The 144,179-nt window shown below is 37.6% G+C and overlaps 1 protein-coding gene and 1 pseudogene across 2 annotated transcripts in view; one reads left to right on the plus strand and one right to left on the minus strand.

The window, feature by feature from the left end:
- Positions 1-86, plus strand: part of LOC149147687 (uncharacterized) — a 1,132-nt gene extending 1,046 nt beyond the window's left edge. For both annotated transcript variants that reach the window (XM_089440537.1, XM_089440536.1), the window contains exon 2: positions 1-86. This exon is cut by the window's left edge. The gene's annotated coding sequence lies outside the window, so the exon portion shown is untranslated.
- Positions 87-18,018: 17,932 nt separating this feature from the next.
- LOC149147688 (kinesin-like protein KIN-14R) lies at positions 18,019-109,470 on the minus strand (annotated as a pseudogene).
- Positions 109,471-144,179: the final 34,709 nt, after the last annotated feature.

Below are 144,179 nucleotides of genomic sequence, written 5' to 3' on the forward strand. Positions count from 1 at the left end.
TTGCTATTTCTGTAATAAAATCGTTTGGGTGTGAGAGTATTATAAAATCTTGTGACGGTGTAAGGAAATATATATGGTTCATTTCAGCGGCCAAAGAGTTTCGTATTTTATTGATTTAGGTAAAAGGGTTTGCCGTATGGAAATCTAAGGAAAGAAATAACTAAAATAAAACAAAGTGATGTATACTTGATTCAAAGCAAAGGTTCGCATAGATTCTCCCACGGGCCCTGTTTTCTATTCTCAATCGCATGCTAATATTTACTTATAATAGTCATTGTTAACTGAAAATATAAATCACGAAAATAATTACACTTTATTTTAAGTCAAATCAACATCACGTAATAAGGCGACTGACGAGATGGAGGATCCATGTTTTAGTGACGACACCATGCATCACATTAATATTAATAGTGTAATGAACAAAAAAAACATGCAAGTAAAGAATAGCAGTCAAACAATTATGCAATTATCCAATATGGCAGTGTAAACTTAAAAAGAATTTAATATGAGTGAACGCAGACTGAAAGTATATTTGAAAATGTAAAGCGTGTTGTCCCACAACAGGCAATGCCTTGCGATGTTGTTGAAAAGCCAAATGCATCCTTCATGTATTCCAAATGCATGCGCTTTGACACATACGCAGTTTTATCAACATGACCATAACAAAAAGGACTCGTAGAAAATGAGCTTCAAAATATCTTTGCATTAAATATTTTGTTTTTTTTAATTCAATATAAAATTTAATTTACTTGAAAAGAAGTGGTTTTATTAGAAGTTGACGACAATTTTCCATAATGAAATTTAGTCATTAATGTTGTGATGGAAACAATATATAATTTTATCGTTTTATTAAATAGGAGTATTATTAATAGCATCATATTTTGATTCACGGAATGACATTAGTACATTTATCTAAAAACATGGTTTTTTAGGTTAATTTAATGTTTTGAGACAACATTTTTAATTAAGTTGGTAACTATGTTATAGTCATATTTTCCTATAGAAATTAGGATATGTTTTAACAGGTTCTATATTTTAGAATTATGATGTGGAAGATTTCAGTTGCATTACATGAAATCTAGATTTAGAAAGTGGAGGCACATCACATGTGTGGCACATGTCATGCCACTTATTATATGGTGTAATTTTTGGAAGACACTACACATGTACATGAGCAATAAAACCTTTAGAAGGTGACAAAATGAGTAACACTTGAGAAATGATTGAAAATCCTTGTACTTAAATGCTCAGAAATGTAACTATACTATCTCCTTGGTGAATGTCAATCAAGCTAAGTATTTGATTAGATCAAGTAAGAAGTATGATCTCTTCTTGACATAAAATTAATAATAAAAGGCATCTCTAGATGATGCACTAACTAGGAAAAATAATACATTTTAGGCATGCAAAGAGGTATTTTAAGAGGCTAAGTTTACAATGTAAGAGGGTCACGGAGCATGGGATACAACTGTTTCATACTCTCCATTCCAAACATAAGGTTGTACAAGTAATCAATATTTCAAGAAGCTTAACTGAAGATATACTTGTAGCCATTGACAGGGTAGGGAGTAATTTGATTAAAAATATCACCCTATAACTCATGTATTGTGGTTTGTCTTTAGCTTCCCTGTAGCAGTAAAGGGGTTTAATACATGTCTCACAAGCTAAATTGGTTTCAATGAATATTAATAGGCTATTGTTGATGACTTACCAGATTGTTTATATTTAAATCCTTCATCAAACTATATTTGAAATAATGATACCAAAAAAGTACAAGTCAACAAATAAGACACTTTGAAAACTAATTTAAATACGAGACATTGGTTATATGAGTGGTTGAAAATGCCACTTGCTGTATGTAGTGCAATAACTAGATTTATGTGCCTAATAAATACTTTATTTACTTTCCTGTATAGATAAATTTGCTATACTTTAGTTGGATTATATATATCTTTAGCTCTGTGTAGAAAGATCATATCTCACATTTGATGAAGGTGCTACAAACAATGAGAATGCAATTGAGCTATTAGAAAAGCAAATTAAGTACTAGCAATCCCTTATGTTTGTGGTTGATGAAATGGAGGTTAAGATAAACTATAAAATGATGTGAGTCATAATTAAATAACAAAATTGTACTAATGAAGTTAACGCAGATAAGAGATTTGTAAAAATGACACATTACTTTTAAATACCGATGACATATTTTTTTCCCTCTGATCTGTGAAAATGACACATTACTTTTAAATACCCCTAACATCTTCTTTTCCCTATGATCACACCACCAGACATTTAATCAAAAATAAATTTTACATTTTTAAAAAAACTAAGATTCTAATAGAGTAATATTCAAGACCATTGTACATTTTCTGCCATCCATTTTGTATGTTTTTAATCTTTACTTTTAAGTTTGATACATACACATAAAATGGAGAAACAAAAGAGAATTCGAGGACAGAAACAGCAAAAAATATGAGATAGTCATTGAGCAAGGTAAGGAAACTCATTTGCAACTTTAATTTGACAGTCATTAAAACACATATGTGAAAAAACTCTCATTAAATTTTTTACATGTAGTTACATGGAAGGTGTTCCATTTTGAAAGACTTTGCCACCGACATTCGTCTACGTTTTTGTTCTGCACCGTTTGTTCTGTCGTTGTTTTCCACGGTTGATTTGACCAAACAGTAAGATGCACGCTACGTGTAGGCCATAATTCGATGAATTTCAGAAGTAGGATCTCTCTCAGCGCTGCCATTTCTGCAAGGCTTGACGCTGTTACTGGACCAAGGAGAATCATTAGAAGCGTCCCTATCAGCAATGGCCGCAGGAGAAACAAAAAAACGAGGCCGCCTAACCCTGACCCGGTGAAATCGTTCAACGACACTCTTGAAAATAATATAAAGATCCCGTGCAGTGCTTTTTGGTGGGGTCTGCGTTCCTAGTGTGATATTCAAAAACTCTGTATTTGTTTTAGAATTCAAAATTTGTTTTTAGTGCTGATTATTTCCATTAAGATCAGTCAAGAATCTCACTGGTCCTAACCCATGCATTGCCCACGAACGCTGCAGGATGCATTGCAAGGTTTCTTTTAAGAAATCTCCTAGAAATATTTGGGCGACTTGCGTTGGCATGTGATTAAATATCAAAGATGATTATCAAGTGTTTTGTACTTACTATCCTAAAAGCAGGTTGGTGAAACCAAGTAGGTATTATTAGAATTGAGTAATTTGTATTCTTCACATGCAAACTCTGTAACATAACTTCACTAGATGAGAATGTGGTTTAAGGAAATATGTCATCAGTGGTTTATTTTTTTATATCAACTTTTAATATTAACTACATTATCTAATTAAATTGAGATGTGTTAAATCAGAAAGAAATTATAGTGTAATTAAATTGAGATGTGTTAAATCAGAAAGAAATTATAGTGTAATTACATAAATATGTGTATTTAGTTATAAGATGGTAGTCAAGAGCAGGGCTGTTATATAGCGTCATGTTTTGTATTTTGTTAAGGCTCTGATCTAATTGGTTTAGCGGGAGTTTATAGCTCAAGAAATTTGGGTTCTTAAATTTACATGTTAATTATAATTATGAATTTATATATTAATTATAATTATAAAGTTCATAAGAAATGGCCTGAGATAGATTTTGAGAGTTCATAAAAAATGGCTTGAGATAGATTTCTCTCCACTAATGTTTAATTATATAAAAAATATGTATTATATTTTTATGGAATTGTTAATAAATTTGATAATTATATATATGTAAAGTTTGAAATTAATTAATTAATTTATATAAATGTAATTTTTAAAAATTATTTTTATATTAATATAAAAGAAATTAATTTAATTTTTTTTCACATATATATATAATATATGAACCAAACAACAACTTTGATGCAATAATTCTATTTTTATATATTATTTATATTAGATAGGGCACAAATTAATTTATAAATATGACTTCATGAAATTTTCAAATAAATAAAAATGTTAAATGCTATTTCTTTGTATGCTGGTTGTAATTTTGAAATGAGAGTTTTTTGGTCTTAATGGGGAATTGCATGGAACTTAATAGGCTAGATCATACACCTATTTTACATCTCAGTGAAATGAGTTATGCTTTGGTTTTGGTGGGAGTTCACCATAATCCTCTTAATTTCATTTAATTGGTGCAAGATCCAAAGGCACAAAGCAATATGCTCCCGAAGGAATGCCTCCGAATTATAAAAATGGGTGGTTTTTGGAAAAACGACTTCGAGAAAACCCCTCCACCAAACCCTTTTTCTCTGTATTTCTTCTCTGTATTTCTTATTAGTGTTTCCAATGTGATGTCTGAAATTGATTTTCAGTACTATGGATAATTAAATGTTTGATTGGATTTAATTGTACATGAGAGACATCATTTCTCTTTCAACATAATTAATTGAAATTTGTTGTGTTGTTGAAAACAATTGACTCCAATGTGTCTATGTTGATGAGTTGTAGAACCAAATTAGAGATAAGGTTCAACCTTTATTTGTTTCTCAGATTAAGCTAGCATGAAGAATTTATGGTTTAAGCTTATGATAGAAATGAAAGTTTGCAAGGGATTGCAAATGGTTGTTTTGGAGAAATGTTGGTATGTAAAATTGTGAAAAACTTTATTATTATTTTAAAATTCTATATTTAGAATTAAACAGAAATTTTTTTTTCCTATTGCAAATTTTGTGTGTTAAAAATGAATATTGTCATCATTATCATTAAGTTGAATGTAACTAAATTTATTGAGTTATTTGTATTTTATAAATAAAAATTTATGAGTATTTGTGTTATTAAGAGGCTTTTTGAAATTATGTAGCTGATTTCTAATTCTAAAATTTTGTTATGAACATGTAGATTTTATTCTTGGCAAAATAATCTTCCCAAATCTTCTATTCCTTCAATAAATTTTTGCACCTTTAAAAATAATGGCTAGTATACTTACTTTCAATAAATAATAAATTAATCTTTAAAATTAATGGTTATCTTATTTCCGTACGCGATGATTTTGCATTAAATAAAAAATTTATTCCCCATCAACCATATGAGTGTATTTAAAGCCATTAGAATTGTAAAATCCCTCGAATTTAATGGAGTCGAACTTCCGATTTGAAACTCCTACCTTAGATTTCCAACCACAGATTACGTAAAAGCCGGCGACAGAGCACTCTCTTTCCATTTTTCAATGAAATGCCAACAAAATAGGTCAAACGACTCCCGATAACGATGAGGCCGCATGGAGTCAAACACGTTTGTTCAGATTCGTCAACATGTATTGGCTTTGATGTGCATTGGGCGGCTACCACACCGACTGGCCGACTGATATTCTGTAATAAAGTTAAATGAAAGTTATATGGGTTTTTAAGCTTTTTCACGAATTATGTGATATGCCTTTTTATCTTTGAATATGTAAGACACTTTGATTTTATACATTAAATAGCTCAAACATGTGATTTCATATTGGAAGTGATAATCTAATGAAATGAATTAATTGACTTTTTTTAAGTTTATAAATTAGTTGAATTTTTTTAGTTTTTCTAATATTTGTAAAAAATTTAGAAAGAAAAGATATATTTTTAGAGTTTAGATTTTCGTGATCTATATAAATTTAAAAGAAAAATTCAGGAATAATCACATAGAAGTAATTTTGTAGACCGTTTCAAACTCACTAGTAAGGTTCGTCTTCAGGACTAAATGATGAATCACATCGAGACGCTATGAAATAAATAGAGGTAGGAAGCGACTAACTAGCCATGGAAAAAAAAACAGCTAGTTTAACGAAAACTATTTTTTAAATTATATTATTTTATTTATATAAATATAGATAATATATAATTATATTAATAGTTTTTATAAAATAGTAATTTAATTATTATTATTAAAAAATTATAGATATATATATCTATATAATCTCTTATTATTAAGAGCTAGTTTCACTGAAAACATTTATTAAAATTATATTATTTTATTTATATAAATATAGATAATATATAATTATATTAATAGTTTTTATATGATAGTAATTTTATTATATATTTATAGGAAACCTTCAGGAGATCAAGGTAGGGATCCAACACCTATTGATGCTCCAACCATTATCTTTGTTAAGATTAACAGGTTTTTTTTTCAATTTCTAGGGTCTCTCTGAATTTACGATGATGAAAATGGTCAACCCTAGCTAAGACTTTAGCCTCTTCTATACATATGTGATGATTAGTCTTTTCAGCATATTTCGCCAAAAAAAGCCAGTTAATCTTAACAGAGACGATGGTTGGAGCATCAACAGGAGTTGGATCCCTACCCTGATCTCCTGAAAATTTCATATATATATATATAATTAAACAACAACTAGTTTGACTTTATTGGATTATATTATTTTATTTATATAAGTATAGATATATTAATAATAATAATAATATAATCTAATAAATTCAAACTAATTGTTGTTTAGTATATATATATATATATATATATATATATATATATATATATATATATATATATATATATATATATATATATATAATAAAAGTATATTATTATATAAAAACTATTAATATAATTATATATTATCTATATTTATATAAATAAAATAATACAATTTAATAAATGTTTTCACTCAAACCCATTGTTTAATTAATATTTTTATTTTTTTATTTTTTTAATAATAATAATAAAATTATTATTTTATAAAAACTATTAATATAATTATATATATATATATATATATATATATATATATACAAATAAAATAATATAATTTAAAAAATGGTTTGAGTCAAATTGGCTATTTTTTCCAATGGTTAGTTAGTAGCTTCCTACCTCTATTTATTTCATAGCCTGGATCTGATTCATCATCTCGTCCTCAAGATGAACCTCGCTGGTTGCTTCTATATGATTATTCCCAAAAAAAGCTTTTAAGAAAAAATATACAGAATCAAAATCAAAATCATGTGATTTCATAAATATCATTGGAAGTACTTTTCTAGATAGTCTTTCTAATATTTGTCAACAATCCCAAAAAACTATACACAATCAAAATCAAAATGTCCGGTAACACCGACTACTTCTAAACAATTTAAAACAATAAGCATGCAACTAAATTTAAACCACCCAACCAAAAATGTCAACTCACTATCGGAGTCCCTTGGAAATACAAAAAAATAAAAATAAAATAATAATAATAATAATTTCCACTTTATATCGTATAATCGAACGCAGTGCAGGCCATTTTAAAAGGTTAAGCCAAACTTTCTAGTGTCTGCATTATCCTTTTTTTCAAAGGGGAGGCAGTCCTTGCAGAAGCTTTTATTAGGCCCGATTTTGTACAATATATACATCAAACTTCATATCGACTGTCACATCAGATCACAATTTAACTCCGGCATATGGCTGACCGCGCAGCAACACATAGACGGGATTTGATCGCGGGTGGGGTGCGAGAAAGTCGTCAACCCCCATCACGCGAACCATGCACTCAGGTGCAGTGTCCGCATTATCCTTAATCAGATAACGTTATCATGGTGTCTCATGTGCTGATATATACGACCACGCATATCAGGGAATGGAGTTATAATATTTTTAAATTATTTATTTTTTATTATTGTTATTTTTTAATTATTAATTATTAATTATATTATTAATTTAATATTATATATTTATCAATGGTTGGTGTCGTAAATATAAATAAAATTATAAACATATATCAATTATTATTAAATGTGGTTGTGTTAATTTATAATATATCAATTTTTTAAATAAAAAATTAGTATATATAATAATAATTATTATTAATCAATTATTAATTATAAATAATCAATATTAATTCTCAATAATAAAAATTAATGGTTAATAATAAATATTAATTAATTAATAATAATAATAATAATAATAATAATAATAATAATAATTAATTATTAATAATTAAATTAAATAATTTAAAAATATTAAATAAATAAATTATTAATAAATAATTAAATAATATTGAATAATTAATTAATATTAATAATATTTAAGTATTGAGGGCCTTTCACAGTGCATTATATTAGATATCATTTTTTGGGATTCAATTACGTTAAGAAAGTCATTTATCTATGACCATTTCCATGAGAGGTAGTCGTAATTGACTAATTTATCATGATTTTTGAATAGTCCACTTAGCACTCATTACATTGGGTGATGCTCATAGGGGTGAAGAAGTGGGATTGAAACTAGTGAAATGAATCGCATAACGTCAATCATCACTTTCGGGGCTTGCACCCAGTAACCAGGACTTCCTAGGAGGTCACCCATCCCAGATCACCTCTAGCTCAAGCATGCTTAACTATGAAGTTTTCCCCACAATCAAGCTCACTTAGCTTGCTACCCCATTTGTATAACCTTAGCAAGTATTGTGCCTCATGAATCATTCAAGTATAACTCCCTTCACTCTTATGTATTTAAGTATTCAGGACCTTTCGCAGTGCATTATATTAGATATCATTTTTTGGGATTCAACTACGTTAAAAGTCATTCATCTATGATCATTTCCATGAGAGGTATTCATAACTGACTAATTTCTCATGATTTTTTAATAGTGCACTCAACACTCATTGCATCGGGTGTTGAGCAAAGGGGTGAAGAAGTGGGATTGAAACTAGTGAAATGAATAGCATAGTATCAATCATCACTTTCGGGGCTTGCACTCGGTAACCAAAACTTCCCGGGAATCCACCCATCCCGAATCACCTCACGCTTGAGCCAAAGGCGATCCGAGATTGGTCACCTCCCGAGAAGTCTTGGTTACCGGGTGAAAGCCCTGGAAGTGATGATTGATGCTATGAAATTCATTTCAAAAGTTTCAATCCCACTTCTTCAACCCTCTACGCCTCACCCGGTGCAATGAGTACTAAGTGGACTATTCAAAAATCATGAGAAATTAGTCAGTTACGACTACCTCTCATGGAAATGGTCATAGATGAATGACTTTCTTAACACAGTTGAATCCCAAAAAATGATATCTAATATAATGCATTGTGAAAGGCCCTCAATACTTAAATACTTAAGAGTGAAGGGAGCTCTACTTGAATGGTTCATGAGGCACAATACTTGCAAGGTTTTGCAAATGGGGTAGCAAGCTAAGTGGGCTTGATTGTGGGGAAAACTCCATAGTTAAGCGCACTTGAGCCAGAGGTGATTTGGGATGGATGACCTCCCGGGAAGTCCTGGTTACTGGGTGCAAGTCCCAAAAGTGATGGTTGACGCTATGCGATTCATTTCACTAGTTTCAATCCCACTTCTTCAACCCTATGAGCATCACCCGATGTAATAAGTGCTAAGTAGACTATCCAAAAATCGTGAGAAATTAGTGAGTTACGACTACCTCTCATGGAAATGGTCATAGACGAATGACTTTCTTAACATAGTTTAATCCCAAAAAATGATGGCTAATATAATGCATTGTGAAAGGCCCTCAATACTTAAATACATAAGAATGAAGGGAGCTCTACTGGAATGGTTCATGAGGCATAATACTTGCTAATTTTTTGCAAATGGGTAGCAAGCTAAGTGGGCTTGATTGTGGGGAAAACTCCAAACTTAAGCACGCTTGAGCCAAAGGTGAGCCAGGATGGGTGACCTCTCGGGAAGTCACCCAATAACCAGGACTTTCAGTCCCACTTCTTCACCACTGTGAGCATCACCTAATGCAATGAATGCTAAGTGGACTATTCAAAAATCATGAGAAATATTCAATTATGACTACCTCTCATGGAAATGGTCATAGATGAATGACTTTCTTAATGCAATTGAATCCCAAAATATGACATCTAATTAAAAATATTATTAACAATAATATTGTTACTAAAAATATTAATAATAAATAACGAATATTATAAACTTTATAATAAACATGGTTAACCATTATTTACTATGGTTGATTTTCATATTGAGATAATATTTCTTACAATATGACATTGGGTCAAGGTTGACCATGGATGACCATAGTTCTCACAATGTGACGTTGGACCAAGGGATTGATAAAACCAAGGGATATGAATGCTTCGATTGATAAACATGAGGGATTGATAATATAAACCCAAGGGATTCTAAAACCCTAAGGTATTATAAACCCGAGGGAATAATATTAAACCCATGGGATTAATATTATAAAACCAGGGTATATAAATTGTAAGATAAATATTATAAACCCAAGTAAATAATAAACCCAAGAGATTAATATTCTTATTATTATTATTATTATCCAATTTTAAGGTCACAACCAAGCCAAACATCAAATTGGTGTATGATACCCCCTTGTTTGTGGGACAAGAGACTCACCTCCATGCAAGGATTTGACTGCTAAGTATACAAAGGCATACATACTCTACCCGACCATGGTTTTGAACCTGTGACCTCTTAGGAGGAAACACATGCTCTTAACCATCAGGCCCAGAAAACTCGATTGATTATAAACCCAAGGGAATAATCTTAAACCCATGAGATCAATATTATAAATCCAAGGTATATAAACCCTAAGATAAATATTATAAACCATAAAATAAACATGGCTGATCGTGGTTGACCATAATCGATTTTCATATTGACACAATCTTTGTCACAATGTGACATTAGACAGTGGTTGGTCATGGCTGACCATGATTGATTTTCATATTGAAACAATCTTTGTGACAAACAGATGTTGGACCATGGTTGACCATGGTTGATATTCATATTGAGACAATCTTTGTCACAATGCGACGTTGGACCATGGTTGACATTATTGCCCATGGTTATCACAATGTGATGTTGGACCATGAGATAATCTTTGTCACAATGTGACCATAGTTATTGACCATTGTTGACCATGTTTGGTTTTCATATTGAGACAATATTTCTCACAATGTGATGTTGGACCATGGTTGAAAATCCTCGACCATGGTTGAGCATAATTGATTTTCATATCGAGACAATCTTTGCCACAATGTGACATTGGACCACGGTTAATTTTCATATTTATAAAATATTTGTAACAATCTGATGTTGGAGCATGGTTGACCATGCTTGGCCATGATTATAAACCCAAGAGATTTATACTGAACTCAAGGATTAATATTATAAACCCTATGAATAATATTACACCCTACAAATATGAACCCTTAGAGTAATAAACCTAAGGGAACAATAATAAACCCAAGCGATTAAATACCCAAGGGAATAATATTGAACCCACGAGATTAATATTATAAACCCTAGATATATAAATCCTAAGATAAACACTATAAACCCTAAAATAAATATGGTTGACCATGGCTTACCATGATTGATTTTCATATTAAGACAATATTTGTCACAATGTGAAGTTGGCCCATTATTGACCATGGTTGATTTTAATATTGAGACAATTTTTGTCACAACATGACACTAGACCATGGTTGACCATGGTTTATTTTCGTATTTAGATAATCTTTGTCACAATGTGATGTTGGAGCATCCTTGACCATGGTTGATTTTCATATTGAGTCAATGTTTGTCACAATGCAACATTGGGCCATGGTCGACAATGATTTATTTTCATATTGAGACAATCTTTATCATAATGTGGCATTGGACCATGCATGATCATGATTATCAACCTAAGGGATTTATAATAAACCTTAGGATTAGTACTATAAACCCTATAAGCAATATTATACCCTAGGAATATGAACCCTTAAATTAATAAACTTATGGAGTTGATATTATAAACCAAAGGGAATAATAAAACCAATGGATTAATATTATAAACCAAAGGTATCTAAATCCTAAGAGAAATACTACAAACCCAAAAATAAACATGGTTGACCATGGTTAATTTTCATGTTGAGACAATCTTTATCACTATGCGACACTCAACCATGGTTGACCATGATTGATTTTTATATGGAGTGAATAATTGTCACAATGATAATCTGGACCATGGTTGACCATGATTGATTTTCATATTCAGACAATCTTTGTGACAATGTGACGTTAGACCATGATTGACCATCATTATAAACCTGAGGGATTTATAATAAACACCATTATTAATATTATTAAACCCTATGATTAATATTATTAAACCCCATAGAATAATATTAAACCCAAGAGATTAATATTATAAACCCTAAGATAAATACTATAAACCATAAACTAAACATGTTTGACCATGGCTTAGCATGGTTGATTTCCATATTGAGACAGTCTTTGTCACAATATCACATTGGACCATATTTAACCATGGTTTACTTTCATATTGAGATAATATTTGTCGTAATGTGACACTGGACCATGGCTGACCATGATTGACGATGGTTGATAATGGTTGCAAATGGTTGATTTTCATATTTAGAAAATCTTTGTCACAATGTGATGTTGGAGCATGGCTGACCATGCACTACTACACATGAGGGGTGTTTAAGACAATAGTTGAGACAATATTTGAGTAAATTGTCTCAACTTGAGATAAAAACAAACTTGTGAATTGTCTTAAATATTGTCTTTATGCGGGTGTCTCAAATTAATTGTCTTAAAAAATTATTGTCTTAAAAAGTTGTGTCTGAAATTAACTGTCTTACAAAATTATTGTCTTAGAAAATTGTCTCTTTAAAGACAATATATGACACAAACATTATTGTCTCTTAGGATACAATTTCATTTTCATCTCTCCAAAGACAATAGTTGGGATTAAAGACATTGTCTTTATAGAGACAATAAGTCCTTAATCCTAGATATTGTCTCTCTAAAGACAATAAAAAAATAATATTTGAAAGAAATACAATATCACTTTTGTCTCTTTAGAGACAATATAAAACAATGAATCTAGAAAAATATCTCGCCATTGAAATAAATCAATATACAGAACATCTAATTTAAAAATAAAACATGATTTCATTGATTAACTCATGTTAGGGCACAGTGGAATCAAACCACCAACCTCCTACTTATAAGGTAGGTGCTTTTCCGTTAAGCTAACACCCTTTAAAAAATTATGTGAGTTATAGCAGTCCTTGAAATTGCATATATAGGCATGTTTTTTTTTTAAATTCTCAACACAACACAATATTTATTAAATCTATAATCATGCAACACCTATTTTTAACTTAATAAAAAATAACTCAATTGAGTTACCTAAATTTCACACCCTTATAGCATCACCCACACAACAAGTTAATGATACACAATAATCTACAAACAATTTAATCTAGTCCTACAAAGAAAAGTAACTAGAATTAGTAGAAGTTGTTAATATCTTTCCACAACAATTAACTTTCATATTGTTTTCTACATCTGATTTTGTCAATAAAGAAATCCAAAAGGGGTCCCAAAAAGGCTTCAAATCACTTCTTTGACACCATTACCACTTGGTTTGATTGATTGCAGCAAAATGAATATATCTTTTAACCCATTTGAACACTCATGTCTATATGAAAACTCAATTTAGCAAATTGAATAGCTCCTTTAGCCCAACCTATGCTCCTCCTTGCCATGTCTATATATGAAAACCTCGATTTTTCATATCTGTCAACTGATTTTAATATAAAAATGAAAACAATGAAAAGTCTCATACATGATCTTAGATACAAATTAATTTAATTAAATTCTTCAGACGAAATATTAATTTCATCTTAATTAATTTTCTTAAACAACCCCTTGTGTAGTTGTTATGAAACCAGCTCAAGAAAAGATAGAAAAGAAAGATCAACGCCTTAGAATTCAGCCTCTTCGAGGGGGCAACCTCCTTTACATTACATAAATGAACAATTCTTGGATGATACAAATGAAAATACCTCCTTTCTATATATAGGAGTCTAAGGGGTTATAACATAATCAGAGCCTACATAACAATAATAATGTAAGGGCACAATAATAACAATAGTGGGCTTCTATGGGGCACAATAGTAACAATATGGGCACTACATGGGTACATAAATATAATAAGTGGGTTATACTAATAACAATAAGGGGTTACACTAGTAGTATAGGGGCCTAACATGCCCCTCTCCTTCAAAAAGCGTTGTCCTCAACGCTTGAGTAGTTCTTGATGCTTCTATATAAAATTCTTGTCCTCGCATGTGGAATATTCAGCGGGTAAGTTCTTCCACTTGATGAGATACTCTGAAATTGATCGATTTCGTAGCTGTCGGGTTCTTGTTTCTGTGATTGCTCCAGGTTCCAATATGATTTTTCCTTCCTCTTCAATTTCTGACAATATTGCTTGAATTTGGATCTTTTGCAACTTTTGAATAAGTGGCCATACTTCTTCGTCCTTCTTCCATTCATCCCTTGCTTCGTTTATCCAATCTGGTTGGATAATATAAATAGCACAAAACAATTCTTCCACATCCTCATCCTTTAAGAGTCTTCCCATTCGGTAAGGTCGCCATTTTTTAAGTGCATGTAGTATTGCCAACATTTCCCTCTCATAAATAGCTTGCTTGAGATGTAGCAATAAAAATACCCAATCACCTACATCAAAACATTTTTCACTACGATGTTGATCTACCTGTTGTTTCATTTGATTTTGCACTGAAGTGGCGTTATCCTTTAAAAGTTGGGGAACTTGTTGTTGATGCTCGATGTGATCTTTCTCTGCTTGAACCTTTTTCTTCTTGATATGTCCTTCTATCTTTTGAGTAGTGGTAATTTCTTCCAGTCCTTTACAAGATATGGTCGGATTCATTTCTTGATGCTCGATGTGATCTTTCACTTCTTGAACATTTTTCTTCTTGATGTGTCCTTCTATCTTGATAGTTTCAGGAGTGGTAATTCTTGCCAATGCTTTACAAGATATAGTCTGATTCATTTCTTCTTTCTCTGGGGTGGTGTCCTGGCATATATCCTCTTCTTTTGATGTTTCTTGATCCTTTTCTTCCTCCTCTTCATATTTTATGTAAAATAATTTCTTCTCAACACACCTATGACCTTTAGTGCATTTGCTATCACAATTGTAACAAAGACCTTTTTCTCTTTTTTCTTCCAATTGTTGTGGTGTAACCCTTGTAGGTTGTGGAAGGCTGGGAGAAACAACACTTCCATCTTTATAGTTGTGAGGGGTATGCTTCCTGGTTTCCATAATTTTGCTTTCCATTATGTCACAAATCCCTTTTACTCTTTCCAATTGTTGTGGTGTTGCTCTAAAGAAGGTGTTGCTCTTTGTATCCTCATAATGTGCTATTATTTACTCCGTGAAAATTGACCACGTAACAAGTTTTTTACGAGAACAAAGCCCTTCATACCATAAACATTGATCTGGTTCTAAATATGAAGATGAAATACCTACCTTTTGTAACAATTGTACACCATGTAGATCAAAATATTGCTCCATCTGAAGTATCCAATTTACCGGATCCTTGCCATCAAACTTCCTCATCTTGCTTTTTCTTGATTTTAGGAGCTCGACCTTGAAACGACTGTAACTCTGTACTTTTCGATCTTTAAGTTCTGAAACTGCAACCTATAGTAGCCTTCTGTGTTCTCTTTCCAATGCCACTAGTCTGATCCAAATTGGATTCTCCAAGAAAGAGTTATGCACAATCTCCCGCAGTGACCTGATTTTAGACTAGTTCAGTAGAGCAAACTTGTACGACGTGCCACGAGTCCCTGTTTCAACCTTTGGATCTGAAACTCACATACAAGAAACTACAGTCCGTCCTCTTTCTGTACCTGCTTACGAAATTTCAATCCGATGCTCAGAAAGAAAATTATGACGAGGTTCCCTAGGTCACCTATTTTGAGTGTAATTCAGGAGTCTGCAAAGAGACCAACTTCCTCAGATCATATCTCCGAAAATATCACGCGAAAAGCTCTGAAATTCGGACCCAAGGTTCAGCGCGATTTCATCTCAAATGGGTTTTTTTGCGACTTCTGAAACATCACAGAAAAAACGTTATAGCGAAAATGCCACGATGACCTATTTGGAGCAGTGAAACCCTAGAATCCAAAGCTCTGATAGCAAATGTTATGAAACTAGCTGAAGAAAAGATAGAAAAGAAAGATCAACGCCTTAGAATTCAGCCTCTTCGAGGGGGCAACCTCCTTTACATTACATAAATGAACAATTCTTGGATGATACAAATGAAAATACCTCCTTTCTATATATAGGAGTCTAAGGGGTTATAACATAATCAGAGCCTACATAACAATAATAATGTAAGGGCATAATAATAACAATAGTGGGCTTCTATGGGGCACAATAGTAACAATATGGGCACTACATGGGTACATAAATATAATAAGTGGGTTATACTAATAACAATAAGGGGTTACACTAGTAGTATAGGGGCCTAACAGTAGTAGTGCATAAATCTTGCATTGCTATCATTGGAATTATTCAGAAGTATGGGGATGGGTGCAAAAACAATTTGTGAGTTCTATGTATATCTATTAGCCAAAGCTCAAATCTAGTCCACATCTTGAAAACTTCAGGATTGAAATGATCTAAAAATCTAGTTTTGTAGCTCCTGGTGATGTGAGGATAAAAAATCCCCTGATGATGCGAGTATATGGATATACATCTCCCATGATAATTAAATAAACAATCATAATTCATGCAATGTTTACAATAAGTCAAATCTCTGATAATACCGTGGTAGAGTACCCACAAACTAATTCAACGGTTTCACCATAATTAGAAGACTTCAAGTCAACATAAAACTCAACCAGTAACTCAATGCTTATTTTCAAGTGAATACCCATCAGGATTATGACTACAAAGCATAATGGCAAACCCAAAACTTTCATTGTTGCAAGCAGTGCCATAATTCCTGCACCAATTACAGTTTTTTCCAGATTGAAAACTTCACTAAGGATACCAGATCCAAACTCCATTTCTGTTATCCCCGATTTTTCTGTTGACAATAGGGGGAAATCATCACTGTCTTCTAAAGGCAATTCCTTTGAGGTAACCGCATTGAAAGACTTCTTGATCTCTTCCTCATGGTCTAGCGATATGTCTTGCTTTTGTAGCTTGATGAAATAGTACTTTATTGAGCCCTGCATTGTGTACCTAATTGAAATTTACCGAGAGATATTGAGAACTGTTTTGATTACCTGATTTGCAGGAAAAATAGAAAAATTGTCTTTTGGCCTCCTCTATTTGATGAGATTTTCTATTGATTAGGAAAATGATTGATAATATCCGCTTCTGGTTAAAGTCTTAAGTCTTCTCCTTCTGTTACAAGGAGAAATAAAAGAATGAAGAGGGATGAAGCATTTGAATTGTCATCCAATTTGTCTAAGCTAGGTAGTCATCCAACATTTAACCTTCTCTAAATTCATATGTCACAAGTTATGAAGCCCCCTATCTAATCGGCTGGTGGTGCTTCTCAAACACTCTATCTAGTAGTGATTGTTGCTCTTTCACTTTGGCCTCTAGCTATGCTTCAAGATCCTTTACTTGAATGACATGTAATATTAGCCAAAGCCTTAACATTGTACAACATAACAAATAAATATCCTTAGCAGATGAGACTGTAGTGCATTGAACTCAAAGGTAAAGTTAATCCGAAAAGAGAATATAAAGTTTCAACATTACCTTCTCTTGAATATTTCTACACATATGTTATTTTCCTTTAAGCTTTTCAGATATTGCAATATCTCCTTCTCTACTTTTTGTCTCTCCTCTTTGAGCCTGATTTCAAGTTATTCTTCTAGTTATTTTTGTGTCTGTAGTCATTCCCTTTCACTTTGGCCTCAAGTTGTGCTTCAAGATCCTTTACCTGCATGACTAGTAATATTAGGAAAAATCTTACTTTAATACACTGAACCAAACAAATGAAAGCTTTAGCACTTAAAAAGAAAGTTAAATAAAAAATGAAAATAAGCATTACCGTCTCTTGAAGATTATATCTAGGGCTACTTACATTCTAAGAATATGCAAGTTAAAAGCAATAAAAGGGACAAGCCTATGTCAGACCTTTTCTAAGAACATTTCAACCTTCATAACCTTTACTTCAAGTATTTCAGCCTCTTTGATCAGTTCTCGAGCATTATAATTTCAACCCTTAAGTTTCACATCCAAGTTTTGCATGTTCTCATCCATCTTCTGCATCATGTCATCCTTTACCTTTCCTTCTTGTTTGGCCTTCTCAAACTACACAAAGGCATTCACACTTTCAGGAATAGCCTAACCAACCTAACGTATAAGGAATGTTATGAATTCAATAACAATACTCATTGAAAATATGCATGCAAAATCATTCTAATTGTATGCTAACTAGCAATGTAAAATCAATTTATTTGAAAGTACCATTTGTTTATACTTCAAAATCTCACAGGAATCAAATTTTTTCCATGTTGGACCTAGTTCTATGCCCCTCACTCTAGTGGAAAAGTTCAATGAACTTAAAGGAAAAAGCACATGAAGAGAAAATGTATTGGAATGGAACCTAATGAATCTTGGAGCAAATTTGTAAGCTTAGAATTCCTAAAATCACCAAAAACAACAGTCATGTCATTATTAAATCTGATTTCAAAAAGAGACAGCATATGCAAAAGGAAGTGACAAATGAATAATAGTGAAACTCTTTTGAACCCTTCAGATAGTTGCAATGCAACAAACCTATAGGGTATGTGGTTGTTTTTGGTTGCTAACATAGATATAACATCACCAAGAATAGAAAGAGATTTGCTGATAGATTGAGCTTCCATAAGGCACTCCCATTGAACATCTGTTTTTGCTATTCTCTCACTTTTTGCCAGATCAACAAGCCACAACTTGCTCCTGGTACATTCCCCACTGATTAAGTTTTCTCCCTTTACCATCACACAAAGTACATTGTGCATGGTAACATTGAAATCACAAACTTTCAATAACTCGTTACCATAGCAAACAACACAAACAAATCAGAACTGCCTCACTAGTTGATATTGTCATATAAATCAAGTAATTCTCACATGCAAAAATAAAATACTATAATTTTCTTTGAGTGGGTCTTAAACTATTCAAATAAGTACTTTCTCTCACATAAACTATAAGATAAATTTTGATAATTGCTTCAAGCAGGTTATCAACTATTTTACAAATTGGTATTGTTCGGCTCAATTTAGTCAATATTTTTTATTCAACAAAATTGCCCAATAAGTTGTAGCATAGGGGCAAGTTTATTATATGTTCTTCGCTGAATTTATCCTGATTTATCCATTTTATGTAGCAGTATGAAGTGAGCCATGATGAAAGAATGCGCACCAGTGAGAACGACTACTATGGCAGAACCATGGCCCTTGCACTGCTTCCAGTTTGGAAAACATCCCAAACCTCATTCATAGTGTGTACTTGTACTTCAACAAGGCTTAGAACATGATGGACACCTTCTGCTACCTTGCTTTACTTCAAGCCTAACGACAGACCACAAAGTCATTCTCAATTCAATATACTAAAACTGTTTCATAGAATAGAACAGTATATGTATCAAATCTATCTCATCTTTGTTCAGGAAACTAGAAATGAACTTAAACACCAAGAAAAACAAAAGTTACTTTTTAACAGTATGCCTTAGTTCATTTGGGGATGCAAGTAGATCATGAATCTGGCCATTGTAAAATTCCAATACGCTTACTGAGATATCGTATTTAAATAATCCATTTCTCTCATTAGCTACATGAAAGAGCTCCTCCAATGTTCAATAGTTTACTCCCCTATCATCATGTGTTCCCTCCATGGTAAATGCCTTCCGAGTTCCAGTTTTCCCATACGCAAAGATACACACATTATACCCATCCAAAATTGACATGACAACTGGTGCAGTATCAATAAAGCAACCATTGCCCATTGAAATAGCTCTAATCAATGAATTTGTGTACTTATTAATAATAAATTTCAGATCCAAAAGATATTATTCTGTACATCTTACCTTGATTTTCTTGATTAGTAAATACTAAAAACACGATCAAATTTGAACACTTTCTTTGAAGAACCATTAACATGATGCTCAGTTCATTGTCTCTATTTGTATCAAATTCTGCCATTGCAGAAGCTCCCGTTGATATTTCTCCATCACTCAATGGACAACATCTACAGAATGCTCTAATGTTTCCTGAAAAAGACCAGAAAATCATGTTATCTAACCTACTAATCCTTGTGTAATGCATAAAAAGAATGCAATCAACAAGTGCCTGCAAGATTCAACACTTTATTTTAAATCTTTTTCCTTTACATTGTCTCTTTGTTCAAATTATTCTTGAGGTCTTCAAATTGCAGAACTTAACAACTTCATAAAAATTAATAAAACATTAGCAATGATTTTCTTAGAAACATAATATTTATCACTTACCCAGAGATTGCATAGCAGATGTCATCCCAACAATGTCAGGGATAGCACTGGCACATTTATGTGCCTCTTCCGAAAGGTTATCATAATCTCACTTTAGTATTTTCTACCAAGTATTTGACAAGATTATTCATAGAATATCTGACGAGGTGCAGTACAGGAAGAAGACTCAACTTAAATTTGTACGCTAGTATTATTCAATACCAAAGTTATCTGAATTTTAGCCTTCAAGTCTTGAACTGATGAAGCCAAAAAAAAATTATGCCTTTGGTATGTGTCTTGAAGCTCCCTTGATTGAGAAGTTTTGCCTTCTATACCTTGATCTATAACAAGGAAATTATTGCATCAGATAATTCCAATTCGTTGGCTTATCAGTAATAAGAAAAAAAAGATCAATTTGTTCCACCTAGACATTCAACATGAAATGACATGTTATCAAGTTCAGTCCTCAAGTTTTCATTTTGACAATTAGGGTCATTAAGGACATACAAGCCTCATGGCATTAATTTTTCTTCAATTCATACTCCCTAGCAAGCTCTTCAATCTTCCTTTCATACTCCACTATACATTTGGGAGTTTTCCTTCTAATCTACAAACTAATCAACATAACTAATGTTATTCCATCTCAAGAGTATTTAAAAGAAGTGCAAGGATGACTCTGCCAACATCTCTCAATACCTTGTGTTCCCAGTTTTCGTCATCCCTAGCTAGAATTGAGCATTCAAAAATCTTCCATTTGCATTGCCTATAGCCACATGAAAGAGTACTTTTGATATAGTTAGAACTTCCTATCATCTATGATTTGATTTCTGGATCATATCAACAAATTATAATAACTAAGCATATCCGATCAATTTAAGCAAATGATACAACCTATAATTGTAGTAAGTTTAAGTTGGATCTACCCAAGAAAAGGAAATCATTGCACTATTGTTTGAACTTTTCAAGAACTGAGAAATCAAGTTCTTTTAAAAAATTATAGAGAATTGGAGATATCTTATAAACAGATTCTGATTTCAATAGTGAAAATCCATAATATAATGTGAACAGTTGCAATAAGGATTTTTTTGTTCCTATACCCCATATTCTTCAGTTCCTAAAATAGACAAGATGTCAATGAACTGGATACACAAATTGCCTGTAATCTTTTTCTCTCTAAAAATATGTATCTACATGACCAAAATGTGAATCCTCCCAAGCAAGTGAATACAAAGCTAGAGGAAGAGTATCATTCTAACCAGAGGAATATTCTCATTCCAACCAAGAGGGAGATGCTAATTCCACTTTTTCCTCAACTGCAAGCACAAAATCAATCAAAGATTCTAAGGGAAAGTCTGGTATGCTCCTTTTGCAACTATTTCAACTTTAGATGTAATGCGAGAGTGAAACCTGAAGTGTTTTTCACAAAATTAGAGGAAAAATTTAATGTAAAGGAAGCAGAGAAAAACCAATTGCAAGCTAAACCAAAGGAGCTGCAAGAAGCCGAGATAAAGATGATTAAGAAAAGTTTGACATTTAAAGCAACTCCCATGCCATCATTTTATCATGAAGTAACTCCACCAAAGGTTGAGTTGAAGAAGATACCTCTTACCCACCCAAAATACCCCAAGTTAGGGTGGAGAAAGAGTTATGCTGGTGTAGAATCTGAAAGTGATCCAAATCAAGTTTTGTAGAACATCTCTCTTTAATTTGGACTAGAAAAAAGAGAAATGGGTACATGCAGACATGAATACAACTATAGATAAGGACATGGATGGAAAGAGAACTGCCAAGAGATCATTGAAAAATGCATCTTCTGAAAAATATTTACCGTAAAAGTCCAGTGAAAGACCTTTTAGCCTCAAACAAGAAATTTCAAACAATCCAAAAGACTGACCTATTGATGAATCTACCAAGGATGGTAATTAAATCACAAGCACTAATTCAAAAAATTCTTTTAGCAGAAGTGACATAAATGGATTAACTATGCAGAAATTTGAAGTTGTTGAAGATCAAAAGGAAACCAAACCTTTAGATGGAAAGATTGGAATTGGAAACACCACCAATGATAGAGACAGTGAAACTTTGTTGAATTCTAAAGTTGTTGAAGAAGAACCAAATGGGACTGAACCTATAAGTAGGAAGAATGAGATTTCAAAGACTACTAAAGTGAGCCTAACTGTGTAGAAGTATGAAGCTGTTGAAGAACTGATTGAAGCTAAAATATTACAAGGGAAGGATGAGATGCCAAAAACTAAGGTTCAGGGTGACATATTGGAGGATTCAAGTTCTCTTATTGAACTTCTGAAGGTGTGACATATTGGAGGATTCAGGCTTTGTTACAGGGGTGTTAGCTAAAAATTTGTAGGTTACAGATGGCTTGCATATGGAAAGTTAATCACACTCCCATGTTAATCCACGTAAGGGGTGGATCCAAGCAACAAAACTGATATGAAACAAATGGACCCCAACTCTATTCAATCATCTCAACATGGTTCAGCTGAAGAAACAAATGGGAAAAAAAGAACAACTTAAAGCTATTGTGCCCTACCTAAAGAATTCAAAGAGAGAGAATTGCATAACTACCCCTTCAAAGAAAATAAACAAAGGAAACGATAATATGATTTGAACTATGTACAATCGTGATTTGAGTTCTCGGTTGCTCTTATAAAATATCTACTTGTATTTTTGAGTGAGTGGAGGTTGTTCCCTAAATTTCATTCTTGCAGTCCTTGTCAAGGACGTCTTCCAATGGTTTCAGTGTTGATAATAAAAGACCTTTTACTACATTTCTACTACAATATTTATTTTTGTATTGATAAGGTTTGTAGTTGTGTAGGTTGAAAGAAAACAACAATAATGTGTAATGTGAGAGTGTGTTTACCTCTCCTTTCAAATTCCTTATGGGCAACATCATAGTTGAAAAAAAAAAAACTTTGAAGCACTGAGTTTGTTGAGGGGCTATCTCTATATATATATCATACTTATAATTACACAACTTTGTTTCATAGGTTCAATTGCTAGGTAAATTTGATCTACTATACTTGTTAAACTATATAAAACATTGATTCTACTTCCATTATTAGCTAAAAATAGATGTTTTGGTTCCTGGCATGGTACACACTGGCTAGCAAAGTCCTATTAGTGAGATTTTCTTAGTTCTAGCGACATGGAACATTCTCCAAACTTTCTCCCAGCAGAAATGACTTGGAAAGTGGTTTTTGTTGGAAGGATTCCCATCATGAGATAAGCATGCTAACCAAGTGCAAATACTGGGGTCAATTTTCAACATGGTATAAGAGAAAGGTCTAGAAATTGATTGGCAGTGACTAGCACATCTAAGCCAAAGTGAGGCTTGAAGAGAGGTGTTGAATCATCACAACATTAGCCCCTAAATGATAGTCAAAGGCCCCTAAATGTCTCAAAATCCCCATGGTTTTGAAAGAAAATTCACAGACCACCTTCTTCCAGTTTTCAACTTCATTAAACCTTAAAAACCATAAACAAATGAACAAATAACCAACAATAAAAATAATTAAAGGCTTTCATTTCAATTACCAATTGAGAATTCTTCCTCCATTTTTTGGAAATCTCGACCTCTCCTTCGTCGATCTCGGCCAGGACATCCTTAGGATCAATTCCATCCACCATGCAACTGACAGAGAGGCCTTGTGCTTCAACAAGGCCTGCAACATGATGGACACCTTCTGCTACCTTGCTTTACTTCAAGCCTAATGACAAACCACTGAGTCATTCTCAATTAAATATACTAAAACTGTTTCGTAGAATAGAATAGTATATGTATCAAATCTATCTCATCTATGCTCAAGAAACTAGAAATGAACTTAAACACCAAGAAAGGCAGAAGTTACTTTTTAACAGTATGCCCTGGCTGAGTTGGGGATGAAAGTAGATCATGAATCTACTCATTGTTAACTTCCAATACGCTTATTGAGATATCGTATTTAAATAATCCATTTCTCTCATTAGCTACATGAAAGAGCTCCTCCAATGTTCGATAGTTTACTCACCTATTGTCATGTGTTCCCTCCATGGTAAATGTCTTCCCAGTTCTAGTTTTCCCATATGCAAAGATACACACATTATACCCATCCAAAACTGACATGACAACTGGTGCAGTATCGGAAAAAATAACCACTGCCCATGGAAATAGCTCTAATCAATGAATTTGTGAACTTATTAATAATAAATTTCAGATCCAAAAGATATTATTCTGTACATCTTACCTTGATTTTCTTGATTAGTAAATACTAAATAGTAAAAAAATATCAAATTTGAACACTTTCTTTGAAGAACCATTAATAGGATGCTCAGTTCATTGTCTCTATTTGTATCAAATTCTGCCACTATAGAAGCTCCCGCTAATATTTCTCCATCACTCAATGGACAACATCTACACAATGCTCTGATGTTTCCTGACAAAGACCAGAAAATCATGTTATCTAACCTGCTAATCCTTGTGTAATGCATAAAAAGAATGCAATCAACAAGTTTCCTGTAAGATTCAACACTTTATTTTAAAGTTTTTCCTTTACATTGTCTCTTTGTTGAACTTATTCTTGAGATCTTCAAACTACAGAACTTAACAACTTCATAAAAATTAATAAAACGTTATCTCAAAAATAGAATATTTATCACACTTACCCAGAGATTGCACAACAGATGTCATCCCAACAATGTCAGGGATAGCACTCGCACATTTATGTTCCTCTTCCAAAACGTTATCATAATCTCTCTTTAGTATTTTATACCAAGTATTAAACAAGATTATTCATAGAATATCCGACAAGGTGTAGTACAGGAAGAAGACTCAACTTAAATTTTTATGCTAGTATTATTCAATACCAAAGTTATCTGAATTTTAGCCTTCACATCTTCAACTGATGAAGCCCAAAAAAAATTATGCCTTTGATATGTGTCTTGAAGCTCCCTTAATTGAGAAGTTTAGCCTTCTATAGCTTGATCTGTAACAAGGAATTTTTTGCATCAGATAATTCCAATTCATTGGCTTATTTGTAATAAGAAAAAAAAGATCAATTTTTTCCACCTAGACATTCAACATGAAATGACATGTTATCGAGTTCAGCCCTCAGGTTTTCATTTTGACAATTAGGGTCATTAAGGGACATCAAGGCCTCGTGGCATTCATTTTTCTTCAATTCATACTCCCTAGTAAGCTCTTCAATCTTCCTTTCATACTTCGCTATACATTTGGTAGTTTTCCTTCTAATCTACAAACCGATCAACATAACTAATGTTAATCCATCTCAAGAGTATTTAAAATAAGTACAAGGATGGTTCTGCCAACATCTCTCAATATGTTGTGTTCCCAGTTTTCGTCAGTCCTAGCTATCTAGAATTGAGCATTCAAAAATCCTCCATTTGCATTGCTTGTAGCCATATGAAAACTACTTTTGAGATAGTCAAGACTTCCTACCATCTGCGATTTGATTTCTGGACCACATCATCAAATTACAATAACTGAGCATATCAGATCAATTTACCCAAATGATAAAATCTATAATGGTAGTAAGGTTCAGTTGGATCTCCCCAAGCGAAGGAAATCATTGCAATGTTGTTTTAGTTTTTCAAGAATTGAGAAATCAAGTTCTTTTAAAAAATTCTAGCCAATTGATGATATCTTATAAACAGATTTTGATTTCAATAGTGCAAATTGAGAATATAATGTGAACAATTGCAATAAGGATGTTTTGGTTCCTATACCCCATCTTCTTCAATTTCTAAAACAGATAAGATGTCAATGAATTAGATACACAAGCTTCCTGCAATCCTTTGCTCTCTGAAAATACGCATCTACATGACCAGAACGTGAATCCTCCCAAGAAAGTGAATACAAAGCTAGAGGAAGATGCTCATTCCAACTAGGAGGAAGATGCTCATTCCACTTTTTCCTCAACTGCAAGTGCAAAATCAATCAAAGATTCTAAGGGAAAGTCTGGCAGTGCTCCTTCTGGAGCTGTTTTTATCTTTAGATGTAATGAGAGAGCTGAGAAGCATAAAGTGTTTTTCACAAAATTAGAGGAAAAATTGAATGCAAAGGAAGTGAAGAAAAACCAATTGCAAGTTAAACCAAAGGAGCTACAAGAAGTTGAGATAAACATGCTTAGGAAAAGTTTGACATTTAAAGCATCTCCCATGCCATCATTCTATCATGAAGCAACTCCACCAAAGGTTGAGCTGAAGAAGATACCTCTTACCCACCCAAAATACCCCAAGTTAGGGCAGAGAAAGAGCTATGTTGGTGTAGAATCTGAAAGTGATCCAAATCAAGTTTGTAGAACATCTCGCTTTAATTTGGACCAGAAAAAGAGCAATGGGTACATGCAGACATGAAGGAAACTGTAGATAAGGACATGGCTGGAAAGAGAACTTCCTGGATATCATTGGAAAAGGCATCTTCTGAAATATACTTACCGTAAAAGTTTAGTGAAAGACCTTTTAGCCTCAAACAAGAAATTTCAAACAATCCAAAAGAATGACCTGTTGATGAATCTACCAAGGATGGTAATTAAATCACAAGCACTGATTCAAAAAATTCTTCTGGAAGAAGTGATATGAATGGATTAACTTTGCAGAAATTTGAAGTTGTTGAAGATCAAAAGGAAACCAAACCTTTAGATGGAAATATTGGAATTGGAAACACCACCAATGATAGAGACAATGAAACTTTGTTGAATTCTGAAGTTGTTGAAGAACCAAATGGGGCTAAACCTATAAGTAGGAAGAATTAGATTGCAAGGAATACTTAAGTGACTGTGCAGAATTAGGAAGCTATTGAAGAACTGATTGAAGCTAAAATATTACAAGGGAAGGATGAGATGCCAGAAACAAAGGTTCAAGGTGACATATTGGAGGATTCAGGTTCTCTGATTGAAACTTCTGAAGGTGGCAACAACACATCAGGATTTGTTACATGGGTGTTAGCTGAAAATTTGTAGGTTACAGATGGCTTGCATCTAGAAAGTGAATCACACTCCCATGTTAATCCACATAAGAGGCAGATCCAAGGTAACAAAATTGATATGAAACAAATGGACCCCAACTCTGTTCAATCATCTCAACATGGTTCAAATGAAGAAATGAATGGGAAGGGAATTAAGAATCCTAAAAAAAGAACAACTTAAAGCTATGATGCCCTACTTCAAGAATTCAAAGAGAGAGAATGGCAGAACTACCCCTTCAAAGAAAATAAACAAAGGAAACGATAATATGATTTGAACTATGTACAGTCATGATTTGAGTTCTCTATTGCTCTTAAAAAATATCTACCTGTATTTTGGAGTGAGTGGAGGTTGTTCCATAAATGTTGTTCTTGCACTCCCTGTCAATGATGTCTATGCTAAAATTGGAAAATAGGGCAAAATCCCACTTTGGATAGATCCTTTGAGGAAGATAATTGTGGCATTGAATTCCTATTTTCGAGAGGACCAAAATAGACCTAAATATCATCAAATTTGGTGAAGGAGAAGCATGATTTTGAATTTATGTAAAATTAACAAGGTCGACCTCCTATATGTCAGCTTGATAAAAACCAAGAATCATGTCTCTTCAACAACATCAAATTGTATATATAAAGGAGCCTTCTCCCTCATTTTGGACACAACAAATCACTAGAAAATATGTTTGAGGTAGCTGAAGGTATGAGGAAGGATTATTTGTGGGTTATCTTCTGCTCTAGGGTCGAGTTTCTCCAAGTAGGACAGTCGTAGGTCTGAGGAAGGTTTGTTTCTAAGTTATTCTCTGCATAAGGTCCATCTTCCCTCAGATAATCAGCCACAGGGTTTTTAGGACTATTTTTATGGGTATCTTTGTGTCTCCATCAAGGTCACTTCAGAGGAGCTTTGTTTAATGTTTTGGGCCCATTATGTTTGGGTATCTCTATCCTTCAATAGGCTGCAACCCTAGCTGTGTGCTCCAGGAGAGCCACAGGCCTTCTCAATCTTAGATAGGGGTTTGGAAGGCTTATAGGAGGCCGCAAGACTTATCCTGGATGTGGGATAGTATCATTTCCCAATCTAACAGCTAGTCAAAGCAAAGGTGTTAGTAGGAAGGTTGTTGTGTGAAGGAGGAACCCTCATCAATTATCATTCCTACACCAACCATTGAAGTTTATACATGTGCAGATCTGCCTGAGAAAGGAAGGCATGGCTGAAGAAAGGATCCATGAGAAATGGAGGAAGGATGTGACCATTTTCCATCAAACCCTCTCCAGGACTCCAGAACATAGAAATTTCATCATCAATATTTGTCTTTCCAGAATTGCACCTTTCGGCACAGCTATGCATCTAAGTGCAGTATCATGAGATCTTCTCATTGGAAAGTCATTTTGACCTTAAAAGTATTGTACTCTCCCTCTACTAAACATTTCATATTAATAATGGAAGAATTGATTAAGGGTTTTCCCCATCTTGGGGTTTTTCCTTGGCTTGAGCCATATCTGTGTGTACTCTTGTCTTGGCTTGTCCTCTGCATCTATATTTTATATTTTTTCTTCAGTTACTATCAATGTGATATTATGATATTATGATAAGAAATGAATTGATAATTGGGCTAATGTGGAAAATTGAAGTAACTATCCCATGCAAAGAACATGTTAACCAAACTTAACATGGTATCAAAGCACAGGTAAGGACAAGCCCAAGAAAGGATAAATCACTAAAATAAGGTTTTTGACAAGTCTCCATGCATTCGTTCCCTGCAAATATGAAGGTAAGGATTCAAGAAGATCTCTCAAATTAATTAGAAATAGAGTGAAGGATGAAATTTATGTACCTGGGGGAGAAATTGACGAAAATCCAATTAAATTTCTGTTAAGGCAACGCTCGGGTTCCTTTAACTTTATTTTGTGTGAGGGATTTTTGCTGGGCATTAATTCTTTCTAACTGGTGTCTACATGCCTCTATAAAAAATAATTTTTCACTAAACTTGGGTATTTTTGGGAGGACGTTTCCAAGTTCCCAAGGAGGAAGCTCAGTTCTTTGTTAAGGAAAAATTTTGCAACTTGACAAGTTCCCTGTGATCATGAAGTAATTTCCTGTGGCAGTGTGTGCTATTCTGCTCTAGGTATTTCGGGCCTCCAAAGGACAAACCTCAAACCTACTCTCAGTTTCTTAAGTTTGGATTTGTCAGGAGTAGGTTTAAGAACAAAGATGATGGTCGAAGATATCTATTCATCCCTCTAAGAAACCTTGTGCAAGACCAGGTTATATCCAGGGCTGCTTACATTCTAAGAATATGCAAGTTAAAAGAAATAAAAGGGACAAGCCTGTGTCAGACCTTTTCTAAGAACATTTCAACCTTCATAACATTTAATTGAAGTATTTTAGCCTCTTTGATCAGTTCTCGAGCATTATAATTTCAGCCCTTAAAGAAGAAAAAACAGAGGCTCATTGATCATTTGTGGCATCTCTTAAGATCCATTGTCACATCAAGGTACTCTTGTATTTTATTTACAACATAGTCATTATCTGAAGAATTTCATTGAGGAAGCACCCAGATCAATTCGACCCTCCTAATCCTCTGAGTTATTTAGTAGCAACGTTAGACTGTTGATATCTTGTGAAGATAGAAATTTGTTCAGTGGCCGAAATTAATCCTGTGACATTTTTTTTTAATTCAGACTCAAAGGATCCCCTTCATACTTAGAATCATTATTAAATGAAGATCTAATCAGAGACTTCAACCTGAGAACTTAATGTCCAAGCATGCTCTTAGATCATCAACCTTTGAAGAATTGAATGAATACAGTTCAATATTGATTCTAAGAGACCAGTATGCACATAACTATGTGAAAGGCATTTGGCAAAGACAATATTTGCTTAATATTAATGAATACCTGGAATAGATAGGACCCATTTGTTAACAGACCTCATCATGGCCTTTTTTTGTGTTTTGTATGTGACTGTCTTTTAAAATAATAATGTGATAGAAAACTTCAGGTTGCTAACTCCGTTGTCTATCTAGTGAAAGATCAACTGCTTATATAGATAGTCCAGAAAGGCCCATCAATATACATATACTATTGTGAGAGAGCTTAAAGACTAGAAATTAGAAGCTGGACAGAAGGATGTCAATTGGAGCCCTATGAAGTTGGTGGCCAGCCCATCAATATACATATACCATTGCAAGAGAGCTTAAAGACTAGAAATTAGAAGCTGGACAGAAGGACGTCAATTGGAGCCCTATGAAGTTGGTGGCCAGCCTTCATCAGAAAATTTCTTCCACATTACAAATCAGTGCCATGAAAGGTGGAATAAAATAAAAATAACCCGAGACATATGAGGATCATTATTTGAAGGAACTATTATCTACTAACACTGTGAGATCATTAGTTAAGGATCTAGTGATCAGTAACAAATCTATGTTCTAACCAATTGTACAACTCTCTTTCACTTTCTTGTTCTTGTCCATAAGTTTGTGCACAGTGACACAAAGGCACTTCTTCATATTATTCACCAGCTACAGGTCTGGGAGGAAGATTTATCAAAATTTGAAAAAAAAGGGGGCAGTGAAATTACTCACTATCCTTTGCAAAAAGGAATTCTTCAATTTAGCAACTACTCAGCTCCAATATAGTAAAGGCCATCAATTATACTCATGAAGGGATTATATTTTAGGGATTCTTATGGATAGTAAGATAGTACGCCTGCATACCCTTATGTGTGGTCTATTGTCAAACAAATATCTTACTAACAATGGATCCTGTGATCAAGTGAAATAGTGCCAATTTCAATCATGAAGCGAGTGAACGAGTAAAGTATGAACTGTGATTGATCTTGGGTTATATGGTTGTGATCTTACTGACATCAACTTAGTACACCTGAAGCATGGTTGTCATAACATCTTGGTAAAAATTGCAATAGAAAGAGAGCATAATAATTCAAGGTCAAAATTTAACCTGAATCTCCTAAGGAGGAATAATCTTCCAGAAAGTATGAAGACCTAGAGCTGTTAGTCCAAGATAGAATTGTGTAAAGATTCTTGGTTACCTTCACTATGTGTGGCTCTATCCTGTATATGATATCAACATCATTTATGCTCTCCTTTCAGTCCAGCATTTTGAACAATTTCATTACAATCCTGTAGCTATGGTTTTGTTCACAATCGAAGTTGTGAACAAGACCACTTATCTTTTGGAAAGTTTCCTATTAAGAAGAAGCTTTAGTGATCTTCTAGAAACAGATATTGCAGCACCTTAAATAAGAGGTACAGCTCCCCTAAAATCGTAACCTCATGATAAGTCTCATCTCTCATTTGAGAATATCATTAGAAGATCACCTTAAGAGGGAGTCGTAAAGTCCCCGAATTAATATCAGTTGGTGACATTCTCAATATTCAAAGGATCTATACAACTATTGATGTTGCCTCTCATTTATAAATTATATGCCTTGATTCAAAGACATTTCATGGAAAACTGCTCATTAAAATAAGATGATTCGTAATTCATCACAGGAAGTTGTTGGGTTGATAATATGGGCACATCTAAGTGGTGTATCTCTTGAGGTCCTCCTTTATATCTACAAAGTAGATGGATCTCATGATGAGCAGGTTGTCAAATGGACAATTTTCACTTTGGAAAGAAAAGCTTAGGCTTGTGATCCCCCTAAGTAAGGAGGAGTAATCAATATGTTTATTAAAAGATATATGTTGTTGGGTAAAGCTATGAGGCTTCCATTGATGATCCGTCATCAATATCATCACCTAGATCTAGTCTTAATTTTCAGAAAGTAGCCTGGCTCTATCCCCTATATGAAGTGATCTTTGGATAAGATGGAACATTGAGCTCTCAAGGCTCCTGAAGACTTGGGGCACTTATGGAACTATGTGCAACTATAAGGTGAGTGGTTCACTTTCGCCTATATGTGCACAGTGAACAGGGTGAGTGGTTCACCTTTCCTATGACAAATGGCATGTGTAAGATGACACATGTATAGGGTGAGTGGTTCGCCTTCCCCTACTATTGATGACATATGCATGGGATAACTGGTTCACCTTCTCCTATGGCATATGGGCAAGATGAGTAGTTCACCTTCTACTACGCCATATGAGCAGGATGAGTGGTTCGCCTTCTCCCGCGGATACCCTAGTGAGAGATGCATATATGCATATGTAGACATGTTGGTGGGACGTGGTTTATCTTTTCCCCACATGTATGATGTTCATTCCCTATGATTGTTGGTTGACATGTCAGTGGGATGTGGTTGATCCTTTCCCCACATGTAGGATCCTTCCTACCATTCTTGGTTTGCATGCATGTAGGATGTGGTTCATTGTTTCCATACTCTTGGTTTTTGGCATGTGTGTAGGATGTGGTTCGTCCTTTCCCTATGTATGATTGTGGTGTGTGATTGTAGGATGTTGTTCATCCTTTCCCTATGTGTGGTTGTGAGCAGGATGTGATATATTCTTTCCCTACTATTGATTCAATATCATCCTACTAATGTAGTCTGGGACATATGGGAAGTACCTCTCATCTGGCCAATAAGTTGGGAAAAGTGGTTAGGGACCATAGCACTACCGATGGACGCATCAAGTATTGTGGTACTCCCTATGACTAAGATGCTTGGTGTTATTCAGCTTGATTTTGGATCAAATCTGATTGAAGTTTTACCTCTAGATTGACTTTTTATTAGTGGAAAGTGGTAAGGTCTTTTGATTCACTCTCGATCGATTCTTGTTTATTATTCATATCAGTGTTCAATAAATTAGAGCAGAGCAGAGTTGAGATACTGAGATGATTCATGATGGCATGATGATCAATGACATAGTTGTTGGTTTGAAAGGTGTGATTCTCCGTTGTTGAGAGGGAGTGCTAAAATTGGAAACTAGGGCCAAATCCCACTTTGGAAAACTCCTTTGAGGAAGATAATTGTGGTTTTGAATTTATCTTCTCGGGAGGACCAAAAGCAATCTAAACATCATCAAATTTCATTACGGAGAAGTGTGATTTTGAATTTATGTAAAATTAACAAGGTCAACCTCCTATATGTCGGCTCAATAAACCCAAGAGTCAAGTCTCTTCAACCACATTTACTTGTATATATAAACGAGCCTTCCCCTTAATTTGGGACACAAAAACTCGTTGGAAAATATGTCTAAGGTAGCCGTAGATCTCAGGAAGGATTATTTGTGGGTTATCTTCTGCTCTAGGGTCGAGTCTCTCCAAGTAGGACAACTGTAGGTCTGAGGAAGGTTTGTTTCTGAGTTATTCTCTGCAGAAGGGTTGAATTCCCTCATATAATCAGATGTATAGTTTTTAGTACTATTTTTATGGGTATCTTTGTGTCTCCATCAAGGTCAAATCACAGTAGGGAGGAAGTCGCACTTCAGAGGAGCTTTGTTTAACATTTTGGGCTCATTATGTTTGGGTATCTCTATCCTTCAACAGGTTGCAACCCTAGTTGTGTGCTCTAGGAGAGCCGCAGGCATTTTCAATCTTAGACAGGGGTTTGGAAGGTTGATAGAAGGCTGCAGGACTTAATTTCTTGGATAGGGGACAATATCATTGCCCATTCCAATAGCTATTCAGAGGAAAGGTGTTAGAAGGAAGGTTGTTGTGTGAAGGAGGAACCCTCATCAGTTATCATTCTTACACCAGCCATTTAAGTTTATACATGTGCAGATATGACTGAGAAAGGAAGGTCATAGCTAAAGAAATGATCATAAGAAATGGAATAAGGATGTGACCATTTTCCATCAAATCCTCTTCAGGACTCCAGAATGCAAAAATTTCATCATCAATATTTGTCTTTCCAAAATTGCACCTTTTAGCACAACTATTCATCTAAGTGAAGTATCATGAGATCTTCTCATTCAAAGGTCATTTTGACCTTAAAATTATTGTACTCTCCCTCTATTGAACATTTGATATTAATAATGGAAGAATTGATTAAGGGTTTTCCCCATCTTGGGTTTTTCCCTGGCTTGAGCCATATCTGTGTACCCTTGTCTTGGCTTGTCTTTTGCATCTATCTCTTATGTTATTTCTTCAGTTACTGTTAATGTGAAATTATGATATTATGATAAGAAATGAATTGATAATCAGGCTAATGTGGAAAATTGAAGTAACTATCCCATGCAAAGAACATGTTAACCAAACTTAACAGTCTACCAATGGTTTCAGTGTTGATAAAATACTTTCTACTGCATTTCTACTACAATATTTATTTTTGTATCGATAGGTTTAGGTTGAAAGAAAACAACAATAATCTATAATTTGAGAGTGTGCTTACCTTCTGTTTCAAATTCCTTATGGGGAGTAGCATAGTCAGAAAATTACAAAAAAAATAAAAAATAAAATGAAGCACTGAGTTTGTTATGGGTCTCTCTCTCTCTCTCTCTCTCTCTCTCTCTCTCTCTCTCTCTCTCTCTCTCTCTCTCTCTCTCTACTTGTTATTACACAACTTTGTTTCATAGGTTCGATTACTTGGTAATTTTGATCTACTATACTTGTTATATTGTATAAAACATTGATTCTACTTCCAATACTAGCTAAAAAAGATGTTTTGGTTCCTGACGTGGTACACGTTGGCTAGCAAAGTCCTATCAGTGAGATTTTGTTAGTTCTAGCGAGATGGAACATTCTGCTCCCAATATAAATGACTTGGAAAGTGGTTTTTGTTGGAAGGATTCCCATCATGAGATAAGCATGCTAACCAAGTGCAAATAATCGGGTCAATTTTCAACATGGTGTAAGAGCAAGGCCTAGAAATTGATTGGCAGTGACTAGGAGATCTAAGCCAAAGTGAGGCTTGAAGAGAGGTGTTGGATCATTGCAACATTAGCCCCTAAATGAAATTCACAAGCCCCTAAATGTCTCAAAATCCCCATGGTTCTGAAAGAAAATTCACAGACCACCTTCTTCCAGTTTTCAACTTCATTAAACCTTAAAAACCCTAAACAAATGAACAAATATGCAACAATAAAAATAACGAAAGACTTTCATTTCAATTACCAATTGAGAATTCTTCCTTCATTCTTCGGAAATCTCAACCTCTCCTTCATTGATCTCGACCTGGACATCCTTAGGATCAATTCCATCCACCATGCAGCTAACGGAGAGGCATGTGCCCAGAATCTCCTTCATCATCCCAGACTATTCCTTCACCATGGGCCTCAGCCTCATAACCCTAGCGATTTCAATGAGCTTCGCCATTGAAAGCTTGTCTTTCCACCTTGATCCTCTCTTGATGAGGGGTGTAACATAGATCATAGGAATGTTTGTTCCTTGTCTATGCTTCTAATGACTTTAGCCGACGAACCCTACTCTCTAATATGCGCCCTTATGTGCTAGATTTATTTGTTCCACCCCATGATTTATTACTAATGAAATCCATGTTGTAGGCACCACCTAACCTATCCTATGAATATGGGACAGGGAAACACAACAATAGGAAAAGAACAACAAGCAACACCAAGACATCAAAAGGAAAAGAGAATATCATCAGTCAGGTAGCCACGTTAGTAAGACCAGAACGACCATATACCAAAGAGACTTGTTATCATTATGCTTCCACTACCACCTGGCCCATGAATTCACTAGTTAAACTAGAGGAAAACCACCTTGTGATTCTTCCACTACCACTTGGCCCATGAATTCACTAGTTAAACCAGAGGAAAACCACCTTGCAATTTATAGGGAGGGGGTCATATTCCCTGTAGAACCATAGTTTAAAGCTTGAACTTACACTTTAACTCTGGCACCTATCAACTTGAGTTTCAACTCGCTTTTTTGAAGAAATACATAAAATAATTAAATTTTAATGAAAAAATTATTTTTGAGATTCCAAACCATTAGAGACAAAATATGAAAAGGTTGATCATATATATACTATGTGAGGCTGAATATATAAAAATGACATGAAGTAGATATCAAAGCACATTTAGCTAGTTCAAGGCAAATTAACTCAACTATTGCAAAGCATTTTCTTCACTATTTGAAGGGAACATTTCATTATCGGTTAAGGTATGTTGAGGATGGAAAATTGATGTTGCATAGCTTTGTGAATTCAAAATAGCAAGGTGATGCTAGTGCTAGGAAGAGCACTTCAAGGTTTTGTTTCAACTTTGCGTCCCAAGTATGATATCGTAGATCAATTGGAAGCAAGCAATAATGGAATTCATGTGATGGCACCGATGTTTTTAAGTATTATGAAAATCAAAGTTGGTAAACTCTCTACAAATAAAATACTTCATAATCACTCTAAGCATATTGACATTTGGTACCATTTCATGGAAGATAAGTTCAAGAAGGGAGAAGTGGTTCTTGAGTATGTTCCCTTGAATTTTCAAGTTGTACACATTTTGACTAAGCCCCTACCAAAGGGAAAGATCAATATGTTGAGGGAGAGACTAGGCTTAGTGGAGAAAAACTTCTCACAAAGAGGTAGCGTTACACATTTCTAACGTGTTTTCTCAGAAGTTAATTCTCCTTCCTCATAGCCTAGGAATCATAATATGTCCATACCAGGGAGTAGCAAATCCTTACCGTTAGATGTAAGAGGAGAATTGATGGCCGATGGATTTAGGCACACCACTAGTTTACTTTGGGACATGTTTTGTTGTCTAAGTTGCATGGTATAGTGAAACAAAAATGCATGCATCCAAAACAAGAACATCCGGGAAACACAACCCTAAAAAGATTAGGAAACATGTGATATATATATATATATATATATATATATATATATAACTTTGAAAGTATTTAGAATACAGATAGAGATTCATAAATAATTGAGCAAGTGTTAAGACCCAAGGCCCAACAAAAACATTCTACAACAAATACCTACATATCATCGAAATCATTAATATCACACTCTAAGCATATTTCAATTACCTACATAATAGTTTATTTCAATTACTAATATTGTTTAATTATATTCACATACTACAGTTAGTAGTCTACCTTTGAGAGAAACTCATCTCCAACCAACTTAGACTTCTCTGACTGCGAGACATATGAGAGCTTGCCACCAGGTAAAATTAGCAAAAAAAGATCTTCTAAAAGTATCTGATGAAATTCATTCAATAACGAAACTTGAGTTCTCATTACCAGGACTCAAAACAACCAACCTCTCCACAACACCATTATCTCCAACAAATGAAAGACATAGATGAGAAGAAGGTAGAAAAGTCAGGCTCAAATAACCTCTGGAGAAGAGTAAAACAGGAAGGAAAACCTTAGTACTTGATATTGAAGATATTAGTTATTGTACATCACAATTCAAATGCTAAAAACCAAAATTTCTATGCATTGAGCCTCTTACAAACTATGAACTAGACTAACAACCTAATAAATATCATCCTCTCTTTAACCATCATGATTTTCATACAAGGCTAGATTTCTTGAACATACGAGTGCTTATTCTAGGTTGTTTCTTCTTAACATACCTTCCAATTGAATGACAGACAATACATATACTAGTAAGCATAATGAATAGGATGTGAATAGCTCAATGCAGTAGAATCAACATGGAAAACGTGGACTTGGCATCTCTAAACCAAAGATTCAGTTGGCATGAAATGTTCTCAACCTATATGGTGATCTTAGATGCCACACAAGAAAACAAATAAAAATGTACAAGCAAGCTAACGTATGAAAGGACATTGAAATTTTAGTTGTGATAAACTTAACTCGATAATAATAACAAATACTAAAATCCTACCAGACATGAGGCTAAACTGTAACCAAGGGTAGTAACTAGTCTCATGTATGGGGCTAAGGCTAGATGCTACTTGAAAGCTCATGATCCCATTGTTGTAGCCTCAATAATGATAGTAGAATATAATAGCTTTCTTGCAAATATTAACTTGGTTGAAACCGCCTTTTGGTCTTGGAGTATGAACTAAAACTTTCTCTGATTGGCTAGGAGCTTATTTTTTTCAAATGTAAGGAAACAAATTAAAAACCCAAAACTCAAAGGCATTTGGAAAATGTGGGAATCTGTCCCCTTATGGACCACTAGTGGATTATTTCATGTGACTAGGCAAGATGATATTACTGCATGAAAAGGTCTTTAGATTGTATCATACATAAAAAAAAAATTATTTTAGATAATTTTGTAACTATGATATCAAATTAAAACTAGCAAATCAATCTATGTGTTAATCACATCATAACATTTTACATATACCAGCAACCTCATTACCTCAGTACATTGGGTAATGTGTCCCTTGGAGAGTGGGGAGAGAGCCAAGGGAATCTTTCCAATCATTCCAAGACATTCCATTCATGCACTAATGAGCATACAATGTTTTTATTTTATATAATTTTATAACTATGATATCAAATTAAAACTAACAAATCAATTCATGAGTTAATCACATCATCACATTTTTCATATACTAGTAACCTCATTACCTCAGTCCATTAGGTAATGTGTCCCTTGGCTAGTGGGAAGAGAGCCAAGGCATGTTTCCAATCATTCGAAGACATTCCATCCATGCACTAATGAGCAAGGCATTGTGGCAATGGCAACCATTCTAGTAATGTCAATATTCAATAGAAAGAACTTGTAAGGATACATATGAACTATTACATAGGTAGATATATATGAATCACCATATGTAACAATTCATAGAACCAAAGTTTAAAGTAATTAATAAATGACAATTGCATTGAAAAACAAATTAACTATCCAAACCTTACCGAATTGGTGTGGATACTAATTAAACACATCAATTTTCAAAATTGATCCTTGAAATATAGAAAACACGGTGACTTAAGCTACAAAGGGACCCCATGTACCAGGAGTAAAGATCAACCTACATCATCTCCAACATGTCCACACTACTCTCAACAATCTTAGGGTTTGGGAGGCTAACCTCATCTCTAGGCTAGAAAAGTTATAAAAGAAAAGGGGTGGGAAACCACTGGCTCCCTAACAAGCAACCATTTGGCTCCAACATTGATGGCTAGGAGTCAATCATTATTAACCCAAAGCTTGATGTTACTAGCTAGGGACAACTTATAGAAACCATGATGATCCACCATATAATGTTGTCCTCTACTCATCACTACCAAATTTTTCCCGCCATATGTTTATTCTTAGGCCACTGCATTTATGGTGCACTATTTTTTGTATTAAATACATGCACACAAGGGGTTAGATCAACCAATTGCTGCCAATGTTATTGAGTATTTGGCTATGCAAGAAAGTCCCTATTTCGACTCCCCCTAGGTAAGTTGTACTAGTCTATTAATGCGTTTACTATGGATGTCATGCGTAAATGCTGCAAAGCATCGTGTGGGTTTCCTCGTGGATTTTTCCTTAAAACGAGGAAAAAATAATATATATCTATATATATAGATATATAGATATATATATACATGGAATCAACACTCCAAAATCTCACTTTATAGCCACTCCATGATGATATACAACACTAAATGACAGCCTTGCCACACACCTCTTTGTCGTAAATATACAGGGATAGGAACAAGGTAGTGAATGGCCTTTTAAAGAGGCATTGGCACTAGACCGGGGTGTTTGGACCATTTCAGTTTCTCAGCATGGGCATACAAATGATTTCATTAATGAACCTTAGCTATAAAATTCTCTACAGACAGATACTCTGACTTCTAGAATGATGTATTTTTGTTTTTTAAAGCCATGAAAAGTCTATTTTATGTTGTTGATATAGCTCACAAGTTCTGTGATAGTCAATAGCTTTCAGAGCCTACTTTTGGAAGGTCTAATATATGTCCTTTTAATTCAAGGAGAAACTTTTTCTTGTTTTAATTATCTCACTAATATGTAAGCCATGTATGAAAATTTGTCATGAGCCAAATGTGAGACCTCTCACCCAAAGTTAGGGAGGTTACAAATTCAACTATGTTGATCCCCTAGTAGTTAAGTACCCTAATTAGGGCCATTTCTTTACTAAATTTACCATCCATGGATCGTGGAAAAGTACTTGAATGGTTTTCCATGAGGTGTTCTCCTAAGAAAAAAATACTCATGAGGTTTCTTTGGAAACAATGGTTGAACCCAGGTGGTTGTATAAAATGAAGCATGTGGCTAAAAAGAGCAGATAGAAGTACAATGGCATATTCATTGGCTGAATGTTAAGTTTTGGTATGTTCTATGCTAGAGCAATTTATTTAAATTTTCACAGTTAGCAATCACATCAGCATTACAATAAACTACAGATAGAACATAAATATAAAACGCAGAAGACAAGCCAAGACAAGAGGACACAAGATATGGTGCAAGCGAGGGACAAACCCCACAATCTGTGGGGAAACCCTTGATCAATTCTTCTTTTATCTTCAAAGTTCAATAAAGAAAGAGAGAGAGAGTACATTTACAACAGAAGTCAACACTTTGACTTGTCTAGATCTGAGCATAGATCATCTCCTATAACGATGAGATTAGTTGAAGAAATTCTGCTTCAACTGATCCTCCAAGGTGACTCCTTCACCTATCATCATCCTACATCAGGTTCTCAAGCTGCACCACTGCATATGCATCATGTTGCATCATGCATCATCATGCTGCTTTTGATCTCATGCATCACTAAGGTTGTAGAAGTAGAACGTCCTATCATAGTGGTCATGTGATGGCACCAAACTGAGGTCACTCTAATAGTACCGAATCTTGTGGTCACTGAGTTTATCTCTACAATGACATTGAACCTCTCCTTCTGCAATAACACCGAAACTGAAATCACAACACTGAATTGAAGTCACTGTCCTTTGTGGTAGCACTGAGACTTTTACTTGAGATAGTAACAAGACCTTGTCCCTGAGATAGTACTGAGACCTTGACCATGAGATGGCACTGAAATCCTTTACTGAGATTTCACCGACACTGTGGCGCTGTGGTGAGACTTCATCAGTGTGTCTGCACTAAAAACTCTTGTTGTAGTAGCACCGAAATATTCTCATTGAAAGAGCACTGAACCATACATGTGATAGCACTGAAATGTAGCATCAAAATTGTGGTTACTTTGGTTACTGTGGTAACAACGAGCTTGTGATAACATTGAAGTTTGCTTACTGTAATAGCACCGAAGTTGAGATCACCTATCCGACTTCCTTTACCGAAAATACTTTCCTCTGCAATTTTCATCTGAACTTGTCTCTCTAATAGTCATCTGAACTTGTTTCTGTAATGGTCATCCGAATTTTAGAGGTGATCCGAACTGCTTGACTATGACTTTTCCTGACTGCAGCTCTCTACGGCTTCATGTCCTTACAGTGATTCCTCTTTCTCACTGCGGTAATGACAACGTATAGACTCCACGCTGTGTATATAGATTCTTTATTACAACGTATGATTGACTCCCATTATCTGCGTATATGGTGTCTTCATTTATGGTGGATAAGGTGTCTCCACTTACAGTGGATAGGGACCTTCATGACCTACGTATAAACTGCTTCCTGGACAGTGTAATATCATCATTGTTTGCTACTGTATATGTGTCTCTATTAACAGCATATAGGGTTGCATGAACAGCGTTCCAAAAAAATTACTGCAGATTTAGGGCACCTCTACTTAGCGTGTAAGGGCCTCTTAGGACAACGTATAAGGGACCTTTAGAACTGCAGATTTAGGCCTTCACATATTGTTGTTTCAGGCCTTTCCAACTGTGGCTTAAATAACCTTTATGACTGAGGCTAGATCTCGTTTAGGTTTCCTTTGACAGCGTTCAAGCCTCCCTTTACTACATTATGGAATCCTCGTTGATTGCGTAGATTAGGGCTGCTGATTGACCTGTGGCTAGGGCACTTGAGCTCCATTCACACTGCGATTATGCCTTCTTTGACTGCAGCTAGGGTAAGGCTAGATCAGCCTTTAGAACAACGTATTCTCCTCTAGATCTCTCTGTCCACAAAACCCAAACACGTGGAGAGAGATCACAAGAGATGTGTGTAAAATGTCTTCAAGTTCTCTTCTATTTATACTAAAAACTTAGAGGTTGAATAGACATGATGTTTGCGCTTCTAGAGCCTACATAAGTGCTGGTCGGCTTGATAATAGTTACATAAAGTAAATAAATTCATATCTCCATAAATACTTATCGGAATCGGATGATCTTTGGATCAATCCTACACCTCTCGACGAGAGGGATTCAATAAAAATATCAGCTGCCATAAATAAGCTGACCCACATGGAGTTTGGCCCGTGTTGCGAATATAACACTCCCTCTCAACTAGGGGGAATTCCATCTGTTGATCCATATGTCCGACTGTAGTATCTCTGCCATCAGTGCCCTGCACTGGTCTGCCCATATTTCCTCAGCTCTGCTGGCTCTGCTCTACTCTGCTCAGCTCTGCTGGCTTTTCTTTGCTCTACTCAACTATGTTGGTTCTGCTATCTCTGCTCTGCTCAGCTCTGTTCGCTCTACTAGCTCTGCTTTGCTTTGCTCAGCTTTGTTGGCTCTGCTCTGCTCTGCTCAGATTTGCTCAGCACTGCTGGTTCTGCTAGCTCTACTCTGCTCAGCTCTATTGGCTCTGCTAGCTCTGCTTTGCTTTGCTCAGCTTTGTTGGCTATACTCTGCTCTGCTCAGCTCTGCTCAGCACTGCTGGTTCTGCTAGCTCTACTTTGCTCAGCTCTGCTGAACTATGAAGAAGAAGAATTGATCAAGAATGTCTCATACCATTCTCCACTGACCCGAAGTCAGACTTAGAGTGCGTAACACTGGTCCCAGACCAGTCTCAACCGACCCGAAGTCAGCGTCATAGTATGTATGACTCTCACTGGTCCCAGACCAGTCCTGCACTGACACGAAGTCAGTCTCAGAGTATGTACCACTGGTCCGAGACCAGTCTCAGCCGACCCGAAGTCAGCGTCATAGTATGTACAACTCCTACCACTGGTCCCAGACCAGTATCATTGATCCCAGATCAATGGAGTACATCCTAGCATAGGGAGTACGGTAGATACAACAATGTGTCCATCGGTACTACTATGGTCCCTAACTTCATTTCCCTGCTCATTGATCAGATGAGAGGTACTTCCCATGAGTCCCAGACTGCATGGGTAGGATGCCTCGACAGGAGAACTTAACCAATCCTGTCCTCACAGGAGAACACATCAATCCTGCTACAATCACCATGGAGAACACATCAATCTAGGCTGCCATGGAGAACACATCAATCCAGACCTCACAGGAGAACACATCAATCCTGCTACACAGGAGAGCAAATCATCCTGTTCCACAAGAGAGCGAATCATCTTGTCCCACAAGAGAGCGAATCATCTTGTTCCAGTGCGCACCACCATGGGAGGGTGAGTCACCCTGTGGTTGTATGTTGCTCCAATAGAACTGCAAGCCCCCCAAAGCTCCCAGAGCTCAATCTATGCAACATGCAGGAGCCTTTTACAAAGGTCTCTTGATGACTCCAAGTCATTCGAGAAAATCACAAATTTGATCTTTCCCTCGGGGCTTTTACAACCTGTATATCATCTCAGTGCGATGGAGCCTCCTTGCTCATTGACTTTCCATATCCCAGATAAGGCAGTATCTGATGTTTGTTTGCTAGAGCAATTGTCGAATACAGGATTCCTCAATAATCGAATCACACCTCTGGTTGTCACAGAGAAAAACAACTAACATAAGAAATTCCGCAACCATGTAGCTTCATACGAGATCATACTCGTAGCCATGTATTCGATCTCGGCGGTGCTTATAGTGACCGACTTCTGCTTCCTGCATCGAAGCAGAATTCAAAGAGAACCAACACTGAAAAGTGCTCTAGTGATCCTCCACATTGCCTGCCCACTCATCATTCGAATAATCATGTGGTTTCATATTTTCTGCAGTGTATCACGATTCAGAAGATTCTTGGCACCAATCCAATGAGGCTCAACCAAATATGAGCTCACCATGCTAACTTCAACACATGTCCGAACAGAGGTTCTCCAAGAACATCAATGCAAATGAGTTTATGAATTTGAAAGGCATTCCCAAATCAGGTCCGACATCACTACCATATAACTTCTTGAAAGTTAAGATCCTCGAGGTAGTCACAGGCTAGCAGTGTATCTTTCCACATTCGGAATCCAACTCCTCTGTCTTCTACAAATGAGAGGGTCTGTACCTATCAGACATAGGTGTTGGTATGAAAGGCCTGTCATCCACAACCTTCGGATGGTTTGGATAGATTTCACTCCTAGTGAATCTCAGCTTCATTAGACAGTTGTAGATCCTCTCATACTATGCTCAGGGTGTCTTGCTTCAAGCCATAGAGGGCTTTCTTCCACCAGCATACGTGAGATTCCTGATCATTAATCTCAAACTCTATAGGTTGTTCCAAACCTATGGACCTGCTACATGAGGGGGAATGGTCCCCTTGTAAGATTTTCTTTCAATACATCTTAGACATGTACCTACATGCTCTTTTGAATTTAGGCATCTTTGTCACCATCTGACTCACAGACCTCTGGTGCTGTGTCTATGGTCCCCAATGGACTTCCTACAACTTGATACAACCCTGAACTCAAAAACATCTTTGAAAGATCTATTTTCAAACACGTACCTTTCCACCGATAAGTGCCACCTTGTAACCTTTGACTTCCATTCCCTCTTCAGGATAGGTGGCATCGGCTCCAAGTGTAATCCCACGATTGTTTCCATCTCTATCAAATTAGAGAGTGCACCCTTCTATCCGATGAAGTTCCTTGAAGCACTACAATCAATATGCCAGATTTCCAAAGAATCTGAAGGAGAGGGCCAATACAGGATAACACTTCTTTATCGAAAACAATATTTGATTCTTCTTACCTAGGTTCCTTGCTTCCTTGACGAGTCAGCCATGTCTTTGATGACCTGCATATTTGTCATTCGAACACTCCTCCGCATAAGGGCCGAACTCATAACCAAGACATCTACCTTTCCATCCACCCTTAGATCAGAACTTCCCAATGAAGTGATCTTTAGGTATGCCATCATAAGTTCTGCTACGCCGTTCTGATAATATGCTCTGCTTCGACTTCACCCTAAGTGAAGTGTGAAGAACCCGTTGATCCTTTTGTCTTGTCCCAATTGTCTTTGGTGATTGCTCTTTCGCTCCTGCTTGGGCATTGTCTTCACCTCAGCTCCGATACCATGTTAAGTTTTGGTATGTTCTATGCTAGAGCAATTTATTTAAATTTTCACAGTTAGCAATCACATCAGCATTACAATAAACTGTAGATAGAACATAAATATAAAATGCAGAAGACAAGCCAAGACAAGAGGACACAAGATATGGCGCAAGCCAGGGACAAACCACAAAATGTGTGGGGAAACCCTTGATCAATTCTTCTTTTATCTTCAAAGTTCAGCAGAGAAAGAGAGAGAGAGTACATTTACAACAGAAGTCAACACTTTGACTTGTCTAGATCTGAGCATAGATCATCTCCTATAACGATGAGATCAGTTGAAGACATTCTGCTTCAACTGATCCTCCAAGGTGACTCCTTCACCTATCATCATCCTACATCAGGTTCTCAAGCTGCACCACTGCATATGCATCATGCTGCATCATGCATCATCATGCTGCTCTTGATCTCATGCATCACTAAGGTTGTAGAAGTAGAACGTCCTATCATAGTGGTCATGTGATGGCACCAAACTGAGGTCACTCTAATAGTACCGAATCTTGTGGTCACTGAGTTTATCTCTACAATGACACTGAACCTCTCCTTCTGCAATAACACCGAAACTGAAATCACAACACCGAATTGAAGTCACTGTCCTTTGTGGTAGCACCGAGACTTTTTCTTGAGATAGTAACAAGACCTTGTCCCTGAGATAGCACCGAGACCTTGACCTTGAGATGGCACCGAAATCCTTTACTGAGATTTCACCGAGACTGTGGCGCTGTGGTGAGACTTCATCACTGTGTCTGCACTAAAAACCCTTGTTGTAGTAGCACCGAAATATTCTCATTGAAAGAGCACTGAACCATACATGTGATAGCACTGAAATGTAGCATCAAAATTGTGGTTACTTTGGTTACTGTGGTAACAACGAGCTTGTGATAACATTGAAGTTTGCTTACTGTGATAGCACCGAAGTTGAGATCACCTATCCGACTTCCTTTACCGAAAATACTTTCCTCTGCAATTGTCATCCGAACTTGTCTCTGTAATAGTCATCCGAACTTGTTTCTGTAATGGTCATCCGAATTTCAGAGGTGATCCGAACTGCTTGACTATGACTTTGCCTGACTGCGGCTCTCTGCGGCTTCATGCCTTTACAGTGATTCCTCTTTCTCACTGCGGTAATGACAACGTATAGACTGTCCACGCTGTGTGTATAGATTCTTTATTACAGCGTATGATTGACTCCCATTATCTGCGTATATGGTGTCTTCATTTACGGTGGATAAGGTGTCTCCACTTACAACGGATAGGGACCTTCATGACCTGCATATAAACTGCTTCCTGGACAGCGTAATATCATCATTGTTTGCTATTGTATATGTGTCTCTATTAACAGCGTATAGGGTTGCATGAACAGCGTTCCAAAAAAATTACTGCAGATTTAGGGCACCTCTGCTTAGCGTGTAAGGGCCTCTTGGGACAACGTATAAGGGACCTTTAGAACTGCGGATTTAGGCCTTCACATACTATTGGTTCAGGCCTTTCCAACTGCGGATTAAATAACCTTTATGACTGCGGCTAGATCTCATTTAGGGTTTCCTTTGACAGCGTTCAAGCCTCCCTTTACTACATTATGGAATCCTCCTTGACTATGTAGATTAAGGCTGCTGATTGACCTGCGGCTAGGGCACTTGAGCTCTAATCACACTGCGATTATGCCTTCTTTGACTGCAGCTAGGGTAACGCTAGAGATCACAAGAGATGTGTGTAAAATGTCTTCAAGTTCTCTTCTATTTATACTAAAAACTTAGAGGTTGAATAGACATGACGTTTGGCTTCTAGAGCCTACATAAGTGCTGGTCGGCTTGATAATAGTTACATAAACAAAATAAATTCATATCTCCATAAATAATTATCGGAATCAGATGATCTTTGGATCAATCCTACACCTCTCGACGAGAGGGATTCAATAAAAATATCAGCTGCCATAAATAAGCTGACCCACATGGAGTTTGGCCCTAGTTTCCAATTTAACACTGAAGATTCTCAAAAAGAGAGATTACCTGCAGTATTTTGTGAGTAACAAACCTCATATTTTCTTTTTTCTTTGTATAAATACATTGAGCTAGTTCAAGCCAAATTCACTCAACTACCGCAAAGCATTTGCTTCACTATTTGAAGGACACGTTTCATTATCAGTTAAGTAATGTTTAGGATGGAAAATTGATGTTGCATAGATTTGTGGATTCAAAATAGCAAGGTGATGCTAGGGCTAGGAAGAGCACTTCAAGGTTTTGTTTCAACTTGAGGTCCCAAGTATGATATCCTAGATCAGTTGGAAGCAAGAAACAGTGGCATTCATGTGTTGGAGCTAATGGTTTTAAGTATTGTGACAATCAAATTTGCTCAACTCTCTATAGATCCAGTACTCCACGACCACTTTGAGAATATCGACATTTGGTACCATTTCTTGGAAGATAATTTCAAGAAGGGAGTAGTGGTTCTTAAGTATGTTCTCTTGAATTTGTAGATTTTACACATTTTGACTAATCCCCTATCAAAGGGGAATGTTGAGATGTTGAGGGAGAGACTAGGCTTAGTGGAGAACACCTTCTCACAAAGAGGTAGTGTTACACATTTTTACCTTGTTTTCTTAGTAGTTAATTCTCCTTCCTCATACCATAAGAATGATAGTATGTACATACCTCAGAGAAACAAATCCTTACCATTAGATGTGAGCAGAGCATTGATGGCCAATGGAGTTAGGCACAACACTAATTTACTTTGGGACAAGTTTTGTTGTCTAAGTTACATGGTATAGTGAAATAGGAATGCATACATCTGAAACAAGAACTTGTTGGAAACATGACCCCTAAAAAATAAGCAAAAAAAGGGAATAAAGATATCTCTCTCTCTCTCTCTCTCTCTCTCTCTCTCTCTCTCTCTCTCTCTATATATATATATCTATATATATATATAGATAAATTTGAAGGTATTTAGAATAAAAATATGGATTCATAAAAAATTGAGGAAGTGCTAAGTCCCAAGGCCCAACAAAAACATGCTACAACAAATATCTACATATCATTGAAATCATCAATATCACACTCTAAGCATATTTCAATTACCTATATGGAAGTTTATTTCAATTACTAATATTGTTTAATTATATTCATATACTACAGTTAGTATTCTACCTTTGAGCGAAACTCATCTCCAACCAACTTAGACTTCTCTGTCTGCTAGAAATATCAGAGTTTGCCACAAGGCAACCTTAAAAAAAATATCTTCCAGAAGCATCTAATGAAATCCCTTCAATAAAAACACTTGAGTTCTCATTACCAGGACTCAAAACATAGAACCTCTCCAAAAAACCATCATCTCCAACAAATGAAATGCGTAGATCAAAAGAATGTAGAAAAGTCAGGCTCAAATAACCTCCACAACAGAGTAAAATAGGTAGGAAATCCTCAGTACATGCTATCGAAGATTCAAACTTGGAACCCGTAGATTTTGGGATGTGAACATACGAGCAGGTGTAGCGTTTAAAACATCCCACTAAAGTCAAACCTTGAAATATACCCTTCTGTAAATGTAGTACATCACATCAGCGGATTTCAGAGTGAACATACTCCATCCAACGCCTTCCATAACTCCCACGAACTTATCCATGTTATATATGAATTCCTTGTTCAGCTTCAGACTCAAAGACCCTAACACAAATAAGAATTCTAAGAAGAATTACATGGGGGAAGAGGGAGGTTAAGGTTTTCATCTCTAAGGAACAATCTGTTGTATTTTGTGAATCCATGTCATTCCTGAAGTCGTGCATCCGTGAGATGATGAACACGTAGTTGTAGAGTCTAGATCGTGAGCCCTAATTTCAAGAGAAGTCTAGAGGCATGACAGAGAGCCTAAAACATCCATGACCTACAAACGGTGGCGACGTTGGGCCTGTCCCTGTAATTCAAGAGCGAAAATAATACAACAATACTTTGGCCAGAGCTTGACTAATCTACCTCTCGCTCCTCTTTCTTCTGAACTGTCTCTAACATTTACCTTAGCTTGCAGGGTTTTCTCTTGACCCTCAATTCATTGTGTTTGTTTCCCTTGCTATGCGTAGTTTTCAAGAAGTTGACACCCCATCGGGATCCATTTAATAAATTATAAATAAAACATATTTCTCTTAAAAAAATTCATGCAATTTGTAAATGTGAGCATTAGTTTCATTTTTTTAGTAAAGGAGAAAAGAAATATAAAATATTTCGATAAAATTTTAGTAGTCACTTTCTTTATATATATGATATGAAAATAAAATTAATACAAATATGTTCCTAAAAGCAAGATTGTTACTCAAAGTATTTCTCACTCTCAATTCATTATAAAATTTTAATAACTATCTTCTTTATAAATATTATTAAAGTAAACAATTTACATTAAACAAAGAAAAAACAAAACTATTTTTTAATGATGTCAAACCAATTGGTATAGATTAGTCTTAAGCTTTAATCATAGCACAAGTGTATCACATTGTAGGGATGATTTTTTTCCCAACCAATGTAAACAATAAGAAACCAATAATGCTATTTGTGAAGGGCTCCAACTCAATGAGAATATTGAGTGACTCACACACCTAAGCCTCAACTCAACAAGAAACACCTTTTTCACAAGTAATTATAACAATTGTTAATATGGCATTGATACCAATAATTGTGTAGTGAGGGGCCTCTAGTTGCAACTCCATATTTCAGGCCTCTAATTGCAACACCTCTCCAACTTGATACAAAAACCCACAAGAATTCTTCTTCTTATAGAATCTTCAATTGACAAATTCCAAGACGTAGATCCTTGACCAATATCCCCTCCAAGACAAAGTCAAATCCTTCTCCTTGATGTGCTTCCCTTTCACAAAGTCAACTTTAGTCAAACTCACTTTATAATGGAAGTAGTTGCTCCTTCAACCTCTTTCTTGGCCCTGCAACTTCTTAACTACACCTCAGTCTTATTGAAGAAACCCTAGGCCACACATGTGAGTGAGAATATGGAGAAATGCTCCTCCTTTATTCTTCTTTTTGTGGGATACTTATTATCAACCATTCAACCTACAATATGAACTCTTTGTCACCCAAATTCAGTCCTCTTAGAGTTTTTGATTTTTTGGTCTTCTTGTTGTAGAGAGATGCCCTAATATTCACACATGTGAAGGATTTTTTCCCTAAAATTGATAAAAAATATCTTTGCTCTTCCCTATTCCTCCTTTGTTGGGTATTAGGCTCCTCCTTGTGTCTAGATCAAACTTCTGTGATGCTTGAGTGAGTCATTTTTAGAGAGGTTGAGTCCTCCTTTATATAGGTGTTGTTTGGCTCCAAAATAGGTCGAATTCACTGGAAGTATGACTTGATAATATAGGTAAACTTGACTTGTCACTTGTATATTTGGTCTTGGAAGGGTTTCCTTGACAATCTTTAGACTCAAATAATTTTCTTACAATATGTAGCATGCCCAAATGGGTCATTTATACATGAAAATGACTCATAAACCCTAGAATATCTCAATGGGAGGTTGACCTATAAAATAAATTCCTCTTCAGCATGAAACCCATGCCTCAAGAAAACAATAACAAATTTATTTTTCTTTTTACATCGAATACATAAAAACATTATTACATATGTCATTATGAAGACCAAACCTAGTTACATATTTCAACACTACCTCTTAACTAGGGAGGTATTCATAATCCATACGAGGTACTTGGACATTCTTAATCTAAATAATTCTCATAAGAAGAGTCTGATTGGTAACCCATCTATTTAGAATCATATCCTCCAACATTGTCACATAGCAAGGCCTTGACTAACAATTCTATCTTTCCACAAGATCATAGCACAATATTGGCGAGACCAATGATTAATAGACACCATCATCATTGTCTCTCTCAGAACATACCCCACTTGGGTTCTCTCAGAGTATGTTCCTCTAGGACTATTCTTGTCTTGGATTCCTAGTCCTAAAAGAATATCGGTCATTTATGACTACTCTTATCTTTGATTCCCTACCACATCCTCAAAGAGTATTAGATGCCATATGCTTACCTAATCCTCCTTTATTTCTTCCCAAGTGAGGAGAAGAATGATGTGTCTATCTCTCTCTTTCAACCATTCAGGATATACCCATTCCAATGAAGGAATGTACCCATTCCTATACAGCAATGTACCCAAGCTCCCTCTTAACTAGGGACTTGCCCAGGCTCCCTCTTAACCAGGGACTTGCTTAAAGCAACTATTTAGGTGGAGGTCATGGAACAATAATCTACTTATATGTATCCCTCTTTCGATGTCATTAATTTAATCTTTCTTGATATGGAGCCTTCATTGTTGGTACTTCTTCGTAGGGCATAAACCATCCATCACTTTCATTCATGAACCATGTTAGTCATGCCATCCTTTCTTTCATCAGAAAGTGATCCACTAGTTCATATATGGCCTTCCTTCATACCTTGCTACCTTCTTCACATCATGTTTCCTTCAGGATATTTCATCCATCACATGAGTACTAGTTGTAGGTAACATCCACACCTCTTCCTTTGGTAGCCCTGTATTAACCTATCCAGATATTTTTCAAAAATGAAAATCAAATTAACATTACCTTTGTGATGGTATTTTCATCATGACATCTACTTGTTTGCATCAACATCCTACATACATATTGACACGTCTCCAAAAATATATTAAATTTTCACGATCTCCTTATTTTCCAGACTTCATAAGACTCTTCATATATTTTCCATGGAGATGTCATGGTTAATTCTTCTAGTCATCAAATGTTGATTTCCTTTTCCATGTGGCCATAGTTGCATTTTTCACGATCTCTTCTTCCTTTCTTCACATATTAACCCCCAAGAACTTTCATCCTTAGTTCCTCCTTTATTATCAACCACCTCATATTCCATATGAGGACATATTATGTTGATTTCATCTAATCAATATGTGAACCATACCTTCATGCATCCTTCCAAATGAGGATATCCCTTTCTCTTGATCATGCTTATGAGGTAGATAATTTATCCCTGCAATCATATGACATGACTCAATTTTATCAAACACATGCATACATACCTCATTTCTTCCTTTTGATCATCTACACTTCCTTCTGTAGCTTTCTAGATTGAAAGTTATTCAATCATCTTGACCTTATTTACTCTCTTGTCATCATACCATCATCCCATGAATCCCTCACAAGGTGGAATTCATGGTGATACATTTGCCTTTTCTAATGGGTGAATCTTCGAATGAAGATTTCATTAGAGGATATTGATTATCCTTATCTTGAAAATGCTTATTTTGAATGATGTATAATGAGTTATGTACTATATGAATTTATTCTATCCATAAGTACTATGTATGCTTTCAATTAGGTTGCAAAGAGCTCATTTCCAGTATAGGTGACTACCATAGACTTCTACTTCAGCTCTTTTGCAAGCTTCTTATGATGTCCTGAGCTCTTTATTTATATTGTATGCTTCTTATGATGCCATCTCCTAACATGATGCATCCTATCATGCCTCTAAGGTTTCCTACCATGATAGCTATACAAGAAATAAAGAATAAAGACTTGATAAGAACTAGGTGAAGACGATCATCTAAATCATAGTAGAGATCCTTTACTTCTTCCTTCTTGGACATCTTCTTTTCAGCTTCTTCCACTTCTTTAGTGATACAAGATTCTTCCTTCCTCTTTTGTTGTTATCCTTCTTGAGCTTTGGACAATCTCTATTGTAGTTCCCATATTCATGACATCTATAGCATTGAATCGTCGACATGTTCTTCTTCTTTTCATAAGGACCAAGCTTCCCTTTTCTTCTATCCATGGTAGCAAATGCTTGCGCTGGCTCGCATGATCCTACATTGAATTTTTCCTTCAACCTCATTTCTTCTATTTTTCATAATGACTATAGATCATTGAATGGAGTAGCTTCCTTCTTCCCATAGATGCTTGATGTGAAGTTGCTCCATTCCTCTGGTAGTTCATTGAGAATTATGATAGTCATTTCCTTGTGAGACATTATTTCTCCCAACTCATGGAGTTGGTCACTTATTTCTGACACCTCCATAAAGTAGAGGATATTCCTTATTCTTTTGATATCTTCATCTTGTATATTTCTTGCCTTAGCGAGATCACTTCTCTTGCAGTGCTTACAGAGAAAAATTCTACAAGTTTGTCATGTATTTCTTTTGATGTTTCTAGTTTTGATACACAGGGAATGAGGGGATCCTTGATGGACTATATCAGAATTGTTTGACCCCTTACTTCTGCATTCATGTAATTTTTAAGAGTCTGAGATTCTTCCTTTGGATGTTTTTTGATTGATCACTTAACATGTTCCACAAGTTCATTTAATATGAGGATTAAATCTGTCATCTTGTTCCATGCAAAAGTTTTTGATGACCCAACCAACTCATTGCTCTCCTTTCAAAAATACATCTTGATAGATTTAGATGTGGGCATAAAGATACTTACTTGTGAAGATACTCCTTGACGACAATATCTTCAATCTGCTTCCTTCTTGCTTTTGATGATGATATGATAATAGAATATTTCTTCTTGAAGAAGATGTATTCCTTCAAATAGTGATCCTTGTCTTCGAGGGAGATCACATTGTCTTCTTGATGATGTTAACAACTCCTTTCTTGCTTATTTTGGATGAGTATACTTCAAGATGTTTTGATCTTCTATTTGAGTAGAGATAAGGGTCTTTTGAGATCTTCTTCCTTGAGATGATGATTTGAGCGAGGTTCCCAAGAATGCTTCTAGTGTGGTTTTATTCTTTGATCAATGTAGGTTTTTGACACTTCCTTCAAGATGATGATGAAATCCTTGTCTTCAAAATGCCTTGGAGATGAGAGGATCTTCTTGATGCTTTGAAGCCCTTGATATTCTTCTAGAAATTTGGTTCTTGAGTGTCCTTTATTGAACTTCCCTTCCTTAACTTATCACCTTAGCTCTGATACCATGTTGAGAAATCTAGGGGCAGCGAGGGGTGATTTCTCTTCTTGATAACTGCTTGTGATATGTTTTTAATTTCACTTTTTAGCTTATTCTTGTACTTATTATTATTGATGTTTTTCTATTATCAAATAGTTACCAAAACATATAGAACAATGAGACAATAAGACACAGTATGTAGGCTATCATCCAGGGCCAAAACCTCTCCAACTTGAGAGGAAAACCTATAATAATTCGTCTTCTTATAGAACCTTCAATTGATGAATTCCAAGGCCTAGACCCTTGACCAATATCCCCTCCAAGACCAAGTCAAAGCCTTCTCCTTGATGTGCTTCCCTTTCACAAAGTCAACTTTAGTCAAACTCACTTTCTAATGGAAGTAGTTTCTCCTTTGACCTCTTTATCCACCCTACAACTTCTTGACTGCAACTCATCCTTACAAAAAACCTAGGCCACACATGTGAGTGAGAATATGATGAAATTGTCCTCTTTTCTTCTTCACTTGGTAAGATACTTCCTCTTCAACAATTCATCCTACAATATGAACTCTTTGTCACCCAAATTCAGTCCTCTTAGAGTGACTATAATTGTTTTGGTCTTCTTACTGTAGAGAGATGCCCTAATCTTCACACATGTGAAGGAATTTTTCCCTAAAACTAATCTGTAAAATTTCCGCTCTTCCTTCTTCCTCCTTTTCTAGGTATTAGGCTCCTCCTTGTCTCTAGATCAAACTTTTGTGATGATTGAGTGAGTCCGTTTGAGAGAGTTCAAGACGTTCTTTATATAGGTGTTGCTAAGCTCCGAAATAGGCTGACTTCACTAGAAGTCCAACTTGATAATTCATATAGGCTGACTTGACATGTAGCATGTATATGTGCAAACAGTCAAGGGGGCTAGCAAGTAGCTCAACCCACAATCTAGACCATGCACCATGGAACAGAATGTTCTCGACGATGCAGGGAGTTTGGCGATGGTTGCGGAAAATGGGGAACATTCCTGGGTTATATGGTGGCCACCAAACCATATGTTGAGAGCCTGGGGGTTATGCCGATGGGGGTATGTGGTTAGCCCAAGCCCCCAGGTGCATGGCCCCATGTGACCTAAGTTCTCCACATAAGACCTTATTGCGCATTTAAACAAAGCAAAAAAATGCACCCGAATTGGCGAGCATCTCGTCAGCGATGGGTGAAATCGCATTGCGCTCGGTGTGCCATAGAATTGTGGAATTCATAGAACAGATAGCAAAGTAGTCCAGTTTGTAGAGCAGTAAGAAAACACACTTCTTTAGAGCATAATGTCTTCAGTTTTTGGCCAAATTTACCCAACAATAGCCCAACTGGGTTCTTTTTACCGTTCTACATTATGAGCATTATAAATCCATGTAAACACAAATTTGAGCACTTAATGAAAGAGGCCCAACAATGAAAGCTAGACCAGGATATGTAGCCCAAGAGGGGTGAACTCCTTTATCATTTTTTTCTTCTGTCTTTTATATGGTATATTTGTCTTTACTTTTCTGTTGTTAACTAATTTTTAAAACCATTTTTTAATGTAATTTTACAAAATGATCAATTTCCTAAAAGACATAAAATTGTCTTGCAAATTTTCCCATCACATTCAAGTTTGCATAATAGATCAAACAAAGATTGTCTCAATATGAAAATCAACCATGGTCAACCATGTTCATTTTATGGTTTATAGTATTTTTCTTAGGATTTATATACCTTAGGTTTATGATATTAATCCATTAGATTTAATATTTAATTCCCTTGGGATTTATCCCTTGGGTTTTTAGTATTAATCCATTGGGTTTATTATTCCCCCGGGTTTAAAATATCAATGATCACTTGGGTTTATTAAATTAAGGTTCATATTCGTAGCGTATAATATATTTATAAGATTTATAATATTAACCTTTGGGTTTCATATAAATCCCTTGATTTTATAATCATGGTCAACCATGGTCCAACGTTGCATTGTGACAAATATTGTCTCAATATGAAAATCAACCATGGTCAACCATGGTCTAACGTCACATTGTGACAAACATTTTCTCAATATGAAAATCAACCATACTAAACCTTGGTCAACCCTGCTTATTTTAGGGTTTTTAGTATTAATTCCTTGGGTTTATTAATGTAAGGGTTTATATTCCTAGGGTATAATATTATTCATAGGGTTGATAATATTAATACTTAGGTTTAATATAAATCTTAGGTTTATAATCACGATTAACCATGGTCCAACGTCACATTGTGAAAAAGATTTTCTCAATATGAAAACTAACAATGGTCCAACGTCGCATTGTAACAAAAAATGTCTCCATATGAAAACTAATCATGGTCAACCATGATGCAATGTCACATTGTAACAAATATTGTCTCAATATGAAAATCAACCATGGTGAAGTATATGTATTTTAGGGTTTATAATATTTATCATAGGGTTTATATACCTTATGTTTATAATATTAATTCATTGGGTTTATTATTCATAAGGTTTATAATATTTATCCTTGGGTTTAATATAAATCCCTTAAGTTTAATATAAATCAATTGGGTTTATAATCATGGTCAACCGTGTCTAATGTCACATGGTGACAAATATTTTCTCAATAAGAAAATCAAACATGGTCCAACGTTGTGTTGTGACAAAGATTGTTTGGATATGAAAATCAATCATTCCAAACCATCGTCCAACATCGTATTATGTCACGGATTGTCTTAATATGAAAATCAATCATAGTCAACGATGGTCCAACATTGCATTGTGACAAATATTATCTCAATATGAAAATCAACCATGGTCGACCATGGTAAACTATTCCTTGGGTTTATTAATCTAAGGGTTCATATTTGTAAGGTATAATATTACTTATAGCATTTATAATACTAATCCTATGATTTAATATAGATCCCTTGGGTTTTGTTGACCGGAAAATCCAGCATCCTCCTTTTTTTACTTATTGAATCAAATAATGGGGACCCTTTCCATTAATTTTTGGCTAAGCATCTTTTATGATTTTCAGTTTAGTTAATTGTCTTACACTTTTTGTCATTTTTTCGTTTTAATCACATTTCTATTTTGATTGTTTCATTGAATTTGCATTTTAACAAACTTTGCATCAATACATGTTTCACCTAATTTGGTTAACCAATTTGTAAATAACATTCCTTCGAAGTTTGATCATTTTCTTGCCTAGACTAAAACATGTAAATAAAAGTATGATATTTCAATTTTTTCAATTAAAATAGTCATTCATTGCAAATATTAACTTTTAGTGATTTTTTTACTAAACTTCATTTTTTTTCACTAACGGCCCTACAAATGACCCAGCTAAGTTTTACAATAAATGAAAACATATTTCGGGATCTTGGTAATTTACTCTAATTTTTTATTTTAAAATAAATTACCAAACCCAAAACCCTAATTTTTTAGTGGCTATAGTCCAATTTGTAGGATGGTTAATTCCCCTGGCCCCACTTTTCATGAAATCCTCCCTTCCCAAATCCCGAAATTAAAAGACGCAGAAATAAAATTTGCGATGCAATATTTCGATTTTGATACATCACATATTGCATGTCACAAAAGAAAAGCTTACTAAGTCGCGCATTTAAAAAAAATAGATTTCTAATTGGCGGAGCAATTTGGTTTATACTAGGGATTAAGTTTTCTAATATAAGGTGAATCCTCCTTATCCCTTTGTGACCTCACCCTTACGTCACTTCTCCCACCTTCCACACTCCCACTCCATTAACTCTCACCCTCCACTCCTTATAACTCCATGCTCTCACCTCTCCTCACCTCCATTATCACTTATACATTTAACTTAATGTTGGATTCATATAATTTTGGTTTGGTTTATGGTTGATTCCAATGGTTTAGTTTTATATTATAATATACTATTATATTTATATTATATTATAATATAATTATAAGTATAATTTTAATATAATTTAATTCTAATATTAATATAATTAAATAGTAGATTTCGAAAATCCTGAAAGCAGACAATGTATTCTAGATTTCGGCCCTTGGTTTTAGGAAAAATCAGGCCTATTCATGAAGCCATGGAACCCATCATTCGATCCCTCTACAGCAGTGATAACCTCAGCACCAGTTTGGGTGAGATTGCCAAGCCTACCCTTGCATCTTTGGAATCTCTCCTCGCTAAAAGCCATCGGAAATGCAATTGGGAAATTTTACTACAGGTGCCCAGAAACAGAGGAATATGCCAGAACCACCTATGCACGCATCTGTGTGGAAATGGATTTCAGCGCCGGATTCCCAGCTGAAATAAACCTAACAAGTAAAGACTATGTGTGGAACCAGAAGCTTGATTATGAAAGCGTCCTCTTCAGATGTCGATCATGCTTTGAGACGGGGCATCTAGCCAAAAATTGCCCAAAAGCCTCTGAGAAAAATTTTGCTAGAAAAAACCACCACAGATCTACATGGTGGGAAGGAGCACAAAAAGAACACTACACTGTCATCAAAGAAGAAGAATATTCTAGAGAAAATGAGTCACAAGAAATCAAGGAAGAAGGAAACAACTCTCAAAACAAGCAAGGAGAAAGCCCGTCCCAACAAATCAACAGTTATGAGGATTTGAATACCGCGGAAAACAAATCTTCATTTAACAGCAAAGCAGATCTCCTAAACCAAACTTCTTCTCCGACTATTTTCAAAAGAACGAACACAATAGATCGCGAAGCTAAGACACCAATGTCCCAAGAACTAGAAGAGATGAAGGAGATGCAAGACAAAGGAAGTTGGAAGACCGTAGAGAAAAGAAAGAAAGCTACAACACCAATCTCGCCAAGAAAGACGAGGAGCCAGACAAGTAAAAATTAAGAAAATTGTAGGTCCGATAGACCAATTTGGTCTCAGTGGACGTTAACCATCATCATCATCATCATCAATATAATTATATTCTAATTGATTTTTAAATCATAATTTTTAATTAAGTTTGTTAATAATTAATTTATAAAGTTTAATAATGTAGACGTAATTAATTAGCATTAAATTAATTAATAACTGTAGTCTAAATTAGAATTAGATTTTAATTAAAAAAAAAATCTTTTTGCCCAAGCAACATATATTCATGAATTCTGGCAATTCTAATATACCATCTTTGGAAGCTCATAAATGGAATTCTACTTGGCCAAATGAGGCCCCAGATGGCTCATTGGAAAGATAAAATTATGGAGAATATTTATGAAGTGGTTTAATTTCTAGATTTGATCATTTATTGGATCTAAAATCCACCAGAAATCAAACTCCAATTTTTTTAGCAAAACTAATTTCTGAGTTTAATTTTCTACATTTTGATTTTCCCACAACTTTTTCTGAGTGTAGATCCATTCACCTATGTTCTCCTTGACCAATTAAATATTCACATGCATCAATAGAAAGCTTATAGTTCTTTTATTTTAATTATGTAATTAAGTTTTGATTGGATTTGTTTTAATTCCAGATTTGACTTTTTGATTTTATTTTTCATTTTAACTTAGTTTTTATTTGTTTTTACAAGAAAACAGTTCAAGAGATGAGGAAAAGAATATTTCAATCAATGAGAATGCTCCAGCAATAGAAGAATGGAATTTTGGTCCAATGGAAATTAATGGAGCATATTTCTTCTTCAACAAACTTTCTTGTTGAGAATTCTTTTGTAAATATTATAAATAACATATTCTAGAATGTATTAAGGGCTTCTCCCTTCTGCAATTTTGGAATTCTAAAAGAACTATTGTAATATGTATTTAGAGTTGTAGGTGAGAGGAGGGAAATTCTTAGATCTAGGGATTATTGAGGATTTTGTTTTTGCATTCTGAATTATGTATGATAGGCAGAGTTTGCAGTACAACAACTCTTGTTTTAGCAACATAAGTTCAAAGATTGTAGAGGACTATTGGAGACCAGAGGCAGAGAAATGGATTCAATAGATTGGTATTTCTAATACTATTGTTTTAAATACTAGTTTCATTTTATGATGGCAGGAATGTGTCATTTTATTCATATTTGTTCACTTCTGTCGATATGAGTAATTTGTTGCAACCATATGTTATTATTTATCTCTTCTCTTATCGGTTAAATTATTATTTTTGAGTAACTATTTACTCAGAAATCTATCTTTTAATATTGATTTAACAAATAATGATATGTTTTGAACTATTTCCTCATATTATTGTTTAATTATTTGAATTACTGATTTAACAATCAATATCATTTTGTGAACTACTTCATAAATGTTGTTTGTTGATTATTTTAGTTAAAATGTCTCTTAATAGAATGTGTTTTGGTATTCATAATGTCAGTTAATTGAACCACTTCGTTAGCTTGATATTGATTATAAGCCAGATATGTTTAAATCCCAATCATTTAAACATCTTTCTCTCGGTTGGGTTAGATCTATATCTACCTAATTGAGATAAGATTAGGATTTAGTTCATTTTTCTTGCATTTTAGAATAATTTTGCATTCAGATTATGTTGTAACGGCTACAACCACCCTCCAAAATTTTTCCTTAGCTTATTTTTGGAGCCTCCCTACCAACTTTTCATAGAAGCAGACCTTGCTTCATCAAGTTCACAAGATTTAATGTTTTCTTGCACAAAGGCAACCCGTCGATTACAACTTGATGCATTGATCCCCTCACAGGCTGTTCACCAGACTTGGTCCAACTACACACAAAGCAGCTTCCCTAAGAAAATTGGCATTTTTGGAGGGCAACTAGCCTTCCCTCTAGAAATTGTGCAATCCTATGTGGCAGTCCGCTAGGCTCCTAGATTGCGTAATTCCACCAATCAACACTCCTAGGACGAATTGCATAATTTCCCCAGCAAGGCTGCTAAGCCTAGAATTTGCAAAAATATGGGTAGTAGTCAGCCGCACTACCCATAAATTGTACAAATCTCCTGGGTAGCCCAACGCCCAGCCAAAAATGTGCATTTCCTTCAAGCAGTCGAACAACGCCTTGCATGTGCAGCTAAATTGACCGATTTCCTCTGGGACTGAGCAAAGCAGACTTGCATGCATGGGTTGCTTCTACAAAGGCACCATGAAAAGGCATCCATTGTTTCAGATATCTATGTTTAGCAGTTGGAGGTTACATGCAAGGATAATTTCAGAAACCTCCCACCAAGTGTCGCTTTCCCTAGATTTGTGGCATGCACATCATAACCTCAATGTTATCAAAACTCATCAACTCGACACTACAGAGATCATTCCTCACATCAATATTGTAGCTCTAGAATCCCACATCACATATAGGATCAGCCAACATATTCAACTGATATTTTTTGGGGTAAGCCCACTTTCCATGACTTATGTTGCATTTCTACAACTTTTTGTGTTTTCATTTATGTGAGTATTGTTTTCTTGATTTATTTGAATACTTGATTTCATTTACATGTATACTAGCTTGTCCTAGAATTGTTTCAATTTTCGTTGCTATCTCACTGTTGACGCACACATGAAACTGTTTTTCACGAATGGTCACCAATTCAAGTGACTCGCCTCACCCACATGCATGTTGTTCCATCTTCTAAATATGTCATTCATTGTTTTCATGCATGATCATTAACTTATGCTTACACTCAGTATTAACATGCTTTCACACTCACATTCACTTTTACTTTCCCGTCGGCGATTCTGGGCAGCCTTGGCTTGGAATCTACCTCACCAAGATCTTGACCAAGACAACATTGCACAATCCTGAGAGGGAAGGCTCTTTCTTCCTCCCAAGAAATGTGAATTTCTTCCTAGCAACTATCCTCTAGGACTTCTTTGCACATTTCTGAGGGATAGTGACTGCTGACCCAGAAAATTGCAGATTGTAGTCACTGAGCCTGTAGCCATTACCAACTGAGATTGCACATTGTGCAATCCCAATAGTCAGTAGCTATACTAGACTGTGCATTGTGCAATTCCAGTAGTTAGTCAGTCTCCCAGCAACCCAGATTGTTCCTTGTGGAGTCTTGGCAGTCGATCTCCTGACCTCCTGGCTGAAATTGCACAAACTTCATGATCAGTCGCATAGGTAAGTTACAAGTTAGTTCTCAAGTTAATCTTGTTTTTCAGCTATGAGATTGCTTGACATGAGTGTTTCCATGTCTTTAGGTATTGCAGATGTTCATCTGCCTCTCAACAATATAGGTACAATGGTTTCCAAGAGATTAGAGTCGAAGATGTTTTTCAGAGCACACCTGGAGATGCAGTCGATCAAATGTCTATGAGCTTGCCTACTCACAAAGATATCAAGTTGTTTGTAGACAAAAACATAAAGATATGGTAGCAAGCAACATCATGAACAATAGCTGAAGGCAACATACCAAATGCCATAAATACAACAAACACAACAAATGTAGAAAATACAATGAATGAAAGAGGAAGGTTGTTGGCAACACAGAGGCGGAACAAAGTTGCAAGATGAAGTAGATCCACTGATAATGAAAGCAAATTTGGAGACTTAGGCTATGAGGTGACGACATGACATGAAGATCATACAAAGATAGAGAATGGAAAAAGGAAGGAATTGCACATGCTAAAGTAGCAACTCAAGAAGAACATGAAGCTGCATAGATAGAAAAATGAGTTGCAGTAGGAACAAGAATAGTAGTGGTCACAACATGAACTCACGGACACATATCCATCAGACAAATATGTAGACAAATAGACAAATATCCATCCCATCATCTGACACATAGTAGACATTGTGAGTAGTTTTGTTTATCACATGCAAGAGATTCAGCGTCGCACATGTCATTATGTGCATGCACGTAATCCAATCCATTCAACACACTAACCAAGGCGAAGACAAGAAGCAAGTCCAACAAGAGCTGAACATGTACATTGGCAATTTGATGTGCATGACTAGCAGCACACACTTGAAGATCAACACTCACACTATGCATCAATGTGTTGTTGGTTCAACCACACCCAAGAAGACCATGTGCATGTTAGTAGACAATTTGGATGATGGAGCCGACCCAATGCACTAGTTGCAACGGAGGCTGTTAGGCCCCTATACTACTAGTGTAACCCCTTATTGTTATTAGTACAACCCACTTATTATATTGATGTACCCATGTAGTGCCCATATTGTTACTATTGTTGTTACCGGGAAAAGCGTCTATTTAGAACTGCTCTATCCCACTAAGGTGTGACAGCTGCCTTAGAAACAAACAGAGAAAAACTACTTTTGTATTTCCTTTATGGACTATAGATAGAGAGGAATAGAAAGAACCAACCTGTGTCTTGCGCTAATCCTTTGATCCAATCCCTCTCTTCTTTGACAGCTTCCAGCTACCTGCTCCCTTACTTGCCCAGCTTCACCAAGTACCTGTAAGATCACAGAAGAAGAACACTATACACAGACATTGATCTATATTCATAAACAACTTAGGATCAGATTTAAGTTAACCATACAAATGTAACAAGCATCAATGATACAAAAGCATGGAGGAAAAACTCAAATAGTTTTTATTGATAAACAAGAAAAGATCCAGGAGGAGTTACAACCGATGGTTCCTGACCCAGCATCAACCTCCCAGCAAAGAAGCCCCTCTTCACCTCCAACAAAGCATAGATCACCCAATACTCTGATGTTTGCCTCAAAACCAATAGCAATTCCTTACAATGTGCAAAATTCCAGCCTTGAACCTTTGGATCTCTGGGATGAGAGATCTATATATAGATATTTTCAGAGGTGTGAGTCAGCTCTGAGTTTTTGATTAGTGTCTTCTCTCTGATAGTTCCTAATGCCACTTGGAGATCTCATTGATCTCTTACTCATCCTTGGGTGATTTTGAGAGGCAAGTGTCCCAGGAGAAGTTTCTGGAAGATTCCATGATCATCCACCTCGCAAACTGTCTCCGCCACTTGTATTTTCCTGTCCATCGAACCCCACAGAAGGGTTTTTTGAAATGCAACACACTTCCCATGTGTACAAGGTGCAATGCATCATACCCTGGCCATGGAGCAAGTGCGTTGATCCAGTTTTGACCAGTTCTGAGTAGTTTTTCATGGAGAACTTCTGGGAGAAGCTGTAATCAGTTGACCTTGTTCCTTTAGGGGTTAGAATAACACTTTTAGGGACTTAGGAGCCCTTGGTTTATGGAAATTTCATGCTTGGGGTTGTAGGTCCCAAAAATGTCTATAACAGTTGCCCCCTAAAGTATGAGGCCGTTAACCTTTTGGTGTCGGGTGAAATGCTTTATTATGAGGATCCGAAGTTCTTTCAATGCTGGGAGGAGACCTGTAATAAGATACAATACAATACATTAGCTTCATAATATTTTCATGATCTAGCTGAGGCGGGCATTCCCATGCTCAGCTTTATAAATTCATTTTCATGCACATAGGACAGACAACCGTCTGAGTGTAGACTGATGATTCTGACAGAGCCATCATCCTTTTGGTAGGATGATTATATGTGCTGTAATGTTGTACATTTAATGTCTTTATTTCCTTGAATATATATCGCAGCCCGAATGGATGAAACTAGATCCGGGGTCTTCAATCTCATCCGATCTTCACTCGAAGTACAAGTCGATCCATGTGAGAAATGTTCTGAAGTCGAACATGGAAAGACATCGCTTGATTACCAGTCAATGATGTAAACTGTTAACAAGCGCGAGAGGAATCACTGATAATGATAATGACCCTTAAGGTATTGCAGTACAATTCACGTGGTGTGAATAAAGGAATTGGCGTCGAACACCACGCAAAATCTTTTGGTCGAAGGCCATTGATGTAAACCTGTTGCCGGAAGTGAGAAACTTGCCATTGAGGCATGCAAGCTTCAAAGTACTAAATGGGGTGTTCCTAGATCATCTTCTTGGATAATGAGCTGATGTCGACAAGAAGTGATCCATCACAGGAGGGCCTTAATGAATCCCACATCAATGACACGGAACGGAGCAAATGATTTTGATGGAGGTGAAAACGATCTGGTGATATAAGGTTCGGGGTGGCGGTCATGAAAGAATGGAGTATACTGTATGGTAGTGGGTGAGACACAGGTGACTTCTCTGGATGACTTCTCTTGAACATATTGGCGACACTGATGTGATGGATTGGTAGCATTAACCCCAAATGTGGATTGTATGGTGTGACCATGGTGATGTGACCGGTGAATGAAACAACCCAACCCGACTCGGACACGGAGTGGAAGTGTCATGTTCAAGAGCGACTTGCTACCAACAAAGTTTCTTTGAGTTTTCTTCCCAATTTTTCCCCAGTCATTGCTGACCAATACCTCTTTATTTTTGTCAGGCTTGAGGAGGATAACATATGCTTGTTCTATAATTTTCCCTTCGGGCAAACCCATCGCTATGTTTTAACGAGCCTAGCGATAGTGAAACTCATTCTCGTCTAAAGACAAGTTTGTCGCTATTAATCTTTTTAACGAGTTTAACAACAAAGATAACTTGGTCCTTTTCAATTTTAGAGAGTCTGAAAAGGAACGTAAAGGTAACTCCAAAATTCCTTTTTCGTCATCTAATCCCTTAAGTCCGAATAAGTATAAAACAATATAGAAGGGATGAATTTTCGATAGTTTTAATGAGCCGAACAAAACAAGCGCTCGATCTTTTTGTGTAATAATCCCTTAGGTCCAAAAAGATTAAAATCTAGAGGAGGGATAACACTTCCTATCCCTTTAACGAGCTAGAGAGGCCAATGGCTCGGCAATCTTTTCATATTTTACGAGTCAGTTGAAAAGAGCTTAAAGGAGACTCGTCTTTTGAGGAACGAGTGATAAAATGGGTAGCAGCTGATTCCAGGTAAGGTTTGGAATTTTCCAATCACAGCAGTGTTACAAGGATGGCTAGTGAAATCACTCTTCACAGCTGTTCCTCAAAATGGGTAAACAATCAAATGGGGGTGAATGATCGGCCAATGAAAAAGTGGAGGTGATGGTGCAAACACGACCAAGGCTTTAATGGCTGAAGTACTACATTCACGATGGTTATTTATCGGGGAATAGTTCATTTTTTAATGAGCTTAAATGCGGGGGGAAACATTTGCTCATGGCTTATGTTTATTTTTTAACGAACTTGAACTATGTGCTAAAACTGCTCGATGCGGGTTTATTTTTTAACGAGCTTGAACCCTGCTGTAACATTGCTCGTGATAAGCTTGCATGCCCCCAGCATATAACGCAAATCGAGGTGCATGCCCCCCAAGCTTCATTGCATTCAACTCGGTGGTTGGAATGAAGGTTTACGTTCGAGATTTGGAAAGGGGATTTGTTTCATTTTTTAATGAGGTTGACACAGTAAAAGAACTATCCTCATGACTCCTTGTTTCATTTTTTAACGAGGTCGACACGAGATAAGAACCGTCCTCGGAGTCCACCGTATTTACAGTATTTGATAGAAAATCAAAAACTGATGGATGATTAAGGTTGCTGGAATAATCTTCGTGGTAATCCAGAAGATGGGAGCGATGGTGGTAATCTTCCCATTGTGCCTCTCCTATCATCATTGATTGAATGATTCCTTTGTCTGTAGAATGTACATGCGACCAAGGATCTGAAGAGGTACCATATTCCTTAGACCTATCTATCCAAACACTCGATGAGCGTTGATTTTGGTTTGCCCCCCAGGCCAAGAAAATTGATTGCTACAATATTTCTATTAGGGCGATGATCCATGCTGAAAAAATGTTTAGGAATTTTTCGAATCCATTAGATATAGAAGATTTCATATTGCAGGTTTCCACTGTGGCCACTTCCACCAGATTACTCGAAGGCGGTAGGGCAAAAGTACCCATTAAGGCAGGGTATTTTAGGAGACCTACTCCAATATTATGAAGCGAATGATTGCTTCCATGGATCATTGGGATGCTTCCCGTAACTTGTGAACTGTTGGGGAGAAATGTTTGTTGGTCGACGATTGTAATTCTTCCTTGAAATGGAAATGCAATCTTCCTGAAGTAGGTCGACACAACTGCAGCCGTGGCATATATCCAGGGCCTTCCCAGTAGGATGTTATAATCGAGGTTTCCGTCGATTACTTCAACATCAACTTCTACTGTTTTGCCCCCCAGTTCAACTTGCAAGTTACTTAAAATCCCATATGGAGTGTATGATCGTCCATCAAATGCTTTTAATGTCGTTGACGATCTCGACAAGGGTGGTGAGCCTAAATTTTTCCAGCAACTCATCGACATAATACATGTAGATGCCACCTCATCAATAATTTTTCGATGAACAGTTTTGTTGAGGGCTTTCACTTGAATAAGGAAAGCTAGTTGAGCTGGTAACTGAGGGTCATATCCTTTATGATTAAAGGCTACAAGATTGGAATCCATTGGGTCAATCCCACCTATTGCTGATAATAAAGCTTCCTCTTGGGAGGGGCAATTTTGCGGTACCTCAAGTGTCGTCATAGCGGACGGCGATTGGGCCAGGTCCTCTACTATATTATAATTCTGTGCTACTTTGGCACGAGGATTAAATGTCGATTTGTATACTACTCCCTTTGGAGACCTTATCGTTGGTTCAGGAATGATGGGTGACATAACTTCTGTCAAAGTTGTTGTCGAACTACTAGGTTGTTCATTAGCCTTGTTATTTGACAGCTGTGGATTCCCGTAATCTTTATTCCTTGTCAAAGCATCATTTTGCTGCTTTGAGATAGACAACATAGGCACTTGGGATCGGGAATCATTTTGATTAGCAACCAGTTTGGTTCCCGGGTTTGGAAACGGATCAGTCAATACTGCTGAGGTTTTTGAACTCTTAAAGAGTTTCTTAACTTCAGCTTTATGTGGACAATCTATCGTCCAATGATCCTCATCGCATTTATGACACCCCGCAGGGGGCTTCCTTTGCCCAGAAGGGTTTGTAGAAGGTTTTTTAGGAGATGACTCATCCTGCTTATTTTTCCTCCCTTTCTTTTTCCTCTTGCCCCCTGGTTGCTTCAGTTGTTTTCCCTTGTCGGTCGACACGGCATTTACTTCCGAGGTAAGAAGTTCCTCATTTTCATTTTGACTAGAAATCTTACAGGCCTTTTTAGTTGTAGCCTTTGTTGATTTTGTGTCTTTTGCGCCAATCACGCCATCGCTGGCATGAGAGTCATTGTTTGATTTAGGAGGAGGAGGAACTGAGAATTCCGGTCTAGGGGCGTCAGGTATTTTATCATAGAGCGTGCCAGACTGAGTGTAAATAAAGTCCAAATATTGCGCACGAGCGATAACTTGCTCTTCTGTGACGACTCCCCCTTTTGCCACATCTTCCGTGATGGAAGGCAGTAATGACTTAATAAACCATTCAGCTAAAAGCTGATCGGGAACATACGTTTTCACCATTCTACGATGACGTCGCCATTCATGTATATGATTAGATATGTGAGTGGTCGTCGTTTGTTTGAAGTTGGTAAGAAGTTCGGTCCCTGTTTCGTACCTTATCGGTAACTGAAAATGGGTTAAAAAGGTTGTGGCTAGGGTACTGAAGTTGTCGAATGAAGCTCTAGGCAATTCGATATACCATTTTGCTGCCGGACCAGTTAATGTCCTCTGAAAAAGGCGAAGCCTAATCGAATCATCGTTTAGGGTGTTTGATGAACACCACAAATGAAATGTCATCACATGATTCGACGGATCTTCACCCGAATTTCCATTAAATTTAGGAATATCTGACGGAAGTTTATGCGGAATCGCTGGCCACCAAGGGGCATAAGCAATTGGATCATTCGTCAGTCGGTTTAGATTTGGTAATTCTAGAGTTGTTACAAAGGGCAACTGTTGATTCAGGTTAGGCGAAGCATACCCAGGATAAGATGGAATCGCCTGAGCAATGGGTCTTTGCATATCATCATAATGTATTTGATGATGGCAACTTTGACAAGGTTGATGGGCATAACCATTATAATATGGTTGTTGATAACCGCTTTGGAAATGCGGTTGCCCATTACTTACAAAGACTTGTTGCTCAGGTCCTTGATATGATTGCTGGAATCGCGGTTGTTGAGATTGAACCGGCCCTGGTTGTTGGACCATTTGTTGTTGTCCAATACTGGATGATTGACCAAGATGAGGAGTCATAGTACTTGTTTGAGCCTGAGTCGCTCCAGATAAGGAGGCACTAACCTGAGGTTGTGATTGAGTCATTGAGACAAGAGGTTCTTTTATTGCAACCTGAGAAACTTGGGGTTGACATACAACAGGTAACGCTTATACTTGCGATGCAGTCACCATAGCAGGTATAGTCGACACAGGGTGGACTGGTTGCATTGAATATACAACCCTTGGTTGCTAAGGCAGTATTGGTACCCAACCGCTGGATGTAATTCCAGTTTGACCTGAACTTTGTTGTAAACTCCCATATGGTTGTTCTCCGGGAGGGAACAATGAAAAGGCATACTGCACTCCATATGGTGGAAATCCAGTACTTAAAGGGTAGATTGGCCTTTGAAGACACATTGGATCTACTTGTTGAGTTTCAACATAAGAAATACCAGATGATAATCCGGATGAAGAAATAGGAACTGACCATGTTGATGAAACAGTCCCTGATTGGACTCCGGCTTGTTGTTGATAACTTGCCGGGACAGTTGGTATACCATAGAACATCGTTGGAGTAGCAGCAGGAGGCTCTGCCACTGCTGCATCGAATGACACAGTCCTGGATGTTGATGGTTGTTCAGACATATCTAGTCTATCCAAAAGATTTCCTAGCGATTCTACAAGAACTTGTGATGAAGGGAGACTAACTTCGAAGATCAACGAGGGAAAGGTGATGATTATTCCGTTTAAAATAAATTTTAGACGCTTTGACACAACTTGTTTTTTCAATTTTTAAGAGTCGAGAAAAAACAAAAGATGACTCTAGTCTCCTTCGATTTTTAATGAGCCTGAAGTGACAAGTGCTCAGATGGACCTTTTCCGTTAAGGAGTCTGAAAAAGGAACGAAAGGGACTACTCTGGAGATCTAGGTAGAGGGAGTACCAAACCAATCGCAAAACTGTAGAATGCGTTTTACGGTACGGCAGTCAATCTTCCTGAATGCTATGTTCAATGCATTGCGATCGATAAGGCGGCAGACACGGCTTCCTAAGGATAAAGGATTTCAGCCTATAGGGGTCTCCCAAAATATACTCGACGGTACGTGGGAGCACAAGTCCGTACTGGCACTTATCGTCACAAAGTGGAGGAATCACCCAACCATCAGTGAGGACAATAGTTACCAGGCTTTACGACGCCGAAATACGTCTCTAGCCTAGACCTCTAAATGTTGTGCGTTAAGTTCCAAAGCGTTGTTAGATTCATTGAATTTATTTTAAGTTGATCTTGCTTATGAAGTTTGCCTTTTGGGTTCACCACGAGATGTAGATGTAATTCCTAAAATGCAATCTAAAAGATGATAAACAAACTTTTATCTCTTTTGTGCAATGAAAATCCTAGCTACTAGAGGAAAAGAAAGACACAATCGTTTCACAAAGAGCAAAGAGCACACTGTAAATGCACTTTCCTAAATCAAGCCAAACATACTGTCTATATGCAAATGCACATGCATGTATTTGTTTTCGACTTTCTTAGTATTGATGCTAAAAAGAAAGTTGATGTAAAAATCTGAATTTGCTTTCAAGCGACAAACACAAACAAGCTTCTTTTCGAAATCAAAAGATAGAGACGATTACGACACCTTGCAATTTTGAAATGAACACTTGTACTTGACACTAGAAAATCACAAATTCAGACCAAAGGCAATAGTAAAAGTATAATCGACCATCAACAACAATCAAACTTTCTCCTATGATCGAAATCGACACTTGCGACAGATCCAAATCAAAGGACGACAGTACGACTATTCTACTTTTGCAATGGAAAACTGTAAATGACTCAACAAACACACAAAAACATCTAGAGTTCTTTTGTACAAAGGAGGCGGAATAACAACAAGGAAAAGGGGTTTTAAACAGACATATACTGATCACAGGCAGCAAAATTCAGAGATAGAACTGGAGAGAATGAAGCACAGGAACCTCAGCTGCACAAGGCTAGTCTGATCAGCGCACCTGTAACACAGAGAAACTGCATTGCAGCGCAGGTTTCCCTTTCGGGAACTGCGCTGAAATTCAGGATCTCTTAACAGTACCTGTGCTCGGCCAGAAACGAGAATCTGTCCGGGTTCTGGGTCACAGTTTGCAGTTCAGTCTTTGGTTTTTGGCCGAGTAAAAGCAATCAATAATGCACAATCAGGGGTAGATCTAAGGAGGGTCTAAGAGCTATCACAAGGGCAATCAGATAGTTTGTGAATCACTTGTTCAAATCATAAACAGATCCAGTGAATGGATTGAAGCAGCAGATGTCTACTTTGCATTTGTTATGACAAATTCAGTTCGAATGCTACTTATAAGTTTATGAAACAAACAACAAAGAGATACACAAACAAACTAATTAGACATTCCCCAGCGGAGTCGCCATTTTGTTACCGGGAAAAGTGTCTATTTAGAACTGCTCTATCCCACTAAGGTGTGACAGTTGCCTTAGAAACAAACAGAGAAAAACTACTTTTGTATTTCCTTTATTGACTATAGATAGAGAGGAATAGAAAGAACCAACCTGTGTCTTGCGCTAATCCTTTGATCCAATCCCTCTCTTCTTTGACAGCTTCCAGCTACCTGCTCCCTTACTTGCCCAGCTTCACCAAGTACCTGTAAGATCACAGAAGAAGAACACTATACAAAGACATTGATCTATATTCATAAACAACTTAGGATCAGATTTAAGTTAACCATACAAATGTAACAAGCATCAATGATACAAAAGCATGGAGGAAAAACTCAAATAGTTTTTATTGATAAACAAGAAAAGATCCAGGAGGAGTTACAACCGATGGTTCCTGACCCAGCATCAACCTCCCAGCAAAGAAGCCCCTCTTCACCTCCAACAAAGCATAGATCACCCAATTCTGTGATGTTTGCCTCAAAACCAATAGCAATTCCTTACAATGTGCAAAATTCCAGCCTCCAACCTCTGGATCTCTGGGATGAGAGATCTATATATAGATATTTGCAGAGGTGTGAGTCAGCTCTGGGTTTTTGATTAGTGTCTTCTCTCTGCTAGTTCTTGATGCCACTTGGAGATCTCATTGATCTCTTACTCATCCTTGGGCGATTTTGAGAGGCAAGTGTCCCAGGAGAAGTTTCTGGAAGATTCCATGATCATCCACCTCGCAAACTGTCTCTGCCACTTGTATTTTCCCGTCCATCGCATGCCATAGAAGGGATTTTTGAAATGCAACGCACTTCCCGTGTGTACAAGGTGCACTGCATCGCACCCTGGCCATGGAGCAAGTGCGTTGATCCAGTTTTGACCAGTTCTGAGTAGTTTTTCATGGAGAACTTCTGGGAGAAGCTGTAATCAGTTGACCTTGTTCCTTTAGGGGTTAGAACAACACTTTTAGGGACTTAGGAGCCCTTGGTTTATGGACATTTCATGCTTGGGGTTGTAGGGCCCAAAAATGTCTATAACAATTGTGCCCCATAGAAGCCCACTATTGTTATTATTGTGCCCTTACATTATTATTGTTATGTCAGCTTTGATTATGTTATGACCCCTTAGACTCCTATATATAGAAAGGAGGTCGTTTCATTTGTATCATCCAAGAATTGTTCATTTATGTAATGTAAAGGAGTTTACACCCTCGAAGAGACTGAATTCTAAGGTGTTGATCTATCTTTTCTATCTTTTCTTGAGCTGGTTTCATAACATTTGGTATCAGAGATTTGGATTCTAGGGTTTCACTGCTCCAAATAGGTCATCGTGGCATTTTCACTATAACTTTTTTTCTGTGACGTTTCAGAAGCTCAAAAAAACCCCATTTGAGAAGAAATCACGTTGAATCTCGGGCCTAAATTTCAGAGCTTTTCGCTCTATATTTGCGGAGATATGATCTGAGGAAGTTAGTCTTTTTGCAGACTCCTAAATTACATTCCAAACATGTGACCTGGGGAGAATCATCATAACTTTCTCTCTGAGCATCAGATTGAAATTTAGTAAGAAGGTATGGAAAGAGGACAGACTATAGTTTCTTGTATATATTTTTCAGAGCCAAAGATCGAAACAATGACTCGTGGCACGTCGTACAAGTTTTCTCTACTGAACTAGTCTATAATCAGGTCATCTTGGGAGATTGTGCATAACTCTTTCTTGGAGAATCCAATTTGGATCTGACTGGTGGCATTGGAAAGAGGACACAAAGGGCTACTTTAGATCACAATTTCAGAACTGAAAGATATGAAAGTACAGAGTTACAGTCATTTCAAGATCGAGCTCCTAAAATCAAGAAAACGCAAGATGAGGAAGTTTGATGGCAAGGATCCGGTAAATTGGATACTTCAGATGGAACAATATTTTGATCTATATGGTGTACAACTGCTACAAAAGGTATATATTGCATCTTCATATTTAGAACTGGATCACTTTTTATGGTATGAAGGGCTTTGTTCTTCTAAACAACTTGTTATGTGGTCAATTTTCACGGAGGAAATGATAGCACATTATGAGGATACAAAGAGAAACACCTTCTTTAGAGAAACACCACAACAATTGGAAAGAGTAAAAGGGCTTTGTGACATAATGGAAGGCAAAATTATGGAAACCAGGAAGCATACCCCTCACAACTATAAATATGGTAGTGGTGTTTCTCCTAACCTTCCACAACCTACAAGGGTTACACCACAACAATTGGAAGAAAAAAGAGAAAAAGGGCTTTGTTACAATTGTGATAGAAAATGCACTAAAGGTCATAAGTGTGCTGAGAAAAAAATATTTTACATAGAATATGAAGAGGAGGAATAAAAGGATCAAGAAACATCAAAAGAAGAAGATATACACCAGGACCCCACCCCAGAGAAAGAAGAAATGAATCAGACCATATCCTGTAAAGCATTGGCAAGAATTACCACTCCTCCAACTCTCAAGATAGAAGGACATATCAAGAAGAAAAAGGTGCAAGAAGTGAAAGATCACATAGAGAAAGAAGAAATGAATCCAACCATATCTTGTAATTCATTAGTCGAAATTACCTCTCCTAAAACTATCAAGATAGAAGGACATATCAAGAAGAAAAATGTTCAAGAAGTGAAAGATCACATCGAGCATCAAGAAATGAATCCGACCATATCTTGTAAAGGATTGGAAGAAATTACCACTCCTCAAACTCTAGAGATAGAAGGACATATCAAGAAGAAAAAGGTTCAAGCAGTGAAAGATCACATCGAGCATTAACAACAAGTTCTCCAAATTTTAAAGGATAACGCCACTTCGGTGCAAAATCAAATGAAACAACAGGTAGATCAACATCGTAGTGAAAATTGTTTTGATGTAGGTGATTGGGTATTTTTACTACTACATCTCAAGCAAGCTATTTATGAGAAGGAAATGTTGGCAACACTACATGCACTTAAAAAATGGCGATCTTACCAAATGGGAAGACTCTTCAAGGATGAGGATGTGGAAGCATTGTTTTGTGCTATTTCTATTATCCAACCAGATTGGATAAACAAAGAAAGGGATGAATGGAAGAAGGATGAAGAAGTATGGCCACTTATTCAAAAGTTTCAAAAGATCCCAATTCAAACAATATTGCCAGAAATTGAAGAGGAAGGAAAAATCATATTGGAACCAAGAGTAGTCACAAAAAAAAAGAACTCAACAGCTACGAAATCGATCAATTTCAGAGTATCTCATCAAGTGGAAGAACTTACCCACTGAAGATTCCACATGGGAGGACAAGAATTTTATACAGAAGCATAAAGAACTACTCAAGCGTTGAGGACAATCCTTTTTGAAGGAGAGGGGCATGTTAGGCCCCTATACTACTAGTGTAACCCCTTATTGTTATTAGTACAACCCACTTATTATATTGATGTACCCATGTAGTGCCCATATTGTTACTATTGTGCCCCATAGAAGCCCACAATTGTTATTATTGTGCCCTTACATTATTATTGTTATGTCGGCTCTAATTATGTTATGGCCCCTTAGACTCCTATATATAGAAAGGAGGTCTTTTCATTTGTATCATCCAAGAATTTTTCATTTATGTAATGTAAAGGAGGTTTCCCCCTCGAAGAGGCTGAATTCTAAGGTTTTGATCTATCTTTTCTATCTTTTCTTCAGCTGGTTTCATAATAGAGGCAAGAGCTCGCTTCAGCAAGATGTCACCATGAGGTGCATGCACACCATCAAAGATGACCAAGCATGGTATCAACTCACCACCTTCACCGTCACAAGCATGCCAAAGAGTTGGTCTCATCACAATGGGCCAAGTGTGAGTGATATCTTACATGTCTTGCTCAAGCCATGTTGTCTCACATGAGTGCATGTGCATTGTAATGTAATGTCATGTCAAGTGTAAGTCAAGTGTCAATAGTTGGATGTAACAATCATAGAGTAGATGAAGAGTCATGAGGGTAGATGAATTGTCAATGTCAAGGGTTACCCCACCCTTTGCTATAAATAGTCCGTCATAACTTATTGTAAAGGCTTTTGGTCAACCAAGCTTCTGATAAGACTATCTTGGAAAGAACTTGGATAGTATTGTAACGCTCCTTGACCTCTCCACTACACGGGGCTAGTTCATCGCTTTGGAGGAGTAGGTAGATGTGGCTGTAACGTTTCATTGTCAGGGCTAGCAGGTTTACATGGATGTATTGTATGATGGAAACTTACACTTCTTTATATAATAAGAGCCAACTCATTTTCATGGACATGTTGTTCTTGTAGTTGGACTGCTTTGGTTTCTTTAATGATTTATGTTGTTTAACTTAAATATTTGTGTATGAACTGGTTCGTATGCAATTATATGAATCTTGTTGCAGATATGTTGTTACTTTAGCCATCTCTTTGGATTGTCAGCTAATCTTCTTTCTAGCTCGTGATGCATCTTCGCTCATGTGTTCCCTTCCCAGTTGAGTACTAATATAGGTTGTCAAGCGGTGCACTCATGCCAACCCATTTGTGTTATAACCTTTCATTCACCTTCCTTAACTCATTATAGCAATCACATCCTTGGCACTGATAGAGTTATCTTACTTGCCTCTATGCGACATCGCAGTCAAGGCATTACCTTACGACCCACTGCTGGGACTCCTACACTAAATGGTCTGAGGTCTAATTGGGACTTCTTGTCGAGGGGATGCCCTTGACATGCTTGCAGGTCCAACACCATCAAAAGATTAATTCTATATTCCTAAAAGTCCTCTTCACAACGAGGCAAACCTTAGTTGTGGATTGGTTGAGCCCTAGATCAGCTTAAGGGTCACTTTCTTACCTCATAAGAAAGATAGCTTATCTGATGTCTCTTCTCCATTGGTTGATGAAAGTCATATTTTAAGTCATTTGGATATTGAGAGAAGGTAACTAGACCTAGTTAAACTAGTCGAAACCACCATTCCAAACAGAAGAGGAGTTTTTTTATGGTCCGGACCGAGTGGTCATCCCCAATGATGTTGCAAGCGAATTTCGAGGCTTCAACATTTTGGCACTAGAAGGAGGGCGTAAAAATTGTTGTCTATTAGAGTCTTTATATTCTAAAGATTTAATTTAAGCATGATGGTTCCTCTTAAACTTCCAATTTGGAGTTGTATCCATGGGCGTTCATCTTCCAATACTCCACTCGAAGTGGTAAGACTCTTGTCTCAAGTAAAGTTTAATGGTAAGATAAATTATTCTACTTTTAATCATGCCTTTCAATTTATTCAAAAAATTTCAAATTCTAATTTTCATGATATTGATGAAGGCATTTTATGTAGTATTTTTACTCTTACATTCTTGGCAAAAGACAAAAGCTGGTGTCAATCGCTTACAGTTGCCTCAATTAACAGTTGGGATTAATTTTTGACGATATTCCTTTATAAATTTGATTGTTATAACTATAAATAGGTATGTGACGAAATAAAATATTTACGAAGGTTTGAAAATGAGTCTTTGATTGATTTTACCATTCGATTTCATTTAAATTGCTTGAGATTTAAAATTAAAGAAAAATCTTCGGAAGATGAATTATTAGATTGGTTTGAATATATTTTCTCTCTTCCTCCCATTCATAATCCATGTGAAATTATTTCAAGCCTTGCTCAATCTCCTTCCAATTTCATTAACGTAATTGAGAATTGCAATATGGAGGTGCAAACAATTGATGATAAAGTGGCCTCTATTATGTATGCTCAATTTCTTCATTTAGTGCATACTTCCTATAGTGTTAACAATGATTAGGATGCACCTTGACATGTCAACGAATATCAATCACAAATCTTGGAGAATTTTACTATTCAAATGCGAGAAGATATTAGCAACAATATTGAAGAAAATACCACTTTGAAATCTGAAAATCGATATGTGTTAAATTCAGAAAATTAGAACATAAACCAACAAGTACACGAAGCAATCGAAGTCTCCAATAACATGCAACTTACTGTAAAATTCTCTGAATTCTTTTATGATGACAAAATGTCAAATTCAGAACAACAAAGAAAAATTCTTCAAGAAAGCACAAGTACAAAAGTGAATGATCTCTAATCTGAAATTTACAATGAGCAGAATACACAAGATTTCTTAAATAGAGACACTTTTAAATCCATTCCTTCTGATTCTCATTTTTCCCTTTATCCTAATATTTTTTCTGATAGCAATTTATCCCCTCTTAACATTAATGATATTTTAGAAAATAGAGAATTTTATCTTAATGAATTTCTCCTTATTTTTTATCAAGATAGCGAATCCCACATTAATGAACATGTTCTTTATATTCCTTATTGTTTTGATACATTGGATGAGATTGAAGGGAATTCTAATGAATGTGATGAGGTCATTTATGATAGTTACTTTGACATTGAGGATATTAATTTGTGTCCTTCACAATTGAATCCTCGTGATCAAAGTTGGATCACATGTGAAAATGAAGAACACTCTAATTGAGAAATTATTTCTAATAGTTCTAATTTTCAGACAATTAATCATACTTATTATTTGAACATTCAAGAAACCGTCCCAATCTATGATTTATATGACGATCAAGATCTCATTCCTATTCATAGTTAGGGTTCTCATTCTAATTCACAAGTTGGTATCAACAATCATTCTTGTTGCATTATTTTGATCAATTCTTCTGAAAAAGAAATTGTTTTAAATCAATCCCAATTATGTTCTAACAATAATTTAATACTAATGTAAACTACGGTTCGATTTTGTTATCTGTCCTTCACTTATTTTGTTTAAATTAACATTTGTTTTTTGTTTCTAATTTTATATTTTTAGATACTTTATGCTGTCATATTAAGTATCCCAATATTGAACACTCAATTGATGCATTGTCTGAATGAGAAAATAAAGTTTCACATCATAATAAAAAACATCAAGAACTATTAATCTTCCAATTCCAACTGATGTTCATTTCTTATCAATTACTTCTATCTTATCAAAGGCAATATCAATAAGAGAGTTTATTTTCACAATATGACCAATAATCTAATTCAATCAATAATCGTCCATTTTAACTAACAGATTTCCATCCATTTTCCATTGACCCATTTGAAAAATATTTGGAAAGGTTTCCTTCATGAAAGATTGTTAATAGTTTAACACTTGCACATAACACTAATATATTTATGTAGGCCATTGAATCTAAAAGCTCATTTCCATGATCTGGCCTATCATCTTCTCTTTTGAATCCCTTCTAATCATTAATAGAAATTCATCTAGATTTCTATGATCCAATTGAAATTCAGTTGGAAAGGGCATTTCAAGAGAAGATAATTGTAAATAAATTGCTAACAATAACTATACATTCTAATTTCAGATTTAGTTTTCTTAGCTTAATTTTATTTGTATTTTTGTTACTAATGTTTGACATGTACATACATGCAAGAATTAAAATTATTACATGGTTACATTGAAAGTATGACTATACCTCGTCATGTTTCCTTTATTCAGTTAGAAATATAAATAGATTAATTTAGATTAGATTTATTTTCTGTTTACACTTGTTTCATTATTTTAGATTTTCAATAAAGCAAGTAATGAATTTTACTTCTTCTGGGAATCCCCTTTCATTTTCGAAAAATGTCTTAATGTTGGCATTATGATACTGGTGTTGTCCTTGATGGAAACTCACTCAGAGGTATGATACAGGTGTTTTCCTTGATGGCAACTCACTCAGATGACAGATCATAGTGCAATAGGTCAAGAGCAAAGAATTAATGATCAGAGAGAGGTATATGAAGGTTAATATTGATGAAAGTGCATATACACGTGGGTTAGAAGAACAAAAGGCACGTATACACACACACACATAGTTTTCACAGAAGGAAAGGCACGTACATGTTGGAAACCATGGTTTTGGTCCGTGGTATTTGGTCCATGGTATTTCGGCATTGACCCATGGTATTTGGTCTGAGTTATTGACCGCAGGTATTGGTTCCAAGGTATTAGATCTACATGGTTTTGGACCATGGTATTGAGAGAAGCCTAAACCTATACAAGGAGAAGATCATTAGGCCAAGAGGAGAGAGTGTGCAAGAATTGAATATCTAATGAAGTGTGAGATCTAGTATGCTGGTTATGGGTTTGTGATGCTTTGCTTGATTTGAATCAAGGATGCACCTATGCTATTGATGATGGATGATGAATCGGGATCATAAGGCTTGGAATATCTATACGCAGGTTGGCCTTGGTAAAACCGCATATGTACGCCGCTTTGGTTCATCATAGTAGCGTATACATTATGAGATATGATATTTAAAGTTGTAGTTGGATCTGGTTATTGTTGCAGAGTTCTTTGCTCTTCTCTGTGTTCTGGTGACTATGTTTTATTGATAGGGTCTTAGTGATTCAGTATTAGGTGATTCAAAGATTGATGATGTATATGTGGTTGATGGTTGTATTACAATGGTGATTGATTTTGTGCTTTAATGTTGTTGATGGGTCCAGTATGAAAATTGGATGAAACGTGGCCTTCAGATTGTGGTGTTGTGCTTCAGAAGTATCCAGTATGAAAATTTATGAAACGTGGTCCCTGGAGGAAGAGAGAAGATCATCGCCTTCTGTAGGTCAGTGCCTACGTACTGGTAAACATAATGGCCAGTACAAGATCTAGGGGCTTGGAGCTCCCTTAAAGTAGTAGTTAGAAAACGAGTGAAGGTTGGAGGCTTCAGTAGGCTGGTGCCTACATAGTAGTAAATGGATCGGCTAGTACAAGAGATAAGGGGGCTATAGCTCCCTTCCAGTAGAAACTAGAGAATAAGAGAAGGTTATAGCCTTCTGTAGGTAGAAGCCTCAATACTGGTATAATACTACTCCAGTACAGAAATATTGTAAAGAAAAGTTTCTTATTAAAAGAAGATAGAGATGAATTGCAGTAGGTGGTTTTCACCCACATTAGGTTTCCACCTTATATAATGGTGTTCATGTATGCTTCTTATGTGTGATGATTTGTTTTGTTTTACTGCACCTGTTTACTATTCATATGGTTAATAATGTTCTGATGCACTCATTGAAGATGAACTAACTAAATGATAAGTTTACTGGATATATGCTAGTTGCATTAAACACGGTTGTGTATACACGCGGGTATCCTTAACTGAAGTAGCATATATGAATCTGATATTGGAAATGAAAAGATTATTATTTTTCTAATACTGATTCACCCCCCCCCCCCCTCTCAGTATTATTTCCAACAATTGGTATCAGAGCAGGTCCTTTAGAAGAAGCTTGATCGCTTGAAGGAGATTCGTAGAACAATGGGAAAGAAAGCGCGTCAAAAGAAGAAGACAGCTCAAAGGAACAGTGACAACTTGCCGTTGAGTGGAAGCAATTATTCAGATTCTGAATCACCTCAAATTGAAGATGAACAATCAAATGAAGCATCAGATAAAATCATAGATCAACAACATCTACTTAGCTAAAGGGAGAGTGCCCTCAAAGAAGAAATTATCACCTTAAAAGCTCAACTAGAATGTGCCTTCAAAGTTCATCAAATGCTGCAGGAGCTGAATGAAGAACAAGAAAATGAGATTCTCAAACTAAGGAAACAAGTGGAAGAAGGAAGAAAGTCTTGGTTTTTATGAATATGTTGAAGGTGAATCTAGCTTGCAAGGTGAGGCAAGGAACTCTAATGAGAAATCCGAAATACTCAACAAGGAGATGAGAGGACAACCCCATCAATAGCCATGGAAAGAAATTCCTCAAAGAAAATCTTTTGCTCCTAACAGTGGAAGTGATAGAGGATTATTTCCTCCGATGAATAATGTTGAATATTATGTATGTCATAATCTTGGACATGTTGCAGCCAGATGCAGAAATAGAATGGTTTAAGACCGTCACACAGAAAGATCATCATGTTCCAGGTACTTTAAAGGGTATCGTTTTTCATGCAATATGTTTGGTCACAAAGTTGTTGATTGCTATAGAAGGAATATAAAACATATGAGATGTTACACATGTAACAAGTTTGGACATATAGCAAAGGAATGCAGCAGAAGATTTTGGGCACCATACCAAAAGGAGAAAACATCATCACAGTTGAAGATATGGAAGAAAAAGGAAGTATAGTCAGATAGATGTGGCATAGCAGAGTATACAGACATGACAGACTCAGAGGAAGCTGAAAGTGCAGAACCTCAATGTTCTGAATCACATACACAAGTTTCATGAAGAAAAGTAGCATATATACGCGAGTTAGACACTGCACAGTCACGTATATGATGTTCTGAAGAAAAGCAGCAGTACAGAAGTCTGATATGGTTCAGTCATTTATCTACTCTGTTTGATGATGGCATGGCACAGGTTCAGGGGAAGCATATACTTCAAATAATGAATTGTTGGAATTATGGTTAGAAGTCTTTGGTGATGATGCTTATGTGGTTAAATGATACATCTTTCTAGTTGGTCAAAAGAATGGTATTGCAGGTTATAGGGTTGGATGTTGATGTTTATGATGCGAATCATATATGGTGTATGATAGTTGCTGATGACTATCATGGTCTTGATTAGATTGCTGGTCTTTGTTATAGAGGTCATGATTTGTAACCCCACTATGCATGGGAGGGATGATGTAATGGTTCTCATTTTTGAGTCATGTATAAACTTTTGGTATATCCCCACTTGGTTGGGTGGATGAGTAAAAAATGGTGTATCCCCATTTGTTTGGGAGATTGATGTATGTATGAGTCTTTAGGAAGGTCATTGGCAATGTACGTATAGAGTCATGATTATGCCTTTGCAGACCTTGCATGTGCTCATGGGGGGCATGGACAGATTAGTACATCTTGGCATGTACAAAGGGGGATCTCAATTAGAGATTTTAGCAGATACTCAGGGGGAGTATGGACAACAGAATGTATATCAAGGAAGAGAATATCTTGGTCCACCCTTTGCCCTTGATGTCAAAGGGGGATATTGTTGGCATTATGATACAGGTGTTGTCCTTGATGGCAACTCACTCAGAGGTATGATACAGGTGTTGTCCTTGATGGGAACCCACTGAAATGACAGATCATAGTGCAACAGGTCAAGAGAAAAGAATTAATGATCAGAGAGAGTTATACGCAGGTTAATCTTGATGAAAGTGCGTATACAAGCGAGTTAGAAGAACAAAAGGTGTGTATACGTAGACACGCAATTTTCACATAAGGAAAGGCACATACATGTTGGAAACCATGGTTTTGGTATGTGGTATTTGGTCCATGGTATTTCAGCATTGACCCATGGTATTTGATCCGAGGTATTGACCCCAGATATTGGGTCCAAGGTATTGGCTCTACATGGTTTTGGACCATGGTATTGAGAGAAGCCTAAACCTATATAAGGAGAAGATCATTAGGCCAAGAGGAGAGAGTGTGCAAGAATTGAATATCTGATGAAGTGTGAGATCTAGTATGTTGGTTATGGGTTTGTGAAGATTTATTTGATCTGAATCAAGGATGAAACTATGTGGTTGATAATGGATGATGGATCGGGATCATAAGGCTTGGAATATTTTTACGCAGGTTGGCCTTGGTAAAACCACGTATGTACGCCGGTTTGGTTCATCATAGTAGCGTATACATTATGAGATATGATATTTAAAGTTGCAATTGGATCTGGTTATTATTGCAAAGTTCTGTGTTCTGGTGACTATGTTTTGTTGACAGGGTTTCAGTGATTTAGTATTAGGTGATTCAGAGATTGATGATGTAGATGTGGTTGATGGTTGTATTGCAGTGGTGATTGATTTTGTGCTTCAATGTTGTTGATAGGTCCAGTATGAAAATTGGATGAAACGTGGCCTTCAGATTATGGTGTTGTGCTTCAGGAGTATCCAGTATGAAAATTTATGAAACGTGGTCCCTAGAGGAAGAGAGAAGGTCATAGACTTCTGTAGCCCGGTGCCTACGTACTGGTAAATATATTGGCCATTACAAGAACCAGGGGGTTGGAGCTCGCTTCCAGTAGTAGCTGGAAAACGAGTGAAGGTTGGAGCCTTCAGTAGGCCAACGCCTACGTACTAGTAAATGGATCGGCTAGTACAAGAGCTAAGGGGGTTGTAGCTCCCTTATAGCAGAAACTGGAGAATTAGAGAAGGTTTTAGCCTTCTGTAGGTAGAAACCTGCGTACTGGTATAAGACTTCTCCAATACAGAAATATTTTAAAAAGAAGTTTCTTATTAAAAGAAGATAGAGATGAATTGCAGAAGGTGGTTTTCACCCACATTGGGTTTCCACCTTATATCATGGTGTTCATGTGCGCTTCTTATGTGTGATGATTTGTTCTATTTTACTGCACCTGTTTACTATTCATATGGTTAATAATGTTCTGATGGACTCAATGAAGATCAACTAACTGAATCATAAGTTTACTGGATATATGCTAGTTGCATTGAACACAGTTGCATATACACATGGGTATCCTTAACTCAAGTAGCGTATATGAATCTGATAATGGAAATGAAAAGATTATTGTTTTGCTAATACTGATTCACCACCACCCCCGCTCCCCCCCTCAGTATTATTTCCAACACTTAAAACATTTTAAGCTCTTAGATCATGCATATTTATGAAAGCACTTGATTGTCTTGTTTTGCAAAAATTCACCACATTAATCATACACATGAAGAAATTCCAAAAATTCTTGACAACTTGACAATTTTTTATTCATAAGTATTTCTAAAAAAAGAGTTTGTTTTCACCACTCTTGTCTTCCGATGTAAATTTCAGGCAGATGCAATATGAAAAATCATTACTAAGAATTTTTAGATCAAATAAGTATATCATATTTAACATGGGAGAAATTGAATTTACTACTTTATGTATTATGAGATCATGTTTTCAATTTCAGCAAAATACTTTATTGTATCGTAAGTCCTTGTTATAATTAGAAATTGATAAAATTTATTATTAGATCAATTTCATTTGCTTATAGTCAATGTTTCATTATACTAAGCTGTCCTTGTGCAAATCTTTCACTGTGTAGATGAAGTTTCCTCTGCACAATGAAATCTTTCATTACAAGCTCCGCACATGGAAACTCCACACAATGAAACATTGATCAATGAAACTATGGCTTCCCTGCATAAATTCATAAATGCAATAATTTTTGTTTCATAATAATATTAATTATTTTTAACAATTGATAAAATTTATTATTAAATAAGTTTTATTTAGTCATAAACTTAAATTCATTTAATTTATATTTATGATTTTTAGATTTATAGTTTTTAAATGAAAGATTTCATTGTGTGAAGGATAAAATTTGTTATTAAATATATTTGATATAGTCATAATTTAATTTAATTTATATTTATGATTTTGAGGTTTATAGCCTTTTGAGCAAAGTTTTCCTTGTGCAAAGGAAGTTTCCTATGCACAATGAAAGCTTTCATTATAGACTTTGTATGAAAGCTTTCATTATAAGCTTTGTACAATGAAAGCTCGACACAAGAAAAATTTGTACATTGAAACATTGATCCTTGCAACTCTAGCTAGCATGCACACTTTTATAAATGACACTGAATTTTCTTTCATAATAGTATTAATTTTTCTCAGCAATTGATAAAATTTATCATTAAATAAATTTGATTTTGTCATAAAAGTAAACTAATTTAATTTATATTTATAATTTTTAGGTTTATAGTTTTTCTTATGAAAGATTTTGTTGTGCATAGGAATCTTCCTCTACATAATGAAATATTTCATTGAAAGCTCCACATAAGTAAAACTCCATATAATGAACTTTTTTTAATTAAAATAGACATAATATTCCTCTGCACGATGAAACATTGATCCTTGTAAATCTAGCCTCCTTTCCCTTTATCTGATTTCTAAACTTCTTGAGTAACCCTTAACCTGATCAAACTTTACCTCTTATCAAGGGCATTTTTTGATGGAGGAACCATCATTTATTGATCTCGATGGATAATAAGTACCGTAGATAATATTTATTTTTATATAAATTCTTGTTAAAACAATGGATGATGCATGATAATAAATAAAATAAATCATAATATTAAAGTGATAATTTAATCACACCATGATTTTAATTTTACCATCATAATTATAATACTCACCCATGGTATTTGAAATGTAATGAGAGGCATGGCTCTCGGTGAAAGATACATGTAAAAAGTATAAATATGGGACTGGAGTAAAGCAATTCTTTCTCCTAATGTAGTCTTATGCTATATTTCACATTGAATAAAAATAGTTCCATTCTTTTTATGTTGCCCTCTTCTGAAATATTTCTCTTACCGAATGTGTCATATTCCCAACTAATTTTACATTGTGATATATTCATTTATTATATGTTAAGTTTCATTTCTTAAACAACTTGGATTTCACCAACACTAATTCATGAGGGCTCATGAGAACTCTATAGTTAAGTGCATTTGGGCTAGAATACTATTGTGATGGGGATGGGTGACCTGCTGGGAAATTTTTAGCTCTTATTATTTTGTCACTTTCTTTGGTCTCATTCCTCATACTATTGAGTTCGGGAGTAAAGAAATATTTTTGTCATAATGTAGACTTATCCTATATTTTTCATTGAATAAAAATAGTTTCATTCTTTTTATGTTGTTCTCTTCTGAAATATTTTTGTTGCATTAGGGCTCATGAGAACTCTAGAGTTAATTTTTCTTGGGATAGAATAGTATTGTGATGGGTGACCTGCTCAGAAATTTTTAGGTCATATTATTTTTTCACTTTCTTTGGTCTCATTCCTCAAAATATCTACATTAGTTGTATGAGAATCATCAACTCTTGTCTATTTTTTTGTGCATGTCCTAAATGAGATCATGGCTCAAAGATATGGGACCTAACATACCACAACCTTTGTAATATCATCCTCATTGACGTCGACAACCTCACATGGAAAATGAGAAGAAAAATGAAGGAGAGGGAGATCTTGTTAAACTATTGTCTAAGGAAGAACTTACACGAAAAAGAAATGAGATGATGGATAGTTTTGTAGACGTCCTCCAATGACTCCCAACAATAGCCAAGAAGCCTTTAACAAGAAAATATTTTGAAACTTTAACACCCTTCAAGTTACAAGTTAACTTTGATATCCCCCAATTCGAACGAAAAATAGATGCAAAAGCTTTAAAGAAATGGTGGAATTTGCTAGAGGAGTATTATTTGGTCCATAGTTTTTGTGAAAATGAGAAAATTAACTTCGCACTCAATAATTCTCAACTTTGCATCCATAATTCTCACTGAACGAGAGGTCAAAATCATTTACTAGAGGAGTTGGTTCCTCATTGAGTAGTTTGTTAGGAGATAATTTATTTAGAATTTCTGTGTAATTCTTTAAATTAGGAAATTTGTTCCAGTGGTTGTAGTTTTTGTTATGTTCCCTCAAATGGTATTTTGATCCTATATTCATGGATATATACTAAGACATGATGTAATCTATATATTATTTTGATTTTAATAATAAAGCACGAGTGAGGGTGGCTTCTGAGATTTTCCCAGATAACCAGTCCTTCTTCTGTCTTTATGGTCTATGCATATTCCCATTTGTAATAGCACTACATTTTATTGACAGGACAAAGAGGCTTTATACGTATATATATCATTCATCATAGTGATTGCAGGAGGAGCAAAAAGGGTTGTGAGAGAAGGAACAAGGAGGAGATTCTAAGACGAGCATGATTAAATACGGAGGAGAATTGAGAGGGAACCCACAGATATATAACATAAACTGAGAGCACTAACACTTAAGTGATTTTTTTTTCTAGCGAAATGTGTCAATTAACAAAACCTCGGACCATCAACCGATAGAACCCCATAATGGAATTTGCGTGGAGGTCAGAGTGATGAAGCAAAGCCTCAACGCTCGGAAGGCTTGAAAGTCCGTAAGTTTTTACAAATTTTAATTTTAAAAAGCATTGGAAACCAAACATTGTTTACCGATGAAGTTGCAGAAGACTAGAATTTTTCGTTACCTGGGACCATGAAGCATAGAGGAAATTCTAATTGAGAATCGAACACCTTAGTGGGGCCTACAACAACATGTGATTGGTGGATTTTTCGCTTATAACTGACCAAAAATGGACAAGTGGGACAATACAGAGGACAAAAGTTGAGGAGTTCATTATAGTGGTGACGATTGACAGTGGGCTAGCACGTAAGGTTGGATGGTTGTAACACTTTTAAATTTTGATTTTAATAAATTGTCAGGGTCTAGTGATGTGGGTATATGTATATAAATACAGAGTGAACACAAGGGCTGAAATAAATAAATAAATAAATATATATCTATATATATATATATATATATATATATATATATATATATATATATATATATATATATATATATATATATAGATATAGCCATACTTTTGTATAGTTTCCCATCATTCTGACTCCTCTCGCTTACGATTTGTAATGGATTGTATCCTTAAGGGCTGAGGGAATTGAGATTCTAGGAAATTATTTTGTATTAGTACCAACTCTAGGAAAATATGAGGTAGATAAACATCAATTGGTATAGAAGAAAAACCTGCATCTGCTCCGGGAGAAAAAGAAATCATGTCAGCCAGAGATGAGTGCAACGGGAGGAGATAGACATAGGCCAATTATGAATAGATAAGTACTATGGGTGATGCCATGATTGGAGGAATGAATGGAAACAATGGAGAATTATTTGCAGAGAGAACCAACAGTAGGATATGTGAGTCCAAAAGAGGAAGAATTTTCGGAAGAATAAGCAGTAGAAGAACCTACAGAAGCTAAAGTGTTGAAATCATATTTGGGATTTGTTATGAAAACCGAACCAAATATGTCTTCTTATACAGGAAACATGAAACCAAAAGAGCTTATTGAATGGATCACAAATATGGATAAATTATTTGAGTATGAAGAGATGGATGAAGAGAGAAAATTAAGTTTGTTGTAACTAAGATAAAGGGTCATGCATCTTTCTAGTGGGATGGTCTAGAGGCAGAAAGAAGGAGAAAGAACAAGCATGAGATTAATAGTTAGGATAGGATGGTGGGGAAAGTTAGAGGTAATTTTTTGCCAAAATATCACCAGCTTACCTTGTTCACGAGGATGCATAAATGTTACACAAAAATATCGTCACCATGATTATTTGCGGTAATTATGGGTATATCATCACTTGTACTGTCCTCCTAAGCAAGTCTCAGACCTCAGCTCTTCAAATCAAGCTTTGAAAATGAGAGAGAGACATTAAAAATCAATGTAACTCTGGTTCCGCACTTTCTCTCATGGTCACCTGCGGTCCCGCACGTTATGTGTACAAAAGCTGCGGACCTGCCCACTCTGTCCCTAACGGTGTAGGTGCGAACCCCTGTGAAAGTCAAAAGGTGCAAGTTTTACCTTAAAAAAACTCACTTTGGGTTAATTCTAGAGGTTTCTAGAAGGAATTTTGATGTGGATTGCTCGCTCTGAGGTGATTCATGCATCCCAAAAGAGAAGGAGCTAATCCCTTGAGGAGAGGAGCTATCCCTTTGAAGGAGGGCTTTATCCCTTTGAAGGAGGACCTAGTAACCTCCCTCCATTTCACTATAAATACAGGCATTGGGCTGGTTGCTAGAGAGGTTAGAAGCTGAACATTTTTGAGGGTAAATGCTGGTGAAATCAAGACTTCCTAGTTAAGCTTAAAGAGGAGAGATCAGATACCTTTTTGGTTTCATTGGGGAGTGAGTGAAACTTGTCAAAGTAGAGGAGACTTCTTGCTGGACCCTGGGAGGAGCTTGTACAACGTCAAGGCAAAGGTTGTAAGGTTCTTATTCTTTTGAATTAATATAATCAAACTCATTTTTCACAACAAGTATCTTATGTTATTTGTTTCATGGACTCCTTGACTTTCATGTTAAATATGTTTTAATGCAGTTGGCTTTTCAGGTGCTATTTAATTTGTTTGCCTTTATTGTGTTTGCAGATTCACGAAAAGGAGCTCATTTGGATTGAAGGAGTGAGGGCATCCACAAGCTAGCGTTGGACCTAAGGTAGGCCCTAAAAACACTTGTTTGCTATTGTTCATTAAAGCATATTTAGAGAAAGACAGTGTCTGGTTGGTTTGCTTGTCATTAGGTCTTCTTTTGGTTCTAGGAAGGTCTATCTTGTCCGCAAGATCGACTTATTCCGTGTGACAAAATGGCGACTCCGCTGGGGAATTGATTGTTTTCCTTGTTTATATTTTGACCTGAGAAACTCTATTTTTGTTTCTGTTTTTGGCTTGATGATTGTGGGATTGGGTGAATTTAGTTAATTTTGAGTTAGTTTTTATTTTTCATAGTTTTGAGAGAAGTACACACCCTCTGAGTTAAGCACAGTGCGTACCTGTACGCGCTTTTGCTTTGCGCACAGAGCATGAACGCACCTGTGTAAACAGGCTGCCTACGTACCCTGTCAAAATTTTGAGAAATTTTAAATTTTTCTCTTTTTTATCAGTTTAGAATTTGTTTATAGGTTTTAGCCATTGCCCAAACCTGCATGTGCCCTGTCAAAAACTTTCCTTGGTTTAATTTCACTAGTGTTAGGGTTTTAGGTGAAATTCCTAGGAGTTTTGCTTGTTGGGTTTGTTTTTCGTTTTGGTTGTGTAGTGGCTCTGAGCTTAGAGGCTGTAGGGACTTCAGATCACCTTAGTGTCTACCAGCCTTCTTATGAGTCTGACCGTTAATGAAATCTCCCCTTGTTTGAGGAATCCGCTTTGAGTTTTCTCTTTACAAAACTTCGAAAAACTTGTGTTTGAGAGTTTGGATTTTCATTTTCAAAAAGAAAACGAAATTGGTTGTTCTTGACTGATTTGTGATTCTGCATAAATCAGTCCTTAGCTTGCATCTAGCTGAGTAAAACATCCTTAAAAAAGACTTTTAGTAGGCTTTGACTTCAAATAGGTTTTTATAGTTTGTAGCTCTCAAAGTTAGTCATTTTCATTAGTTTTGAGTGTTTTATTTACAAAATATAAAAAAATCTCTCTTTTGAAAAGTTTGTTTTTCGTAGTGATTGAATGCTTTGAAACGAAAAGGGAATTTTTTGTGAAATAACTAGTTGTCTCGTTTTGAGTGCTTTGGAAAGGAAAAGCTCTTCTTTTAATTTGTTTAATTGAGAAAGATTTGTGTTTACAAAGTATTTGCATTCTCAAACTCTTTCTTAGTTTAGAAGTTCATCAAAGAGAAAAAGATTGTTTAGATCATCTTAGGTGCATTTTTAGTGATTTTGAGTCGAGTCTTCATACCACGAGTTTCATCTCCGCACCTTTGGACTTAAACAAAAACCACTAAAATTAACGCTTAAAGTAAAATTCACCTAGTAACATTTTTATTTCTAGGGCTCTGATACACCAACTTAGCCTAGGCTAGTGTCTTGGAGTAGGAGAGTAATTAACTCTCCAAGACAGTAAAAACAAACAAGTAGCTGTATCTTGTGGTAGGGAAGAAATCCAATTGTTGCATTTATGCTCTGGGAAAGCTCCTCTTAAAGGAGAAGCACGAGATCGTGTCCGAACCAGTGTGGGAATCAATCCTTCCTCATTGGGAACGATGCCAGATATTCACGTATTAAAAATGGTAAACCTTGGATTAACCATTGTCGATGAGCCTAGGGTCACTTGTTGGTAAACCTTCGATTATGTCAAGGAGCCTTCAAGGGCATTGAGCTTGCTACTCTGCCCTTGCGTGCATATTGGATCGTAGACTGTTCCCCCAGGTGTATCTATCTCAGTTGGTAACCTTAGTGGCCATATTCTTTAGGACTCTCCTGAGGTGACAGTGGTGGGAAGATCCCACTGTACCTGGAGTAGACGTCGGCTAGACTCACTTGGATTTTCTGGGGGGTTCACTTCACTCGAGATGGTTAAGTGGAGGAACTTGTGCCAGTCTATTCATTAAGTAGGTTGCCGGGGTAACTGTTCCAACCGCCATTTCTGCACTGAACTCTGTGACGTTGGATTTCATCACCAACTAGTGTTTTCGGTCCGGAAAGTTATTGTTTGTGTGTGTTTGATCTCCTAGATTATTTAGGTGTGTGATTCAAATTTGTTTGGTTCTTTAGAGACCTTAGGTGCTTTTCATTGAGTTTTTACTTTGTTTGCATGTGAAGTAGTTAAAAGTCTTTAACTGTGGCTGAATTACCAAGACAGTCCCGTAGACTTCAGGGCCAGTCTCCTGAGATTATAAACGTGGCTGAGTTACTGAGGAAGTCTCGTAGACTTCGGGGCCAACCTCCTGAGGAAGTATCGAGCCAACTTGAAGGCTTAAAAGTCCTCGTAACTCCTAGAGACAGTAGAGTTGGGTCACCAGAAGAAGGAGAATCTTGTTTGATAGTACATCCTGATTTTCAAACGCCAGTAGCAGAATATAATCCACAGTCTCTGTCTGTCTTCGAAATCGCTGGTAGCTTTTCATCTACTAGTGATATAGGTGAAGAACCCGAAATATCTGAGCCGGAAAGTGAATTTGCTGCTACTCCGACATCGTGGTTTCTTTCTCCAACTTTTAGTGGTCCTGATTCACCTAGGGTAGAAAGAGTAATCACTCAAGATCTTCCTTCTGGACTTATTTCTATTGAAGAACTTGCTCCGGAAGAAGGAGTAGGCATCCCTATCCCTGAAAATCAACCTGTCATTGAACTAAGGGAGTGTGAATCAAATTTTTACAGTCCACCTAGGAGTAGTTCTTGGTATCCTTCTTTGACTAATTATTTAGAAAACTCAGGATTAAGTTTTTCATCACCTCGTCCTCCTTATCACTCAACACCTAGAGGTTTTTATACTCCCGTAAATATGTCTGGACAGTCGTCCATGTTTACTCAATCGCCCGAATCTTTTTTGTACAACGGTCCATCTGTTCCCTCTGTGTATCAGTCTCTTTCTGGTACTTTTTTGGGAGCATCTCCTCAACCCATTGAGCAAGGGTTATTAACTAGATGCAATGGTAATAAACCGTTGAGCGTAGAAGACATTCTTATGATGTCAGGTTCTATTCCCAATCCTCAACCTCAAGGTGGCCAGTTACCGCCTGGGGGACAACCTCAATTAACGCCTGGGGGGCAACCTCAAGGTACACAATTTGCATCTGGGGGGAAACCTCACGGACAGTACATACCTACGGGACAGTACGTTCCTCAAGGTCAACCCCAGACTCAATATGTACCCCAAGGTCAACCCCAGTATCAATTTATACCTCAAGGTCAACCCCAGTATCAATATGTGCCTCAAGGGTATCAACCCCAAGGTCAATACTCGAACCAATGTTTCCAACCACCCCAAGGTCAAACGTTTGTTCAAGGAATGGGAAATGTACCTTTCAATTATCAATCCTACCCTCAACCCGGTTATCGTCCTCAATATTCTCAACCAGTTATGGGTCAGTACCCCAGAATGAATATAGTGTGGGATCCATCGCAAACCCAACAGGTGTTGCAGCCAAGTGTACAGTTGTCATCTCAAACTGGACAACCCCTAGTTTCTGGTACACCCCAGCAACCAGTCCAGTCTAACATTCAAACTTCTGTACCTTCGGTAGTTTCTCAGTCTAGGCTCAGTACACCTCGTAGTCCACCTCAAACGACTGCTACAACTGCCGCTACATCTGTTCAATCTACCCCGCCTACTTCTGGAGTATCGACAACTTGTTTTTCGACGTTGCTTAAGTCACGAAGAAGCTGAAAGGGTTCTAAATGACTACCACTCTGGAGCGTGTGGCGGTCATATGTCTGGGTATGCCACAACCCAAAAGATATTGCGCGATGGCTACTTCTGGCCATCTTTATTTAAATATTGTATTACGGCGGTCTGAAAATGCCACAACTACCAGATTTTTGATCGTAAGATGCGCGCTCCACCTGCTCCTCTCCACCCTATAATTACCGTTGGTCCTTTTGCCAAATGGGGTATAGATTTTATTACATGTAACCCTCACTCGGCCGGGGGGCATGCGTATATCATCCTTGCGGTAGATTATTTTACTAAGTGGGCTGAGGCGATGCCTACATTCGAGGCAGACGGTAAGACAGCTGCAATTTTCGTGTTCAATCATATAATTGCTAGGTTTTGTGTCCCGCAAGCGATAATCACTGATCATGGGCGTCATTTTCGAAACATTATTATGACCGAACTTACAGGCCAGCTTGGTTTACGTCATGATAGTTCAACCCCTTATTATCCATAAGCGAATGGTCTAGTTGAGTCTATCAACAAAGTTTTAGTTATCATGATCCGATGAATCATTGGGATTCATCGGTTGAATTGGCACAACATGCTATTTTCAGCGCTTTGGGCATACCGAACTTCAGTAAAAACATCAACAGGGTTCACTCCTTTCCAACTAGTCTATGGTTTGGAAGCCGTGTTACCCATTGAATGTGAAATCTCGTCACTGCAAATGGCCATCGAGTTACTTCCAGCCACTTCCGAAGAGGAAAAGCGTTTGTTATACTTGGCTCAATTAGATGAGAATCGACGTGATGCTGCATTGGCGATCGAGACTCATGCAAAACGAATAAAAGGTTTAGGGAAAGGGAATGAAAGTGTAGGGGAGGGTATGAAAGTGTAGGGGAGTGAAATTTGGGGAATTGAGAGTGAAATGGTGGTTTTGAGCAATGTTTAAAAACTCCGACTCTGACACCGACTCGGCCGAGGGTCGACTTCGACTCCGACTCGGTATCGACTTGGCCGGCTCAATTTCAATGACTCAGTCGTTGTAAAAAATACATTAAATATTTATTTTTTTTATAAAAAAACATAATTTTAAAGATTTTCATTCATGTTTCCAATGACACAGCATTAGAATATAGATAGAAGACAACATATGATCAAAGAAGGCTCATGTATATATCCATTAGATCAAAATGGCACCCAATGCATTGTCCAATACATACACGGTGATGATATAGAGATCAAAACAAAAACACATAACCAATGAGGCTAGAAATGGTCTCTACAACAAAAGTAAACTGTGACCAGTACTGCCGGCTAGTGGTGTCACTGGCTATTGCTAGAGGAGCCAAGATCATCTGGATCAACCTCTGGATCAGAGTCAGACAGGGGGGCCCATGGCTCCTCATCATCATCTTCAACTGCAATTGTAGAAGTGGTAGCACTAGCAGGCTGTGCAACAGCTGCAAGCTAAGATAGACGAGATATGCGCTTCTATCATGGCTCCATAGAAGAAGCGCTTGCAAATGGAGGACTTGGGGTTGGCTCTGAGGCTAGTACAAGTGGATTAGGATCTGCATTCAACTGAACATTATGTTCGAGTGTTGCCTCCACCTGTAAATCCAAATCAAGATCCTCATCAGAATTGAACTCTGTTGGATGACTTTCCACTACCCAATCTGATGTTGGATCAATGTCTTCCAACACAATGGGATCTGAATCAGGGCTTTTGTTCAGCAATTGGTTGCGTCTGAGTCAGAGGTTGTATTGGACATAGACTAGATCATTTAATTGTTTTTTATCCAAACGGTTTCTCTTATTTTTGTGAATCCTCTCCCCTATTGGCCTATGTCTTCAAAAAGGGCACTACTTAGGAAACCCGAATTTTGGTGGCACAATACCATTTTCCCATTTCACATTTTTCACTCCCCTCCGCCCATTACAAGCCCTATTTAATCATCTTCCCTCTTTGGGCCCACATGACCATTGGGTGCACAAGGCACTAATACGCCCCTCCCCTCCCAAATGTCTGGGTCGGGCCTGGAAGTGTTGCCCCGAAGGTTGATGCAACAAAAAGTGTTAGAATTTTCTTACTCAAGATGATTGTTGTCCTATGTTTCTTTATCAAATAACACAAATCTTGAATTACTTCAATAACATAGTTAAAATTCTGAACTTGTAGCAGTCACATATATAGTTGAAAATATAAACAACAGAAACTAACTTTTCAAGTACACATGAAATTATGTTCTTCAAATCAATTTTTGTTAATGATCAAAAACTTATAAGGACACCTCAAAAATGGGGTTCTCAGCCTTCTAGACACTCAAATTTGCTAGATATGCTTGTTGTTCACTTAGATCTGCACTCAGATTTGCTAGATTTGCTTGTTGTTCACTTAGCTCTGCGCTCAGATTTGCAAGATTTGCTTGTTGTTCACTTAGATCTGCTTGTTGTTTATTTAGATCTGCACTCATATTTGTTAGATGTGTTTTCCGCTCACTTAGATTTGTTAGATCTAAAGGTTGGATATGAATGTAAGTACTTTAAATTCTTTAGATCTATATGTCAATATGGATAAGTAATTGAAATAAACTGTTAAAATACTCAAACACATCAATACACAAGATTTACCCTAGGGAAACCCAATAAGGGAGAAAACCCCAGCAAAGACCTTCTGACTTTTTTTCTCTTGAACAAATTTGCAGGTACAAAACCCTTCTCGAGGGTGCTACAGTACAATTCGTTGGGAGAGAGGAAGACCAGAGACAAATGAAGCCTTAATTGACTTGAAACTTCTTTCACGTAGGTGCAAATGACTTAGATCAACTCGCGCTGAGCCAAAGAAGTCAAATCTGAAGCAAACCAGACTAGATGTGAGCTTGTATGAAGTAGATTTGAAGATTATATGGGCGCACTGCAAAAAATAGACCAGATCTAGGTGAAATGGCTATTGAACTTTGAATGCTTATATCTAACAGTTGAGAACTTGAAACCTTGGGCACTCAAGAGGGATAGGTGCACCTTGGAGAGTAGATGAAAAACTGCAGAAAAAGAACTTGTGTACCAAATTGCTTTCTCTTGGTCCTTTTATCATTTCTCTTGGCTAGAATGGAGTGCCCAGATTAATCTTGGACTGAAATTGGATAAGCTTCATGATCCTTCTAGAAGACTCCATGGAAGAGGGGGTTACAACTTAAGTTGTTCTCTTTAGACACAAGTGCGCCCCCTGTTGATTTATGGTAGCGGATGTGCTCTAAGCCTCAAAATTTGCAGGGAGGCTAGGACACATGTATTCTAGAATACCCAGAAATCGTTTTCGGAAATTCCACCCAGAGAAGGTTTTATTAAAATAATATATTTTAATGGATCCCTAAGTCTAAACTTAGGAAATTAAAATAATTAAAGGGTATTAATTAAACTGAGGGTGAAACTTCTAGAATAAGATGAGGATCAAGCCAAAATGATTTGAGCCATTGATTAAGATTCAATCTGGGCCATTGGTTACTCAATGAGAAGATTATAAAAAGAGGCTTGATGGGCATTTGGAAAACACATCGAGTGAGAGATCAAGAGATCGATTTCTAAAGAGACCAACACAGCAGTTGCTGAAAAGTGCTTGAGGTGATTTCTTCTAGTGAGGGGAAAGGATAGTTTCTGGAGGAAGTTTTCCTGATCCAAAGAGTACAAGGCAGAGAGGGCAAAAAGATGTCCAGAGAGGTTGACGCAAGGCCACGTAGAGCTACGTTGTGGCAGCGTAGAGCGTCAGAGGGAGTCTAAAATTCTACTGAGGAACAGTCGAGATCAAGGGCCGGAGCCGAGGTGTGAGACCGGGAGGACAGAGGGCCGAAGTTTCCTGCCAGCAGAGGATTAGAGGAGGTGTAGCGTGGTCCCGCAGCAATGACACAGTGACTGCGTGGGTGTGACGCAGAACTACACAGAGGCTCATCTCCAGCGCAAATCAGTGCTGGATTTTCCAGTGACAAGGTGAGATCATCTCACCACTTTTTGTGCATTTAGATCTCTGTATAGGATTGCTAGTTTGGGCATCCAAAGAATTGTACTCAGAAATTATTGCTTAATAATACAAACCCTCAGCTGCTACACTGGTTTTCCCACATTGGGTTTTTCTGGGGACATTTGTCCAAAAACAATGACGTCACTTGTGTGTGTTATTTCTTGCTTGCTCAAATTCTTGTTTCTACATATCATTAAGTTGTGAAGGTTGTAGATGTATTTATTTTGATGTTTACCATATAATATTGTAAATAACTTGATTCAGTAGGAGAAATATAATCAGTTGTTGTAGTAGTGATTCCAGGAATTCTCGAATTTTCACATGGTATCAGAGTGCAGGTGAAGCAAGAGAGCAGACTAGAAGAGCCAAGCGTTGAAGAGGAGGAGGGAGATAAAGTGCTGCATAGGCAGCAGATCAAATCCCCAGAGGAATTGCTCAGTCCAGGCCAAGAGGGCAATATTCTCAAGGAAAATCTCTCTCTGAGTGAGTTGACAAAGAGGTAAGATTTCCAGATCGAGATTTGTCAACAGTAGAGGGAGTAGCGTAGCAAAAGATTCAGCGTAGAGCAGTCTTCAGGTGAGACACAGTTTTCTGCAGCAGTTGTTGGGACAGGAAAAACGTCAAAAGAAGGAAGGAGACACTTTTTGAGGGAATTTCTTCCTCAGAGAATTTTGAGCCAGGGAATCGATTTCTCAATTGATGAGCAGCGGTAGAGAGGAGAAGATCTACTAACTCCAGCAGGGAGTGACAACGTAGAGGAGAGAGGAGGCATTTCAACAATTTGTTGGCAGAGATGGCAGCTAATGGGCTGAGAGATCAAGATCGGTTGGATGGAGCATCCAACTATGTGATCTGGAAGGCTAGGATCTCCCTCCTTCTGGATGAGCATAATCTCAAAGCTATGTTGATAGTGTGGTAGTTGAACCTGCAGATGCAAATCCACTCAAGAAGTACAAAGTTGAAATGGCAAAGGCCAAGCAGTTAATCCTCGACGGAGTGAGGGATCACGTTGTATGTCACATTGTTGGCAGAGGCACTGCCAAGGAGATGTGGGATGCCTTGGCTACATTGTATGAGGGATCTTCCAAGTAGAAGAAGATGTACTTGGAGGAGAAAATCAGATCCCCAAGGATGCAAAAGGGGGAACATATTGATCTGTTCCTATCGAAGCTACAGGAGGTCTGAGACTCGTTGGCAGTTGTAGGATCAGCTGCTCAGCCCATCGAGATGGTGAGGTTGGCCCTAAATTCTCAGCCTATGATATTCAAGAGGGAAAAATGACTCTCAGTCATTTTAGGCCCACCATGCTGCAGCCTCAGTCAGCTGCTGACTATATTAGGACCAACCTATAGGTCTTTGCCAAGGACATCCATCCTATGGATCAGATAGAACTGCACAAACAAACAGGGGAGATGGTTTATGCCACACTGGCTGATAATACCCTATTGGCACATAGGTTGCAGAACTCCCTGAATAACACTACTACTCAATTGGAGCTAGAGAAAGCTTCCTCTCAAGCCAAGGATAACAGAATCAAGTCCTTGGAAGAAATCATCATAGAACTGGGCCATGATCCAAATGACCCTAAGGGAGTGCAGGCATTAATGAAGAAGAAAGATGAGGACATAGCAGCTTTGAAGAAGCTTGTTAAGCTACCACCAACCCTTCACCCTCAGACTGAAGATGTTGCCCAGCAAAGAAGAGATCAAGATGTGATGGCTATGCTAGTGGCTTTGCACAAAAGGCTAATGGAAACAGAGGGTGCCTTGGAGGCAACCCTAAAGCAAAAGGAAGGAGAACAGGTGTCTCATCCACCTCAGCAGGTTATAAATCTTGGAGGATACTCCTCAAGTAATAATTCCTCCCCCAGAAAGGACATCAGAAGCAGGCCCTTCAACACCAGCACCAGATGTGGCAGCACCAGAGCAGGCACCCAGCCTTGACATGCAGAATATGAGGAAGGAACTGGAGGCTCTTGAGGCACAGATGGTCGAACTAAAGGTAGCAAAAGAAAAATTGTCTACACTGGAGGACAAATATGATAAATCAAAGCAGAATGTGGCTGAAAGGACAAGGGAAATAAGAACCCCGGAAAAGAAGATAAAGGAGCTGGAAAATGAATTAACCATGAACAAAACTATAGCTGATGTAAAGAAAATTCTATGGGCTAAAATTGGCCAATCTATTACAGACCAATGGTAGTCCATTGAAACAGTTCATGAACAAATGAATCTTCTGAGCAGAGCTCAAGCTGAAAATCAAAGAGCCAGGGCATCTTTAGGGAGCATGCCTGAAATAGCCAACAGAATGATAAATGTCCTTAACAATCGGACTGGCCTTCAGCTAGCAGGAATGGGCATTAGAGATAGGACTGATACTATTCTGCTGATAAAAAGGGTGCTTACCCTGAGAAGTTATGTCCAGTCATTGGAGAGAAAGTGTCAGGAAATACAAGCAGAAGTGAATGAATTTATTGCAACAATCACAGTTTTACATAACAGGGGCCTCCCCAGTTTGGTGACCAGTGCTGGAAGATTGTTATCACATGAACATTATGCAAAAAGGGTCAATAGCTTTGCAACAAATCAAATAACAACATCTGCAAGCGCTCCAGAGGAGGCAGGGCCCCCATCTGGGCAGGGTCTTTACAATAAGCTGGAAAATCTATTTTTTATTGAGCATGAGATCAGGCATCTTTTTGCAGTTACTCCCAATTATTACAAATACACTGAAACTGATGAAATTCTAATCAAAATGCAGAGGCATCAATTGCCCACTGAAGAATGGTGGAGGGGTATGATAGAAACTATACTTTGATAAATTAATTTTGGCCTAAAGTCAGCATTTTCAAAATGACTCATGCATCAAATTTACTTAAAGCAACAGTGGAAGACAGCTAGATAGAAAAGGCAGTGTCTGGGTACAGCTGGATAATTCAATTGATGTGTCCAACACAGCAACACCATGACAGGGCAACACAAACGCAAGAATTCTCAAAATCGATGCAAAGGTGCTCAGTCGTCCCAAGACGCCCCAAAAGTCAGAAGATCTCTGACAGGAATGACTAGCTGTAATCAATCTTCTTTAATAGCAATAACTATTGTATCCACTATTTTGGAGAGTTGGTAGAGAAAGTTATGAGTCGATGACTCATTTTTAGATATTTTGTAAAGATAATTTTGTATATATACGCCCCGCTTAACTTATTAGGGGGTTGTTGTTTATTTGTTCTGAAGAACTCGGTTGTATGTTCTGAGAAGTATAATTCAAGAAGCTGCTGGTTTTCTCAACTGGGCTATGCTTGGACGTGTTGTGATGGATTGTTGGCTGTTGCAGAACTCTCGTGTTTTCTCATGATACAATAAGTGTTTTCCTAACTGTCTCTATGTTTTATATGTTTACATAACTCATCTATGATATATGTTTTCTTAGTAGGAAGGAAAATGAATAGTTCAGGATTTGTCCAGTAAGACACCCTAAACTCAATCATTCCTGCTAACTATGTTTTCTTCAAGATTGGCTGTAAATATGGAATTCTTAAATGCTCCTGTTTACTCTGATTTTATGGTAAATTCTATTCGAGAATTCTCTTTTTCTCTTGAATAAGATTCAGCCTTTTATGTTCCGTATCACCAAGAAAGAAATCTTTGTTGCCTTTCATGGTGTGATTCTATACTATTTCTTCTCAAATCAAAGGTTTGTATCATGGATACCTATCTGGCTCTGCAGTAACACTCTTCTATCATAGATACTAAGTAATAATCAGTCATGGACTCCATTTTCCCAATGGAATAAACCTTCTTTGATCATTGTAAGCCCCTCTTCAGACAACAGATGACAACCAAAATTCAAACAAAACCTTATATTTCATAACTAGCCTAAAATCCTAAAAAAAAACAAAGCTAAATCAAAAGAGAGATCCCTCTCTGATTGCAGGTAGGCTAGAACCTGTAATCCAAAGTTGGTTTGTGGTTACCTCGGCCGTATTCCCTTGGGAGTCAAAGGGAACAACCTGAGTTTTAACATAATTGGCGACTCCACTGGGGACCTGAACTAAATTCCTAACCACTGCCGGATTCACAGTACTTTATACAAAATTTCAAAGAGGTCAGGAAACTTAGAAGCTGGCTCCCAAGAAGAAGACACGTTACACTAGATCTAATCCAGATCCAAATCCATCACCTGTATTTGAAAATCCAAACTTGATTTCGAGGATCCTTAGGAAACAAGAAAAGGAAGAAACTAGTCCAGATTCAAGCCCTGAAGCAGGATTTCAGAGTAACATTCCTACACCTGCTAAAGTCCCCTTTCATCCTCATATCACAACTTCACAGTCTCCTAGTTCTACATCAACTTCACATAGCCCTTGTTCAACTCCGCCATCAACTACACACACCCCTATCATCCATTTCCCTCCACTTGTTCCGTTTGTTCCTGTTGTTCCAGTTATCTCAGTAAACATGGCTAACAGGTATGCCCCTTTACAGTTACCAGCAAATCTAGGAGCTATGCCTCAGGATTACCAGACCAAGATCTCATATTTTGATGGTGTTAGTTCCTATCCAGCCCTGCAACATACCAAAAAGATGTAGGACTACTTTGAAAATTATGAGATAGATGATGATGGAGTTAGGATGAAGATTTTTGTTCAAAGTTTGACAGGAGATGTAAGGTCCTGGTTTAGATCTCTTCCAGCGAATTCTATTGCTAAGCCAGATGCCCTCTACCAAACTTTCCTAAGCAGATGGGAAAAGAAGAAAGATCCCCTTCAGATATTGTCTGAGTACAATTCTATTAAAAGAGGTCCTCAAGAAACTGTCCTAGACTATTGTGCTAGATTTAATAATGTATACAACGCCATCCCTCAGAATCTGAGGCCTCCACTTGACCTGGCCTTGTACACCTTTCCTGATGGATTTGATTCAGACATGGCATACCAATTGAGAGAAAGAGCCCCCCAAACTTTAGCTGAGATGCAAGATATAGCAGTCAGTGTGGAAGCCAACCTGATAGCCAAGAGAAATAGGTCAAGGACTGAGAGAAAGACTACTTTCAAAGAAGAGCCTTCAGGTTGGGATCAGAAACTAGATGCAATAATCACCGGTATGCATAGGCTTGGCGATAGAGTAGAATCAGTTGAAAGAAAATCATCATGGCAGGGACCACAAAACAATGCGGTCAGAAATCCTGGCTTTAGAAGAAACCAAAATCCAAATGCTGGAAGGGCCAGCCCAGAACAAGACATAAGACCTCCTTTCCAAGAAAACTATGCTGAAGCATCCACCTCTAGTGAACAGATAGATGACACTCACATTAATCTGATGGGTCTAAATAATGAACCGCAGGTTTTTCTAAGTCAAGAAGATCAGGAAGATGATGATGTTGATCAGTTCCAAACCAAATCTGGTGAGTCATTTGACTTCAAGCAGGGCTATGACACTGTTGTTTTTTAAGTTCATAAACAATACAAGTTGAGAAGCAGGACCATAAATGTGCCACAGCCTATAAAAACAAAAGATAACCAACAACCCAAGATGTCAAAGGAGAAGGTCACTGTCACAGAACCAATTGACAAAACCAACTCTATTACAAATGAAGTAACAGTGGAGGATGTAACTGAAATACACCCCCCAAGTCAACAGCAACTGGTAATATCTCCTTCAGAGCACAATCAAAGTAATAGTCCTCAAAAGGTTAGTAAAAAAGATAAACCCCAAGATAAAACTCAAACCCAAGAGGGTGCCTCTGTAAAATCAATTGAGAAAGAAACTGTTGTTAACCACAATGCCAAGACCCAATCTGACAAACCCTTTGACTTAGAAGCTGAAATTGGTAAGTTGAAGATATCCATCCCTCTTTCATAACTGGCCAAACATGACATTTACAAGCAGCAAATCAAAAAATCCCTCCAATTAACTCAAAATAAAGATGATGTCAATGTGCTGGATGATACACCAGAGGTACTTTTTGGCCCAGAAGTTGATGGGAAAACAATAAGCACAGGGGTTTTACCCTTTTATGTTAGCTTGCACATTCATGACAAGATACTACACAATGCAATGTTTGACTCGTGCGCCTCACACAATCTTATACCTAAATCTGTAATGGAGAGACTAAACCTAGACATCACAAGGCCGTATAAGGACCTATTCTCATTTGATTCCAGCCAAGTCAAATGCCTGGGCCTGATCAAAGATTTGTGTGTTTCCCTTGTCCAGTATCCAAATAAAACTATTCTAATGGATGTGGTGGTAGCTGATATCCCACCTAAATATGGAATGTTGTTATCAAGATCATGGGGAGCCAAGCTCCAAGGGTCCCTACAATTAGACATGTCTTATGCAACTATCTCTGTCTTTGGGCAACCAAAGAGGCTATATAGAGAGACACTCATGAAATATATGGTGAGCAGTGAAGAAAAACCTCAAAATTTTCCCATCTATGCAGTCCATTCTGATATGGATTCCTTCATTATGTTCAATGATAGCACATGTCCTACAGCTGATAGCAAACCTTTCACTCTGGAACAAAACATGCATACCAATGAGCAATCAGTTACCCAAGGTCTTGAAATTAGGCAATCAATTGATCAGACTGTCCTAGAAAATAAATCAGATGAAAAACAAGACCTCCAACTCCTGATTCCAAGTCCTAATGAGTCTCTTAATTCTGCTCTAAATCAAGAAATCCTTTGGTTTCTTGAGTTCTATGGATCAATTAACAAGTTAGGGGTAGGAGCAGGAGTGTGGATCCACAATAAACAAAACAATCATGCAGAGGGTCGAGCTTATAGGTTAAATTTCAGATGTACTAATAATATGGCAGAATATGAAGCTCTCTTACTAGGCCTCAAACTGATCAAATCCTTACAGGCAACAAAAGTGTCAATCTTGGGAGATTCAGACCTCATTATCCAACAAATGAAAGGCAATTTCGTCACCAATGACAAAAGGCTAAGGTCTTACAGAACTGCTGCTATTGAAATACTTGATGTCTTTACTGAATTTCAACTGACCAAAATATCTAGAAGCCACAACCTTCATGCACACAGTCTAGCTACTTTTGCTAGTACTTGTAAATTACCCTGTGAACCCAACCATTGTTTTACAGTTGAGATAAGACACAGACCTTCCATCCCAAACAATGTCAAAGACTGGCAAGTATTTGAAGATGATACACAGATAAATAACTTTTTAACTCTACAACAGGAGTTTTCAGGCTTAAAGGTTGATACTGATGCTGTAGAAGACTCCCAACCACAGAGCAACCAAGGTCAGAGAACTATATCAGTCAAAACAGCTGATCAAATACTTCACCCAACAACCTTTGATAATAAGAATGTACAAGAGCTTAAACAAATCAATCTTGATGAAATAGCTGGAGCAGAGGCTGAGGTCATACAACTAAAGGACAATTTTTTACCCACAGGCCTGACCCCTTTGGAAGACATTTTTGATTCAAATGATATTCCTAGGAAACCAAAGATGCAGCCCCTAAATGCTGCCATTGAAGAGTGCAACATTGGAACGATTGAAAATCCCAAGATAATAAAATTATCAAAGTCTTTGCCCCCTGATCAGAAGCCCAAGTATGCTGACCTCTTTAAAGAGTTTCAAGATGTATTTGCATGGAGTTATGAGGATTTAAAATCCTATGATACTTCAGTCATTCAACACATTATTCCTCTCAAACCAAATCAAAAACCTTTCAAGCAAAAATTAAGGAGAATCAATCCTATACTTCTCCCTCCAATTGAGAAAGAGGTGCAAAAAATGTTTGAAGTAGGTATCATAGCACCCATCAGATTTTCAAAATGGATATCCAATCTTGTTCCTACAAGGAAGAAAACTGGTGAGATTAGGCTTTGTGTTGACCTTAGAAACTTGAATGAAGTTTCCCTCAAAGACAATTATCCCTTACCCAAAATGGATCACATTCTTCAAAGAGTGGTGGGGGCTTCTAGAATCTCATTACTTGATGGATTTTCAGGTTTTAACCAAATCTTGGTCCACGCTGATGACCAGGATAAAACAACATTCACAACCCCATGGGGAACGTTTAAATATGTCAAAATGCCTTTTGGACTGAAAAATGCAGGAGCTACTTTTCAAAGAGCAATGGATATTGCCTTTGCCAAGGAGATTCATGACTTCTTAGTTGTTTATCTTGATGATCTCACTCCTTTTTCTAAATCTGACCAAGAACACCTTAGACACCTAAGGCAAATGTTTCTGACATGTAGGAAATATGGTATTTCCTTAAATCCCAAGAAGTATCTGTTTGGCCTGGAAGAGGGTAAGTTGCTAGGTCATATAATTTCTAAAGAGGGAATTAGAATTGACCCTTACAGAATCCGGGCTATTCTAGAAGTCCCACAACCAAGAAACATTAAGGAATTACAAGCCTTTTTGGGAAAGATCAACTTTCTAAGAAGATTTATCCCAAATCTAGCAGAATTGATAAGGCTATTAAACCACATGTTGAAAAAAGATTCCAAGGTAAAATGGACACTAGAAACTAAATAGGCCTTTGAGGGCATCAAGACTTCTTTGACTCAAACACCCGTTCTTACAAGTCCTCAGTTTGATAGAGATTTCATTATCTTCTCTTTTGCCTCCCAACATACTATTGTTGTGGTTTTACTACAGAAGGATGACCAAGGAAATGAGAAACCTATTGCTTTCTTTAGCAGAGCCCTTAGAGATGCACCTTTGAAATATCAGATTATGGAAAAGCAGGATTATGCCATGGTTAAGGCCATCAAAGATTTTAGGATTTATATCCTATACTCTCATGTTATTGCTTATGTGCCAAATGCCAATGTGAAAGACATATTGACTCAAGAAGGATTAGAGGGCAAAAGAGGAAAATGGATTGCTAGTATTTTGGAATATGACATTGAAATAAGACCAGCAAAACTGATAAAGGGACAAGGTTTGGCTAAACTCATGTCTGAAGCAAACTTTCAAGCCTTGGATATTAATCAACTGGACAATGAACCGGAGCTGACGACTCCACAGATCAATATAGCCTTTGAACAATCCCCCTGGTATGCTAATATCTGTTATGTATTGCAAAACCTGTGTGCTCCCCTAGGATTTCTAGAACCAAAAGCAGATTTTCAAAAATGAAAGCTTCAAGATTTTGTGTTATGGATGGTAATTTACTGTGGAAAAATCATGAGGGTATATTGTTGAATTGTCTAACAATCAATGAAACTAACAATGTTATGAAAGATTTTCATACAGGTGACTGTGGTGGACATTTGTATTAGAAGTCGACTGTGGATAAGATATTGAAGGCAGGTTACTATTGGCCTACTCTATTTGCAGATGTCAAGAGATTTGTTACTTCATGTCATAAGTGTCAGGTGTTTGAGGGAAAAAGAAAATTATTGCCCTTACCTCTGAAACCTATTTCAACAGAAAGGCCCTTTCAGCAATGGGGCTTAGACTTCATTGGAGAGATTCATCCTTCATCTTCAGGTCAACACAAATGGATCCTAACAGCTATGGACTATTTTACCAAATGGATTGAGGCTGTTCCATGCAGACAAGCAAATGATTCCATTATCATTCAGTTCCTTGAAACTAATATTTTATCCAAATTTGGTTGCCCTGAAAAGATCATTACAGATAATGCTGCTGCTTTCAGATCCAAGAAAATGGTCAATTTTTGCCATAAGTTCCATATTACCTTGGGTCATTCCACAGCATACTACCCTCAAGGCAATGCTTTAGCTGAATCATCTAACAAGAGCCTTATTAACATCATCAAGAAGATGTTGGAGGAAAATAAGAAAAATTGGCATAAAAAGCTTGCAAATGCCTTATGGGTAGATAGGCTAACAACCAAGAGATCTATTGGGATCAGCCCATATGAGTTGGTTTATGGAATGGAGGCCAAATTTCCTTCATCACTAGGGATTCCTGTTATCAAATTGCTTCAAGAAACCCAAGCTGAACCCAATGATATGCAAAGGAGGATCAATCAAACAATCTGTTTGCAGCAAACCAGAGACCAGGTATACAACAGAGTTCAAGTTTTACAAGAGAAGCTAAAGAAAATCTTTGACAGAAGAACAAAAGCAGAAGACTTTTTCATTGGTGATAAAGTGCTTAAATGGGACTCAAGAAGAGAAGATAAGGGAAAATATGGCAAATTTGATTCCCTTTGGAAAGGACCCTTTGTTATTCAAGCAGTACAAGGAAATAACACATATTTCTTGAAAAATTTGGATGACACTGAAGTTCAAGAGGGCCCTGTAAATGGCCGGATGTTGAAGTGCTATTTTGACTATTTTCCATGTATAAATCTGACATTGCCTTGTACATTATTACTTAAGTATAGTAGTTTGTTTTTAGCAGAAAAAAGGCGTTACAGCTTCACAAATTTTTGAAAGAGAGCAAGGAAAGGCCATAATTACAAGATTTCCCATTTTTTGAGAAGCCTCAGTGTTGATCATCAAAAGCAAAGTTCTCAATTTTAGCAAGAAATTAAGGACCAAGGCATTCTGACCTACTGTTCTTGGTCTTTCATATGGAAAAACCATCCCCAAGTGGAGCCACTGTTAGCCTCCTATACCAATAGGTTTCATTTTTCATGATTGGCAGGGGAAATTCCAAATATGTTCTACTTTGATGATGCAAAGATCCCATATTTCTGTGGAAGAACATGTCTGTATATAGTTTGGATAGTGTCCTACTTCTGGATGGGTGATCCAACAGCCTAATCTGGATCATGCCATGTTTAAATTGATGTTGTAGAATAGAGAAAGAAAATCTGTCCAAACTGTCTAATATTGGTAGATTAGTGGATTAGGTAGAGAATAAAGGTTCCCAACTGCTTAATCTGGGGCCTTGGAAGTGATAAGGGTAGTTGTAGATAGAAACTCAAAAGGAAAAGAAAAGAAAAAGAAAAAGAGCAATTGAGGGTTTGCAAGTCTAAGTGCACCCTCCTTGAAGTAATAAAAAATGCTAGGCATTAAGATGGGTAGGTAGAAAGGGGTTGCAGAAGCTTGTTTTCCTTCATATTGCTGGTCTTGACAAAAAGCATATATTGACAAGAGAAGGTCCACCTGGTTCAACATTTTGGTCACAGCACAGTGAAGCATGTCTAACTCCCCAATCATTCCCCACAAAACATCTTTCTAACATTCCCTAAAGGTCCAATGGGATTTCCTCATTGTGTACTAATATCACTTTTTGATTATGGCAACATCAAGCCAAGGTGTTGATTCCTATTGCACAAGAAAGCCACATTAGCTGTGTAAAACCCTTGATCATTTTCATCTATTTCTGCACCTAAGTTTACTCATTAAGATTAGTACTCAGTTCCCCTCTATCATCTCAAATCCATATTAACCCCTAATTTTAATATATAGCTCCCTAAGTTCTCCCATTCCCTATTATTATAGCATTATTGTGTAAAATAATCCCAGAAATATATATATTCCCCCCCCCCTTTGGCAATCTAACCATATATCCCAAAGTTTGGAAGTGTAAGAAAGTCGGAGTCCCATGGAATATGTGTTCATACTTTATTTTGGGGGATTAAATCAAAATCCGGTTGATTTAATAACCCTAAGCGCACCTTTCAAACATGTACATCGTTTACCATTTATCCCCGAAAACCTCAGAAAACCCACAATTTCATTTATCCAAAGTTTTTTCCCGGCGCCATTTTTCAGAAATAACAATTGTTTATTATACGGGCCCCACCGTATCTCTCTGATATCTCTGCATCTTGTCATCCGTCAGATCCGGGCCCTCCCATCCGACGGTCCTCGGCAATTTCGGACCACCCCCGATCGCCGTCCTTTAGCGCCCGAAAAATGTCAAAGGATGACATCTGTCTGTGGGCGCGTGTCCATTTCTCATTGTATCGGGCGACCTCTGACACAAACCGGGCCCGTACCAAAAGCGGTCCAATAATACCGCTTACCGCTCTCGCTTTCCTCTCCCCGCCATTGCCTTTCCGCCGTACGTCATCCCTGCATCACCACCACGTCATTGCCGTATCAGCGTCGTGTCAGCTTCCATTTCGCCATTGTTCCCGACCTGTCCGCCACCTTGCTCGTCCACGTCGACCCAATCACCAGTTGACATGTCATCCTGCTATACCCGACCCCACCAATGACGTCATGCTGACATCATCCATAAAAAAGGCACCAAAAACCAATTTTTCCATATTATCGCGCAAAAGTCACGGTTTTTTGTATTTTTCATATATTTGAGCACTCTGTGTAACTTGCATGCATTTATGTCGTTCTCCCGCCAACCTCCAGAAATTCATCCTTGAGTTGCTGCCGCCTGGAATTCTGCATGGTCATCTTCCTCCTGTCGCACCACAACCAGGTATTTACCTGTTTCTCCCACCAACTTGTTTTTCAGTCTTCACAAGCTAAAAACACAAAATAACCACCATTCAGCTTTCCGAACTCCTATACCTTCAAAGACTAAACTAGTACCCCTTGGAGGTCCCAAATTCATCAAAGTCCCCTCATTCACTGCATTGTGCTTAACCCACACCCTTCACAAAGTTTTCGTGCCGCAGGGCGCGCCACAGCAAGATAATTCACCCAGTTTCTCCCTGAAAACCTTTTTTCTGTCAAAATTCACCACATTCATCCACATTTCAAGTATAAATCCAGTTCAGAGGATAAGTGAAGCATGGAGACCCCTGTGGCCTTGAACATTACTCCCCTGAGTGCCCCATAGAGGAACCTAGACTGGCTGGCCCTTGCTAACCGGGATCACCAAATTAAAGAGACAATTGAGATAACTACCAAATATCATGTACACACTGTTTGTGAGCTGAGGGATAAATACATGAGTGGTGCTGATGACATAGGTATCTGGGAGTCTAATTTGCCCATTTATTACCAACCTCAAGTCAATGTGTTCCTAGACCTCATCCATCAGTGTTGTGAACACTATGACCCCTCACAGAGAGCAGTTTTGAGTTCATCCGGGAATGTTTTATTCCACATCACTCCACAATCCATAAATCAGATGTTGAACTTTAAACCAACTAAACCTCTGGTCCCCCTTTCTATGAATTTTCTACTCCAAGAAGCTGTCAAGTTGCCCAGCTCAGAGGTCACAAAGATTGGTCAGTTGTTCATGAAACCAGAATATCAGCCCCGACAACCTTCTCCTTATCTGCATGTCTGGTTCAATGATACAGGGAGACTGCTAGTGGACATGATATCTTGCATTTTGGGATTCAATACCAATGAGTTTGTAGATGATACAACCTTGGTGATGTTATCCATGTTCACTCCAGAGCAGCCTCCTGCTCCCCAGTATGATTATGCCACATTCTTTGCTGACAAGATTCATGAGCAATTCATGAATCTGGAGAGGGAAAGAGTATTCAAGTACACCTCCTATATATATCACTTAATGTTATACTTTCAGCCTGATAGTTTCCTTGTCTCCTTGAGAAAGCTGGATGCAAAAGGAAACAGGAGGTCAGTGGTATTTTGGTCATCAGTTTGTCACCATATCTCTTGCTCCCCATACAGCTATTGTGAGTTCATTGATCTATTCATCTATCTGGCCTTGTCTCTGCTACAGATTTCTCCTCCTCCTAGACTCACCGATGATATGCAAAAGATCCTCCAGCTTTCAAAGAATTATAGCATTTGAGATTGGTACTTCTACCAAGACCACACAGTGATTAGAATATATGGCTATGAGCTAGCCCCTTACAGACTGCCAAAGTATGTCCCCATGAGACTTTTTGCATTAGAGTATTTCTGGCAATTTGGAAATGCAGACATGATTCACTTTCATAGCAGAAATAAGAAAGCACAGCTCAAAATCAAACACCAACTGGGCCCATTCATTTTCAACAAAAGAGAAGAAGCATGGCAAGAAGCAGATAAAATTCTAAAGAGCTTCCAACTGCAAACAAGCCTCCTTTGGTCACCCTATGACCCTAATCATTTTATAAGTCTTAGAAGAGTCAGATACAGACTTGCCAGCTATGACCATGTCAGCATCCCACACATTGAAAAATATGCAAATCAGTTAGAATGGAAGGAGGGCACCCTAGTGGAGGCATGTTCTAGGGAAGAAATGGCACAAAAAGAAATGAAGCAGTTAGAAAAATCAGTTGACTTGGAATGTTTTGGATAGGTTTACTCCCCAGTACTCAAGCATCTTGGAGTAGTTGCTTCCTCTTCTACTAATCCCCAGCAATCTGCCCAAGCCTCTACTCAACCAGCAACTACAGCTAAAGGAAAATAGGTGCAACAAGAGGAGCCACTCTCTAACATAGAGCAGCAAGCAGAACGGCAAGAAGAGATGGCTAAGGCACCTTCAAGTACAGAGCAGCAAACTCAGGAAAAGGTCCCTCCTAGGCAGGAGGAAACAGTAGAAACCTCGGTGCTGCAAACTCCAGCTAATGAGGAAAGAACAAGGAAGAGAGATAGGCAGGAGGAAACTCCTCTCACCACTTCAACAGATCAACAAGGTGAGAAAAGACAAAGGCTGAATCCTTTTTCTGAGGAGGAGATGCCTGAAAGGCCCACTGGTACCATGCTCCCTCCCAACATTGAAACATCAGCCAGTTCCTTTCAGCAGGAACAAGAAATACAGCATGGAGGAGAAGTTAGTTCATCAGCGCAACGGACAAGGTCTGAATCTAGCATCAAGAAGCAGTTTATAGAGATAAAAGCAAGAAATGAGCCAATTATAATCCAACTCTATAACCAGCTGCTCAAGATGGCACCAACCAATCAAGAAAGGCTTATGTCGGCCTATGATATTCAAGAGGGAAAAATGACTCTCAGTCATTTTAGGCCCACCATGTTGTAGCCTCAATCATCTGCCGACTATATTAGGACCAACCTAGAGGTCTTTGCCAAGGACATCCATCCTATGGATCAGATAGAACTGCACAAACAAACAGGGGAGATGGTTTGTGCCACACTGGCTGATAAGACCCTATTGGCATATAGGTTGCAAAACTCCCTGAATAACACTACTACTCAATTGGAGCTAGAGAAAGCTTCCTCTCAAGCCAAGGATAACAGAATCAAGTCCTTGGAAGAAATCATCATAGAACTGGGCCATGATCCAAATGACCCTAAGGGAGTGCAGGCATTAATGAAGAAGAAAGATGAGGACATAGTAGCTTTGAAGAAGCTGGTTAAGCTACCACCAACCCTTCACCCTCAGACTTAAGATGTTGCCCAGCAAAGAAGAGATCAAGATGTGACGGCTATGCTAGTGGCTTTGCACAAAAGGCTAATGGAAACAGAGGGTGCCTTGGAGGCAACCCTAAAGCAAAAGGAAGGAGAACAGGTGCTTCAACCACCTCAGCAGGTTATAAATCTTGAGGATACTCCTCGAGTAATAATTCCTCCCCCAGAAAGGACATTAGAAGCAGGCCCTTCAGCACCAGCACCAGATGTGGCAGCACCAGAGCAGGCACCCAGCCTTGACATGCAGAATATGAGGAAGCAATTGGAGGCTCTTGAGGCACAAATGGCAGAACTAAAGGTAGCAAAAGAAAAATTGGCTACACTGGAAGAGAAATATGATAAATCAAAGCAGAATGTGGCTAAAAGGACAAGGGAAATAAGAACCCTGGAAAAGAAGATAAAGGAGCTGGAAAATGAATTAACCATGAACAAAACTATAGCTGATGTAAAGAAAATTCTATGGGCTAAAATTGGCCAATCTGTTACAAACCAATGGCAGTCCATTGAAACAGTTCATGAACAAATGAATCTTCTGAGCAGAGCTCAAGCTGAAAATCAAAGAGCCAAGGCACCTTTAGGGAGCATGCCTAAAATAGCCAACAGAATGATAAATGTCCTTAACAATCGGACTGGCCTTCAGCTAGCAGGAATGGGCATTAGAGACAGGACTGATACTATTCTGCTGATAAAAAGGGTGCTTACCCTGAGAAGTTATGTCCAGTCATTGGAGAGAAAGTGTCAGGAAATACAAGCAGAAGTGAATGAATTTATTGCAAAAATCACAGTTTTACATAACAGGGGCCTCCCCAGTTTGGTGACCAGTGCTGGAAGATTGTTATCACATGAACATTATGCAAAAAGGGTCAACAGATTTGCAACAAATCAAATAACAACATCTGCAAGCACTCCAGAGGAAGCAGGGCCCCCATCTGGGCAGGATCTTTACGATAAGCTGGAAAATATATTTTTAATTGAAAATGAGATCAGGCATCTTTTTGCAGTTACTCCCAATTATTACAAATACACTGAAGCTGATGAAATTCTAATCAAAAAGCAGAGGCATCAATTGCCCACTGAAGAATGGTGGAGGAGTATGATAGAAACTATACTTTGATAAATTAATTTTGGCCTAAAGTCAGCATTTTCAAAATGACTCATGCATCAAATTTACTTAAAGCAACAGTGGAAGACAGCTAGATAAAAAAGGCAGTTTCTGGGTACAGCTGGATAATGCAATTGATGTGTCCAACACAACAACACCATGACAGGGCAGCACAAATGCAAGAATTCTCAAAATCGATGCAAAGGTGCTCAGCCATCCCAAGACGCCCCAAAAGTCAAAAGATCTCAGACAGGAATGACTAGCTATAATCAATCTTCTTTAATAGCAATAACTATTGTATCCACTATTTTTGAGAGTTGGTAGAGAAAGTTATGAGTCGATGACTCATTTTTAGTTATTTTGTAAAGATAATTTTGTATATATACGCCCCGCTTAGCTTATTTGGGGGTTGTTGTTTATTTGTTTTGAAGAACTCGACTGTATGTTCTGAGAAGTATAATACAAGAAGCTGTTGGTTTTCTCAACTGGGCTATGCTTGGACGTGTTGTGATGGATTGTTGGCTGTTGCAGAACTCTCGTGTTTTCTCATGATACAATAAGTGTTTTCCTAACTGTCTCTATGTTTTATATGTTTACATAACTCATCTATGATATATGTTTTCTTAGTAGGAAGGAAAATGAATAGTTCAGGATTTGTCCAGTAAGACACCCTAAACTCAATCATTCCTGCTAACTATGTTTTCTTCAATATTAGCTGTAAATATGGAATTCTTAAATGCTCCTGTTTACTCTGATTTTATGGTAAATTCTATTCGAGAATTCTCTTTTGCTCTTGAATAAGATTCAACCTTTTATGTTCTGTATCACCAAGAAAGAAATCTTTGTTGCCTTTCATGGTGTGATTCTATACTATTTCTTCTCAAATCGAAGGTTTGTATCATGGATACCTATCTGGCTCTGCAGTAACACTCTTCTATCATAGATACTAAGTAATAATCAGTCATGGACTCCATTTTCCCAATGGAATAAACCTTCTTTGATCATTGTAAGCCCCTCTTCAGACAACAGATGACAACCAAAATTCAAACAAAACCATATATTTCATAACTAGCCTAAAATCCTAAAAAAAAAACAAAGCTAAATTAAAAGAGAGAGCCCTCTCTGATTGCAGGTAGGCTAGAACCTGTAATCCAAAGTTGGTTTGTGGTTACCTCGGCCGTATTCCCTTGGGAGTCAAAGGGAACAACCTGAGTGTTAACAGTAGTGCAACTGTCATCAATAGTTAGCCTAGAAAGAAATCATCTACTACGTTGCATTTTCTAGGCTTATCTACAATAGTGATATCAAATTTTTGTAACAACAATAACCAGTGTGTAATCCTACCATTTGTAATTGGCCTATTTATTAAAAAACGAACAGCAAAATGGTCAGTATGTACAAATACTTGATACGCGGTGATGTAATGTCAGAATTTGTCGATGTCATGCACCACTGCTAAGAAATCCTTCTCGGTAACTGTGTAGTTGAGCTCAGGCAGGGTCAGATTTTTTCTTATGTAGTAAAGAGAATAAGGTTTCTTATCCTCCAGTTGGCACAAAAAAACACCTACAACAATATCCAATGCATTCGTAGCTATGTGAAACAACAATTCCCAATTAGGTCCTTGCAAGACCGGAGCTGTTGATACACAACATATTAGTTTTAAGAAAGCCTTCTCACATTTCCCTATCCACAAGAAACAAACATCCCTCATGAGCAAGGAAAATAATGGCAATGCAATTTTTGAAAAAATTTCTATAAATCTCCTGTAGTACCTTGCATGCCCCAAGAAACTACGTACCTCTTTTTGCGTTTTTGGGGTTGGAATTTTTAGAATTACCTATATTTTTGCAGGGTCTACCTTGATTCCGTCAGCAGAAATGTAGTGTCCAAGCACGATCACTTCAGTCATCATCATATGAAATTTCTTAGTGCTCAAGGCAACATTAGTCTGTACACATCGTTCTAATAATTTTTCCAAATTGACTAATGTTGTTTCAAAAGAATCTCCATAAGGTGTGAAATCATCCATGAAGATTTCCAAGCGGTCATTCAATAACTCAGAGATAATTCCAAATATTTCCCTTTGAAAGGTTGCTGGCTCATTACAGTGCCTAAAAGGAAGTACTATGTATGTGTAGGTTCCCCAAGGACAAGTAAAGGTTGTTTTATCCTGGTCTTCCGGGGAAATTTATATTTGATTGTAGCCACTAAATCCATCCAAAAATGAAAAGAATTTCATTCCAGAGAGAGTATCGAGGACATGATCGATAATTGGTATGGGAAAATGGTCCTTCTAAGTGGCCTTATTGAGTTATCTGTAATCAACAAAGACTCTCTGCTTGCCATTCTTTTTAGGAATGATGACAAGTGGTGACACCCACTGACTATCAGATATTGGATAAATATAATTAGCACTCATGAGTTTTTGTAATTCTTCTTTCACCACGTCCTTTAGTGCAGGGTTCATGCGGTGATGTGGTTGTCTAACTGGTTTGCAACCATCCCTCAAATAAATATGATGAGTTCATAGGTTAGGGTGGATCCCTTTCATATCTATATAATCCCATGAAAAGGCCTTTTTGTACTTTTGTAATAGCTATAACAAGCATTGGTTTTGTTCAGTAGTTAGGTTGGGATTAACATTCAAAAAATTTCCAGATTCAATCTCAATTGGGCTGCTAGCAATATTCGAAGTGGTCCTCATTTTTTTAAAATCTATATCTTCCACCTCTTCTTCCTCATTTTCATTTTTAATGGAGGCAACAGAAAGTGAATTACTAATCATATCATTAATGACATCATCTTCTGTCTCTTTTTTAAAATATTGGGCTTTCCCTAGAGTGAGAAGTGGTAAGGAAAGATCTGACTCGGGCTCAAACTAATCCCACCAAGGTTGTACACATCCATATTTGGTTTTGGGGGATGAAGATTAAGGTTTTGTGTTGCCTGGCCATCCAATATCACCATGGATCCCATCCTACAGCATATAAATGCATCTGCAATGGCTAGCCAAGGTCTCTGTAGGATCAAAGGATGCCCCCCCAAATTGGATTTGGGCTGTAAGATAAGAAAATCAGCCGGATATCTCCAGGAAGCTATCGTAATCACTATATCCTCTAGCATCCCTCGGCTTTAACACGGGACCTATATGATAATTCAAGCACGATAAGAGTATGTTTAAGTCCTTGTAGCTCGAGAGCGATACAAATATCCTTCGTAATTACATTAATGGTAGCCCCAAGATTGATCAATGTGTTGGCTATGGGCTGGTCATTAATGTAGACAGTGACCGTAGGATTTCTTGGATCATTGTAATTAGTAAGGACAGGTTGAGAAGACATTAATTCAGATAAATTTCCCATCACATGTATGGTGGCGGGGTCTTTAGGCTTCCTCCTATGTTTCTTGATGCACAATTCTCTCACTGTCTTGGCATAGATGGGTACTTCTTTAAGGGTTTGCAGGAGAGGAATTCGTACATACAAATTTTGCAACTCCCTAAGAAAATCAGATTTAGGCTATGAAGTCATCTTATTTTCGGCTAATCTCTGAGGATACAGGGGGTCTTGCGTTACAACAGTCGATTCTGTTCTTACAGTTATATCATCCTTCCTCAAATTGGTTGTTATATCCATAACAGTTCTTCGTGGGTGGCTGTTACAGATGTAACAACTTCCCCTATATCAATTGTTGTAGGTGTAGTAGCCGCCTCATAGCATATGGCATCTCCTCTAGATGGTTCATAGTCCTCCTTTGTAATGATATGGGAGTGACAAGGGTTAATTACCGTGCCTGATTGCAATTGTATTTCATTAAGCCCCACGAGGGTAATAAGGTAGGTCTGGAAGGTTGTCGGAGCCTTTGTGCCCTGAGCTACTTTATTGTTTGGGTTTGGGTTAGGTTGCACAGGTAGTTGGGGTCGCACAGGTGGTGGAGCAGCAGGAGACTGGAAATGAGGTAACTGCAGCTATTTTTGCATGGGTGGTCTCAGCAGAGCTTAATTCTGGGAATTTCCTCTCCAATTTTGGTTCCAAGGGTATGGCTGGGGTTGATGATATTGAACAGGAGGAGACGTAGACCATTGGTTCCAGGGTGAAGGAAACTGTGATGAAGGAGGGGAAAATATTGCCATGGATATTGTTGGTTATTATATGCATTGTTCCATGTATTGAAATAGGAAAAGTCTTGAGACATACCTAAAGGTCATGGTCACCATGGCCTCTTGGGTTCAATGAAGTAAGAGGATTTCACCTCTTCGCTTGACTCTTTGAGTACTTCCTTTAGGCTAGGAAGCTCCAGACATTGCTCTGACGAATGCTCCAACTCACAGATATTACACAGGCTGATGTTGTTCAATTCACGTTCCCTGAAAGGATGTTTCTTCCAGCAAGTCGGACAGAACATGACCAGGGTGTGTCGGCTTATGCTTGTGTCTTCTTGATCTATGCTATTGTTATTTGGGCCAAGAGATTAATGAGGATATCGGTCTTGAAATTTTCAAATAAATTCCAGATATCCACTCTAGTTACTCCTCCACCTGTAGAGTTTTGTATGTCAATAAAGGTATCCCGAATTGTACTCCTTCCTTTGGATGATCCTCGAGAGCATATTAGGCAAAGCTTTATGATTATAACAAATTGTTATTGCAATATGTCCCCTTTCCCCAATAGATTCAAGGTGTCAAGGTAGTCATCCCTCATTCCTCTGATGAATATAGTCTTCAAAATTTCCTGGTTTAAATCGCCGCGTTTATACCTCTATTGATTATAGTGGAACCATTCCACATAATCTTACAGGCTTTCATCCTCCTTCTATGTCATTCTAAATATCTCTTCCCTTAAGTCCCTGGTCCTGCAATAGTCCTAATACTTTGACAATAATGTCTCCTTCATATCATTCGTCGTTGAAATAGAAGTGGAACCCGATCCCATGAACCATCTCAAGGTTGCCCCTTTTAAGGTAGCAGGAAATAGCTTTAATTTTTAAGCATCTGTTGTATAATCATAAATTCTACATAAGACATCAAACTCAAATAGAAATGTATCAGGATATTCCACAGTCATCCCCTGAAAGGATGGTAAGGGTGATAGAGGAATATTTTTCATAGGAGCTTCACCTCCGATATTCCTGATTGGGAACACAAAGGTGGCAATAGCAATGTTTGTTTTATCATTTTTATCATTGTTGTACCCCATGACTAATTCTTGTAACCCTTGTTGTAGCAGATGTCCTTCGATTTTTGTTTGTAATGGCCGTGTAGATGTCGTTAGTGCCTCAAATACCCATAGGGCTAGCTCTTTCACCGCACTACCCGTATCTGGATATTGATAAACCAACAGGTGCTTTTCTGTCTTAGGTGTCTGATGTTCCCCCTCAGTTTCCCCTTGCCCCTCGATCTTCAAATTATTACTACTAGCTTCCCCTTCTTGCTCATAAATCAAATCCTTGGTCTTGGGGGGTATGAGTGCTAGCTTTAGAATGATAAGGTCTTGAGATGGAGGAATTAGAGGTTTCTTCTTTCGCTATTGGAGTAACAGCTTTTTGCGACCCTATTTTCCTTGCATTCCTTTGAGACCTAGACTTTTTTTTTCTACCTTGGAGATTAGTTCTTGGATAAATGTATTCCTTCCTAAATCTTCACCCTTCCTTTCCTTTTTATGACCCGTTGTTCCTGTGACTTATTAGAGTGTGGGTGATTTCAGTGTCTCTGTAATTCATACAAGTGCACACATTTACCCTATATGTATTAAATCACACTCTAACTCTCTCAGTCTTCAATAGTGGTGAGCCCACCAAGGTATGTTAGAGAGATGTGTAGGTTCTTACCTCTTGTCTTACTGCCCAACGACTGAAGAGCTGAAGACACACTAACAAAACATAAAAATGTCCTCAATGTCCTAGTAATCACAATGGTGAGCCTGCCCAGGTATGTTAGAGCGATGCGTAGGTTCTTACCTCTCGTCTTACCACCCAGAAACTATGGACTAGGAACACTCTATATCAAACAAACAACTTGGTTAACTGTATTGTCAACTGCCATCCCCAAAAATGACACCAAAATGTAGTGTTGTTTTAATAAATCTTAATTGACTAAGACTACAACATTCATTGTCAACCCAGGGTTGGTCTTGTTGTTTCAATGGATTTCGCATTGTCTATGCTGATAGACTCCAACCAAGTATAAGAAAATGCACAAAACTATAAAAGATGTCGTTGATCTAAATTTCTAAATCAAATCATGCGTGTAGACATAAAAACACTCTATAGAATTAAATCACAACTCACAACTATCAAAGTAAAGGTGCACCACACAGGAACTAATATCTACTCCAGCTGGATTCTACCATTTTGTTGATTAACTCAGTGTAACATCATAATATAGATAGAAATAGTAGCGAATGTAATCCATGATTTGTACAACACAACGAGAAACCATAAATCAGTTAACTAAACTAGAATGTACACTACCTATATCACTGCAATACCTGCCAAAGAGGAGGGCCCTTCCTCCTCAATAGGGTGCGGCAAGAACACAAAGTGATTAACGAATCATTTGAAGAACAGTAACAACATCACCGTGCTAATTGATATTAAAAATAAATTTTGAATTATAGAAGCAGAGTAACAGTACTTCTCTATATGTCGTATCATTTTACATGAAAAATCAAATCTTTTATAGTTATTAAAACCTAGAATTAGAAATAGATTAGTCATGAGAATATCACAATTCTCATGCTGATCAAAAATAAAAGTAGTTACAACCTATTGCTAAATACAAATATCCATTAGTTATGATTGCAACTACTTGAGTCTTGTTGCTTTACAAATAAACAATCCCTACCGCCGACAACTATAATGTGGAATAGTAGCCACATTTCCCAGCTTCGGCCCAACAACATCGAGTGAATGGTGATTCGGGATGACGCAACATTACTGGCGACAACACTATTGGTGTGACAACGGATCAGTGCGTGGTGTAACAACATCCAATGTGTAACAACAACCTGTAACAACATCTAATGTGTAACAAGACCCTGTAACAACATCTAATGTGTAGCAGCAACCTGTAACAGTCTTTTGCTTCATAGCTTTGTTCTCGTGATCCATCACCTGAAAAGAAGGACTTCCCAAAATACTTCTTCAATACTCTCCCAGTTAGCCACAAAAAGGAATAAAGCCTCATATTATTCTGTAAAATACAACAAATTAGCATGACAATATAATAGGTTAAAAAGGTAAGAAAACAGGGAATTTGGTCATATAAAGTCATGGTCATGGGGGACAGAAAGGTAAAAACCAGGGAAAGAATGTGCAGAAAATAGGTAAAAAACCACATCCAACATAGAAAACCCTAGATCAATGTGATCTTTGACCCTGTAGATTTAGACCCTTTGCGCGAGCTATCCTCCTGTCAAACTCATGCAAACCAAGACAATAAGATAAGAGAAGATGGATTGATGAATTTTTCCAAATGAGCTTGGGGTCTCTACTATTTATAAGCTTTCATGAGGGTCCACTTGGGGTTGAGGCCGACTTGTCCAATTTAGCATGTGCGTAGGGACGACCTAACCCAATATACATGAGTGAATAAATAAATTCAAAAAACAACTTTTGCTTGTCCAAATAAGGTGATATTTAGGTCGATTTTGGTCCTCTCAAAAAGAGGAATCTATTTAAATTATTATATTCATCATATGAGTTGTCCAAAGTAGAATTTGACCGCATTTGAAATAATTAACACTCCTTCTCAGCTAGGGATAATTCCACAATATATGTCCATCAATCAATATGCCATTCTGGAATATTCAAGTGTCATCACGTATCATTACTAATCATATATGTCATGTAGTTGTCATGCCATGAACACCTCAATTATTTCATCATCACAAATCATCAATGTACATCTCAATTTATCCCGTACTTATTCTTTCTTATCTCTTGATTGTTCTTGCTCGTATCTTGAACATTCTGGAATCTAGAAGAAGAAGAATTTGTTACCAGAGGGGAGCTTAAGCTACCACCCTCTATCCATCATGCTTCTACCTCGAATCTCTGCTTATAGGCTACTACATGAAATATCATCATCAATTGTCATAGGAGAGAATATCATGAAGGAGCACATCTCAACCTGGAACCACATCAGGGAACACATCTTGTCCCAGAATCTCATGGGGGAGGTATACATATACAACTCCATATCAAGCAATAGGATATCCAAACACATAGGCGAGCACAACTTGACCTTGGGATCTCTTTAGGGAGCTCAATCGCAACTTGAAATCGCATAGGGTTATCTCAACCCATCCCATTTCATATTGATATTCCCATCGATGACCTTGAATGTTCATGTGGTAGAACACCTACATCATAATCAACATGGGTTTTACACTCCAAGTACACTCTCAACTTGTTGACCTAACAAGGATCAGTATTCCCCACAAGACCTTCTTGTGGGTATGGTACTAATTGGGGTATACTATGCAAAGACCAAACTGGGGAGAAACATTCTTTGACCCTATGAATATAGGGGAGAAACATATTCAACACTATGGGTAATAGATAGGGGTCATACCCTATTTTCCAAAGATCCCTCAACCCCAAGAGACCTATATCTCAATTCCTCATCCTAGGAGCTTAGAAATGGAGGAATAATTTGCTCAGTGTCCTCCATCAGTGCTACTCTCATCATACTCAAATCTGGTATATGCTAGTCTCAATAACATTTGTTTCTTGTTCATACATGACATCAAATCAAATATAATATAAAAACATAAATAATCATATAAATCACAAAAAGATACCATAATCATCCTCCCTCTCAAGGAGTTTCCAACCATAAGCATAACCTTTTTTCGAACAACTGCACTATCTCAATACATGAGAGTATCTCAATCCCAACTATAAATATGGGATTTTATGTCATCACAATGTATCCATGTCATATCCGTATCATGCTCAGACAACTCCGTAAGGAGTTTCTTCATCCTGCCTCACAGTTAGCCATCATAGCAATATCATCTTCAACCCCAGTCATGCTATGGACCTATCATCCAAGATATCATGGCAGATCCCATACTAAAATATGAGCAATACATCCATGCAGCACATATCATAGGAGAAGTATCTCATCCTCAAAAATAGAACACCTCATGCAGATATTTCAACAGATGCTTGGTGAAAAATCTGTGAATGAAGAAGCTCAACTATGATTTTATTCAGATTCTATGCACATCATACAAATATAGATGGATGTTCAAAATGGAACATCAATGCTTCAATCAGCTTTCAAATGCCATGTCAAGTTCAACAACATCTTGAACTTCAAATCAAAGTATAAAAATATTTTCCAATAGCTTTGCAATATAGAATTTATTTTCCAAATTCTAGAAATCATTCATCATGCCATGATACATCATTTCCAACTTCAGAAGAAATCTCCCTCTTATTTAGATCATCATAGGCTCATCACCTATCAAAAGTAGATCATTAGGATATAAAACCAAAACCATGGTCTAAATCAAGGCCATACCTTGGAGCTCATCATCCTGACTTCATCAAGTGACTCTAGTTATAGCATAATCAGACTTACATACATCAATGTTGTACCATGACATCAACAGAGTCAGGTTATCAAAGTTTAGAAGTCAGATCACAGCCATTATCAAAGTCATCAACATCACAGTTGTTACACTAAAAAATGTCACCTTGACTACTTACAGTTAGTATGGCTCAAATCAACAAGTCATGCTACCCTCTTAGGCAAGTCTCATGCCTCTGTTATCCATCTCAAACTCAAAGAAGAGAGAAAGTCTTGTAAAAATCATGTTTATCTCTGGGGTCGCAGGTTCTCTCTAGCCTTACCTGCGGGGACGCTGACCATGTTCACAAAATCTGCGTCCATAGACGCTCTGTATGTTAAGGGACAGGTGCGTCCCTCTGTAAAAGGCAAAATGCGCGAGTTTTATCTTGAAAAAGTTACTTGTGGTTACTTCTAGAACATTCTAGAGGTCGGTTTGATGAAATGGATGCGCCTCCAGTTGGTTCATGTATCTCTATTAAGGGGGAACTTATCCCATCAATAAGGGAGCTATCCCACCCATAGAGGGGGATGATCCCATTGATAGTGGACCTGAATAACCTCTTTACAGCACTATAAATGAAGGCATTGAGCCAGAAGGAGAGGAGGTTGGAGCTATACATTTTCTTTGGGTAAATGCTGCAGGATTTAGGTCTTCCATTAGAGCCTTTGTGAGGAGAGATTGTCTTCACTTGATTCTACTTGGGAGAGGGTGAGCTTTGTCAAAGTAGAGGAAAACCCTTGATGGACCCTGGGAGGAACTTGCACAACACCAAGGCCAGGTTGTAAGAGTTTCTTTGTTTCGTTATTAATACAAACTGGTTTATTTTTCTCAATAGCTTGTGTTAATGAGTTATTTCATGTGTTCCTTGGTCTGCATGTTGAATATATGTTTTATTATATGAAATGCAAGTGCTTGGTAATTGTTTGATTGTTTGTGGTTGCAGGAATTGACTTGAAGGAGGAGCTCATCCGGATCGTCAAGAACGGACTTCAACAACAGCGTTTTGGAATAAGGTAAGCCTAAACACTTGTAGTTTTCATGTTGTAAAAGGTGTATTTAGAGAAAGATCACTCCATTTTGTCTTGTTTGTCATTAGAATGTCTTAGACTTCTAGGAAGGTCAGTCGTGTCCGCACCCTTGACAGATTCCGTGTGACAAATTGGCGACTCCGCTGGGGAATCCATTAATGAGAGAGTCTTTTCCTTTATATGAACTTTGCTTTGAGAAAATCATTTTTATTTTCTGGTTTTTGACTGTGAGAATTAGTATTTGGGTGGCTTAGCTGTAGCTTTAGTTGGCTTTAGTTTTTCTTCCTTTTTCCAGAAAGACGCAGTCTCTGTGTGCTGCACAGTGCGTCCTTGGACGCGCTGTTGTCGACTGCACAGTGCGGGGCCGCACCTGTGACAACGGCTGGCCTGCGTCTTCCTGTAAAAGTTAAGAAAATTCCATTTTTGCCTTAAATTACTTTTAGATTTTGTTTTTTCTTAGTGTTTTCTGCCCAGATCCTTTAGTACCCTGTCAAGAATTCTCACCTGAACTCGTTTTGTGAGCTTTGAGTGTTTTAGTGGTTTTCAACGAAGTTTAGACCTAGGGTTTGATTTTTGGAAAGGCTTTGTAGTGACTTTGAGCTTAGAAAGTTGTCCAGCCTTAGATATCTCTGGTTAGTCAACCTTCTTAGAAGTTGAGCCTGCCGTAAAGTCTCCTTGTTTGAGCAACTTGTCATTTGAGTTGTTTTGGGTCAAATTTCGAATTGCTTGTTTTTAAAGTATTGATTTCCATTTTCAAAAAGGACAAAAAGATTAGAATTTTGTTTTGACTAGTTTTTGGTTCTGCAATAAGCTAGTCCTTGATTTGATTGTGATCAAGTAAAACACCTTAGAAATAATCATTGTTAGTTTTGGCCTCGTTAAGATTGCTTAGAGTAAATTTGCCTTTAGTTTGCTTATGAGTGCATTTTCATAGATTTTAAGAGTTGTTAAGATTGATTTTTGGTTATATTAGATTTATTTGCTTTATTAAAAGAAAAATACAAAAACATCTTCTTAAAAGTCTTGTTTCAAGTAGCTTTTTGTTTTCAAAAGAAGAAAAGAGTTTTTTTCGTGCATGTAAAGAGAAGTTATGTTTTTATGCTTGGAAAAGAAAAACGAATTGTTTCTTTGATTGTCTTCAATTAAGAAGTTGCTTTTATAAAGATTGCATTCTCTCAACTTTTTAGTTAAGCAATTCATCGAAAAAGTAAAGTAGTGGATAAATCATTTTAGGTGCATTTTGTAGTGGTTTCGAGTCGAGTCAACACCACTAGTTTCACTTCCATCACCTTTTGACTTAAGAAACAACCTTAAAAGTAACGCTTAAATTAAAATCAATCTAGTAATCTTTATTTTTCTAGGGCTCTGAAGCACCAACATAGCTTAGGCTAGGGTCTTGGAGTAGGTGAGTACTTAACTCTCCAAGACTACAAAACCAAACAGATAGTCTATCTTGAGTAGAACAAATCCAATTGTTTCAGTTACATTCTGGGAAAGCTCCTCTTAAAGGAGAAACACGAGCTCGTGTCCGAACCAGTGAGGGGATCATTCCTCCCTCGTTGGGAACGACGCCAGGCAGTACGTATTACAAACGGTAAACCTCGGATTAACCATTGTCGAGGAGCCAGGGGTCACTTATCGGTAAACCTTGGATTGTTGTCAAGGAGCCGGTAAGGGGATTGGAGCTTGCTACTCTGCCCTTGCGTGCTGTCGGAGTTTAGACTGTTCCCCCAGGTGTAATTGTTGTGATTGGTAACCTTAGTGGCCATAATATCTAGGATTCTACCCAAGGTGACGGTGGAGGGAAGGTCCCACTGTACCTGGAGCAGACGTCGGTTATACTCACTTGGATTTTCTGGGGGGTTCGCTTCACTTCGAGACGGTTAAAGTGGAGGAACTTGGTCCAGTCTATTCATTAAGCAGGTTGCCGGGGTAACTGTTCCACCCACTATTTCTGTACTGAATCCTGCGAGGTTGGGCCTAATCACCAACTAGCGCTTTTGGTCCGGAAGACTACTGTTTGTGTGTGGTTTGACGCTCTAGATTATTTAGGCGTGTGCTTCAAATTTGATTGGTTCTTTAGAAGACTTTAGGTGGTTTGATTTGAAATTTTTTACTTTGATTTCGTGTGTTGTAGTTAAAATCTTTAATTGTGGCGGAATTACCGAGACAGTCCCGTAGACTTCGGGGCAAGTCTCCTGAGATTGTTACCGGGATAGATTTGTTAAGAAAACTCCGTAAATCGCGGGGTGAATCTCCTGAAGACATTCCGGGTCATTTAGAAGGGTTAAAGGTCCTTGTAACTCCTCCTAGTGGCAGTAGAGTAGGTTCACCTGAAGAAGGAGAATCTTCTTTGGTAGTCCATCCAGATTACCAAAGATTAGAAACAGGTTACAATCCCGAAGCTGTTACAGTTTCCGAGCTTGCTGGTAGTTTTTCATCTGCCAGTGAAACAGGCGAAGAACCTGAAATTTCAGAACCTGTTACTCCAACTCCTAGTGTTCCTGATTCACCAAGAATAGAAAGAATTATCACCGAAAATCTTCCTGTTGGATTAATTGCTATAGAAGAACTTGTTCCAGAGGAAGAAATAGGCGTTTCTGATTCTGAAGATCTAATTACCCTTGATCTAAGGGAGCGTGAATCCATCTTTTACAGTCCTCCTAGAAGTGAATCTTGGTACCTTGCATTAACCAATTTTTTAGACAACTCAGTAGGTTTTTCTACACCTCGTACTCCGGTTCCACCTAGAGGAATTCATTCTCCTGTAAATATGTCTGGTCAGTCATCTGTGTTTTCACAAAGTCCTGAATCATTTTTACATGGCGGTCCTTCTGTTCCTACTGGGTATCATCACTTTCTGGTACCTTTGCGGGAGCATCTCCTCAACCTGTTGATCATGGGTTATTAGTTGGAAACAGTGGTAATGTACCATTGAGTATAGGTGAAGTTTATATGATGTCAGGTTCAACTCCCATTAACCAACCTCAAGGTGGCCAATTACCGCCTGGGGGGCAACCTTCGTTAATGCCTGGGGGGCAACCTCAAGGTACTTCATTTGTGACTGGGGGGCAACCTCAAGGGTATCAACCCCAAGGGTATCAACCCCAGCCTCAATATGTACCCCAAAGTCAACCTCAGTATCAGTATCAACCTCAAGGATGGCAACCTCAAGGATGGCAACCCCAAGGGTATCAACCCCAAGGGTATCAACCTCAAGGATACCAACCTCAAGGTCAAGGTCAACCCCAGTATTCGTATTTACCTCAAGGTTATCAACCTACGGGTCAATACCCTGGTCAAGGTTATCAACCACCTCAAGGGCAATCATATGGGACTACACCTTACAGTTATCAACCCTATCCTCAATACGGCTATGGATCTCAGTATCCTCAACCTGTTACGAGTCAATACCCTGGAATGTTAACATGGGATCCGTCACAGGGTCAACAGATGTCGCAACCAAGTATACAGTCGGTACCTCAAGCAGGACAACCTGCAGTTCCTGGTCCACCCCAGCAACCGCAACCTGTCCAGTCAAGTGTTCAGACCCCTGTAACTTCTGTAGTTACTCAGCCGCCAATTGCACCGAGTACTCCACCTCACACGGCTGCAGCAACTACCGCTTCATCTACCATGCTTACATCTGGAGTATCGGCAGCTCCGGTTTCTACTGTCCCTGTAACCGCTCCTCAGACATCTGTACCGTTGTCTGGACCCACGGTTCAAACCACAGTCCAGATGCCTGCAGGTCAACCTGGTACAAGTACGGTTGTTACTACTCAACCTCAATTTGTTCAACCTCCGTACCAGGGACAGTATCAACCTGGTCAAGCTGCCCAACAACCGGTTTACCAGTATCAACCGTATCCTGGGTACAATTATCAACCACCTCAACAACCCCAGTACGGTCCGGTTAATCCTGGTTTTCCAGGAGGATATAATATCCCCAATGCGAATCCTGTTCCTAGTTATCCTGGATATCCTCCTCCTGGGGCTGGTATTGTGACTCAGAGTTTCAGAGATCCTAACCGGCAGTTACCATTTATTGCGACTTTAGATTTACCCGACTTGACGCGCCTAACGAACGATCCAATTCAATATCTTCCGTTCTGGCCGCCAATGCCAAATAAGTTGCCCAGCGATATACCCAAGTTCGAAGGTAAGTCTGGAGAGGATCCGTCTAATCACGTGATGACTTACCACCTCTGGTGTGCATCAAATTCCATCTCAGATGATTCTATCCGCTTACGTCTTTTCCAGCGTACACTCATTGGTCTCGCAGCCAAGTGGTACATTGAGTTGCCACGGGCTTCTTTTTACAACTTTAGCCAGTTAGCTACTTCATTCTTAACTCATTTTCAGTTACCAGTCAGATACGATAATGGTACGGAATTATTAACTTCGCTAAAACAATCGACATCCACGTACATTTCTGATCACATCCATGAGTGGAGACGTCGAAGGAGATTAGTGAAAGTTTTTATCCCGGACCAAATTTTAGCTGAATGGTTTGTAAAATCATTATTACCAAGAATTACTGAAGATGTAGCTAAGGCCGGCGTAGTTACTGAGGAGCAAGTCATTGCTCAGGCACAATACCTTGACTTAGTTTACACTCAGTCGGGTACGTTACACGAGAAAATTCCGGATCTTCCAAAGTCAAACCAAATCGCTGCTGCTCCTTCGGGATCTCATGCCGCTGATGGTATGATCGGTATCGTGACTACGAAGAGTAAGAAGAAGTCTTCCAAGACCTCCAATACTCCAATTATCACTTTGCCTGATTCTCCGACAGGAGAGTCTTCTCCTCCTGAACTTACCGCCGACATTCACGCTGTAGAGTCATCTACGGCCAAATCCAAAAACGGTGGAAAGAAGAAAGGAAAGAAGAAGGCTAAAGCAGACAAGGCTCCAAAGGAGAAAACGGAAAAGTCGGAAACCAATGACGAAAAGCGCAAACCTCGTTATCCTTGTCTCATTTGTGAAGAAGATCATTTTACGAGAGACTGCCCTCATCGGGCCGAGGTAGTGAAAATAGTTAAAGGTTCTCCGACTCCTGCTGTGTTAAAGAATCCATTCCCCGAGCAGGAAAATAAGATGATAGGTTCTTCTTCGAATGCCAGTGAAGAACCCATTTTGATGATGTCTCATGTCAGGATTGCGACTCGATCGCAAGATTATGGTAGTAAGGCTCCTGTTGATGGTAAAGAAGCAGAATCTTCTAACTCTAACCCATCAACCTCAGCTCCTGGTTCCGATCCACTACAGATCGAAAAACCTAACCCAGACTTAGTGATTAAGCCGCCCGCCAAGGGTGTACTTCGAAGGTCTGCTTTCAATCCACATGCGAGAGCAGCCCAGAATTACAACATTGTTGAAGACTTAGCTGTTTCACCTTCAGCAATGTCGGCACTCGAAGTGCTGCAATCATGTCCAGCGCAACGAAAATTGCTTTTGTCGGCTATTGGAGCTGTCGATGTTCAGGACCCGAACCTAATGATCTTTGATCTAGAAAGTAGTACACCGCGTCTCCCCCATCAAATGGCTTTCCAAATTCCAGTGATAGTCAAAAACAGGCCTATTCATCGGACTGTGATTGATGAGGGAGCTTCTACGTGTATTATGTCGATTCAATGTTGGAGATCGCTTGGTTCTCCTTCGTTGAACCAATCCCCCACCATCCTTAAGGCCTTTGATGGCCGTGGGTTCCGTCCGTTTGGTATTCTACAAGAATTGCCTATAGGGGTCGAAGGTAAAACCGTTAGTCTGGATGTGGAAGTGGTTGATGCCCCTCTAGACTACAACCTTCTTTTGGGTCGAAGTTGGTCATATGCTATGACAGCGGTCGTTTCATCGGTCTTCAGAGTCATTAAGTTTCCACATAACGGTAAGATCGTGACTATTGATCAGCTGACATACTTTTCATCCGACCCAACCTCTTTAGAAACTATCCAGCATGTTGGTAAAACGACAATCCCTTATAGGGACATTGGTGTAGGTTTAGTTAAGGATTCCGGTTTACTGGGAACTTTTCCTCTCCCTCCACTCAATGCAGACCCTTCGTTCGCAACAATTCATATGATCACGTCAGAAAACATTATTTATGATGATCCTTGGTATGTTCCCTCTGACTCTGAGCTAGACTCACTCGGTGATGTTATGCCGTTGAGTCCGTATGAGATTGCTTATGAAGCTCTTATGTCTTTTACCGACTTTCATTCAACCGACCAAATGAATGTGGTCAGTGAAGAGTCACTTTTCACCTCACCCTTAGAACGGATAACGTTTCCCGAAGAAGTGTCATCTGACGAACAACTTCGCGAAATCCTAAGTGTAGATGATCTACCATGGGAAGATCTCCATCACAGATCTTCGTTTTTACCTAAGGATGATGCATTTGAAAATGATTTTTCATCTATCTTTACCGCTGAATATGTCAAAGACGCTCAGGATCCAACGAAACATTCTGATTCAGAGCTGAATTTAGGGAATATTTCTCGTACTATTCCCATTGATATTTCAGTGAAGCCCGGAATCAAGGAGAACATTCATATAGGTGCCGCATGTACTGAAGAAGAAATCCAAACTTACAAGGCCCTATTCCAAGAATTCCGCGACGTGTTTGCCTGGTCCTACGAAGAAATGCCAGGAATCGATCCTGCCATTGTTGTTCATGAAATCAAAACCTACCCGGATGCTAAACCCATTCGGCAACGGTTGCGTCAGATTCACCCTCGAAAAGCAGCTGCAATCAAAGCCGAAGTCGAAAAGCTGTTGAAAGCAGGTTTCATTTATCCGATCCCGTTAACGGATTGGGTATCGAATATTGTTCCCGTCAATAAAAAACAAGGAACAATAAGAATCTGTATCGATTATAGGGATATCAATCGAGCTTGTCCAAAAGACAACTATCCTACGCCTTATATCGATCAAATTATTGATGATTGTGCCGGAAGTGAGATGTTTTCCTTCATGGATGGTTTCTCAGGGTATAATCAAATCAATATTCTACCTGCCGATCAACCAAAAACGGCATTCATTTGTCCATGGGGGACATTTGCTTATTGCAAATTACCTTTTGGCCTTAAGAATGCCGGTGCTACTTTTCAACGGGCCATGTCTTATGCATTTCATGACATCAAGCACATTGTGCAACCCTATCTCGATGATTTGCCTGCTCATTCTTTACACCGAGCTGATCACCTTGTCCATTTACGAGCAATCTTTATGAGGTGTAGGCATTATCGAATTCGGTTGAATCCCCACAAGTGTGTTTTCTGTATAGAAACAGGTCGATTGCTGGGATTTGTTGTTTCCAAAACCGGCATTCGCGTCGATCCCTCGAAAGTCGAGGCTATCATCCAATTGCCTCCTCCTTCGAGTTTGCGCCAACTCCAAAGTTTGCAAGGGAAAGCAAACTTTTTACGCCGATTCATCCCTAACTACGCCGAGGTCACTAAAGGTTTTACACGGTTGTTGAAACAGAACGTACAATTCTTTTGGGACGAGATTGCTCAACAATCTTTTGATGCACTGAAACACGCGTTGACCCATGCACCGTTATTGCATCCTCCCAACTACAACCAGGACTACTTCTTATACCTCGCAGCTTCGCATTCCACCATTGGAATGGTGTTAGTTCAAGAAGATGAATTCAAGGCAGAGCATGTGATATATTACCTTAGCAGAACCTTAAATCCAACTGAGTTAAAATATTCGCATGTGGAGAAATTGGCCCTGGCAGCCGTTCAAGCTGTCCAGCGTTTTCGTCACTACATTCTTCTCCGCAAAACTACTGTTATTTCGGATTGCAACCCTATGATTTATATCTTGACAAAACAACTGCTAGGGGGCAAGTACTCTAAATGGATCGTCATCCTGCAAGAGTTCGACTTGGAGTTTGAGAAGTCCAAGTCTAAGAAATCTTTAGTCTTCGCGGAATTGATGTGTGATTTCCCGAGTGCTGACACAGAGACTGTGGCAGAGGAGTCCATTGCGGACGAATCTTTGTTTCTTATTAGCACTGTAGATCCGTGGTATGGGGATATAATCATCTATCTCCAAACCCAAACCTTTCGGCCTGAAACTTCCAAGGAAAACCGTCGAAAAATTCGGTTTCAATCCCAGCAATACAGAATTATTGGAGATACACTTTATCGCCTGGGGGCAGACTTAGTTTTTCGACGTTGTTTAACTCACGATGAGGCTGAGAGAGTTTTGAATGATTGTCACTCTGGAGCATGTGGCGGTCATATGTCTGGGTATGCCACAGCTCAGAAGGTGTTGCGCGCTGGCTATTTCTGGCCGTCTATGTTTAAAGATTGTATCCTTGCCGTCAGAAAATGCCACAACTGTCAAGTGTTTGATCGCAAGATGCGCGCTCCACCTGCTCCTCTCCACCCTATAATTGCCGCTGGTCCATTCGCCAAATGGGGCATTGACTTTATTACTTGTAACCCTCACTCGGCCGGGGGGCATGCGTATATCATCCTTGCGGTTGATTATTTTACTAAGTGGGCCGAGGCGATGCCTACATTCGACGCAAGCGGCAAGACAGCTGCACTTTTCGTATTCAATCATATCATAACTAGGTTTGGTGTCCCACAAGCAATCATTACGGACCATGGAAGCCATTTTCGAAATGTCATGATGACTGAACTTACAAGCCAGCTTGGTTTGCGCCACGATAGCTCTACACCTTATTATCCGCAAGCCAACGGTTTGGTTGAGTCAATCAACAAAGTTCTAGTCGTCATGATTCGACGGATCATTGGTATCCATCGAACGAATTGGCATAACATGTTATTTTCGGCGCTATGGGCATATCGAACTTCAGTGAAAAATTCAACAGGTTTCACCCCTTTTCAGCTAGTTTATGGCTTAGAAGCTGTGTTACCTATTGAGTGCGAAATCCCATCACTTCAAATGGCTGTCGAATTACTTCCAGCTACTTCCGAAGAGGAGAAACGGTTGTTATACTTAGCTAAATTAGATGAGACTCGACGTGACGCTACTTTAGCTATCGAGACTCACGCGAAACGAATGAAAGCTCAGTACGATAAAAATGTAACCCCTCGAAGTTTTTCGGAAGGAGACCTAGTACTATTATATGATCAAGCTAACGATAAGCTAGGTGCTGGAAAATTCGTTCCCATGTGGCATGGGCCCTACATTGTAAAGCGAAAGCTAGCAAAAGGGGCTTATGAGTTAGTTGATTTTGATGGGGACTCTTTGGGCAAACCCAGAAATGGACTTTACCTAAAGAGGTATTATGCTTAAAATGATGGATGGAGAAATTTTTAGATAGGTTAGATTTCCTTTCTAGCTAGCAAGTGTGTTAGTTTAGTCAGTGTGCTTAGCTTAGCAAGTGTGGTTTTTCGTCATTATTTTGGCTCATCTTGGTTTTACTCTTGATATTGTAGATGTCGACGCCTCTCCAAACATACATTGGATTTGCTGATGGTGCTTGTCGTAGTACACGGAATATCTCTTCCGCAGCTTGGGTTATCTATTCGCCCTCTGACGAGTTAGTTTCTATGCATGGGGTAAGCCTCGGTCAAACAACGAATAACATTGCAGAATACAGTGCAGTGGTTGAATTATTATCCGAATCTATTTCATTTGGAATTCGACGTTTGATAGTGAGGTTAGATTCTGAACTTGTTGTATTACAGCTTAATAGAGTTTATGCCATTAGAAATCCTGTGTTATTAAGGTTGTTTTTGAGAGTGCGTCTCTTGGAACGTGAATTTGATTACATTGAATATCAACATATTCCAAGGTCTTTGAATACATTAGCAGATGCAATTGCTTCTCAAGTGTTGGACAGACATTTATAATAATCATGCAAGTGAATCATACATGTTAAACAAGATAAGCCGATAATAGTGATATATAGATATAGATAGAAGTGTGTCCAAAAATATATACATCGTCTTCGATCATAGGTTTAACACACCTTATGATCGGCAAAATGATAGTGTAAAAAGTCAAAAATGTCACATGTGACTACAAAAGTGACTAGTCAATCACTGGTGGTGCTCTCTGTACGACACCACTGCGCGGGCTATCTTGCGCAGAAATCTCCTAAACGGTCCAGGGACTGCGACCACGAAGCGCTGAAGCCTCATTGGAATATCATCCATAGTAGTCTCAGGTATATCTGCCGTGAGACGCTCTAGATCATGCTCCAAATCGGCTAGTACTTCTGCTGTCGCATCCTGTAAGGCCGGTGCCGGTGCAGCTGGATGTCGTCTGTCGTAAGGCCGGAGATTGGCTGGACGCTGTGGTCCAACATCTGCATTTTTAAAATTTTACTGTTACTTTGAGACGATATATATGAAAAATAAAAAATACATAATTAGAAAACTTGTGAAAATGAAAGTACCTCTGTCATCCCATTGTTCTCCCTGTGGAAGAACCATGTCCGGATCACCTCTGAAATCCATTCCGGCATATGGAAAGTCTTGTATCACAAAAAGCTGGCCCTCTAGCCAGTCGAAGTAACTGTCTGAGAATCGAACCACTGCAGCACCCTCGTCAGGATGCCGGGCCATCACCGCAACCCATCGAACAAGCTTTGGCTCCCGAGGACCCAAGTCATCAACAGTGAGTTGCTGAGGGATCAGCATAGGAACTCTCTCCAAGGCAAAGCTCACGACTAGAGGCCCATATCCAAAAGTCTTTAGTCGTCCGTTCTTTGCCTTGGTTAGTTGGCTCTTCATATGAGCCGACACAGCTTCGCACCAGTTGAAGATGGTGCCTTGGTAACAGTCAACTGCCATCCGCATTTGGGATCCGGAAGCAATGTGCAAGGCGGCCGCGCCACAAATCCTAGTGACCGTAAATGCAATAACTCTAAGTTCCGCCAGAGCGATGTGCTTTATCTCCACGCCTTTTTTATGGCGAGTCCCTGGTCTGCACCACTCCTCGCGGAGATCATCAAGGGATTGGCCACCCGGCCTGGTCCCCGCAAGGTTGAGTTGCTCACCTCTGTTTGGCAAGCCAGTGAGAAAGTATACATCCGAGGGCTCTATCTCGAGCTGGTGCCCTCCAATGTAAAAGCATTGATCTTGAACGTTCCATCGCTCAACTAGCCATTCCAAAAATCTTACCTGGCCCCTCATGCCCGGTATGGTCCAATATTTGTACAATCCACATGTTCTTAAGGCATCCAGAGAGGGTTGGTGGTTAATCGCAGCTTCATCGTCTTCTACGTGCTCTCTCTCTCTCCAGTCTAACATGTTTTGGGCCCTGCACATCAAAAGAGTCAATTAGAAATTAATTTGAGAAAATTTGGTGGTTTTTTGAGAGAGTTAGGGTTTTGAAATGCGCCCTTTGCGGAAGACGCACCCCGGCTTTTTAGCACAGGGCGTCCGGACGCAGCTCGCCTGAAGGCGGACTGCGTCCCCAGACCTTTTTCCCGTGTGAGAAAAAGTCGGGGGACGCGGCTCACCCGAAGGGCACCTGCGTCCGCCGAGGGGCGCATTTTGAACCCAAAACCCCCCCAAAAAATGAAACAGAGACCAAAAACAAAAAACTAAACGGATAAAAATGAAGAGTGGGATGTGTAAAATACCTCGGTGAAGCGGCGTTCGATTCCGACGGTCAGATTTTCCGCAGCAACCACGGGAAGTTTCTTGTCAAAAGCTCCTTTTTCAACCTCAACAGTGAAACGGTAAAAATGACATGGTAAAAGGTCTTTTTATAGGTTTTTTGGATGAATTAGTTCATTTTTTACCATGAAAAGATGTTTTCAAATGTATTTTTGCCTATTTTAAACAGGTATGAGTAATGTGTCGCTTTTGTGCAGGACGAAGGGATTTCGAGGGAAATTGTAATTTTTCACAAACAAAATTTCAGAGTCATCTTTTAAGCCCTTTTCTGACTCCTAAAACATGAAAAGATCGCCGAGTGTTTCTTTTTCACTCGTTAAAACGGAATTAAAAGACGGTCCCCTTTTAGCTCTTTTCTGACCGCAAAATCAGGAAAAGATTGCCGGGTTTTTGTCGTTTCAAACTCGATAAGGAAATAAAACGACGTGTCTTTGATCGCTTTTTACTTTTCAGGTCAACGATACTATTATGAAAGTACTCCTTGGTCGCAAGATCAAGCGGTTCCCCCAGGTATTATTTTATACTTTTTCGGGCTTGAGGGACACAAATATACGAAAAAGTTCAACGTGGAGTTTCCTTAAGTTTTTCAGACTCTCTAAAATTGAAAAACGCCGAGTTTCTCCTATACTGGGCTCGTTAAACTTTTACAGTAAAGGACCTGTTCAATTACAAACAGGAACGAACCACTCCTTCCTAGGGTTCGCAATTAAACTAGGTTGGACTCGTCCGAAGGATGAGCTTATAATCAAGCATATGTTATCCTCCTCAAGCTTGTTAAAAATAAAGAGGTACTTGCCAGAAATGGTGGGGGAAAAAAGAGAAGAATGAACCTATTTGTCACCTTTTGCCTCAGAAGAAACTTTATTACCGCTCTTGAACACGACACTTTTCATTCACCTGGGTTGGGAAATCTTTTACCTCACAGTTGACTAAATCACTTTGAAAATCTTTAACCGGGTTCAGGGATCAACTTTGAGTTATTCGTCACCAAACCATCTGTTGTGTCGTTATGTGTTCAAGAGGTCTGCAAGCAAAACTTTCATCTGCAAAATACTTGTCATCCATTTGACCATCCCTGAGTCAGTCCTTACAGCAACATTTCTTCAACTTGAACAATGATTTCGTGTTGCGGGCTTGCCTGCAACGGGTCGCTTTCTATCGACATCGACACATTATCTAGAAAGATGACTTAGGAATCGACAGTACCTTGAAGTCTGCATGCATCAATGGCAGGTTTCTCGCCTTTGACGTCAGTTTACATCATTGACTTTCGATCAGAGGATTCCGTGAAGTGTTCGACATCAAAACATCTATTCACATTTCACGGGTTGTGCTTGGTACTTTGAGAACCATTGACATTACTGGTGGTTTCTCTCACGCTTGTTAACAGTTTACATCATTGACTGGTAATCAAGTGGTTTCTACCATGTTCGACATCGAATCATTTAATCACATGGCTAGAATCGTACCAATTCGGGAAGTAGAAGTGAAGACCCTGGATCTAGTTTCTACCATCCAGGCTGCGAGGAGTTTTGTATTCATTATCTATGTAGACTAATCATAAACAGATGGCTGCGTCCATACTGTGTCTACAAAAGTCTATAAAAATGATGTACTGCAAGATCATTCCTGTATCAGAATAGTTAGTCCATTAGTTAAAGTTTTGAATCTGAGTATGGGAATGCCTACCTCAGTGATGATATAATCTTATCCATGTATTTTGTGTTGAAAATTGCAGGTTCCAACCAGGCCATCCACAAGGCAATCCTTGAAATGATAAAGCGCTTCACCCTTCCTAGAATTACAAAACCCTATTCTATTCCAGGCTTCGCACTTTAGGGGGCAATCTGTTACACTAAAAAATGTCACCTTGACTACTTACAGTTAGTATGGCTCAAATCAACAGTCATGCTACCCTCTTAGGCAAGTCTCATGCCTCTGTTATCCATCTCAAACTCAAAGAAGAGAGAAAGTCTTGTAAAAATCATGTTTATCTCTGGGGTCGCAGGTTCTCTCTAGCCTTACCTGCGGGGACGCTGACCATGTTCACAAAATCTGCGTCCATGGACGCTCTGTATGTTAAGGGACAGGTGCGTCCCTCTGTAAAAGGCAAAATGCGCGAGTTTTATCTTGAAAAAGTTACTTGTGGTTACTTCTAGAACATTCTAGAGGTCGGTTTGATGAAATGGATGCGCCTCCAGTTGGTTCATGTATCTCTATTAAGGGGGAACTTATCCCATCAATAAGGGAGCTATCCCACCCATAGAGGGGGATGATCCCATTGATAGTGGACCTGAATAACCTCTTTACAGCACTATAAATGAAGGCATTGAGCCAGAAGGAGAGGAGGTTGGAGCTATACATTTTCTTTGGGTAAATGCTGCAGGATTTAGGTCTTCCATTAGAGCCTTTGTGAGGAGAGATTGTCTTCACTTGATTCTACTTGGGAGAGGGTGAGCTTTGTCAAAGTAGAGGAAAACCCTTGATGGACCCTGGGAGGAACTTGCACAACACCAAGGCCAGGTTGTAAGAGTTTCTTTGTTTCGTTATTAATACAAACTGGTTTATTTTTCTCAATAGCTTGTGTTAATGAGTTATTTCATGTGTTCCTTGGTCTGCATGTTGAATATATGTTTTATTATATGAAATGCAAGTGCTTGGTAATTGTTTGATTGTTTGTGGTTGCAGGAATTGACTTGAAGGAGGAGCTCATCCGGATCGTCAAGAACGGACTTCAACAACAGCGTTTTGGAATAAGGTAAGCCTAAACACTTGTAGTTTTCATGTTGTAAAAGGTGTATTTAGAGAAAGATCACTCCATTTTGTCTTGTTTGTCATTAGAATGTCTTAGACTTCTAGGAAGGTCAGTCGTGTCCGCACCCTTGACAGATTCCGTGTGACAAATTAAGCCAGCTTGGTTTGCGCCACGATAGCTCTACACCTTATTATCCGCAAGCCAACGGTTTGGTTGAGTCAATCAACAAAGTTCTAGTCGTCATGATTCGACGGATCATTGGTATCCATCGAACGAATTGGCATAACATGTTATTTTCGGCACTATGGGCATATCGAACTTCAGTGAAAAATTCAACAGGTTTCACCCCTTCAGTGAAGATCATTCCTGTATCAGGATAGTTAGTCCATTAGTTAAAGTTTTGAATCTGAGTATGGGAATGCCTACCTCAGTGATGATATAATCTTATCCATGTATTTTGTGTTGAAAATTGCAGGTTCCAACCAGGCCATCCACAAGGCAATCCTTGAAATGATAAAGCGCTTCACCCTTCCTAGAATTACAAAACCCTATTCTATTCCAGGCTTCGCACTTTAGGGGGCAATCTGTTACACTAAAAAATGTCACCTTGACTACTTACAGTTAGTATGGCTCAAATCAACAAGTCATGCTACCCTCTTAGGCAAGTCTCATGCCTCTGTTATCCATCTCAAACTCAAAGAAGAGAGAAAGTCTTGTAAAAATCATGTTTATCTCTGGGGTCGCAGGTTCTCTCTAGCCTTACCTGCGGGGACGCTGACCATGTTCACAAAATCCGCGTCCATAGACGCTCTATATGTTAAGGGACAGGTGCGTCCCTCTGTAAAAGGCAAAATGCGCGAGTTTTATCTTGAAAAAGTTACTTGTGGTTACTTCTAGAACATTCTAGAGGTCGGTTTGATGAAATGGATGCGCCTCCAGTTGGTTCATGTATCTCTATTAAGGGGGAACTTATCCCATCAATAAGGGAGCTATCCCACCCATAGAGGGGGATGATCCCATTGATAGTGGACCTGAATAACCTCTTTACAGCACTATAAATGAAGGCATTGAGCCAGAAGGAGAAGAGGTTGGAGCTATACATTTTCTTTGGGTAAATGCTGCAGGATTTAGGTCTTCCATTAGAGCCTTTGTGAGGAGAGATTGTCTTCACTTGATTCTACTTGGGAGAGGGTGAGCTTTGTCGAAGTAGAGGAAAACCCTTGATGGACCCTGGGAGGAACTTGCACAACACCAAGGCCAGGTTGTAAGAGTTTCTTTGTTTCGTTATTAATACAAACTGGTTTATTTTTCTCAATAGCTTGTGTTAATGAGTTATTTCATGTGTTCCTTGGTCTGCATGTTGAATATATGTTTTATTATATGAAATGCAAGTGCTTGGTAATTGTTTGATTGTTTGTGGTTGCAGGAATTGACTTGAAGGAGGAGCTCATCCGGATCGTCAAGAACGGACTTCAACAACAGCGTTCTGGAATAAGGTAAGCCTAAACACTTGTAGTTTTCATGTTGTAAAAGGTGTATTTAGAGAAAGATCACTCCATTTTGTCTTGTTTGTCATTAGAATGTCTTAGACTTCTAGGAAGGTCAGTCGTGTCCGCACCCTTGACAGATTCCGTGTGACAACAGTATCAACTCTTTTCAACCGGGTGACAGGGAGAATTCATATCAAGTCGTGACTTCATTTATTATTATTCCAACAAGTTGTCATCAACCATGCATTGTCAATCTGAAATTTATCAAGTCATTCTCATAATCATAATACAAGTCACTTCTATCACTAGGTGAAAATCCATACACCAAGCATGAGTCATGCAGGTTCCATTGTTCATGCTGACTCACAACTATCATGAACTCAACCATTGTGTTAGGAACAATGAGGCCAATTTCTGAATACCCACATAAGTCATTGTGCCCACATAGAATTGACATCAGGGAAAATGAACAATCTTCAGATCAAATCATCAAGTCAAGTCAAAATTTATTATCATAGAGAGATATATATTCAAAGCATATCTCAATAATCAATTCAAATTTATAGTCAAGTATGATGACACAATACTAAAGACTTCTCATCTATATCAATCACCCAAATCATGTCAACCTCTTGTGGCACAAACATAGTGACATATCTATGTGTATGTCTTGATCACTTGCAAACACAACTTCAGTCTACATGTTCATGTTATGGAAAATATTCAAGCCTTTCCTGCTTGTAGATCTTACTATTATCTACAACACATCTGTGGTACTGACATCTTGTAGGTGAACAACTGATTTCATGCAAGATACTTCATTCTTATGTAATTTGTAATTTAACCCACAACTTCAAAAAATCAGATTACAGTGGCAAAATATGTCAGAGACACCTTGATTCAAAGTTTAAATAGCTTCAAAAGGCTTCAAATGATGTTCAACTGTACTCAAACCCCTGAATGCTCCCTTCATGTTAGCATGGGAGCGTCTTTAGTTTCCTAGACACTACTTGGGTCTTAGCATGTGTGCGTCCAAGGATGAGATTTCTCAGTTCTGTGCATGTGTCTAGAGAAGAATCCCTAATTTATGTACAAGCTTCATATATGAGAATTTGTTGCAGATCAATAATTTCATATGCACATAAATCATACTTCAACAATACATAATGAAAATAGTAATAAGAGTAAGAATCTTGAGAAGAGATTTTCCCTCTGACTGGGAATCTAAGTCATCAACCTGTCTCTATTAGAGTCAAGCGACAATAGATCTATTGGATAATAAAAATGTATCTATCATGGCTATCAACATCATGACATGAATCTTTTACCAAAGGTTAGAATCAAAGCAGTAGACAGATGCAACATCATATGTCAGATATTATGAACACAACACCATTTTCTATCAAGTCACTCCATCAAGTTAGGACTTTTAGTTTAATGATATGTCATCAATACATGACCATGGGTTGTAAGAGATCTAGAATATCAATCTCATAGTTATACCTCTAAAATCAAGGTTACCATGTTTATCATGATCAATGAGATCAAGTTAGGTCATTCAATAAAGCTTTACCAAAACAACAAGAGTGTCAATCTCTCTTTCAATATTCTTTCATCATTCTTATCACAATAATTACTAGTAGTATCATGTATAAGAGTCAATGAGACATCCTTTTGTATGAAATCCATCATGACAAGCATCAAGAGTATCATTTACTAGAGTCAAGGTTCTAGCCTTCCTTATAGGATCAAGATGTCCAATGGATGGATGTTAGCCAATCATCAAGTGTATCAATGTATCAATATTGGATAGCCTCATAGAATTCAAGAAGATTAAAATGTTCAAGACAAGATGCATCATTTCATCATAGGAAACATAGATCCAAGTTGCTTTCCTATGCATGTATGAGACATCAAAGAAAGAGACATTCTCATCATACCTTAGGGCTTACCTAGCCATCAATGCTATTGCTGAAATACAACATACCATGCATACCTTGTGGTATTCAAATACCCATTCGCCTTCTCATAGGTATCTTTTAATGCTTGTCACCTTTTCATCAAGTACCTCTTTACCTCTTTCCAAATCTAGCTTTTCTTTCCTACATCTCAAATGATCCTCAAGAAGGATTTACTCATCACATTTGATCAAGGAGGTTAGAAAAATCCATATACTCAAATACATATGCATGAAGGATAAGAAATAGACATCATCATCAAATCCATAGGTCTAAACAAGATTAAGAGGCATCATAAGTCAATAAATAGTTATCTTTAATGAGAGGTGATCATCTCCCTCTTGAACTAATCTTCAAGAGCTATCAATGTCCATGGTCCATACACTGAAGTTTCCTTAAATTATACAACTAGTTATGCTAGGGATTATCCCATCTAAGGCTTCATAAAATCTTTGTCAAGCACTTGAGCATCTTCACATTGACTAGTTAGGTTCCATATCTCATATTGCTTCCATAACCCAGGGTTTTATATCCAACCCTAACCTCATAGAATCCATCAAACCCTAATAATCATGTTTCCTAGGGTTTTCTTCAAATAGTAGAATTATTTTAGGTCTCCACCGTCCTCTTATTTTTTCCATCAAAGGTGTTATCATAGGGGTGATCCCCATGGATTTTATTCAACCAGGATCTAATACCATGTTAATTTTTTCATAGGGATACATTGTTATTTGATTAGGTAATTGAATTTCTTCAATAATACATTAATTTCACAACATATCATCATTAAATTATTCATATCTACACCATTATTCATAAACATATGAAATTATATAAAAATAACAACGACATCATCATCAATGAAGTGCAACATAAAGGAACAATAGAAGATATAGACACCAGGATTAGTCTGAGACTAGGGCAAAACCCACTATGGAGAAAACCCTTGCAATCTTCTTCTTAGATTATCATCAAATGATTCAGAAAACGAGAGTACAATGATACATAACTTTATCTATGCAAAAAAACAACTATGATATCCATGAAACATATCTAATCATGCTTATAATCAAAAGCCCTGATTCTGAAGACTTTCACTGACAATAGTCAACAACTAGATAATGTTGTTATTGTGTTGAACACTCCTGAACACTTTTGAACAATTTTTTAATCTGATAACTCATCTTTAGCTCCCGAATGTAGGGAGGAAGAGTTGTACGAGCATCTATATCAATCCTTGATGCTCTCTTCAGAATTGGATGACTACGTCTGGAACATATCTAGATGCTCTCAGGTGAACTGAATGAGGTCATCTAGGGTCAAACAGACAAAGATTTGCCTCAAACCCTAGATGCTCTCATAAGGCTTCTGTGTGATAACCTATGACATCCTGAACACTCTTAGGACCATACTCTATGTGTGTCCACGGATGAAACTAAGCACAAAAACCCTAACCTCCTGAATGCTCCCATAAACACTCTGTGCCAGCGTCTAAGGCTCCCTGGACATTGTCAAGACCATATTGTGCTAGCATCCAAGGAAAAAAATACTTAGTTAAATGCAATCATCCAAGATCTAGAAAACCCTAGACCAGTGCAATCTTTGACCCTATAGATGCTAACCCTTTGCGTGAGATATCCTTCGTCAGACATGTGCGAAACAAGACAATAAGAGAAGAGAATATGGCTTGATCAATTTGTCCAAATGAGATTGAGGTATCTTCTATTTATACACTTTCATGGGATTCTACTTGGCATTGAGACCGACTTGCCCAATTTAACATGTACTTAGGGCCGACCTAACCCAATATACATGAATGAATAAATAAATTCAAAAACCAACTTTCGCTTGTCCAAATAAGGTGATCTTTAGGTGAATTTTGGCATCTCAAAAAGTGGAATCTATTGTAATTATTATCTTCATCGTATGATCTGTCCAAAGTGGAATTTG

Source organism: Pinus tabuliformis, chromosome 9, assembly GCF_031772625.1.
Source record: "Pinus tabuliformis cultivar Carrire ecotype Pingquan chromosome 9, CPIR1, whole genome shotgun sequence".
Classification (NCBI taxonomy): Eukaryota; Viridiplantae; Streptophyta; class Pinopsida; order Pinales; family Pinaceae; genus Pinus; species Pinus tabuliformis.